The sequence below is a fragment of the Acipenser ruthenus genome, chromosome 29 (genome assembly GCF_902713425.1).
Source record: "Acipenser ruthenus chromosome 29, fAciRut3.2 maternal haplotype, whole genome shotgun sequence".
In the NCBI taxonomy this organism is placed as follows: domain Eukaryota; kingdom Metazoa; phylum Chordata; class Actinopteri; order Acipenseriformes; family Acipenseridae; genus Acipenser; species Acipenser ruthenus.
Genome location: NC_081217.1, coordinates 2411141 through 2555319, shown reverse-complemented (window position 1 = coordinate 2555319; position 144179 = coordinate 2411141). Strand labels below are relative to the sequence as shown.

The following is a 144179-nucleotide window of genomic DNA, read 5'->3' as shown; positions in this document are numbered from 1 at the left end:
GGGTACCTTATGGGTGCATGTTCAAAGAAAAACTGTTGACCATCATATTCAAAAAGAGCATGCAAGGTACAGTCGTTTTCATGTCCTGTTTAAAGTTTAGTGATGCTGTGCATATCAGCACGGTGCGATACATTGTGATTTACCAGCCTTTCACTCTGCTTTACTACACTTTGCTTTTCCAATGGTAATGTGCAATGCACGTTTGTAAAGGGAGTTTAAACAGGTCATTGTGAACCAGGTGGCACAACAGGGAGGAATGATGCAGTCAAACACAATGACACTTGTATCAATAGATCCTGCTTTCTGTGAGGTCTTGGTGTGACCTAATGCACGTTTTGTTCAAATTGCAAAACAACCTAAAATACCCACAAGGTCATAATTTTATAGCAGCCGTTTAATATTTTTTTAATTGTATTTAAATTGTTAATGCGTGTTGCTTTGCTCCTTTGACTACACACTTTAACCTTGATCTGTTTTAATAATATTGCTGTTTGCAAACAATGCTTCTTATTTGAAGCACTACAGCATGTCATTCTTTGGAGTCAATGACAATGCGGTAGGGAAAGAACGGAATAAACCGTGAATCAATCATTTAGAGGATCTGGGCGCCTCAGCAATGTGAGCCGATTGAATTGCAGCGTGTGAGTCTCTGTGCACACGAAGAGCTTGTGATTCAGTGACTGAACGCATTGCTTTGAAGGCAATATCTTATTGTTTACAGGCTTTGGGTTTTTTTTCCTTTATTGGCTCGGATAGCCCCCTCCAGACTTGCTATTTTGGGCTGGGTATATTTATTTCATGAGCTAATGAGTTTCTTTTGGTCACCCAAAGTGATTGCAAGAAGAAACTCTTAGACTACAAAAAAAAAAAAACAGTACATTGCCTTTGCACGTAAGAGAACAGCTGGGTCCACTATGTGAGTGAGTGTGAGTGTGGGTGTGGGTGAGTGAGTGTCAGTGTGGGGTGTATCACTGTAGAAGACATTGTCTAGGACAATTGCTGGATTCTGTAACATTGGAAATGCTTATCATCCAAACTCCAAACAGTAGTTTGAGTCACAATAAAATCCTGGCTTCAACACTCCCCAGCTGTACAATTACATAATCATTTCTCTCTTCTATGCTATATATTACAAACTAAAGCTGAGGGAACACAAAGCCACTTTTTCAGGAACAGCGGCTTGAAACCTGGTTACAGGTGACTTAGTTTGAGGCAAATTTGCTGTATCAAACCCCAAGCTTTCCCTGATGTGCCACGCAGTGGTCTGAAACCTAGTCTCCTGAAACCAAGTTCCAAGCCACACAGTGGCTTCATGTTCCCTCAGCTAGTCTGATATGCTTTCTAGAATGTATTGCTCGTATTATAGGTGTTAGAGCATGCTTCTGGCACGTGGAATCATGCATTTAGATGACATGATTAACACCTGTCGCATTTGAAAGGTTATTTGATATCCATGAAATAAAAAGGCTTGTAATTTACAAACACCACCACTCCTGTTGAGAACCACAGTCCCCATAAGATCCCGCCAAACATTATATAAGGTAATCAACACCGGCTATTAATCACAGTGATGAGAAAATCATCTCAAAGAGCCATTTATAGGGGTCCAGGCGAGACCTGCTTGTCACTAAGATTTAATGATCTGGCATCTAGAGTATAAACATGGGCACAGAAGCAACTTGCCATAAAAATACAGCGTCAGTAATCATAAAACTTTCAGGTTCCAGAATGTAATGAATTTACTGGCATGATAATATATTAGGAATAAGGCTCCAGCGGGCTCTTTTTTATCAAAGCTTTTTAAACCGTGTTTGCAAAAGAAAACGTCTTTTCAACAATCCCTGACTCTGAAGCTGTTTCTTAACAATGTTGTACCATTACTGACATTCTCTTTCACAAAAAAAAAAACAGGATGGTGCATCCTGGAGTAAACTACTTTGAGATTAATTTGTTACCTTTCCAGAAAGAAACTGAGAAGGGAGAATGGCAGCAGTTAAGCTGCAAACTTCTTGTTCTGAGCAGGCAGCAGAAAGTGATAGCTGTTTACAGCTCTGTGGCCCTGCTACCCCTATCAACAGCTTACTGGTTCTCATTCAACAACCTCTGAAGGAAGAGCTGGGACCGGCTTGTTCACACTCCACTGAGCTAAAAAGTCTCCGTGTGGACTTATTGAATAATACCCCATTCGCACTACTTATATAACGCATGACCATGACCAAACAGGATTGTCAACGACGGGAATAGCAATCACTTAGGCAGTGTGGATTATTGCTGAGGTTGCGCTATTCAGAATAAGCTGCAGAAAGTCATGGCTTAGCTGTTGAATATCTCTTTCAGTTAAACAACCCACGACTTGGCTAATTGTGTATGCCTAAGTGATTGTATGTGGTTTGCGTAGACACAGAAACTCAAGCACATGAAATACAGGTAACCTGATTTCCTTTACCTGGCTTTCATGTCCAGGACCCAGCAATGCGTCCAACACATCTGTGCATCTTCTGGGCTAGGGGTGTACAGTCAGGGCGTCCTTCTAGTCCAGGTATTTGTAAACGACTTAATTGAACCAGTGTTTGCATGTTCTTTGTTAAACGTGTGTGGATGCTTCAGATGCAACAAAACCCATTTTTATTTCATCTAATTTACTGGTAGTTCCCTTCTCATGAATTTAGCTGGTGTCATTTTGAAATGTTTTCGTTGCAATTACTCGGGGGCTCCAATTGTGATCCGTCAGGCTATTGCACGCTGTGGGCTGAGCTGGTGTTTTCACATTCCTGGGACACTGCAAGTTCAAGCTCACCTGGTTAAACTCTCTGGAAAGCAAGCTGTAGACCTGGACTGGGAGTGCTGTCGTTGCCTACCCTGTTAACAGCTGATGCAGCTTATTTTTGCATTTATCCATGTCTAGGTTGGCATTTTGCAGGGTTTTCAGCTGGTGATATTGGTTCAAGAGCTGGTTATGCTGGACAATTGATAGGTGTCTACTAGCACTACTGAACGCTGCTGAAGACAACGCATACAGTTTGTATCAGCACTAGCAGGTCTTCTGCACTGGTGTTGTTTCATTGTACCTGCCTGAAAACAAACAAACAAACAAACAATAGTTTTAAAGTAAGTAGGTTTCCTTTGGACCAAATTTGCCTCCTTTAATCAGCATTATATAACTATATAAACATATTTTTACATGCATATATACATGCATACATATAATACTGTGTCTCTATACATTAGGCACCCCCCCCCCACCCCACCCCACCCTCGTGAACATTACCAGGCTGCCATATGCTGTGGCTCCTCATCTTAAGACTGTCAAAAATAACCTGCCAACATCTTGAAATTTATTCTTTAAATGTCATTGATACATTGCGTCCTGTCCTTCAGCTAAATAAGGTTAAATTGCCTGTGCTGCCAATCAAATGACATGTGGTGCAGGATAAACGTGACGACCTGATTGGATGCCTGCTGCCTGAGCTGGTGCTCTAACCCAATCCTGAAGATTTTGGGATAAACTTTGCTGAGGTGTGAGGGTACAAATTAGAGGGCTGAGTAAAGCAATCAGGCTACTTGGTGCGTGCTGTGGAGGTCGTGTGTGCCCTCGCTTGGTTTTCCGTCTCACTCCTGTTCTTTTGCATAGCCGGTCAAAATGGTAAGATTTTCTACAACCGCAAGAACATTATTGTATTTTTTCTATTATGATTGATTGAGGACGAGAAGCTCTGACTGGATTCTACCATCAGTCTGGATCCACAGGATGCTGCTGCCCACTGCACTGGAATTTACCAGCCAGGCTTCCAAACACTCCTCATCTTTTATTGAATTCATTTATGGGAAAAAGCTTTTTTTTTTTTTTTGGAGGCTGGAGTCTTTAGATTAAGAACCAAGAAAAATATTTAAAAATGTTCCCAATTGGTCATGTCATCCCGAGCAGCCAATCAGTGATGCTCATTGATGATGATTTCCTTTGGCGGGCAAAAGTGAGACTGTTGGCAAAATATGCTTTTACTGTTTATGAGTCTAGCTTGGTAATTGATTTTGTAATTTTAAAAAGTTAATAATAAGTCTTCCTGATTATGTGGTTAGAGCACTCTGATGCAGTGTGGTAAGCTGTAGTTTGAGTAGCTCAGTGGTTAGAGCACTGGACTGCAGTGTGGAAGGCAGTGAGTTTGATCAGTTCAGTGGTTAGAGCGCTGGGCTGCAGTGTGGAAGGCAGTGAATTTGAGTAGCTCAGTGTTTTTCAGAAGCCAAATATCAGGGCTGTATGATAATTTGGCTCCCGAAACGGGAGCAGTCAAACCCTGCTGACACCCTCTCCCGTATTCATACTGGTACCCACTCTTTTCAGGCTGCTTCTGTTAAGCTTCCACTGGGGGCAGTGCTTGCCGTTGTCTTCTTGGTCTGTTTGGAAACCACGTCATCGCATGTGGGAGGGGAGGGGAGGGAGAGTTAGATGCAGGCCAGCTAATTCAGCGATTAATTCAGGGACTTTTCTGCCGGGAGGCTTAGTACTCAACATATAACTTAGAGGGATACTGTATTTGCTGATTGCTGGTTTTACAGTAGCTGAAGCAAATAGTAGAGCAAGCAGATTTTCGTAGACTCCCGTATCATTTTTCTTTTTAACCTTGTCAATACCCTGATGCCTGTAGGTTAACTAGAAAGGAATAGTAGATCATCACATCATTAACTTTGTAGTAAATGACATCACAAGCACATTAATAGATTTAAATATAAATAAATTAGTGTAGTTTCCTGGGCATCAAAAGCCTATAAGTACCTCCGCTGTTTGTTTTCAAACACACTTTACCTTGAATGTATGTATGTACTATATACTGTATATATCTATCTATCTATCTATCTATCTATCTATCTATCTATCTATCTATCTATCTATCTATCTATCTATATATATAATTACTGTAGCTAAATGATTTTACCCTTCTAAGTGTATTTTTATGCAGTTCTGTGTTGAGCCAGCAGATGGTGGTGTTATATTTACAAGTTTGTAACTCAATATGCTGGTCACAAGCCTGCAGTATCACTTGAAGATGGCTCCTAACACACTCTTCTGTAATATCATCTGGGATAAGCTGCATGCTTTTCCATCGCGTCTCCTTATTAGGAACCAAGAAGATGCTAATGCCAGTTTATTAATATCTCGGAATTGTAATCCGGCACAGGAGGTTAATCCATTTGGAGTTCCCTGCTTAATCCCTGAGTAAAAAGAGCGAATCTTTCAAAGGCTCAAATTCTGTCTCTAGCACAAGGCTACAGTTATTCTATCCCTGTCCCTGATAGGACTTTCAATTATCCAATTTTGCCACCTGCATTCCCATAAAAGACTCGAAAACAGCTGCAAAATACCACATGTGTTGTACCCGTTGATTTGTCAAGATGAAGGGAGCATTCTTTCCCATTACATTGTTATACGACCAGTAAGAAACATTGTATATGCAATGGGTTTGTTTCTCTGTTCAGAATAAAATACACAGCATGCTTTAAAAGCTTCACTGCTGTAAAGTGTGCACACTATAGGGCTTTGAGCCAGGCTGGCTAACGCCTACTTTTAGGGACATAGACCAGCCAAAAAAAAGAAAGCTTGTAATTATTAATGAAAGGTCTTCAAGTGACTAGTATTATTACCATGACACATTTCTTTCCAGCATTTGCTGGCCTTGATCACTCTGAACTCTTTCACCAGACCAGTCCTCTGTAATTCTCAGTTAGGAATTGATATTGAATTGTTAAAAGGAAAGCCGGGAATGGCAGGATGCTTGTGTCATGTGGCTGCAGACAGGTGGTCTTTATCGGGGACTTCACGTGTGTTTTGTTTCTGTGTTTCAGCCGACTGACGCCCAGTCAGATGCTCGCTCCTACCTCAGTGAGGAGATGGTTGCCGGTATGTATATCTGTACAGATAATTGAGAATTTATTAATAGGAAAGTAGTCTTTGTTACGTTCTTCTTTTATAGAGAGGACACTGCAGCCTATGTAAGCAAAAATGCTGCAGAAAGGAAAGTGAATGTAAAGTACAAATGGATGAAGTGAAGGCTTAATATGAGTTGTTGTCATAATGGTGAGCGTCTAATGGATATTATGAACTCTGAAGGTTACACCTTAAGTGATTTCTATGATAAAAATGTACTGTTTAAAAGTTGTATTAAAATTGATAGTATTAAACTGTGTTGAAAAAATCAGTGCGATTAATATAGTTAAAGGGTGGTGGTATTTAGACTAGCTGCTGTTTGGAAGTGATCATTGAAATGGACTCTTCAGTCAAAGTCTAGATAAGGGTAAGTTTCGTGAAGAGGATACTGACAGCATTTCACTGCTTTGTGTGATCATAGAGTTCAAGGCTGCCTTTGACATGTTTGACTCTGATGGTGGTGGAGACATCAGCACCAAGGAGCTGGGTACCGTCATGAAGATGCTGGGTCAGAACCCAACCCGAGAGGAGCTGGACGCCATCATTGAGGAGGTAGATGAGGACGGTAAGAATCCTCTCCACTCTTAGAAACAGAATTGTCCTGAGAGATCTGCCTGTCTGTCAGTCTCTCTTGACACTTGTCCGGTTTGTCCCCCAGGCAGCGGTACCATTGACTTTGAAGAGTTCTTGGTCATGATGGTGCACCAGCTTAAGGAGGATCAAGCTGGCAAGAGTGAGGAAGAGTTATCTGAATTCTTCCGCGTCTTCGACAAGTACGTGTGCTTTGGATATTTATATTTATAACCCTGTATAGTGTGTGTGGGAATATATAAACATTGCTCACACTGCATACAAACGATGGTTGTGTGATACTTTCTTCCACCATAAGAGACTGATGAAGGAGGTGTGTGTTTTAATGTGCCGTTGTCCGATGGAACCCCTTGCAGACGGTATCATTACCTCAATGAGGCGTATCCTGGTTAGATTAGCTCTTTCATGCATGGCGGATTGAAAATAGCCTCATATGAGACTATCATGCATTTGCATTTTCCATACCTCCCCATGTAAAGACTAGAAGAGAGTTGTTTTATCCGTCCTCATATGAGGTCACCATGCACGAAAGGGGTGAATAAACGAAAAGAATAAATAAGCTCATTGCTTGCCCCACAGGAATGGTGATGGCTACATCGACCGTGAAGAGCTGGCTGAGATCCTGCGCTCCTCTGGGGAGAGCATATCAGAGGAAGAGATGGATGAGCTGATGGCTGATGGTGACAAAAATAACGACGGCAAGATCGACTTTGATGGTAAGAGACACTTAGAGTCCAGACCATGCCGCTAAGGGGTGGATTATCTGGCAAGATAACCAACAGCCTGCTCATGGAAGTCTGAACTTTGATCTCACAGCGGCCTCTGTCCCAGTTGGGGTTCAGGCATGTATTAACTTGACAGTCCTCGAAATGGGACGCTGAGAATATATGCTGTAAATATGCCTCGTCAGGTTACACTTCTAAAAGATTGAAAACTTGTAGAATAGTAGCATATTGATTTAGAGTGTATCATATTCCAGAAATACAGCTTGTGTTGTGATTTTATCAAAATGTGTGGTACTTTTAATGGGTTAAGAGGTGAACTCTGAAACGCACGACAACTTCCCTGTCCAGTTGGATTCCTCATTTCGAGCTGTATATAAAGTTACACAAAGAGAGAACGCTAGGGGGAGCAGAACTCAGGTGCTACCAAGAGCATCTGATTGACACTTCACCTTTAAAAAGAATGTACAAACCACCCGACTATTGCGAGCAGGGTATGTTTGTTTTCTTGTTTTAATGTGCCCGTTTCTTTCTCTTGCAGAGTGGCTGAAGATGATGGAAAACGTGCAGTAAAAGACCAACATTCCTCTACGACACAACAATGGATTTGATTTTGCTGTTCAAGCCATTGATTCACAGTTACTCAAGTATGCCAGCCAAGCCTCTTTTAAGTTTGCCAAGACAAGCAAAGTAAAAAAAAAGGGAAAGAAGGATATCTGCACCCTCCCACCTAACGTGACAGGACTCTGGGAAACGGAGATGTATATGTACCCCAACCTTCAATTTAAAGCACTCTTCTTCCACACCTGTCTTCGTGTACCTACAGTATGTTACTGGCCAGGAAAGGGGGCCGCCCACAGCCCAACATTGTAATGTACAGCGCTGGAATGAAATAAAGATGTTTTCATTTTCGCCTCAGGCATGTGGAGTTATTGTAACAGCATGTTCCAGTGCCAGGTGTTCCATTCCCCGGGGTTCCAGTGCCCGGGGTTCCAGTGCCAGGTGTTCCATTCCCCGAGGTTCCAGTGCCCGGGGTTCCATTCCCCGGGGTTCCAGTGCCGGGGTTCCATTCCCCGGGGTTCCAGTGCCAGGGGTTCCAGGCATGGCTTGTGCCCACAAGACATTTAATTGCAGTTTGCTTTTCTTTTTTTTCCTGCATGAGCTGAACCCAAGGTTTGTCAGTCTGCTTGATCTACTTGGGTCATCATATTAGGAAAATTGGGCCATCATTGCAGTGATGCAGGTCAGGGTGGTATGAATTCAGCTAAGATAGAAACAGCATGAACAGTACATGGCATGAACATTATATATATATATATATATATATATATATATATATATATATATATATATATATATATATATATAGCTCTGACTGTCCACTTCAATCTCCTTAAGCAGTTGAGCACATCTCTATTTATAAAGACTGACCTCTTTTGGTCCTCCTCTTGAGGGGATACAGAAGTGAAATGTAAAGCTGTTCTAGGTTTTACAAGCACTGATACTGACTCTGACTGGCTGACCTGACTCAATGGAGTTCACCAGTCTAAGACAAGCCAAAGGAAAAAATCAAATACTCACTTTATGCAAGTTATTATTTATTATTATTATTATTATTATTATTATTATTATTATTATTATTAATAATAATTTCTTAGCAGACACCCTTATCCAGGTGACTTACAATTGTTACAAAATATCACAGTACAAATGATCACATTATAAATAGGTAGGTTGTTTCACCACTGAGGGGCAAGGGTTTAGAAGGAGCAGGCTCTGGAGGGGGGGGGGGGGGGGGGGTACAGTTAAAAACCAAACAGGTTCTACGATTGAATAATAATGTATCTGTGAATGCACTGTACTGGTGAATTGAAGGTGTTGCAGTGAATCGAAATGCATGAATGATCTCAGTCCCGCATCCTATCATCAAATCTTCAAACGTTCTTAATTGCTTACATTGAAACGTATATTTCATTCGAACATTTTACTCTCCCGTCATAAACATGTATCCCAAAGTAAAATAGGCTTTGAGTAGTTATCTAAATGGATACACTGACGCGTGGTTTAACAAGAGACCCTCTTTATTGAGATTATCACAACCAAAAAACATGACTAATGACAAGCAATACATAAGCAACACATCACACACACGCACACACACTGACACACACACACACTGACACACACACACTGACACGCATACACCCACACACTCACTCACACACACACTGACACATACACACACTGACACACACTGACACACACACGCACACACACTGACACACACACACACTGACACACACACACCCCCACACATACACCCACACACTCACTCACACACACACACACACATCACACACACGCACACACACTGACACATAAACACACTGACACACACACACTGACACGCATACACCCACACACTCACTCACACACACACTGACACATACACACACTGACACACACTGACACACACACGCACACACACTGACACACACACACACTGACACACACACACCCCCACACATACACCCACACACTCACTCACACACACACACACACATCACACACACGCACACACACTGACACATAAACACACTGACACACACACACTGACACGCATACACCCACACACTCACTCACACACACACTGACACATACACACACTGACACACACTGACACACACACGCACACACACTGACACATACACACACACACACACACACACACATATAAAAGCACACATACACAAATTGTCATTTTAGTCATTTTATATATATATATATATATATATATATATATATATATATATATATATATATATATATATATATATATGTGCTGTATTGGAAAGTAATAGTTCCCAGATTTCAGAAACACAAGGATGTTTTTGTTCTTCATTTGGCTGATGTTTTCCCTGTGGAAGCTGATTTCCATTCTGCAGTATTCCTGTGATCCTGGTGTAAAAGAGCTGCTATGCCCAAAGGAGATTTCCCTGAGCGCTGGCAGAGTGAAGACATTTCCTCCTGTCTGCATATTGAACAGCACACATCTGAAGCCGGGAGTGCTTTTCAGCTGTTTAATCCCTAGCAGTTTTATAAGTCTCATAGTGTGGAGGGAGGCAAAACAGCAGAGGAAATCAGATTCCAAGTAGCAGCGATTGGTTGGAATCCACAGAGACCCCTAAAAGTTCAGGATGCTATATCTGGAAGTGGGTGGGTCAGAGAAGGGGTGGGGGGTGGGGGGTGGGGGGTTTAAAAGCTGGGCTTAATCCTCGCTGATGTCTATTCTGTGGAGGGGAGCGTGACAACCTATTCTTCAGTGGGAGTAGGGGGTCCTTCGTAAACTGCAATCATGGTAAGGCAATTCATCGATTCACTTGCTGTTTTGCTGAGGTTTGAATCTGTGCATGAGGCCAGAGTTAAGATGCAAATTCCTACGAATGTGCCTGAAGAATGGAGCAACTGTCATACAGACCAAGCTTCAAAGCGATCCATTTACATCACCATTGACCGAACAACTTCGTCATGCAGTAACAAACCATTAGGATAGCTGGTAGAGGTTATAATAATAATAATAATAATAATAATAATAATAATAATAATAATAATAATAATAATATACATTTCAAATGTACAATACAATGATAAATAGGTAACATATAACTTCCCTTATATATATATGTATAATAATGTACAGTACATCATCTATGTGGTGTCTATATTTACTACAATGTGAATTCAAAGTCTGGCTGGTTGCATATAAGCATAAAATACTTTGGGCCATATTCAGATGCATTTACCACTGTGCTAAATTAGCTTTTTTATTTTATTTTATATATATATATAATTCCCAATGTTCCTCTTGTTAACTAGCTTGAAATGAACATGCTGGGATATTTACATGTGTTTGTTTCTTGGGGAAAAAAAAGCAGGGGTTAAGACAGGAAACCCCTTTGAAATGGACCTTAGTTTAGGATTCAAGTTTTGCAGGATAACACTGTGGTAGAAATGCGCTACATTGATTTCTGTTACACGAAGGAGAAATTACTTTGTTTTTTTTTTCTTTTTCATTTAATGCAGTACGGCATGTTATGCATCTATTTAAAAAAAAGAAAAAAAAAACTCGTGGTGATATCAAAGCAGCGTCGATGACCTCCTCACTTCAAAGTGTTTTATGAACTCACAGCTGTTGGTGGCGCAGCTGAGTCAGCTGCAATGTAAAAGGACTTGGACTCCTGCGGAAACTTGATCCTGGTTAGCTAGTTTTTCCCCGAAGCAGCAGATTCCACAAAGCTTCACAAAACTACCTTAAAAGCGGAGCATTATTACTGCTCTGAACGATTTTTTTTTCTGTGACTGGGGTGAAACCCATACAGGCAGCTATTTGAAATGCTGACACGACTATCCAACTGGCTTTCTGCTGAAAACATTCTGTCATCTAAATAATTACATGCATCATCGTTTATAAAAGGGGCGACATAGTATCTATGCAAATACAGACAAATATAATACATCGAAACAGATCGTTTGAAACCCCAAGCTCGCTCGCTCGCTCGCTCTCTCTCTCTCTCTCTCTCTCTCTCTCTCTCTCTCTCTCTCTCTCTCTCTCTCTCTCTCTCTCTCTCTCTCTCAGCGTTTTTATATTTATTTGATATAATCTAATAACAGTAGTTTATGAAGGAAAGATGGGGGGTTTATTGGCTAGGATATCACATTTAATACTTTAATAGTTCTGTTTGATTCTAATTGAATTCATCAGAATGCAGGTCATAAGGTATTATACAGGAGTATTTGGCTAATTTAGATAGCAATCAATCAATCAATCAATCTATTTTTATATAGCGCCTTTCATGGCAATGCCCTCCCAAAGTGCAATGTCATAACTACAATAAAAACACGATTACTATCATTACAACACGATATACATAACTAACAAATACAAAATAAAAATTTATTTTCGATTCTTGGCTGGTATGTGTAATTTCGTAAAAGCATTAGTATTAGATGCATGATTGTAGCGTACTTGTACACTGTAATATAGACGTCTATTTGACCCCCTCGGATGTACTATAGCGGGCAGTCCTAATATATATACACATATAAATATATAACGCATGGACAGATTCCATCGTATTTTCAAATACAGTTAGATTGGTGTGCGCGATTAATATAATATATACAATACCTGCTCTCATCCCATTGATAACACCTTGTAAAAAAAACCCCGTTACTATGGTATCCTATAGGATATAGTTTTGGGGTAATACGGTGATTTTGCGTCAAGCTGCTGCACGTTATACATTGGAGATATCCCTGCTGTATTCAATTGAACTGTTGTGTTGTTTTGCAGCCGACCGCCGCACAAATAGAAGCGCTATCGTACCTGAGCGACGAGATGGTGGCTGGTAGGTATTAGTGTTTGCAACCAATTAATACTGCTATTACTAATAATAACAATAATATCATTCATATTTTTTTTAAAAAAAACCACTACTGTTCAAAAGAATAGGCTTAAATAATGTATAATAACATGTAGTATTCATGTGCTGTAGTATGTATACACGTAATGTATTATTGTGTTCTTTTTAATATTACTGGCTTCCTCAACAACACTCTGGAGCAGTTTAATGAATGCCAAATGTATTGAATTCATAGTGGTCTATTTTAATAATCTAAACTATTTAAAAACAAACAAACAAAAACCCAGAAGGAAATGGCGGTGGTATTTAGACTAGCTGCTGTTTAGAAGAGATCATTGAAATGGACTCTTCAGTCAAAGCCTAGATAAGGGTAAGTTTCGTGAAGAGGATACTGACAGCGTTTCACTGCTCTGTGTGATCGTAGAGTTCAAGGCTGCCTTTGACATGTTTGACACTGATGGTGGTGGAGACATCAGCACCAAGGAGCTGGGTACCGTCATGAAGATGCTGGGTCAAAACCCAAGCCGAGAGGAGCTGGACGCCATCATTGAGGAGGTAGATGAGGACGGTAAGAATCCTCTCCACTCTTAGAAACAGAATTGTCCTGAGAGATCTGCCTGCCTGTCTGTCTGTCTGTCTGTCTGTCTGTCTGTCTGTCTGTCTGTCTGTCTGTCTGTCTGTCTCTCTTGACACTTGTCTGGTTTGTCACCCAGGCAGCGGTTCCATTGACTTTCAAGAGTTCTTGGTCATGATGGTGCAACAGCTTAAAGAGGATCAGGCTGGCAAGAGTGAGGAAGAGTTATCTGAATTCTTCCGCGTCTTCGACAAGTACGTGTGCATTGGATATTTATCACCTTGTACAGTGTGTGGGGGAGCGAGCAATACAAACACATAGCATTGGGTCCAAAAGTACTGTAAACCAAGTCAATGGTTCAGGCAGGTTACTCTCCGAGAGCCCGTCACTCAATATGTTATTAACAAACTTAACAACTTTGCAACCGTCGGCTTGTAATGCTTATCGCAACAGCTGCCCTGAGGTAATGAAGCTCTGAAAGGTGTATTTTTTTTCTTTTCTTTGTGTGCGCCTCAGAAACGGTGACGGGTACATTGACCGTGATGAGTTTGCGACAATTATCCGCAGCAGCGGGGAGACCATCTCAGACGCTGAGATCGATGAACTCATGACCGACGGAGACAAGAACATGGACGGCAAGTTGGACTTTGACGGTAAAGACAGAACCCAGTTTCCTTACTTTCCCATTTTCTCCTGGCTCTAAGTCTCTTTTGATACAACGCGCAAATGATCTGAATAGCCTACCCTCGGCCCTTTAGTATAACTTTATTATTTTAATAGTATAGAGTATTTCAAAAGGATGTTTTTTTATAATTATTTTCCCCTGCAGGATGCCCTATATACTTTTGATCTGATAAATATTATTTTAGCAACTTTCACATCTAATAGAAACTTGACATTTGTAGCAGCTTTGCAAAGTGAGATTTCACTCTTGTCTTTCAGAGTTTCTCAAGATGATGGAAGGCGTGCAGTAAAATTGAACATTCCTCTTCGCATTGACTCCTCCGTGTCCCCTTTCCTAAACGTACTGCTTCTGAACAATCTCACCACATCCCATAGTATGACTGCATCTTAATAGTGTCTAAACAAGCTCCCCAGACGGACCTGCCCCTTTCTTAGCTGCTGTTATCTGAGAGGCTGCCATCCAATGTCAATCTTTATACAGCTGACCACCCCTCCATAGATGCAGCTTGGAGGCACAACTAGGTTTAGAAATACAGACTCTGCTTTTCAACAGCCTGGGATGCTGAAGCGCCGTGATACAAGACGACACCGCGCTCTAGACTAAAACACTGTAGATGCTTCAATAAACTTCTGTGGATTTCCCCCGTCTTTTATTGTGTCATTCCACTGAAACCCCGGCATATCCCAGCGGAACTTCTCTTTCAGCTGTCCTGTTGCATTTAGTACAAGCCTTGGGCGGTGTACTGTACGTGAGCTTCCACTGTAACTGTGTGGGCCAGTGGTTAAAGAAAAGGGCTCGTAACCAGGAGGTCCCCAGGTTCCTATAGGAAAGTGGAGGCCGTGTATATATGGGAAAAAGGATTTCAGTCTGCATTAACAAAACAGTGAGAGAGCCTGGAGCATCACCTCCTGACACACGATCATTGCCTGGACTCTCCTTCCCACAGCACACATTCTTCAGTTTTGCCTCTGGAGGGCAGTGTTTCCTACATGTACATTTTCATTTTCCTTATTGACCACTAGAGGACACTGTTAACACAACTTTCAAACCGAGGGCACCGGTCACCCGGGTTTCATTATACTAGTTTAAAATGACATATCCCATAACTGAATTTAATTCCAAGCATTATGATAATAGCATAATCACTCAGACGAGGGACCTGCCTTCCTCACTTCTTCCTGAAGATCACTTGTGTGACACTGTGCTTGTAAACTTTTTCAAGGTAAGCAGCTGACTCAGAGTGCTGGCCAATTGACTTTTTCCCCTTAGCTGTGCAATCACACACACACACACACACACACACACACGCACACACACACACACAAATAATAATAATAATTACGATTCTAATTTGAATGAAATTCCAACTGTAATGAAAAAAAGGCACAATAAAATATATAATTAATTATACAGTATTTGTGAAAAATGACTTGAATTAACAACCTTTGCCACCAGAGGTCAATCCACTAACCTCAAAAGCTCCTGGCTTCTCAGTGGCAGAGGTTTAGTAAGGGGTTCTGGGGTAATGGAAGGGGGCTAAGATGTGAGAGAGGGTTAAGAGATGAACTACCCTGGGCAGTCCAGGCTGTCAATACCAGGAAGGCTTTCTCAGTTGGCTGTATCCCATTCATTGTGTGTAACAATAAACCTCTGCTTGGGTTGTAATCAAGCACAGAAGCGCACTATGCAAATCAGGGCAGTCATTTAAATGAAAGGCTTGACTAGACTGGAAGCTGCTTGAAATATACCAAGCCTTCCACCCACTGACAGCTCTAGGAAACAGCCCACCAAGGTGTCTCAAGGGGGCTCGTTCTGTTACTGAACTGAAACAAGCCAGCAGCCATATCTAAGTGAAATTAGACAGCAATTGTTTGTGTTTGTCGTATTCAGAGCGCAAGGAAACCAGAGTTTAATTAACAGATACACAATTGAACCAGAGATCTTACTTTAGCATCTATGGGTGTATTCACCTGTACTCAATCAAGCATTTTTAAAACTATAAGAAAGTAACAGCCAAAGCAGACAAACACAGGCACTTTGTTAGTGTGCCAAAACATGTGCCTTTCTTGTAACTTCTTCTAGGTTTATCTCTTCCTTTACCCCACACACACAAGTGTAGATGGAGTCGTGTTTCTAGTTGAATAAGGTAGTCTTGCCGCACTTCATAATCACTTCTCAATTTGACTGCGTAATGAGTGCCTTGCGATTCAGGAGAGGTATCTTATTATTAATCATGCTTTTGAAGAGCCACTAAAGAGAACATCAGCACCCCCTTGTAGAAATAACCTCCATCTCCCTCCGGCCACTCCAGCCCGCCTCCCCCGGTCACATTAGCAGCTGATAAAACACTCTGTGCTGCAGCCCAGACATCAAAGGGCTCTCAGACAGATTAATGACTCTGGGTTTGCAGGAGTGACCCCCCCGAAACAAGGGGACAGACTGGATTAGTAACACGTCCCGTGTGAGTCTCTCTCTCTCTCTGTCTCTCTCTCTCTCTCTCTCTCTCTGTCTCTCCCTCTCTCTTGTTCTCTCCTCTTGCTCTCATTCTGCCAGTCTGCTCCCCCTTTCTTTCTCTATCTCTGTCCTCCCCCATTCTCTCACTCCATCCCTCATCTTTCTCTCGTGGGGGGATTAGGGGTTGATGAACTGTTATTTTGTTATTTTCTGTTTTTCCTTTCTTCCTTCTTTAAGTTAAATCAAGTCCAGATAAGTGTCAGTCTCTCCCAATCTCTCTCTCTCTCTCTCTCTCTCTCTCTCTCTCTCTCTCTCTCTCGCTCTCTCTCTGTCCTCCCTCCTCCTCACACTGACAGATAAGAAAGAGCTGGTTGGATGACTGATTAAAGCGAGTGGCAGACAGTGGTCCCGGGGAGCCTATCAGGCAGCGAGCAGGCCTGGGTTCAGTGTCACTGCTGGTAGAACTTGCTCTGGGGTCCTGTGGGTCTTTTTCGCTCTGGAGGGCTGGGTTTCAGTTTGGTTTTAACCTAATTTGACTTTCTCAACTATACCACACAATCTGGTGTTATTTCGCATTCATTTGGAACAAAGCCTGGAATAGTTTGTGGCGCTCATGAAGTTCCTAAAGCACATATGGCTGAGTCAAGACTGTGCTGCCAGCCCAGCCACTCCCCTCTTACAATAGAGACACCTCTTACTGAGAAGAACCACACCCATTATTGTGATAACCCCTCCCCTTATGATAATAACCCATGCTTGCCCCTCCCCTTGGGTAATGAACCCCTTTGCTGTTTAAAGTTGAACCTTTGTTGTTTTTGGCTTGTCCAGCACCCAATTCTAGCCCTGGGCTCCAGACCTTTAAAAACAGGAGACCTGAGTTTTCTTCTCTAATCCTTCGTCTCTTGTTCCCTCACTGTATATATAACAGGGGAAATGCGTATGGCCGAAGGTCCTGAGCTTGGCTGCATGTACGTCTGGGGAGCTCCAGAGCTCGTGGAGCAGGCTTCAAAACACATGTTTTATATGGAAGCTGAGCAAAAGCAGGGGTTGGATTTTAATGTAATTATCCCGCCAGGTGAACAAGAACGTATATTTGGAAAAAGACATCCAAGGGATGGTTAAAACCAACAGTGGTCAAAACCAGGTCCACACTGCCTCCCAGTCCCTGAACTCTAAGCACTAGACCACACTGCCTCCCAGTCTCCAACAACGCTATCTCAACTGCTCTCTAGACACTGGCCAGGCTGCCATGATGAGTGTTTAGTCTTTAAATCGACTGAAGAACTCCCTCTCAAACCTTCATGGTTTCAATGTTGTCATGTTACCCATTTCTCTGCCAGTATTAAAACCCCCCCTCCCAGCTGTTGATAAGCGGTGAGGGGGTGAGTGAGCACAAGGGAGGGGAGCAGGGAGAGCCAGCAGGCAGCTACTGCCCAGGGAACCACTCTGAGGATCCAGTGAGCGCCCCTGGGACCCTGAGGTTAAACAACCCCTCCCTCTCCAACACATTGATGGGAATTAGCTTTGTTTACAGAGCTCTGGATATTTATAGATCCATACCACACACTTGAAACAGAGCAACACACCTTTCAAGTTGTGTGCATCCAAATCAGGGACTGGGTATCACCAGGAAAAAATAAATTCAATGGCAGAAAATCACTTCAATTGTACTTTATTTTGCTAACAAGGAAAGTGTCATCTAAAATTCTAATTCATTTGAGAGATTAAGAGGGCGGAGGCTAGGCGCAGAGTAGCGACCAAGCGCTCTCCACACAAGTTCCACTGTACAGAGCCGCCTGTTTGTGAGAGCGGTTGTTGTATAGCTTTTAACCTCGTCTCAGCTGCAAGGTCAACGTGTACAGCAGGAGAGCACCACACAGCATTGCACATACATGTAGACATGCCCGTACCTTTATGAAGCAAGGCTAGCTGCTGTTTGCTGTTCAGGCTGAGAGGTCGGGGTATTGACCTGCACTGTGAGGTATCACTTACAGGACTGGCTTGTGAATTATACAGAGTACTCCAAAACACCTCTGTTTAGTTTAGTAGTAATAAACGTTTCGAAAATCCATAAACTACAACATAATTTAAATACGTGAAACTACAACATCCACAATGCATCTGACCGGACTTCTTGTCACGTGAATAAGTGGTGTAGATTACCTCGCGGTATAGTGACGCAGTCGGTGTCAGCGTTTTAAAATGATATTTTTTTTCATCTCAATTTAGAAAAAGAGACCCGATAAGAAAAAGGTAGGCGCAGTTCAATTAAGCGTTGTTGTTATAAACCAGCCTCCAATGCAATCGCTAATGACATTTAAGTAAGCGTGTTTTATTAAATGTAAAGCAGTTTTATTGCCAAAATAAGATTATTTGTATTATTTTTCTTGTGTAAGTTACCTGTAGATTTGAAGAATGCTTCCTAAAAGTGAAACTCAACCCGCGTGTGCGGAAGAGCATGCTTTTTGTTAATTAGCCACGTGTATTCCAACACAGAAGCGCGTGTCTGCAAACACCTATCCTTTTGTATCTAATTTAAAATATAAATGATGTTTCTACCTTAATAGACAAGTGTATTATGTACGGCTGTGCTATAGTAAATGTGAAATAAAGTGTAATGCCCAATTGAAAGTTAAAAAAAGAAGAAAAAAAACATGTATTATACTAGTATTATTTTTCTTGAAAAGCCCCACCCATTGTTTTTAAAGGGTGCCGTTTAGTTTACTGCAGAGGTTACCCGTTTACAAAAAAAAAAAACTGTAAACGTGACAGCGTTATCCAGGGCAGGTTGGAGTATGGAGGGACACTGTTTCTACTGTCAATCTCTAGGTTTTTAATTGGGCCAGCAGCTTTGAGAAATACATTTTCACACACACACACACACACACACACACACACACAGTCTGTTTCTTAGTTAAAGGATTTCTCTAAACCTGTGGTAACCAGATCTCTTTCCTGTTTCTTTCCGCTGGGCAGATTGGCTTAGCATTGACGTTCACATCAGAAGTTCCATTAGATTGTGGACTTGCTGCCTCTTTAAGGAGCAGTGAGGTTTTCTCATTGATTCGGCCCCGAAACCTTAGCTAAAAATCATTTCATTTCACTTTATTAAGGCTGTCGAGGGACAACTGGAAAGGGGCTTTTTAAAGAAAAAAGCTGTTTATTAATGCACTTCTTTCCTTCTTTTTTCCAAAATGCTTTTCAATTTTCCAATTTGCCCAAAGACCTGTCTTTTTGTCTTCCATTTGCCCGTGCTACATTTCCAGTAATTTAGAAATTGCGTTAGAGTTTATTAGATCACCGCTGCTTCACCATTGAATGTTTTCCCGTTCTGATTCTTGTTAGGCTCCAGAGTGCTATTTCTGTTGGCAAACTGGTGCTAACATCCCTCACCTCTCTTGGCCTACGCAGAACCAGCTAGCTCAATGTTTCATTTTTAAAACAACTTTTTCAAAAGGCCTGTTTGCTAACCAGCATAGCTGTAGGAATTCTTAAAATATTTTGACTGAAGAACAAAATCCTTCTGTTAAAAAGGTCATCATTGTTTGCAATTCATAGAATCTGTCAGTCAGTCCCTGTGTTCTAACCACTATTCAACACAACTACCTAGTCCCTCGGCTCAAACCACTCTGCCTCCTAGTCTCTCGGGTACAATCCCTAAGGTACTCTGCTTCCCAGTCCCTCAGCTCAAACCGCTAGGCCACACTGCCTCCAAATATCTCATCTCTAGGGCACACTGCCTCCCAGTCCATAAGCTACGATATCTGGGCTACATGGACTATTGACTTTGCTTTGAAGGCAATGACATGCATTATCTTTTATTTAGCTGCAAACATTGAATGAGCCCCCTCTCCGGCAGGCCCACAGCCTTACTTGGCTCTGTCTGCCACAGATTTTGCGGGGAATGAAATCCAATTAAAACCACACAAACTTCATTTGGACTGAAACCCAATCAATTTTAAACTCATTTTTTGAGAAAGCCCAGCTTTAATTGCAGACATCAGGCTGCGCCGGGCGCTCAGTCGAGTGCACTTTCCTTCTCTAATTGGAAAGGAATTGCCTTATTTGTGTTGGCAGCCTCTCAGAGAGCCAGACGAGTCACTGTGCCTCCACCGCGACCCGGCAATAGAAACCTGAAGCCGGCTCGCTGGCCTCGGAGGTAATAAACTCACATTAAACTATTGAAAAAGACAGTTAACTTGTTTAGGGTTATGATCATATTTTTGCATTGCAGACAGCGGGAGAGGGTTTTGTTTTTACCTCTCTGCTACCTCTTATTTGAAAGAAGCTTTCATTTGGGTTGATAAGCTATATCCCTAGAGCGCCAGGCTGTCGACTGCTAGACATCACTGCGTTCTGCACCGCCTCCTGAATTCGTTCTGCACCATTATGTTTTGAAAGAAAAGTCCAGATTTGCAATTGAGGTGTATCTCTGAGTTTTCACGTACGTCGTGTCTGTTCTGTTGTATGTGTTGCTTTTACATTCTGTTATCTTGAACTGGCCAAAAGATTTCGTAGCAAAACCTAATAAATCACAAACAGGCAGATATATCCATATTTAAATACTCAAAAATGACAGCTAATTGCATAGAAACTAATATATATATAATATATATATAATTCCTGCATAAAGTTAACATGCATCAGATTCTGGAAGTCTTGCTTTAATAGAGTTTTGCAGATTGAAGTGATCGGTCTTGTTTGCTTTTTTAGCAGTTCCAGTAATTTGGCTGAAATGCAATGCTTATTATTAACAGTGAGTCGCTAGCATGACTAATACAGCGTTGATTCTCATCTGTATCCCTCTTCCGTGAGCATGTAAAAACATGGCCAGCTAAGGTGCAGTTCACATTTTATTACCCTTGACCCTTCAACATGGATCATATTCAGCATGTTTGCAAAACAATTCTGCTGCTTGTTAGACTGCATGTGCCCCAGCTCACCATGTGGTGTCTGAACTCAACAAGGAAGATAAATCCATAAAAATAGTCTAGGTTCAATGAAAGCACTGCTTCATATTAGATACTGTACTACAGTTGTAAATTGCCAACCTATTCCACAAAACATACAGTATTTCATTTCAAAACCACACACCTTCTCTTCCAATATTCAGAGGTGTAGTAATGCCTACTGTTGTTAGGAATTCACTAAATTATTATTGAACGGAAACTCAATACAAAACCAATACCTGCACTGCACCAACCAAACTTGCAAGCTAGGTCATGTCATTTTCCTTCCGTACATTTTCCCATGGAAAATCTATTAGCAGAGTCTCCCTGCTTCTACTGTGCACTGAATATGCTTTGCAATCATCTCACTGTACTTTTGCCACCGAATACCACAGTCATTTTTTATAAGGGTTCCTATACTCATGGGATCAGAGTTTTGGGTGGTGAGTTCCTCTTTTGCAAATAGTCCTTAAATGTTGGGGCCCATCGTCATATTGTCAGTGAGTGCTTCAACGCTTACCCCTCAAACCCACTGTCTTCTGTACTGCAGCCTAGCACTCTTACTGCTGTGCAACTGACCCTAAGAGCCGCCCAGACTGTAGCCACACATCATTGTCAGGACACTTTGTGATTTCAGTTGCTGAGCAGGCTGCCAGTGTGGAATCTCAGTTTCAGATGATGCCGTTGCTGAAGGCAGTGCCAGAAGGAAGATGGTCTAGAATAACCATCAGTCCGAAGTCCGGGAAAATCAACGTTTCGACACATCTGATAGACTGGAAAGCACACAGAGGGGCCTGGCTTCTCAGAGCCGGTCCCCGCTGATCAGGGACACTGAAACAGTAAGGGAAGCTGACAGCGGTCTGGCAGAGGGCTAAAGAGTCCAGTAGCAGGAATCGGGTGTGATTGTATTGCATTGGGTGATGCTGATAATCTTCTATCTGGGATCTTGACAAGCAGCATGTGCAGGATAGATATAAATTCTCCTGAGCTTGCACTGCACATATCAGTCCTAACAGGTGCAATAGGTAAAGTTAGACCTGAACACCAGCTGGTGTTATGGCCTATGTATTACAGGTAAGGAATGCAGTGTAAGGACCTTTATATACGTTTCCCACATCAAAAGCATAGCAAAGTGTTATAAAGCACAGTGCAATCATGGTAAAGCATAGCTAAGTATTGTAAAGACCAATGCTTAGTTGTGCTTTACCATGGTGAATGCATGGTATAAAAATGGGAAAACTGCTAGTGTGCAGAGAGAGGAACCAGGTAAATGTTTTATCAGGTACTTGGAAACCCAAATTGACTTTGTGACCTCACCAATTATTTCTTGTTGATTTTGCCTGTGGAAGTGATGTGTATAACAGCAATGAAAATGTTTTTAAAGGGGATTTTAAAGTGTTTGCCATAAACAAAAACTAAAAAACAGGCAGTGTTACAGACCGTGCGGTGAAATTGCTTCCCAGCTATACCTCCCTGCTCTATAAAATACACTCTCCCGCAGCTGCTTGTCTGCATTTGCTCTTCCTTGTGTAGGGAGCCTGCAGCTGCTTGAGTCAAGTCCTGTGAGAGGATCTTTACTTCATGGAGGAGGATACTGTACAAGAAAGAATAACCTGCCATAAATTCTACATTTTAAAAAGGAAAGGAAAGGGAAGAAGGAGTTAAGAGCCTGCCCTGTTGCACAATATTTCTTTAGGAGAGAAAAAAAAAAGCTCTTCGGTTTGATAAATGATGTAATAAACAGGGAAGGAGGTTACAGTCTGTGTGCCCACAGGGAGAGGAAGCAGGGCAGGGCATATTTTTTAAAGGCTTTCAATAAAGATGCAGTGTTGAGTTGAGACCCAAGCCAGAGCAGCAGTGAGTAGAAAGGCTTTTCCTGAGTTTGCATGCCCTGACAGAGGCCTGGAGAGAAGGGCATGTGCAGGAATGGGATCGAATCTCACCAGAGTAAACCTGACAAAAATATACTGCAGTATGCATGCAGCGTTCCTGGAATAATCTGCAGCATGTGGCAGTCATTTGTATTCAGCGCTTTGCAGAAGTACTGTACTTGTAAGGATCTAAACCATGGTTAGACCTGCTCATTTTTATAAAAGAGAAATCACAGGGCAGCCTCTTATGAAAAAACAAACAGTGTGGGAGTGCAGTTCAGGTGTTTTTATCATACGATCAGTCAAGAAATGTTAACAGACCGAGATGTTCACGTTTTTATTTCCATTAAACAAAAAAACAATAGTCAATAGTTCAGCAAGCATTTCTTGTGTCGGTACCAGTCATAACTACTAGTTTCGCTGGGGTATTTATGTAGGCTGTTGGGAAGAGGATATCAATGTACACACATTTTGATCCCCCTTGAATCTCGGTGGGCTGTACAAACCCGTCTCTGTTCTGGTTTCTGGGGGCTGGAGTGATGGATTGGATAATGAGTGATGGGTAGAGATGACCTCCAGCCTTCATTTCAATTGTCTGTCACGTAAAATCCTTCCATTGTAAAGAGCTTTGAGATAATGTCAGAAATAGTGATAGAAATTATTATTATGATGATGATGATTATTATTATTATGATGATTATTATGATTATTATTATTATTATTATTATTATTATTATTATTAGCAGTAGTAGTAGTACTAGTCATAGTAGCAGTGATCCTTTTTGTTATTATTATTATTTTAAACTAGCAGGGATTGAAAAGCTGAACTAGGATGCTTAGTGGAAGCCTGACTGCACTTTGATTATTATGAGTATGAGTGTTGTAATTGGTTGATCTGCTGACGGTAGTTGCAGTGCTTTGTACTTGGAAGAGCTGGTGATAGTGGGATCCAGTTTGATCTAATTCATAAAGTCTGACATTCATGGACCTCATCTATTGCTAAAGAGTGCAACAAGAGTCTAGAACAGTGTTCTGAATATCAAACCGTGTTTTACCATTAAAAACTTTCTTTGAATAACACAGGCATGTTGCAAAACAGATGGCAAAAGGTGGGTATTTCTGTTGTTATCTGCATATAGTTTGAGTAGGTGGACAATTCACCACCCGCATCTCACTAGTCAAAGTCTAACCTAGATGTGACCTTGGGTGCAGACAACCCCCCCCCCCCCCCTCGCCTGCCCAGACTGAAAAGAAAATCACAGAAATGAGTGAGGAATCAAGGAATTAAGGAGGAAGAACAATCTGAAACCAGTTAAAGCCTGCCAGAGGTAATAAAAGCACCGAGCACAGAGGACACATAACAGGCTGCTCTGATTTCGACCAGGGCTAAATGTAATAATTGGGAGGAATTCAGCAGGGAGAGCTGCTTTGCTGCTGTGATGAGGATGTGGCTGAGCTGGGGGGGGGGGGGGGGGTCCATGGGTAGAAGAAGCCTTGCCTCCCATGGGTTCAAAACCTGCTTATGAAATCAATGTGGTCTGCAGCAGCCCAGCAATGACCTACCGTCTACCTGCTTCGTCAGCTAGCATACAGTAGCTGCAGTGATAAGAAATAATCCTGCTAGCACTCCAGCATGGTGTGTATGGGCTCTGAGCATCATGCAGGACTTCATAGAGAGCACAAGGTGTAGACCGCAGTGGCCTCATCACCAGACTCACTGGGTAACCAAAAGAAGACCAGTGTTTGGGCGAATACCGCCTTGGTTGCTTTCATGTGCACGAGCGCAGGTATCAGTTTGTAGATCCCCCCCCCCCCCCACCACCAGATTCCTCGGTCACAGGCCATCTCTCCAAGGCCAGGATTTAAGCTGCTTTTCCCCCCATCTCACTGGAATGTGCTCCCTAAGGAGAACAGAGGTGCTGAGAACCTACTCGGTACAAAGAAATGCTCAAGACATTCCTGTTTAACCAAGCGTTGCGTGTCCTGTTGCAACCCTAGGCTACTTAGGTAAACATTGTCATGTTGAGGTGTTCTGTTATCTCAAAAGCAATGTGCACAATCTTTAGTTGTTCTTTACACACAGGGTTATTTCTATGTAAAATACATTTTGCAAAGTAACATATTTGCATCTTCTCAGTGACTCCATGGACTTTTCGGTATGGTTAATCATTTTGGTTCTGGGTTCTGGCACTGGTCACATCAATCCTAGGTTCATCTTTTGAATTGACCGCATAGGCAAGCCTCCCTGAAATGGAAGAAATGAAAGTTAATGGTAGCCCAACAGTCTTCAAAAACGTATTCCAGTGCTGGTAGTCTTGAATCATTACTGTAGTAATTTGAAAACACTTTAATCTTCCTATAGGTCAAGATAAGTTAACTAGGCACTCACTGGAAGATTGCTACTGAACTCTATAGCGCATAGAAGAAAGCCAGCTACAAGATAAAGACTACTGTAGTTAAACACTATCATTTTACTCTCTGTCAGACAGTGATCTGCCATTGCCCTGTGGCAGCAGAGCCTTCCTTCAGTGCCTGGGAGCAGCGTGGAGACTGGCGGCAGGTTTAAAGTTTCCAGCGGAAGGCGCAGAAGCCCTCAGTTTGAGAGCTGAGATTTGAAGTGGCAGGCTGTACTGGGAGCCTGGCTGCTGTGTGAAGTGGACCTTCCAAACAGACATCACAGAGAATTACCATCAAAGAGTCGACGTCTCACTCAAAATGCGCTCTTAGATTTCTTGTTAGCAGCACTGTTTCCAACACTTTGCTGTCTTCTTAGTCCAAATTGTTTCCCGTTCATGCCGAGTGACTTTTTTATTTTTTGGTTCGGTGATTTTGAAATGAATTGTCTTCACAGCCCAGTAAAGTGCAATGGGGAGAGGTTCTAGAGTGTAGCACAGGTTCTGTACAGTATTGGGGGGAGTTTGGATATCAAATTTAACCTTCGCCATTTAACCTTGTCCTGCTCAGGTTTGTACCCTTGTTTTGCCTTTTTAAGCAAAAAGTCAAGATAATATTGCACAGCTCTCCAGTGCTGTCTTTCTCATACTGTACAAGGTTTCTGTACCCACCTGAGCTGCCCCAGAGAGTCCACAGTGCAGTCAGTTTTACAGTCGCTCAACCCAGCCTGGTATCCGCACTGCAGATAGACCTTTCACAGCCCCTAAATGTGTCACCACAACCGACTAGGCTGGCTAAATTAAAGAACTCCATTCCTCCCGTTCCTTTTCCCTGACACCTACTTTGTAACAGCACCACCTGTCCTGTGAACACACAGTGCTTCTGTGTGCTTGTCCCTGTGTGTGTGTGTTTGTATACCCCTCCCTGTGTGCTACTGTACCTTTATAGACTGAAGGCTTCAGTCCCCTGTGCTGTCGGCACCTCTCACCTCGCAGGCACTCAATCCCCTCCTCACTATATGAAGGAGTGAAGGGGGAGATTGATTGCGTGGGAGAGGTGTCTGTAGAGAACTCCCCGGGCCTCTGCTTGCGTTTCTCTGCCAGGGACTCTGCCGCATCCCCACCATTTAATAACCCATTTGTTATTGAAAAACAAACAACCAGAAAGTACAAAAAATCTCACTCAAGAGTCCAGTCAAAACACCCCAGCGAGCGCTCGCAAGCACTCGGAAAATCAGCAACAGATGTTACTGGGGACCAGGCCACTTAACTGTTTCAGCTCCCCAGCCTCCCTCCCTTCTTACTGGAAGCTCTGGGGAGGGGCACTGGTTAGATGCTGGTCAGAGCTGCTTGTTGTGCTGGTTTTCAGCTGGTCATGCTGGTTTTCAGCTGGTCATGCTGGTTTAAAAAAATAAACAAAGCATTTCAAACATGTACAGTCTAGAGAGTTTTTACAGACTAAGAAAAACATCCTATTAAAATGTCTTCCAGTTTTCAGTGTTTCCCAACTCATGTTGTCCAAGTGAACAGCTCAGCCACTGCTCGCTATCATCAGGTCTCTTCACTGTGTGAGCCGCTGCTGGAACAAGGAGCAGCTGTGGGATTAACCTTGCTGTTGTCATGGCTGAAAGACAATGGCCGTTCAGTGTACTGCACACGCTCAGTCTCGTTAATGTATCTAACTGCACTGGAGACATTAAGCCACTAAGATTTTTCTCCTGGGCAAAGTTTACAAGACTTGTTTTTGTGAATTTAAAATGAAATGAAAGGGTTAAATATTCAACTACCTTTCAAGGGTTACTCCAGAAGAATCTTACTGCGTTCAATGTTCAGTATGATTTATGGGGCTGGATTTTATTGTACACATGACTGTTGTTTTATTACATTTCACATTTGGTTTGCTCTGCATGTATAAATGTTAAAAAAAAAAAAGAATGATGTGTGTAGCTTTCTTTTTGGAGGTTTTTTTTTTCCCCCCAAGAATAATTTACGCAGCTACCTTTGAACCTTGGGCCTCATTTCCAGCGAGGAAATTGTAATTGTAAAATCCTAAATCTCACTTTTACTTGGTGTCAAGCTACCAGGCAAAGTGTAACATAAATTCCTGGGACAGCTGTTGCCCCCTCGTCCTGGTGTGCCACCCTGTTGCGCTGTGCTGTACTGCAGGGTCCTGGATAGTGGTCCTGTGTGATGCTCTCTTATAAAATACCCTGGTCACGTTGTCACAATTTCAATCAACAGGGTAGAAACCTGTGAAGCAGACACTTGCGGGAATTCGAGCTCCTTATTTATAAAGAACAGCTCATGTAAACATTCAGGTTAATGAATGTAAAACTGCCTAATCCTCTCTCAATCCCCCATAATCCACTGGAGTGCACGGGGCTGTCAATCACAGCTGGGGGGGCGGGGGGGTCTGGCACACAGGGAATCAGGAGGGTGGAAATTACAACAAGGCTGATTAATGCACCAGAAGCTAATAAATGCCACATGAGCCCAGCCTCTTTACACGGCAATGGAATGCAGCCAGGATGATCACTATCCAGTATAGAGGGGGTTGCAGAAAAACACTCTTCATTTGACTTATTTTAACTTCCATTTTATTGAATTGCGTTGTATTGTTTAACTTACATTTTACAGTATCTGGAGTTTTTTTTTCTCCTGTCAGACCACAAATCTATATATTTATTAACATCATGAATTAGAGCCGATTCAGGGCTTCCCTCGGTAATTCGCTCGTTTGTATATTCTTCGTTAAATTCTTGACAATTTAGCAGCATCAAGCTAAATGTACACCTGAACTACCAGACCACGCTTCTACCCAGTCCCTCGTCTCTAACCACTGTGCCACACTGCCTCACAGTCCACAGCTAAACATTAGTCTTAATTTGACATATTTAAGATATTCCATAGCGAATCCCTCACGGAAAACACATGAATTGAAACAGAGATACTGATATGTTGCGGGTTTGTTGCCTGTAGCCAGGATTAAACAGCCTACCAGGCTCTGTCATTCCTCCCTTTCAAACATTTACAAATCTATTGTCCACTGCAATTAAAACAGCACTGGAGTTCTGTGGCCTTGGCAATCTGACCCACAGCCGGTCACCTCTGAGTCCTGGGTCTATTTGAGTCTGTTCTGCTGCTGGAGGGACGTTGCAAACCCTTTGTTTGGTTCTATGTTTTTTTATATATATATATTTTAGTTAAGTATAGGCCACATTTTGCAGCCCTTGCATTGATCTTACTCAAGCATGACATCTCTTTGCAGCTGATTATGCAACAGAAAGTGGCTCAAACAGGCTTTACATCTAAATGGGATTTTTTTTTCAGGCGTCTTTTACGCACTGTTTCTGAGTTCGTTCGCGGCAAGTCTTGTATCAAATTCAGGGGACGGTTTTCGTCACAGCGGGCGAGTGTTTAACCTCAACATGCATGCAATGTAATTGTGAAATATTTTTCGGATGTTTTTTACAGGTGGGAGTCGAACGTTAAATTCTCTGCGGACCCCAGAGAGTAATTTCTGGAATCACATTTAATCTGAAGGCTCAAGTCAGGGGTGGAGTTCCAGAATTCAGGCAGCTGTAAAAGTCTGAACATCTATTTTAATGTAACTGTTACTGGAACGCCACTGCGTTGACCTTCATGGCAGTTCCAGCTGATTCTCCTGTGCTGCTGGTGACCAGAAGAGAGAGGGGAATGGGAGCACGCCTTACTTCTGACCGCAGAGACCAGCACTCTGAAAAACACAGAGGATCACGTTCAGCCATGAAAATGTGAACGCCGTTGGCTGGGATTGAGATTTGTCAGGTAGAAATGAGACTGCAGTGCTCACTCGCTGTACAGTATCACAGTTCCATTCGTTCACGGTTTGGCCATGTTGACGATGCATTGTACATGTCAACATGGGTCTGGTTCAGTGCTGTAGGGCTCGGTGCAGGGGAATGGCGTTCTCTGCGCTGTCCTGTTTATTGATTTCGTGATGGGGATTGCTTTTTCCCGGGATCTGTCTCTGCGCTGTGTTCTCACACGTCTCGGTTACCTTGGTGAAGGTCTGGCTGTGCCTCACGATGACATTATTATCCTGCTCCTGCTGATTTATGTGCGCCGCATCGCTTTCGTTCCCCTGCGCTCTTAAATCACTGAGCGAACACGCTGTGCTTGCAGCTTGGCACCCTGCCCCTCATATATTATTTAGCTCTTGGTTCTAGAGGATTCAGATGGCATAGAGATAATGACAGTGCTGTAATTAAACCAAGAATACTCTTGTCTGCTATCAGCCATGTTCCTATAATTAACTTGAAGCCACAACTAGAGTAGTGCAGCTCTGCCTGTTAGCTGTTGTAGAAGTGTAGAGACTTGGTGATGCCAGTGGCAGACACAAACGATAAGGCACAGCGCCGCTAGATTGAGCCAGTTTGGGGGTCGATTTTGGCTTGTTTATTACTGCTTGGCTCCTCCCACAGTGTAGTATAGTTCAGAACAGTATAGTATAGTAGAGTGCAAGTGGAGCCAACCAAGTTCAAGTCATGTCTAGCATTCCACATGTGCAGGTATACAAGAACAAAATGAGATGGTGCCTGAACTTGCTGACATGTGCTGTAGAATACGTACGCTGTGAAAAATCCTCAATGAAACCCGCCTCTTTGCTGTCTTTAATCCTCGCTCTGGTGCTCGCGATGAAGCCTGGTTTGTACAAGCCGCTGTTGTCACGACACCAGGTGGTGTGGCCAGTCGTGGTTGTCTGCCTCCGATCAGTTTGTAGTCACCAGCTCTGCTCCTGCACCTCTCACCCCCCTCCCGCAGCTCCAGGGAGGGGAGGTGGGAGCGCTCTGCATCACTGCTCTCAGGATCCCATTCAGGTGCTTACTCTGCCTTTGAAATGCTGCTAATCAGTGGCTCACATCTCAGTGCCACTTACAAACCCCATACTGTATACATCCACAGATAACATTCGAGGGGATTCCATTTTCACAGTCCCGATCCACACATTGGTACACACATGGCAGGCTTAGTGGATGCATAAGGGTGAGAGGGCTGCTTTGAGATGAAGGGGGGCATTGGAAGAGTGTGCAGACAGCCAGTAGTGCTGATGAGAACTTCTAGTAAACATAATTAAACATTGCTGGCTGAGTTGGTCATGCCTCCTTAGGACACACATGGAATAGAATTTGTTTTGCAAGATATTACAGTGAAAAATCAAGGTAACAGCATAGAAAAGTGGTGTAAAGGACAGTGATAAGCTAAACAAATAACAATGTCCCACCTATAAAGAGACTATTGGCATCTCTATGTGAACTCCAGGCATGGGTGTGTCCAGTATGGAAGGCAGGAGGGTGTGAGGGACCCCGTCTTGCATTCAGGGCTATGTTGGTGAGGTGAGATTTGAATCAGAAACATGCTGATGCTCGTTGCAATCCGGGAGTGTCGATCAAATAAAAAAAAATCAACATTTTGTGAAAACCACAGTTTCTGCAGAGGAAAGCTGTTTGGTTCTCTCCCTCCCTCTCTCTCTCAATGAATTTGATGTCTAATACCAGACGTCAAGAGGGTTGGAGCAGGCTTGCTACCACTGCCAAATAAATAACAGCAACCAGCAATACTTAACACATGTGTACAGCTGGTTGTGCATTGTAGCCTCTGCCATGGTTCGAGCCAGTATAAATAAGGCTGGTCCCATGCACACAGTGGTATTACTGAAACGTCCTGACATCATCCCTCTTTTATTTGTGTTCCCGGTGTTGCTCGTAGTGGAGGTGGGTGGATGCAATAGTATTTCCAGTGCGAGGCTGGATCTCAACGGTGACGTTGCATTTGTAACACCATCATTCATGGTTTAAGATCTGCTTGGTTTTTATTGTGCTTTGGACCCGATTCTCAGAAAGATGTGCCTTCTTAAAACAATACAAATGCTGTTAATAAGAACTGATATAGATAGGCCTGTTTTGTTAACGTCCAGTTTTGATTAATTAAATAAAGTCTGTGATTCACAAACCCCATTTTTATTTGTTTCAGAGAGAGTTTTATTAGTTTATTTTAAATTTGCAAAGCATTGTCTGACCTAAGAGAATGTTTATAAACACACTTAGAAAACATTCTGTAAAACAGTCCTAAGGTTTTGTGAATTGAGCCCATTGTTTCTATCTGTAATTTAAAAAGGTGTTGCTAACTTCGTACTGCAGTAGAACTGGCAGAACATTCTGTGGGTCTTCAGGGGAGATTTTAATTTACACAGAAGCAATCCCACAATCCCACAGACTTTCAGACTCTGTGCCAACTCACAAATCCACTGCACTGCCTAGAAAACCCTGGTCATGTCTCCTACCCTCCCCACCCTGTATGAACACCACGTTACCCAGAGGAGCTGGACCCCGGGACATGGTGGACAGTGCAGAATAGAAAGCCTAGGGTTTTAAAGAGGCACAATCGCGGGTCCCGACTAGTTGGAGCTTCTGTGTCCCAGACTGCAACTATGGAAATCAAGTAGTAAAGGATTCAGAGTCAGGAAACCAGCGTGCATTTATATGTGTGCCCGGGGAAGCAGCCAGCTGTGGCTGAAGTCTCTACAGTGCGAGTCTTCTTTTGAATGAGCTCTACTGCAGAGGGCTGACTTGCAGTGGATCAACACTCCTCCCAACCAGAGAAGGAGACCAGCCCCGGCTTGGCAGTGATGGGTAGCGTGGGGTCGTCTGGATGGAGTGAAAGTGCAATCGATGGCTGGGATCTAGTTTCCACTGAGAAAATGCTCATCATTCCTCATGTCAAACAGGCTTCTTGAAGAGAGGGGGGTAGAGGGAAAGAGAGAGAGAGGGAAGAGGGGAGTAGAGGACGAGGGTGAAAAGGAGAGAGCGATGTGCCTAATAGACAGAATTGGAGAAAAAAGGACAGAGGAGCTGTTTATGTTATTCCTGTTGCAGCTACAGAGAGACTTTCTCAGCTGTCTATTCTTCCCTGTATCACAGACAGGGGGTCATGCAGTTGCCACCTTCTGAAGAGATGAGCTAATTCTGTGTTGAACATCTTCAGCCACTGGCAACCGAGCACTTTGTACACAGAAACCAAACCAGAGGCAAACACTCCTGCCTCCTGCCCTACTGGTCCAGAGAATGAGGGAGTGTGTGAGAGAAAGAGAGAGTGCAAAAGAAAAGGAGGATGAGAAAGATGGAGAGAAAAAAATGAGGAAATAGAGAGAAATATATATATATATATATATAGAGAGAGAGAGAGAGAGAGAGAGAAGCAAACCTAAACAGGGCACTTAGTCCCCATTAATAAATCATAGCTCACAATACATTACCATTCATTTCCATCTTTAAGTTTATCAATAAAACGATGAAGGTAATAGAAAGGTCCGGCCCTTAAAACCCTTTTTACTTGTCACATAATTAAATCATCCACTACAGAAATCTGCCTCTACGGAGCCCGAGCTGAATAATTGATGGGACACTGAGCCCTGTGCGCCCGGCATGGCTCATCAATAATGCAGGGCAGACAGCAGGGGCTCCGAGCAGGTCTTCCTCTTTGCAGGCATTTCATTAATCACAGCTGCCTGCGGACCAAGGAGGAGGGATGGGCTTTGAGTCCGGGCCGGGCTGCGTGTGGAGCAGTACCGCACGCGCTGTGCATTTAAAAACATGGAGCTGGATGACAGCGTGTCCGTTTCAAGGCAGCGATACAGCGAAGAAAGAAAGATTGAGGTATAGGTGTAGAAAGGGCCAGGATTTTCAGCGACGGGCCAGTTGAGAGAATCAGTTCTTAATTCCAACACACACACACACACCTACTAAGTTGTAAGCGGTGTGATACAGTGGTCCTGAGAACGTTTCACGTCTTCCAAAGAATATAGTGCAGCTTTCCACTGGTCTGTCTTTCTGCACCAGGTGAAAGAGTGTGGCCCGTCTTTGTGTTGGATTAAAAACAACTCATCTGTGACTTAACCCAGAGGGGTACAGATTCCTCAAATCATCCCCTTAGCTTTATCGGGAATTAAAAAGATGTTTCTGAAGATAGTAGGTATGATTTGGTGCCCAGTCTGATTGATGCTTTCTGTTGTGTGTGTGTGTGTGTGTGTGTGGGGGTTTGATGGCGATCGAGGCCTTTTGCTGGTACCACAGCAGGCAGCTCTCCCTCACCTCTAGCCCCTCTAAACACACAGACACAGGCAGGCACTGTGAGCTCTGCAGGGCAGGTAGAGCTGGGTCTGGGAGTGGAGTGTGTGATTGACGCAGAGTGAGAGGTTATATTGTGGATATACAGCGCCTGAAGCCTGCTGACAGATGAGGAGGAAATTAACACATTACTCCTGGACTTTCTCCCAGCTCTCAGAAACAGAACAAGCACGTCCTCCCCCTCAGGTCAGCTTCTTTCAGTAATGAGGTTTACATCTCCTCTGAATATCCTGAGGGGACGAAACTCTTCAAACATTCCCGGTGTTACAATCATTAGAATTAAATAATGAATATATATATATATATATATATATATATATATATATATATATATATATATATATATATATATTATATATGTAAACTAAGTAATCTGTAATTTTAAACTATTTTTCAACATTATGTATGCACAAGTCATCTTCAATATTTAACACATCGTTTTATGACCACAATGGTGAATCTAAGGGCTAGAATAGTATCTAAACTTTAAGAAATAAATGACGAGCAAAACTCCGATATTTCTATCTATCTATATGAAGAAGAAAAGTAATTGATAAACTGAAAACTCAGTATTTTAATAATTAGTTTCAACCTTTAGCTAATGTTTAAGTTTATATATAGCATGGGCCACTATATTGCACTTTGCTTCATGAATTTTTTAAAATTATTCTATATATATCTCCAAGGAACCACAAGCAGCCACATTCTTTTTTTTTCTATAAAGACGCTGAATAACTAGTATGGGTGACAGATGGAGGGGACCCACTTCTCGTTCTTTAGTTGGAATCTTTATGGGTCTGTCCTAAACAAAGTGGGGGTGAACGTTTAAGGCTGCGTCAGGGGAAGTGGGGTGACCCGTCCCCCCTCTGCAGTGTTTGAAATGGATATGAAGACCCCGTGGAGCTGGCGGACAAGGCTGTTTGATAGAAGCATTGCTGAGTAGTGTCGAGGAAAGAGGGGAGCAGCTCCAGTTTCATTCCTCTCCGCCAGGCTCACACTAAATTCACCAATCCATAAAGACATCTGTATCTAATACCAGCCATTGATTTTTATTACTTGCCACTGCTTTTTATCATTGATTTGGTTTGTTTAATGGATCCGATACATGCTAATGAATAATATATTTGCGTTAGTAGAGTCGTGCTGTATGTATTTCCTCGTTGTCCCTGTGCTAAATCAGATATCGAAACATATTGCACACATTGTACCAGCTGAGATGGGGGAGGGGGTGTTGCTGCTGGGCTGGGGCTGACACACAAGGGGCTGAATTCTCTCCCAACCCTCCAAGGTCATTGTATGGAAACATCAGAGCCATACGCTTGTTTACTGAAAAGGACACTTTTGCAAACCTAGAGCCTTAATGATTCTTTCCTTCTCCGGGGCTATGAATCTATCCAGCACTTCTCCGGCACACCCTGAGCACCTTTAACTACAAAGGAACTCGAACTTCAAGGTGGCTTGAGACTCGGGCGAAAATGTCGCTATCGCATTACTGTGTTAAATGTCAAAGCTGGGATTCGAAACACTGTTCTACTGGCTTTGATTCGTGTGTTCAAACCAAGAGACAATAGATTAACAGACAGACCCAAAAGTATTATTATTATTATTATTATTATTATTATTAGTAGTAGTAGTAGTCCTATTTATTGCCCAGAGGGCGGACTACACCGACTGCCCAGTGGTGGCCGGAGAAAAAATTCACTTTAGCACCTCTATAAAGGGGTGCTAACAAGACTGGGCGATAACTAATAAACAGAAAAACCGGTAAAAGGACTGTAAATTAAATGTTTAATACAAAAGGGAAGGTGGTACAGAGCACACCCCCCAGAGCCCACTGGTCGACAAATGATGGCATGTCGCCAGTGGACTCCGAGTGGGCGTGCTCTAACTTAACCCTTGAACGGAGAAGGGCCCTAAACTTGGCCCACAGTCAAAGTGACCCTCCCCGATCATCTTACGCTTCCTGGTCTTGTAGATGGCGAGTCTAGCAAGAGCCAGGAGCAGATTCACGAGGAGGTCTCTCTTTTTGGTGGAGCCCTGGATAAGGGCGCCCTGGATAAGGGCGTCTGCTAAGAAATAAATAAATAAAAAAATGCAGCCAGAACTGCAGCAAAAGGTTCTTCAAAAAGATGAAAAACGGCTGCAGCCTGGCGCACAAAAAATAAATGTGGCTTACCGACTCGGACTGACCGCAGAAAGTCGGTAAAGTGACGCAGGATCTCTCCTGACGCGAGCGCTCCGTGCAGGACCCTCCACCCCAAGTCCCGAGCTCCCCTGGAGACCAGCGGGGAGTACAGGGCCTCCCACTGGGGACCGACGCCCTCCGGTGGTCGGAGGGTCTCCCGCCAAGCGGTGTCTCGGCGGGAGACGAGGGCGAGGAAGTGGAGGGTGTGGAGCGTCATCGCGTACAGGGTAGTAGTAGTAGTAGTAGTCGTAGTAGTAGTAGTAGTAGCAGTAGTAGTAGTATTCTTATTCCTGTGCTAGGTTTCTCTTCTTGGCACTTCTTGAAGAAGCCTATTACATCTCTTTCAGTATCACAGCTCAATTGCCTTGGAATTCCCCTCTCACCTCCACTCTGCAGACTGTGTACACAACATAGGGATTACTCTGAGGCTCTTTGCTGGCACTCTGTTTGCATTAAATACAAGCAAGGCTATGCCCACTTGAAAGGCGTCATGCGGGACTCATTCAAAAAAGAAACTTCAAAGAACCTTTACTTAAAGAAAAAATTCAATTTGACATCTCAATGCACGTAATGAGGGTTGCCCTCACATCCTCCAATATTTGTTGGGGGCGTTTCTCAAGAAATGCTTGGAGAAGATATGTGAGATCTGTCTATCTCTGTCTGTGTCTCTGTCTCCTAATTTAGGCCATGACCAGCACAGTGCGTCAGGGAGTAACACAGGGTGCATTTTCACCATGCACTGACCAGCACAGTGCGTCAGGGAGTAACACAGGTTGCATTTTCACCATGCACTGAGGGTGCAGCGTTATTTATAAACATGCATCCTTGGACTGAGGGCCAGCTTGCCCTGTAAGGAAAGACTGTGGCTTGGCTTCTCTGCCTGGGTGTCTGGTGTGCTGTTATTAGGATCCTTACCCTCTCTGTGTGACTTCATCCTGGGGGGTGTGGCCAGCTGCTGATGAGTTCCAGTATAAAAAATATATTAAAAAGCATTTTATTGTGCATTACACCGCTGTCTATAATTCATATTAAATAAAAAGACAATGCTACCCAAGCAAAGAGCCGGACTGACTACATGTAACAGAGAGGAGGCTGGGTGCGAACGGGTAACCCCGCACATCGCAAGCGAGTGTCTTAACCACTGTGCAAAAGAGCTGGGCTTGTTTGCATGTGTGGTTATAGAGCTTTTAACCTCCTCTCACCTCACTGATAGGGGGGGCATTTCAAAACGGCAGTGTATGTGATCCAGCACCTTAACCACGTGTGCAGTGTTGGGGTTTGCACAATGACATTACTGTATATGTGAATGAGTTATAAATACTGCATGGCATTTTGAGCTGTTTTTATGCAGATTTCGACCTTTTAAAGAAATCCCAGGTAACAGTTTCTAAGGAAGGGAACCCCTTTCCTGATCCTCACACTGACAACACAGTAGCCCACCCCCCCCTTTTTGAACATCACGTCCCATGACACCCTACAGTGTCAAGACAGTCTCCCTAATGCTTAGGGGCTGGCAGTGTGTCTCTTAGAGGTGTCTCCGGTGAGGAATCATCATCTGACAGCCTGCCTTGGGCAAGTGAAACAGGAGAATGAGAGAGCGAGCCGAAATAAATCAACACAGAGGAGGGGGGGGAGGGGGGCAGACAAATCACTTTCTGTCTCCTTGTCAGCCAGGCAGGCAGGTAGGCGGCTGCAACACCCTGATACTGTGGAGGAGCAAAGGGAAGTGGCATTGTTATTGTGGTAGCAATATCATAGAAAACATCACTGCTGCATAACAAGCTGTGCCCCCCAGTGGTTACATTCCATATCTATGGTATATCAGACACCACTAAATAATACACGTGTTTCTATTTGTATTGGTCTTTTCACTTACTGATGACTGTCATGTGTGTTTGATTTCTCCAATAGAAATGTAGCAGCGCTTGGCATTATTATTATTATTATTATTATTATTATTATTATTATTATTATTATTATTGGTATTTTAGGATTGCTACTTGTCAGAAGCGTCACGAATGACAGAAAGCAATATGATTTTCTCAGCGAGTTAAGCAGGACCCCAGGGTTTGTTCTCGATGGAAGATTTCCCTCAAAGCATTTCCCACACTGCTTCTTTTGTCCTCGGAATACCTCAGCGGTGTTCAAACATTTCTCTGCAGTCTCGTCGCTGTCAGGTCCAGCAGGTAGCTCTCCCAGTGCCATTGTCTCGCGGTGAGCACATTCCTCCAGCACCTCTCACAAGCCTCTCTGCTCTGCCAGCTCCCAGGGTATCCGAGCCTGCAGCCCTGCCTGCCACACTGTCCCGTGAGAACCTGGGAGCTATACAATCTGAGCTTCCCCTTCTCACACTAATACTCAGCCTGTTGTGTATGATGGGAAGATTTCTAGGTGTTTATCATGAAACCCTGATTGACAGGCAATTCAGTAGCACTGTCAATCAGCAGAGGCATTTGTTTTCCACCCTGGTCCACAAGTTCATGGTTCTTATTTCAATATGCATTGGTTTTTTTTGCATTGTTGTGTATTGCTATTAAATAAATCTGACCATGAATACAGACAGGCAATTGCAATACTTTGAAGTTCAATATTTACCTGCGGTGTATTGCATCTATATTATGTGCACTTTGGTAAATGTGAAGGAAAAAATCAAAAAGCTAAAACAGTCATCAGCCGAGTGACAGTTTCCCACAAGTAGCTGACTATAGACCCTTGATGTAAAGAAGTGGTAGGACTAGCTAATATAAGAGTCTTCCCTGTCTGTGTGAATGAGAGGAAACGCAGTGAGAGATGTGGTGGTGTCAGAGTGCAGAGAGTGAGCAGGTGCAGAGAGGAGAGCGGAACACTGCAGTGCAATCCTCGTGCTCCGCAGAGAGGATGCTGTTCACTCTGACCAGTGCAGAGGACCGCGTTTCTAGTCATGGCCCTGTGTTGTCCACTATGCCAATCACAGGATTTCTTGTGAAGATCAGTGATGTCGGGAGAGCTTCCTGACATAAGTCAAGGGCGTTTGATTAATCTTGTTAGGAGGCAGGAGTTCTGGTGAGAATGACAGGAGTTACCTGCTGAGATCCGGAGGACAGTGTTTCCACAGCATCACTGGAGCTAAAGCTCTGTTTAGAAATACTTTCTACTTTATAAATTACGAGAGACAAAAAAGTGATATAAAGAGCCATGCAGGAGGTGGTTGGAGCTGCTTGATAGACCGTGTATATCCAGAGTTTATTGCCTGGAACATCTGTTATAATTTCCGTCAAATTTAACTTTTACTAGCTGATCATTAAAGCCACGTCAATGTGAAAAACAGATGCCGCCGCTTCGCTTGCAACTCCAGCTTTTTATTATGTTGGTGAAAATTGAACCAAAGGGAGCCCTCTGCATTATAAAATTAAGGAAATCATTTCGACATTCCTGCGGAACAAGGTAATGGTATCGAATGCATCTTCACAGGCTGGGCTCCTCAAGAAGGGGACTTGGGAGGGAGGCAGTGTGCGGCACACTGGGTAAGAGCTGAGGACTGGGAGGCAGTGTGCGGCACACTGGGTAAGAGCTGAGGACTGGGAGGCAGTGTGCGGCACACTGGGTAAGAGCTGAGGACTGGGAGGCAGTGTGCGGCACACTGGGTAAGAGCTGAGGACTGGGAGGCAGTGTGCGGCACACTGGGTAAGAGCTGAGGACTGGGAGACAGTGTGCGGCACACTGGGTAAGAGCTGAGGACTGGGAGGCAATGTGCGGCACACTGGGTAAGAGCTGAGGACTGGGAGGCAGCGTGGTCTACTGGGCAGGACAGGATAGGGAGGGAGGATCGTGGGGGATGAATATTGAACTTTTCCTCGGATGAAGATAATGATGAGGTTGACATGAGAGGTGTGGGAGGCAGTGTGGTGAAGCAGGTAGAGCGGAGCTCTGCGAGGTGATACCAGAGCTGTAGAGTAGGAGGTGGTGTGGTCAGGCACAGTGACAGCACTGCATATTAAAAAAGTACAGTAATGTCTAGCTGTGCAGTCTGTCTATTAGTGTGCTCGCTCAGGGTCCCTACATGCTGGATTTCTGTACAGCTGTCAGCACCCCTGCCCTCTGCAGCAGAATCTATATCAAATTCTGCTCAACAGGGATCTTTTTTTTAAACCTTTGTGTTTCAGTTTTATTCCTCCTGCGAGACTCCAGTGCCAGTGCTAACAGACAGCACTCAGATACTAACGGAAAAGTACAGTTGTGATTATTAATGTTCAAGGGGAAGGGGAAGTAACCTGTTCCTAGTAAAGTGTCTAAGCTCAAACGATGGCAGATGAATATCTAACTGTTCCTCTGATACACATAATAATGAGGTTGACAGACTTTGACAAGTCACATTGTTTAATAGCATAAAAATAATTCACCAGAATAAGAGCCTCATGTGAAGGGTTTGCAACAAAACTGGAATAGGCCCCAGTTTGGTATATTCTAGAGTTCACTTTATTGCAAATAAGTTAATACCGATGCAGAATAATGTCAGTTTTTTCTGTTTTTAATTTTTTTTGTTGTTTTACTTTTACACCAGATTCCCAGTTGCCATTACTGGTTTGTTAAATTGTTATAAAGATCCAGTTTTATCACGCTTGTGTGAGACCCACTTTTAATTGTGTTGCAGCAGTTTTGAAACACCGTCTTTCAGTTAAGGAGAAGGTTGAAATCGCTCTCTCCACCCGGTTCCAGTGGCACTGCGGACCGGCTCGTTGAGAAGCGGAGGCGGGGCCCGGGCAGGCGCTTCGGCTGCACGGATTCTCAGGCAGCTGTACCCGCGGATGCGCGCTGTGTGTGATTACAAGGGGATTACCAGCGCCGTACTTCTGAAAGGAAATGTGATTACAGTGACTTCCTTTCTTACGGCACTGTACCTGACACCCCATCGCTAGATAACGAGGGAGTCGGCCCATCCTTCCGTAGGGTGAATGCAAGGCTGACAGGGCTGGCTGCGGATCACGTTACTCAGGTACATTGCACAAATAATTACGGGACTTTTCCAGTCTCGCAGCACTTTTTTTTTTTTTTATCTTGGTCTCTCAATTATACATTGAATTGTATACCGTTTATAATTACCAGCAGAGAGACTGTGTGTATGCGGTGTGTGACTGTCAGAGAGTCAATCTGCAAACTAAATACATGCACACATACATACATACATACATACATACATGCACACATACATACATACATGCACACATACATACATACATGCACACATACATACATACATACATTTTAAATGCGCTTGAAATATAAAGATACTATCCTTTCTGTTTAGGATTTCAACATTCAGGCACCAGGTGGCATTGTGTGCTATGCTGAAATCTGATTAGTTCGTGAAATACGTATTTCTATATTTGTTACATTTATTAAGATTTTGCTCCAGTGTTTTAAAATGTCAAATGAATCTTTATTATTATTATTATTATTATTATTATTATTATTATTATTATTATTATTATTATTATTATTATTATTATTTAATAACAAAATAAAAATCTATTGGCAACTAATTGTTGGTCTTTTCAGGACTGTGTCTGGTTAATAATAATAATAATAATAATAATAATAATAATAATATATAAAAAAATATTAAACAAATTACATATAAACGAAACCATTTTAAACGGTATCCATAGTTGTATTTGATTTTTTTGTATGTAGCTACGGTTGCATGTACCACTATGGCCAAAAATGTATAGAATTAATTAATTTTGCTTCATAAAGTCGAATGAAACCTGCTGAATAATGTTACGTTACCATATTGAATTACAAACCGTTTTGTAGTTTTCCAGATACTTAACGAAAAACTGACAAGAAAAATGTATTATATGACATCTCGAAATCTAACATGAAATACTGTACGACCATTGTGGCTTCAGGTACACCTTTGCCATATAATTTTGTAGTGGCTTTGATTACATGATGTTAAATAAAACATTTAAATTATGTTCATATACTTAAAAAAAAAACTCTCAACCCTAGAATTCTAGGTGATACAGAAATGTTGGCCCGCAATGTTTTTCTTTGTTGTTTCCTATCGAGGTACGGAATACATACAAATAATATCAATAATAAAAACAATGTGTTTATATGTGGTGACTATTATTGAAATAAACTTCATCAATTAAATGAGCTTTTCCAATGATAGTAATCATAACCGGGGTGTAAGAAACGAAAGAACTAGGGCGCGCGCCGATCACCTTTCAGCAGCGTCTGGGTTTGAGCGCTTGGTTGCTTTACAGAGAATGGATGAAGCTGTGCTGTTGTACGGTTATGGACAGAAGAAATGTTGCTCATTTACTTGTACGAGCAGTGATAGAACAGATAATGACACGTACAGTAAATATAATACTTGTCTTACCGCGAACACCCCGCGAAATAAATGGAATCCACCTCTGGAAATACCCTGCTGAGATGCAGCAGCGTTCGTGTGGGAACACAGCGACTGACATGCAGTTAACATTCTGTGTAGGATTCATGAGGTATGATGATGTCTTAATACATGCAAATCATTTTATTGCACCAACTTTCCCAGTTTTCTGAGATTGTCCGGGTATATTTGATGCACACAGGAGGCCTATCTCGAGCTATTGTTTTAAATGGATGCTTATGTTAAAAATGCATTTTCCGTGATTTGTGGAATCCATCAGGATATAGCTTTAGTTTTCACACACTGCACGTTATAAACAAGACCAGTAGCTTCTTTGTGTATGCAGAGTGCACAGCAGCATTTTACGAGATAAAGCTTCACTGGCAGTTGTTTAAACAGTTGTAATATTAAGAATTGCATAGATCCTCGGAGTCTTCATGTTACTTATCTTTAAGTAGCATATATATCTTTCATGAAGAAAGGGAGTTTTGTGCTAACGAAATTATAAATTAACCGCGTAGTTAAGAGACTTCTGCACTACACAAATACTGTCCCAGTGTATAAGCTATGTATTTTTTTTTACCTGTTGGGTCAGAAGCAATGAGGGACACATAACATACATTGATTTACACAATACTGTAAATAAATCCAACTTTCTGAGAACAATGAGGCACCCAATCAAGACATCGACCGTGGTGTTAATTCGTTAATGTTCCTAATAGAAAGAAAGAACAACAAAGGTTGTATTTATTTTACTGATAACTCGATCAGCTTTTAATTGCTAATGCTATTTCACTGCGTTAAGATGGACCGATCGAAGTGCTAAATTGTTGGTCAGCGTCGCCCGAAGTGGTATGCACTCATTAGCCTGTGACCAGCGTTGTGCAAACAAGCCGGGGAGCGAGTTCCTGATTAGATTGTGAAAACTCTTGAGTTGTGTGCGCTGTGCTGCGCTGTGCTGCGCCGGAGAAGGCATGAGGCGAGAATGCAGCGCTGCTTTCCTCGTTTACCTCTTTGTCCCGTTGAAAAACTGATAGCAGATAGCATCTAATGAGCTAACCACATTGGAAAGGTCAAGCTAATCTTTCTTACCCTCCAACTCCCCCGTGATTCGGGTTAAAAAGGAGGGGTGGATACGAGAGAGAGAGAAAGAGGAGGGGTTGGAGTTGGAGTTATTTAGCATCGCCTTACTTTCCCGCAAGCCTCCCATCACATAGCAGTCTCGTTGAATACGTCTTGCTACACAAAGTGAATGCTCATTGTTTTGCCTCGTATAGGGTTAAGATCGAGGCGAGGAGACTACCCGGGCTCGTATTTACAGGAAGCAAAACAGCGAAGTGAGTCTAGTTAACGATATACGGTACTGGGTAGGAAATCAGCAACCCCTGTCATGTTGCGTCGCCTGAGAAAATAGTTTTGTTTTAAGCAAATAATAATAGTTTCTCAAACCACTAACCGCTCTGGAGTGGGGTGTCAGTTTTTGCTGACCTCGCTGTTGCAACTGCATAGTCAACAGGTAAAGCCAGCGTTGCGATTTTGTGGCGTTTTTCATTTGTACGCGGCGCAGCTGAGAGATCTCTTCTTGTGTGCGGCACTCGAGAAGGACATCGGATCAACACTCACGGCTTTTCTCCCAGGGATAGCGGTAAGTGTTTAAAGTCAAACCTGCAACTTCTTAATGAGACGGCGTTCTGTGTGATGCTCGCGATGTTATGAGATAGGCTATTACTGTTTTTTTTAATGTATTTATTTAATTTAAATATTATTTAAATATTATTATGTGATTATTATTTTGTAAATTGTCAACACGTGTTTTTAAACGTTTGTAATACAACAAGAATGCTGTTGAATTTCATATAACTGTGAACTTTTTGTTAGATTTTTTTGAGAAAAAAATAGACATCCTTATCATCCCTTTAAAAAGTTGTCCTGTGCCGTCTGTAGCTTAATAAACCTTTATGGTGATCTGTGTCTCGATTTAATCTGTAGGTAAATGTCCTTTTTACTTGGAATTTAGTTGTGTGCTTTATATAGTGGAATGTTCACTGAAGAACATTGTTGATGTTCTTTTCATTATATTAAGAAACTTGTCTTGTTAAAAAAACCAACCAAAAACCAACACCAGTTCAGATAAAGACATATTTAAACAAGCTAATACATGCTTCTTTAAAGCGATCTTCACACGCCATACGGAGATACAAAATAAATCAAAAATCCACTCCTCAAATGTGACTTTAAATCCTCCCTGCTTTTTAAACCCTCTAATCCTCGATTCTTTCAAGTCTGTTTTATTGAAGCGCGTTGTTTATTGTTTGTGTTCTATGTGGCCGGTCTTTCTCAATCAGTCGAGTCTATTCTTCATATGTGTAACAGCACAATGTGTCACCCCTAACCCTTTCTGTCGTGGAGGCACTTCTTATCTCACCCCAACCGTATATATAATGATTTCTAAAGCTGGTATCGGGAGTCGCGAAATTAGACCAGTTCTGGTCAAATACACACAATTACATGATACCCTAAAAAGGGAACTACATTAGCATGCTGTTCATCTGGGAGTTTGTCATGTTCCGCATATCTTTTAGTAAACTTTATCCTATTATATATCCCCTTCTTTATATATATATATATATATATATATATATATATATATATATATATATATAATCTATCTATCTATCTATCTATCTATATATATACACTATTAAATATATAGTGATGATCACATCTTGAGGAGGTAGATTTTTTGTACCAACATACAGCTTGCTGTCTTATAATTGCAAATATAACATACCATTTTGTGTTACTTAAATATAAATTTACTAAAATAATTTACTAAAAAACAACAGTACTTTTTTTTTTTATTAATGTAATTGCTTTTTTATACTGGAAAAAAACCAAAACATGCCATTTGAAACTCTATAAATTGCATTCCTACATTTTCTATGTGCAACATCTGCAGCAAATCTATGATTGTATAATTTTTTTTTAATATGTGACTTTAACATTTATTCTAGAAGAGCCATTAATAAAAAATAATATCAATGTTTATTTTGTAGTAGTAAATGTAATCTTTAAAAAAAAATATTGCATGTCCCCCCAACATGTAACTGAAAACAAATAGCTCCTTCTGGTTAAGCACTGTAGGGTCTTTGTCCTGGGCTCTATAGCTTTCAAACTGATTTATAAAGGGGGAATAAACAGTCAGCATTAAAAATCTGTTGAGTCAGCCGCTCACCGGGGGCTATCTCCTTTGGAAGTTCACAGCGAAGGCCAGAACAGTGCTATGTAAGCTGGATATATTAACTGTAAGATTTACTGATGCTGAGGGAATAGTATCACCATGCAATGCATTTCTACTGGAATCGCTGGCTGTAATATCTGTGCTAGATTTGTGAGAGCAGGGGTACCAGAAACTACGTCTGGGCTTTAGAATTTATGAATTTAAGTTCCAAGCAACAACCGGCATGCTTTTATGAGAATCTCACAATATACAGAATAGTCCTAATATCCCAAGGCGTCACTGTAGTATCATTGGATTTGGATTAGATATTATTATTATTATTATTTATTTATTAGCTGACGCCCTTATCCAGGGCGACTTACAATTGTTACAAGATATCACATTATTTTTACATACAATTACCCATTTATACAGTTGGGTTTTTACTGGAGCAATCTAAGTAATGTACCTTGCTCAAGGGTACAGCAGCAGTGTCCCCACCGGGATTTGAACCCACAACCCTCCGGTCAAGAGTCCAGAGCCCTAACCACTACACCACACTGCTGCCCTAATATTCAAATTATTTTGATTTTTTATTTTTTTTAGAGGACAAAGAAAATCTAGTTTCATTTTCAAAGCATCATTAGGAGGGGTTATGTGTGCTGTACAGGAGAGAGCAATAACTATATCTGCAGTATAGTGCGTGTACGTGAATATACAACATGTTCATACAACCAGAACTCTCTTTGAAAGCAAACTGTTTCCCTTTCTGTTCGTTCTATTAGAAATCCGATAGGGATATTCTGTCATGATCAGGGTTTTGAACAGCTGCAAACCTAGTGCAGAAAAAAAACATATTTTACATTAAAAAAAAAAACCCACGATGACCTTGTGAAATGGGAGCAGTGATTAGAAGAGGGATATTCCATCTGAATTCACTGGATTTCATTTTAATCAAGAAAATAAATATCACATCCCAATACAATATTCTCCCTGCCCGAGCCCAATAAAATTACATTCTTTCTTCACCCATTTTTTCTCGATTGTACCATTTTGTTTAAATTTGTAAAGCGCCTTGGTTAAAGGCGCTACACAAATGTAAATAAATAAAATAAATAAATATCAAATTCTTAGTAAAAAAATGAAATAAACAAGCATAGGGGTCTTTCCATTAAATTCACGTTTGTAAGGGGCCTCGAAGTGAAACAGAGCTGTGTTCATTTGTTTGCTTTGTACTTTTGTTTTCTCCATGTGTGATCAAATTGAAATGACATCACATCTGAGATCATCTTGGACATGTGGAAAGTACAATACCCTGTGGTTTATTAAACACACATCACTGAAGCGTTTGTTTTTCATTAACACCCACATTGTCACCTGTGATTGTTTCTCCTGGTGCCATGAGGAATGTCCCCCGCACTGAAGGAATGGCAATAACATGACCCCCTGCCTGTACCTGATGCTGCTGAATGGAATTGATCAAGGTTCTGCTTGTGTGGGGGAGAGAGAAAGCTACTGTGAGGTTCAAACAGCTTGATCACCAGAAAGAGACCAATAATGAGCCGTGGCTTTGTGAAAAAACAAAACAAAACAAAACAACGACTCTTAAATGTTATTTAAAAAAAAAACCTTGTCATTGCATATTTCATTTTACGAGTTGCATTTCCTTTTAGAACAAAGCATGCATGTTTTCAGAGGAAAAAAAAAACATGTTGCATCAGGTTCAGGAGTCTGTGGTTAAGAGACAATAGAAAAATAGTGTGCGAGGAAAAGAGAGAAGGAGAGAAAGATGAAATATGTGTGTGCATGTCTGTATACACACACACACACACACGCACGCACGCACGCACACACACACACAGTATTATTCAAAAGTTTGAAAACAACAAATGATTTACAGCAAGACTAGGGCTGGGGATTGTATTGCCCACTTTTCTTCACTCAGACCCCTTACTTACTAAATACCTGAGGATCTCTGAATAGATCACCCTCTGCTCTTTAAAAATATGCAAAATATTTTAAAGACGTCTCACAAGCAGAGCAGTACCTTGAAATGTTCTCCTTTTTCTAGGAAAGCAGCACAGCTGGGGATGGGGAGCTTTATCCAGGATAACTTCACTTAGACTACTTGCTCACTAAATATCTTGGTATCCCTGAATAGAAAATCGTCTCCTCTTTAAAATTATTCAAGAGATTTTAATGAATTTTAATGAGTCTCTCTCACAAGTGCTGCGGTACTCCAAATAGGATAGATAGATAGGTGGATAGATATGGATGGAGAAATCAGGCTTCTCCTGATAAGGACAGTTTAATTCCCAGCTGAAGCTATAACACCTTAAGCACACCCTCTATAAGGAGACTTGATTTAGTGCTCTCTGTGATTAATGTACACTTGAGATGGGGCCCCATTCACCAGCCTTCTCAACCCCCCTCCTTTCATTAGTTCCTATTACTTAACCCAATAAATTGTGTGTGTTTGGAGCGAGGATTGGGTATGGGAGCACGCTGCAGAGGAGTATTCCACATCCTGTAGTAGACACCCCCCTTACAAAAACAGGAATTCATTCCTGAGTCTTCTGAAGCCAAAGGTTTCTGGCATGATAAATATTTTCACAGAAAGCACAGTTTTTCCTGGCTTTATCTCGTTGACGTGCAGTATTCGGCAGCCGTTATTAACCCCTCCACTGCCGTTTTAAAAGAGGTTCACAGCTACAAATATTGTATTACTGTCGGTAGCAGAAACTGTGTGTGTTACATGGTTTTTGAGATATGAAATTTAAAAAAAGATATATGGATTCTGAAAATCCTACATTTTTTTTTACTATATTTTCTTCTGCTGTTTTTTGTTCAGGCATATGGTGCAATTCATGTTCAAACACAGAGAAATATGCACAAGTTATTTTTGTGTATGTGATGTTTATGTTGTATATAGTATGTTCATTTTGTATAGGATGATTCCTTTATATTTAGCAAAGTGTGAGTTGGGAAAAGGCGGTAGTAATGGGTAACCCATTTTTTAAGCTTTCCAAGTTATTTTCCATGAAGGCAGTTATTTTTAAATTCTCCAAAATCCTTGTCACTCTGTACTGCCCTATTGGCGACACAGGTCACTTTTGAGAAGGGGTGAAGGGTTAATATATTGTGCAGCTGTACCACACAGTATCTACCAGGTCTGCTGTGACGGTTTATATGCTACGTTCGGGTAACCAAGTGGGACTTTCATTTGTTTAGAGTTGGCCGTCACTGTGAAGGAGTGGCCATTCAAAGGTGCTTTTTGTTTGCTGGCATCTACCCAGTTCAGCTAAGTAGCTCAGTCTGAAAAAGAGATCCTTATTTCAGATTAGTAAGTAGTAGCACTTCACAGCTGTTGCTACCTTAGCTCATTGGACATGGAGATACACAGCTAACACTATCGACCTGGTGGCACTGGGCTGGATGTGCAAGGCAGCTGTTAATACCTGCATGACTTCTCACTTTTGTTCCCCTCTTTGCCCTGGTACATTTTGCAGTGCCCCATGTTTTTTTCCCATTCTCATTCTTATACAATACTACCGTATTTTATCAAGATTATCAACGATTATCCCCATGCTTTACCATGCTTAACTGTACATCACCATACCAGTCTGTGCTTTACCCATATGTAAAAATACTACATTAAATCCCATAGCATACTGCAGTACATACTACAGTATAATTGTAGGACAGTAGTTACCACACTGTCCTGTGCTGTTTCCATGGTGTACTTCACTAAACTTACAATTAGGTTATTCTCAAAAGCAGTGCAGTTGTGTACATGACTGAAAAACTAGAGGCAACTTTGGTCAAGGCTGACAGAAGGTCAGTGGAGAGAGGGAGCTGACCCTTGATCAGCTGGCTGCCCGATGCAGTTTATTTGACTCTTGCCTTTTGACCCAGTCACAGAGGCTGTAGGATCAGTCAGAGAGGGTCATTGTGGTGTACTTCAACTAATTAACAGTCCGTCATGCAGAGTTTCGAATAAACTGAGGCGCGTTAGTAATCTGTAATGCTCCTGCACTACTGCACACCCTGCTAAGGCTCACGCTAGAACACTGCACACAGATTTAGTTATGAAACTTTCTTTTAGGCAGGCTCCATTGGCAATCCTTTACACATACACAGACCTTAAGCCAGCCCATTATGTGCATTGTGTTCCTGAAAGCCAGACAGCTCTACAACTGACTGCCTGTCAACAGCACCCATCGTCACTGTGAAGTTACGGCCATTTGTTTAGTCTACTTTAATTGGGGGGTTATCTCCCCCAGATCAGAAGAGAAGGTCTTCGGTTGGGTAAACCCCATTATTGAGACTTGAATTTGCTGAACAGACTCAGAAGCTGGTGCCCATTGTCTTGTTATCCCTGGCAAGCTTTGCAATCTCAACTTGTTCTCTCGTGTGATCCCAGCTCTCAGAAACCTGCAGGGACAGTCCTCTGTCAGCACAAGCTTGTTTGTAAAGCATAACACCTTCAGGTTTCGGGAGGGTAATTAAATAGCTTCTCTTGTGTTGGAAAAGAACCCCTGGAAATGGGCTGGTGACATTGATTAACTACTGTATTGTAACACCTTGACAGCAGAGACAATAGATGCAACTATATAGCCGTGGCACAGATGTAGAGATGTGTTGCAGCATATCACGACAGCTTTTCTTGTTTGTTTGTTTGTTTACAGCAGTTTCCAATGTGTGTGGGTGATTCCAAGGAGTCTGGGAGGGGTAATAAGTGTAAGCACTCGGTCAATCAGCAGTTGAATTAGGTGCCAGTTCCTGTGGTTTACAGTCCTGGCCAGATGGGCAGCAGCAGTGTCCTTGTCTGTACCTCCCCCCCTCCTCCCAGCCTGGATCACTCAGCCCTGGGGCGAACTACCCACACCGCCTGGATGCGTCAGTCTGGGGGCTTCAGAAACAGCACTGATTTACACACAGAGGACACAAGCTTGCAAGACTTGCATGCAGGGTTTCAAACTTGACCACCAAGCTAATTGACATCACTCTCAGTCTTTTAGCTTGGGGCAGCTTCTCCTGTTTTGCAAAAAATGTTGTAATAAGTGTCTTAGCAACCTACGGAATGTTTTTAGCAACTTTCCATTTTGTTTTAGCCGTTGGGGATGAGAATTTTAGGCCAGCAAAAGAAAAAAAAAATAGCAAGTTGCTTAAAAAGTTTCATTGTTCAATTGTATTTACTGAAACAAGAAGTTTCTAAAGACACACGCTCACTTTACAGCTCTGTCTTGTTTGCAGTAGCAACGGCCACAAAACAATGGAAGGTAACATGACTTTCAAGGAAGGAAAAGAATACCTCCAGATGATTACAAGAAGTAGGCAACAGAATTGAATTCATTCATTTAGACTTGCTAAACCTGTAAGAGCCAGATCTGAGATACCAGATCTTCTGTGTCATGGTGCCGAGAGACTCATAAACGGAGAGCAGAGACGAGAACATACAATACAGCAGTCCTTTATATGACTCCCTTCAGTCCTGAATGTGGTTTGTTGACCTTGAAGACCAACCTCCCTTTCCATGAGCATGGGGGACAAACTGATGTGCCACAATAGGAAAACTCTTTTGTTACAATACTATTAGGAAACTGTGCACTCTGCTTATATCTGTAGCTCAAAATGATGGCATATGTTTGCGTTAGAGGTCAGCTCAGAGACACAGTAGGCACATTGGGGGGGAATCCTGTCTAACTGAGCTTACAGCCTGTGGTTCCACACCTCTGAAACGCCCTGTAGTGCAGTGGCCAGTGTTTATGCATATGTGCTAAATACACATTAGGTTATAGAAGGCAAGTCTGCTCTCGTGGTTAGAGCAAAGGGCTAAGAGCCAGCAGATCCTGACCCAGGGGACCTCTCCAGGGGGCCTGAGGCTCCATAACCCCCCCCCCCCCCCCCCCCACCCAAGCCAGATCTGTCGTCTCCTAACGCTTGGCAGCAGCTGTCTCTCTGCACAACACAAGTCTCTGCAGCGCTCCTAATTGTGTGAGCCACACACACACACTGCAGATCTACAGAGATGTGCCTTCTGTCAAAGCACTTAGAGGTGCTGCGAGAGCCAGGGAACGCAAGACTGTGTTTAAGAAGAGCCCAGCAATTCCTGCTTCACTGGAAAAGCTAAACAAATGCACCAAACATGTCATCATTAAACTAAAGCCAATACAACTACAAAAATATAGAAGCAAGACAGCATTACCCAGATACCTTCTAAAAATAAGTGTTTAATCAGTTTAAGAGGATACTGCATATCACTGACATTTTGCTTCTCAGTAGTCGTGTTGATTTTCTGAAGTGAGGCAGGGAAGCTTATTAATGTTGCTCTGTGCTCTGTAGCCTGTGTGACACTGATATGCTTCCCCAAGAATTGGCCTTTTCAGAATAATTTTCTGCTGGAGTAATACAACAAATAATGAACTCAGAAGAAGCAATACTAGAGAATTATACAGAAAATAGGATATTCTACACCCTCACAACCTTAACAACTAATCAGATTGCTCCGTAGCCGTAGGATATGTCACGATACACAACATTTTTTCTGTGTGAAATGGAGCTGAAAGAGAAAAACATTTCTTCACTTGGCAGGACTGTATTAGTATTTGGAATATTTACTTCCTCTTATACTTAAGAACAAACCATTGCTTTATTAAACCCTCTCCTAGGAAAATAAAGATGCTGTGAAGTATGCCTGTAACCCCTCAGGTAGAAATAACAGGTCCATCCCTTTCCTGTAGTTTATAAATGAACCCCTGCCTGACTGGACAGACCTCTTTGTTAGCAGGCACACGTGCACAGAGAGATAACTAACCCTGCAGAAGTAGCCTCAATTAACCAGCTGTTCTACCTGAGCTGAGTGCACCTGACCAACCCCCTAGGGTCCCGAATCTCATTACCGCTGCTTTGGGGAGGTCCACCTCCCAGCTGTCCTGCCCGCTGACCTCTGTCCTGAGGCACTGCTTTTGGGGGAGGGGGTGAGAAGGGGGCCAGGCTGCTTCCAGCACAATGAAAAGAACCACGCAGTGGAGCGAGCCCACAGTCTTCATAAAGGGAGGCTTGTTGTCCCGAACGGCTGTTGAGTGTAAAGTAATCACTACCTGCACCGGGGCGGGAGAGAGGCACAGAAAGGGGAGTTTGTGCCGAAATCTGTTTGCGTGATATCATTGGTACATGGAGCAGCCTCTGAAGTTTAACTGAGTTCAATATAGTTTCCCTCTAATTACTTACCTGTTATGCATTTTCCTAGTTCAGATGCCCCTAGTAGTTTTATTCTGTATTGCATTGGCTGGCTCTGAGATCCAACAGTTTTCTGTTATGTAGTCTAATACCCAGTACTTTAAGTTGGCTTCCTGATATAGAACTGCTGCATATTATTATTATTATTTGTTTATTTAGCAGACGCCTTTATCCAAGGCGACTTACAGAGACTAGGGTGTGTGAACTATGCATCAGCTGCAGAGTCATTTACAATTATTTCTCACCTGAAAGACGGAGCACAAGGAGGTTAAGTGACTTGCTCAGGGTCACACAATGAGTCAGTGGCTGAGGTGGGATTTGAACCGGGGACCTCCTTGTTACAAGCCCTTTTCTTTAACCACTGGACCACACAGCCTCCTACAATGGCAGTGTAGTAACACTGCCATTACCTGATGATGACCTTGCTTGAAATGCTGGTGGTTTGTGAACTCCAGGTCTAAAATTGCTCCGTCTTGTTGGGTTTCTGACACACACTGGGCCAACTACAATGCAGTTAATCACAAGTAAAACGATTGATTCTGCTAACGACAAGTACGGTACCCGTAGACCAAGGGTCTGAAATGAAGACAGATACCCCGAGGGCTGCCCTGCGGGACGGCTCTGTGTGAGTAGCGTCCTCTGCTGCACGCACACCCTTCTCATTATTGCTCAGCTGCTGTTGGAGAGCCGGAGCGAGCCGCACATATCAATCCTATCCGAAGGCACCAGCAGGGGATGAATCAGCTGCCTGCTAATGCAGTCCCAGGACAGTGAGGTAATCGCTCCGTGTAAATCATCTCGCAAGCCCATTACTGCTCCCATAATCACTGTCAGCATCTGCTGCGATTATTCTTTTATGAAAAAAATGATGCTAATAATAATGAATCGCTTGTTATTTATGATGTGCAGGGTTCAAAGGGTACAGACGTTTTGAGCCCGGAGGCTTGCTGTGTGGTGTCGAGTCCCAGAGCAAAGGGGATAATGTTTAAGACTTACCTGTTTTCCAGGTACAGCTGTGGCTAAAGGTTTTACGTCATCCTGTAGAATTAACTAATTGTGCTTCATAAAGCCCAATGAAACCAGCTGAATAAAGTCACCTTAACATATTGAATGACACCGCTTTCTAGTTTACATGTGCGTAACGAAAAACTGACAAAAATTGAAAAATGTGACGTTTCGAAATCTAACATGAAATACTACTGTACTACTATTATGTCTTCCAGTAGACTTTTGCGATATCATTTTGTAGTTTCTTTGCTAAATAAAATATCTAAATGATGTTCATATATATATATTTCTAATTATGTCTCAATCCTAAAAGTCTAGGTGATGCAAAACGTTTGACCATAGCTGTAGATCTTGTGCAATTGTTTCAAGGCTAACGCTGCATGTAACAGCAAAAAGAATTCACCTCTTTTATACTGATGCGGTTTGTTTTGTTATTTGGTGCTTTTTAAAAAGCTGCTGTAAAGACAGAGGTGCTACTGTACAATGAACATGTAATCCTAGTATTAGTTTAAATGGAGGCTTTTAGAGCAAGCCCGCACTGAACATCTGTATACCTGCTGTCTGCCCTGAATTCATTCACAATTATAGCGCCATTATACAGCTACAGCAGTTGGGTAGTGCCATAAATGAACATGACTCAATGTAAAGTCTCAAGATGGCCATAGAGGCTCAATAATGTTGATTTAATGCAGGTTCACCTCCTAGATTCAGGTATGTAGATTCAGGTACACCTGTGCATTCAAGGTGTGCCTGGAGTAAGACTCCCAGTCGCACTGTTTTAAATACACACAGAAAGCACCCCCTGTAGAGCTCTTCTGGAGAGGTACTAATGGCAGGTTCAGGCTCCTCTCAGGTGGGGTCTGCCCTGTGTTTTCCCCCAGGCAGTCAGGAAGCTGAACCAGGTAGGCGGGGGCTCCAGGCTCCATATGTTCCTCATCCACTCCCCTGTGACACCCCTTCACCGTCCTCCCTCCCCAGCTGTCAACTCTGTTTATCCCTTGCTGTTTATCTGGTGCATCTGAACACAGTTACATTGCAAGAAAGAGAGCCACAAAGAGAGGAAGAAGTCTCTGGGAGCGTCTTCCACGTTACCTTTCAATACAGAAAAATCCAAGCGATGAGCTCTGTACTGTAAATACAGGTGGCTGTCCAGGTGATCCCTGCTACCTGTGCTCAAACACTCAACACCCCAGGCTGTCTAAACAAACTCTATATCGTCACCACTTACCAGGTCTGATGCCAAAAAGCAGGAATCTGGAGAATAGCTCTGCTATGGTCAGAGCCAATACTACCCTCTATACTAGGTGTGCAACTCCCGACTGCAGGCATTTTCTTCAGATATCTCTTTACACTCTTTGCACATCATATTGCCTGTGTCAGTGTAATTGATCAGAGTGGCTGATGCTGTATGTGTGGCTCTTTAACCCCCCCTCCCCCCTCCCTCTCTCTTTCCCCGCTTCATCTCTCCCTGCTCACTCTCTGTATCTCTCTCCGTCTCTTGCTCACTCCAGTTCAGGGCCGTGATCAAACAGCAGTGCGGGGCCAGAAGGCCAGACTGTTGTAGCCTGGGGGGGGGTTAGGAAAGGACAACAGCATGTGCCCAAACCAGAGGGCCTCAAAGGGAGGGGGGTAGGGACAGGGAGGAGAATGGGACTCCCTTTCAGTTCAGAGCTGGCTTCAGTGAGGACTATTCTTTAGTCAGGACCAGCTGGATTTACTAAACAGAGCCCCTTGAAACCAACACACTTTTCAAAGGTAGGGAGCTTTCCGACAGTGAGCCTTTAACTTTTACAGAAGTGCTACTGTGGTATTGTATGTGCACAGGGGGTGTCACCCTGCAGCCTGACTGGCAGTATGTTTTATTGTGTCAGTCTTCACCCCTTTCTGTTTGTTCTTCTATTGGGTCTGACATTATAGGGCACAGCTAGACCCACCTGTCTGGGGTGCATGGAAGGAGCTTACGGAAGTAACAGGAAATAGAAAGCAGACGGCATTGTTTGAATTTGGTTTGGGGTAAAGCCACATGAACAAATGCTATTGTGTGCAGCACAGAGTCTCTGCTCACTGCCAGTGGCCAGTTCTACCTGTGGTGCTTGAGTACTGGCCATGACTCTCTTCCTGTTTGTGTTTGTGATTGGGTGAAGTAAGCAGGTATCTTCTTGCTCTTGCTTCTTACTCTAAATAGTAAGTGAAGGATGTTAAGATGGGTGTGAACTAGGGAAATGCACTGTGTTATTTAGGGCAGGGACTATTTGATTTGAAGCATAATGAATGTTTACGGGAGTATATACTGGTACTGTATGATAAAGGTATTTGGTTTTAGGGTGTCAGTCCCCTTTATAAAGGTTTACTGAAGTATGCAATGGTAAAAACATATAGAGGGTTGTAAAGCATAGTAATGTCTCAGTGGAAACGTGCTAATTAACAGCATTGTATTGTAATAAATTTAAAGAAATGCTGAATCCATTGAAAGCATATGAAATTGCAAAATGGCCATGCACAGTTACTATGGAAAACTGTTATGTGCTTCTAAACATCCAGCTGAACGTGAAATAATAATGCCTGAAGAGCATGCACTTTGATATTGAAAATGAGAATAATTTCTCAAGCACATCCATCCTATTAAAAACAGCTTTGCTCAGCAATGTGCAGTCTGCTCTGTGTAACCCCTGCAGCACTGCCAGCATGTGGCACTGTCCATTTGTTTGCTCTAGGAAAGAATGTTTCCTATTTTGCAGCGGCGCTGGTTGACAGAGACCTTCCTGACCTCCTGTTTGCCTTCCTGTCTCCAGGTTGAAGGAAATGCTAGATCTTGTGATCGCTCAGAGTCTGAGTGCGAGTTCCCAGGGTCCGGTTGGTTGGAAGCAGAGTCAGTGGGAGACCCCCTCTCGCCCCCTGAACCCACACCACTCTCCAGGTCAGCCCCCCCGTACCGTTGAGCTCTGTTGTCTTCCGGTTGCACCAGTGCAGAGTCTGTAGTTTTACACCAAACATTGGTAAGAAATTAAATCAGAAGAGCGCTTTAAAAAAAGCTGTTTTCCTCAGACTTTTAAAAAAACGTGTTCTGTGACTCTCAATACCTCTACGCTACTACACTGCTACAATCCAGTTATTTAAAGAAGAAATGGGACAAACTTTACACATGGTGCTTGCAAGATTATTATTACTAATTTTTTTGTTTGTTTTAGTAAAAGTGAATATTGTGGTTTTAAGATTAGGATTAGGGTCCCTAATAAACCAGTAATACACTCACACTATAAAATAATCAAATGAAATATAACTGTTCTGTCTATACATCCTATTGCAGTAGCAGACATAGATTTGCATGCTGTTCCACAGCAATGTGAAATCAAGTAATTAATGCACTCAAATGTACATTTACAGACAGAGAAGGTACAGTATGTTGTAATCACTGCCAGTCAATAGGAAAGCTGGTTTAGATAATTAAGGGCACCTCTCCACTGGGCAGCAGAGTCAGCAGGGTGGAGAGGTTCCAACAGAGCTGAGTGCAAACAGCACTGCAGCGAAACATCGGGCTGAGCCTGTAGATGAGCAGGGCTTGAATGATTAGCTTTATCTGAGCTCCACCAAGTCTTGGGTCCTTGACCTGAGTGAGGCCTATCCAAATTGGGGTGCCAGTGAAAACAGGGCAGCACCAACAGGAAGGGCACCTCTGACCTCAGCCTTCGATTCCACTCAAAGCAGCGGAGGCTCACTCTGTAAGCCTGCCACATGGAGCTCAGACTGAAGGGAAATGCTTTGCACAAGGGAACTGGAGAGAGAGATTAAGTAGCACGAAGGGTTAACCCTAACTGAAAAAATAATAAACGTCTCTTAGTGTAATTTATTTGACGGCTTGCAGCTTTCCCAGGTGTACCTAATTATTATTCTTCAGCCCGTAGGAAGATTGTATAGTCTTCCACTTGAGTTAAGCTGTCAATTACAAGATTGCCGGAATGTTTGAAGACTGTGTGATTTGTAATGGCTGATTTAGTTTGAATATCTTTAACTTCACTTTAATGACATAGGCGTGAAAGATACTGCATCTTACTGATTGAGACGACAGAGTCCTCCTCTAGCCAACAGCCTCATTCAAATACCGACTGGACTCCGCATTGGTAGTATCTGTGCTCTGCAGAGCCAGGGCTGGGGAGATGGGAGAATGAAGGTGCATTGGTGGAACTCTGTAGAGCAGCTTGCCTTAACCCCTTCTGCACTGGGTCTGAATGCCGCTAGCACTGTCTGTCCCTTAACTGTCATGCGTGAGAACTTAATTCACAGGTATCAAAGTTGGCAGCTTGCCCCATCCTCGCGACGATCCCATCTAGCTTGTGAAACACTCTTAACATGTAAAAACAGAGACACACAGTCTGAGGAAAGGGACACAAGCACACAATACTGGCACAGCATGTCACCTGACACGTTTCCACAAATAACAAACCCAGCTATTGTCTCTCAGACTCTGCAAATACCTTGGATTTGGCAGGAGTGACACATTCTTAGATAAACCTCGGTCTCAAGATCAGAATGGCGCATTCCTCACTGTTAACTGTTTGGGGATTCGAGTTCCACTGCTGAGCACAGTCCACAGCATGTTAATAGACTAAGGCATATTACCCATCCCTGTCTCTATAGAGCACATCACAGACCCATCCCTGTCTCTATAGAGCACATCACAGACCCAGCCCTGTCTCTATAGAGCACATCACAGACCCAGCCCTGTCTCTATAGAGCATATGACAGACCCAGCCCTGTCTCTATAGAGCACATCACAGACCCATCCCTGTCTCTATAGAGCACATCACAGACCCATCCCTGTCTCTATAGAGCACATCACAGACCCAGCCCTGTCTCTATAGAGCACATCACAGACCCAGCCCTGTTTCTATAGAGCACATCACAGACCCAGCCCTGTCTCTATAGAGCACATCACAGACCCAGCCCTGTCTCTATAGAGCACATCACAGTGACAGCCCCCACGTGTATACCCAGCGCTGGCCCTCCGTTGGAAAACAAAACCTTAAAAAAACGTATTTTCCATTTGCAGATGAATTGAAGGCGTTCAGTACCGCCCCAGCATCAATCTTCACAGCAGACCCAGGTAATGTTAATTAGTGAATAAGTGCAATAGACAAACTATAAAGAGCAATATAGAGGTGTTGTTAAATGAAATACCTTCTTGTAATCAGTGTAACAGTTTTTGATGTTTACCTCTGTAAAATCTATGTAAAATAAATATAACAATATCAAATATTAAGTTTACCATGTTATTTTTGCAATTTTCCTATGCTTTCCCTTTGCATTTACTATAGTTTACCCTGGTTTGCCATGTTTTTTTAATATGCTTTACCATACTCTTTGCAGTGCTTACCTATGCTTTACCATGCTTTCATTGTGATTTATTACACCTTGCTATGCTTTTACGAGGGTAAACTTTTATAAGGGTGCTCTTAAGTTAAGGGGTGTACACTTTACATTGGACCGCAGCGCTCTGAATCTGCCCCTTTGTATCGTTGCTGTGTTTCTTTACACTGGACCGCAGCGCTCTGAATCCGCCCCTTTGTATCGTTGCTGAGCGTTTCTGTACAGCAGGTTAATATAATAATGAGCAGGAAGTGTTATTGAATGTGTTGATGTGTCTGACAGCAGCTTGTCCTCGTATCTGCAGGTCACTCCTGGGACTTGACTCCAGTCTCTTCCTCCACCCCTGCCTGCAGGTAAGACTGAAAAAGATCTAGTTCCCAAACACTGCTGTTTCAGTAGCCTGGTTTCACCCACTTTTATAGCTGAATGTGGTAAAAACATGTACTGCATTGTAAAAAATAGCATAGTGAAAGGACATTGAAGCACAGTCTAAAATAGTAAAGACAAATATATCATCCTTTACTATATATATATAGTAGAAAAACATTGTACATGTGGTAATGCTGCAGCATCACAATGCATATTGACCATGGTGAAGTTTGCAATGGGAATGCAGACCTGAGGTCTCTGTTTTATCCACAGACCCAGTGGGTTGCTCCCAGCCATGGCTGCCTATGGACAGAGCCAGTACAGCACAGGGATCCAGCAAGCCCCCTCGTACACACCCTACCCTCACCACGGGCAGGGCTACACAGTGCCTCCTTACAGTGAGTACAGCCACTTGGAATATTACACTGCAGATAAACTGCTACATCCAGGTGCCTTCGGTAACATGAAGATCTACTACCAAACTATTGAGTCTTCCATACTGACCCCAGTGTGTCAGCCTCCAAACGCGTTTCAGAAGAAAGGTGTCTTCTCATACCTCCCCACACAACATCTTCGAACCCTGTGTGCAGTCATGGAGCAAGCGCTCCCCTCCAAACTCTCCATGGTGCTGGTAAATGAATTAGAGCTTTGCTGGGATTGGAAAGCGTTCAGGGATGTTTGTGATGTCACCACTAAACCATCTGCTCATGACAAAAGAAAACAATCTTCTACTTGTGATTCAACTCCCATTAAAGTCACGTCAGCGAGCAATAACATTTGTTTGGGATTTGTGTGTGTGTGTGTGTGTGTGTGTGTGTGTGTGTGTGTGCATTCGAATCAACTGGTATATAAAAGCTGGTCTCTACAGCGCTGGGTCAAAATGATTTGAAGGGCGATCCGAACAAGATACTTTTCTTAAGGAGAAATAACCTTTATCTAAGAATGTCGTTTCCTTTCAAGCCACAGCTGTGTGCGTGAACAGCCCTGACTGCCAGATCCTTCTCTCTCCAGGTATAAAGACAGAGGACAGCCTGAGTCACTCTCCTGCACAGAACAGCCTCCTCAGCTACGCCTCTAACTTCAGCAGTTCTCCGTCGGGACAGGCGCTCTACAGCTATCCCAGCCATGGTCAGTGCCCTCCACCGCCCCTCCCTCCCTGCTTAGAAATGCATTCTTATTGTGTCCTCGCCACCCCGAAACATTGAAGCCATCAGTGCAGGTACGAAAGTCTGGCATGTGATTGGCTTAGAGGGTGGCCTCAGAGCATCATGGTATCAGATCTCTCAGCGTAGCAGTGTTTCAGAGTGAGAACATGGAAACTCTTATTGCTGTCTGACTGTACTGTACGCTGTGATTTTCTTTTGGTGAATTACGGCAGCAAAGCCCCCGCGACACTGATCACTGCATTGTTCCTTTGTTAGGGTGAAGGGGAATGAATTGACGCCCCCCTCCCTGATTCGGAACGGCAGTGGAATGAGATCCTAGCGCAGCGCTGCTTGTTTTTTATTCCATGCAGCGAGCAGCAGCTGGACTCACTCTCTGCGCTCTCTCATATGAAATGCACAGCACTCTGAATGGTCGTGACGGGGTGCAGATGTGGGATGTTTTCCCAGGCCTCCAGAGTTGGTGTTGGGTTTCGTTGGGTTTCAAGACTATGAGGAAGGCCGCCGTGTTCCACCATTGTTCCAAATAAACACCTAAAAATAGAGTCCCAACAGAGTGGCCCGATGGTTAGTTGAAGACAGGGAGGTAGTAGTCTGAGCTGTTAAACTTGCACATGAGCCAAAACGTTTGTCTATAAGTTTTATCAACCCAAGGCATTCCTGTTCACCTCTATGCCTCTTCTGTTGTCTTTATAATGGAGCTGAGAGGTTTCATGTGATAAAATGCAAAGAAAGTTCAATAACATCTAAGGCCAGTGTGGACCCCCCCACCTCCAGAGGCACACCTGCTCCCCATTAGTTCTGGTCTGAACCCTGGCGTCAGGCAGCCCTCTCTGCTTGCTGGGGGTCAGGGCTCTACCTCTACTCTGTAAAACAAGAGGAGGAGTGGAGCCCAGCGCCTCACCCCTCTCCCCTGCTCTCTCTCTCTCTCTCTTTTTCTCCCTCTCTCTCCCTCTCCCTCTCCCTCTCTCTTTCTCTCTCCACATTCCCCATCCCAGCGGCGCCCGCAGCACACCGCGCCAAATTGACTTTATTGCTTCCCAGAGCTCCGTGAAATCAGCTGTCCTCTCAGGGACGGAGGTTAAGAGGCGTATCATCACATACACGGGAAGGAGGGATTGTTCAGTCTCTGTAGAGTTTGCTGTTTGGTTTTTTTCAGGAGAGATCGTCAGGAGTAAAAGGTTACGGGCTGGAGGGGTTAGAGCTGGGGAATTTTTTTATTATTATTATTATTTTTTTTAATGAACAGGTTGAAGAGGCCTGCAGGATGGTATTCCTCTGACACGTTTCATAACAAATGATGAATTTGCCCTGTTAATAGCAACAAGAATTCCCACCTGTGCTGTTTTCACCATTAATCACCCAGTGCTCTTCACAGCCCGTACCTTCAGGCAGTAGGTGTTGCCAAGTCCTCTTGACCCAAACACCTTGCCTGTCGTCTCACGGGGGGTCCTCGTATTGGCATGTAATGTACTCTAAAACATTATTACTGCTCTTAATTAGATCACTGCTATGCCTTTCTTTCCACAGGCAACAGTATTCCGCCTGGAATTTTCCAGGGAGCCAATGGGATCAGCAGCTCAGCAGCCTTTAGCCCCTCTCAACAGGTAAAGCCCACCCACTTTTTCTGTGTCACACAACCAGGAACAAAATCTTACGCAGCCAAAAAGAGAAACACACAAACCGTTGGCTGAATTGTATCACTGTTGTTTACTCAGTGAAGTGGAAGCTGTTTTTACAGTCATAATCCTTATGCTATTTACTTTAAATCTCCTCGCGCCATTAAACATTCATTTACCATTTCAGCAAAAATAACAAACAAAAAAAAAGCTGCTTGTAACTAGCAAATCTCCTTTGAATTGTATCTGTGCGCGTGCTTCTTCCTCATGGAGATTTTCTTTTTTGTCAGGATTTCTCTGCCTACCCAAGCTTCACCCAAGGCCAGTATTCCCCCTACTACAGCTCACACTACAACACACCCTACCTCACAGCCAGCAACGTCAGCCCCTCCTCTATCTCCACGGCAACCTCCTACCTACAGCAGGAACACCCCTCTGTCATCACCAACCAGAGCCCTGAGTCACTAGCAGGTGAGGGGAGAACTCCTTCTTCTTCTTCTTCTTCTTCTTCTTCTAGCACCACCCCAGTGGATTCCAGCTGCCCCCTATCTCTTTGGCAGGGCAGGCGGCTCCCAGGCGGATCACAGCGTGTCATTGTTTTCGCTGTGAGGGATTCGGAGATACAGAGACGCTCTCACAGATTACACAGCAGACTGTTGTGTTCCCCGGCTACAGTCTGTCTTTACTGACCTCCCTGGGGTTTTCTCTTTCAGCAGAGGGTATTATTTGCTGCCACAGCCTTTGGAACTGCTGTTGAAGTTCACGAAGCACAGAGGAAAACATGTTATATAACTTATTGTAGACGTATTCGCTGGACTACAGTTTTGCAGTCCGTGTGCTTTCATGTGCTTGTGCTCTGGTTTTACTATGCTTATGTTACATTTTGCCATGCTGCTTTTACCATAGTACATAAGGGGTTGGGGATTTGAGTCTCAGCTGTTTGCTGCTCTCCTGTTGCTCGTTCTAACTTGGGGCAGGCTGAGCAGTGATGAGGTTTTTCTTGTTTAGGGGAATACCACCCTCCCGCCAGCCCCCCCACGCCGGAGAAGGAGCAGGACTCAGCACAGCAGAGGAGAGGATCAGACGGGAAGCTGCGAGGCAGGAAGAGGGCCAGCGACCCTGCACCCCCGCTGGACTCTGAGATCGAGGTGAGAGCAGCATGCAGTACAGAGAGACCCTCTGCAGCTCTATCGGCTGTGCTGCTATGTCTCTGACTGCGTCTCTGTCCTCCCTCCCCAGCGTGTGTTTCTGTGGGACCTGGACGAGACGCTCATTATCTTCCACTCTCTGCTCACAGGGACCTTCGCCACGCGCTTCAGCAAGGTAAGGGGCCTGCTGCTGCTTCAGATTCGTTAGACTGAAGCTTTGCAGCACAGCAGATCCATTCTGTTGGAAGCTTTTGCAGGAAGAACTACTTGCAACCAATGGGATCCCTTTCTTAACATTCTGAGGTGGTTCTGGCTGCTTTTAGAATCATTTCCCTGCTCTGGAACTTGTTAGTACTTGGGTTGCGTGGCCTCTAAGGAAGATGCTGCAGTGTCTGAAAGGGTGCCGGTAGCTCAGTAAATGGGACTCTCTCTCTCTCTCTCTCCCCTCTCAGGGATAGCACTCAACCGATCCCCCAGTATGGTGTTAGGGGGCCACATCTCAATTGAACTATCCTGCTTCAATCTCTTAAAATATTAACACACGCAATAGATCATATTATAAGTGCTGGCTGAAGTATGGAGGGTGTCTGTGTGAAATTTACAGGGTGGTGTGAGGAGAATAGCAGAGACTACTTAAATGATATGCAAGAGCTGGTGAAACACATGTTTACAGGAGACTGGGGAGACCATTTCTACTGTGTAGTTTATTAGAACTCCCCCAGATTCTCTGGAGACAATTCTGGATTTTAAAAGTTAGATGAAGAATATTCAATGCATTAATATATATATTTTTTATATGCTGCCATTTGAACAAATATGGTAAAAGAATCTGAGATGCATTTGATCTGAAATAAATATGATCTCCTACAATAACCAGCATTTTATCATCTGTTGTAAAACCAAAGCACTGCAATTGTGTTGCCAATGAGAGATCTTTTTTAACAGAAAAGCATTTCAACCAGTGCACCTTCCCAGTGAATTAAAGACTAGTCCTGCCTCTCAGCCCAGTCCCTCAGCTCTATTCCACACTGCCTCCCAGTCCCTCAACTCTATTCCACACTGCCTCCCAGTCCCTAAGGCCCATACTGCCCCCTTGAGTCGCCAGCTCCCCCTTCTCTCGCCCTGCACTCTGCTTAACTCAGTGAGAGAAGCCAGATTGAAAGAATCCATCCTGCACCACGGCAGCACTGCCTGTCATTCCCCTGTCACTCACACAGACCTCCACTTTGATTGACAGCTCCTGTGTTAATCAGAGTTCGATGGCAGCTAACGAGAGAACAATAGTGCTGTTGCTTTTCTTGGCCGGGGAAATGTTTTGAATTCCCACGGTCCCTTGCTGGTGGGGCTGCACAATACAAATTGATAGCAGTAGATTCCTATGGAGTGTGTGTGTGTGAGTGTGTGTGTGTGTGTGTGTGTGTGTGTGTGTGTGTGTGTGTGTGTGTGTGTGTGTGTGTGTGTGTGTTTTTCTTCGATAAAGGAGGAGAGAGTGGTGGGGGGATGACATCCATTGACGTGCCAAATACCTCATTCCTCCCACAAGGTTTTCCTGCTGAACCGGTGAACTCTGATTGGACATGCTCTACCCCAAACCACAGACACGCAGGAACGATTTTGAAAAAAAAAAAACCCAACAAAAACCAGAAAGCTCTGAGATGAGTTATGTACAGATAATTGGAGCTCAATTAGGTAGAAATTAATTCGATTCGCTTTGTGACAAATCCTGGCACAGCCAGACAGAGGGCTCTGTTTGTTTAAGTTCAGGTTTCTGTTCTTAAAGAGACAGGCAGCGCCTCGTTTCTGTGATCGACTTGTCAAGCAGAAACTCTTCCCTGTAGTTTGCAAGCTCTCTGGCCAGAGGTTTGTTCCTTCCCATATGAGAAAGAAAAAAAAAATAGACAGTATCTATCTATATCTATTATGTACTGATTTTGTTTTCTGAAATCTATCTAAATATAGTTACGGGTTCAAAAGTAGCTTGCCAGTTCCCAGCTATACCAGGGAGACGGGTCTGCACTGCAGAGCAATGAAACATGTCAGGTAGCGCGAGTGGAGAATAAGGAAAGGGATGGTATGACTGGATCTGTGCAGTACAGGGGTGCAGAGGACCCCTCACGCATTGCTGTTCTTCTCCGTCTGTGGGTAATGCCTTCCTAGCTATGATGAAAGAGGGGCTGCCATACCACCCTCTCCCCCGTGGCTTGCTATTGCTACCCATTCAGTGCTCGATGACGTGCACTCTTCCAGAATTTAACCCCCCTGATTTTTAAAGAAACTGTAGATTTCTATTGAAAAGGCGTATTTACTGGGTTAGTGGCACGCATTTCCAATCAGTACTCAGAATTAATTTTTGTAGCAAAGGCTGCCTGTAACTGTTTCAGCAACCTCCCACTTAAAGAGGTAGAAATGAAAGATAATTATGAAACAAAACAATGTACAAAGGAACTGGGTGTAACTGGAGCCAGTTGTTTGTGAATGGGTTTGGGGTTTGTGGTGCGCAAGACTGTGAGGGAATTGTTTCCTGCAGGACTCACAGGGGCAGGGATTCACGTATTCAAAATAGATGGCATGATGAAAGGTATGAGGTTAAAAAAGCAGACCGTCTCCATAGAGAAGCTGTTGGCACTGATGGTGGCTATTCCACTGGTGTTTAAACACCAGCACAGGAGGCTGCATACAGTACAGTTCCACCAGAAGCAAGTATTGGATGAGGAGCACATGTCACACCTGACAAATCCATGCAACCATGAGACACTTCCAAGGCCACTGGTCATTTGTACAAGAATGTGCTGCAGAAGGTAAAGATAAAGATTTCAGATGAGGCGACACCTTCTTCTTGTGTCATCATCAGACACACCCAGATTGTTATCTCTGAGTTCAAAGGTACAGGGCTGGTGAACTCGCCTTGGAAGAACGTCTTCTCCTAATAAATCACCTTTCTCCTGGTGCACCTCTCAAGACACAGCAGCAAAGTGTGCCTGTCTTGAAAATGAAAAACGAATTGAACTCAGTCAGGGGTTTTACAAACCCATGAAATAAATGAACTTCAGTTTTCACTGTGATACATCATTGCTCATGCTGAGTTACTAACAGTAACAGTCAGTTAAAGGTAGTCCAGTTACAAATCCACATTTGAAAACCTTGGCAATGTGCTCCACACACAAAGTGTTATGCCAGAATTTTAGTTTTTTTAAGTGTGGTATTCATGAAACTTTTTCTCTATACTTTTATTTAACAACCCAGCAACATTCTTGAAGAGTCCCATGAACATCAAAGTTTTTTTCATCCATTAAAACCAGGAGCTGAAGCTTTGTGAATAGGGGTCTTGATGATCAAGTATTTTGTTTTCCACCTCAGTGCACCTCTCATCTCTCCATGGTGTTGACTATAATTACCCAAATCTTTTTTGTTCTGACACGGGAAGCTGGGTGCCTCTCTCTCTCTCTCTTTGGCAGGAGATTCCTAGTAATTATCCCTAATTAAAACCGTTCAATTGCAGCCCCTCTCTGACTTTGCTATTCTTCTTTCAAAGTGCTGGGAGGGGAACCAGGTTGTCAGCTCCTGAGTGCTAATCTGATGTTCACCCCTGGCTGACTCCTCCAACCTGCCAGCCAGCCCCTGCTGATCCTAGCTACCTGGCGTGGTGCACATCTCTCAGTAGTTCAAAGGGAATTGTTTTCAATCGCAAGCCTGTAGCTTTTAGGTTCTGGCGCGTTTTTCTTTTGTATGGGCCTGTGTGTGTGGTGTTTTTTTTTTTTTTGTGGTTGCCGGAGGTGATGTGATTCATTTCCCAGCCCACAGAGAAATAATAGAATCCCTCGTCAGAATGATTGACACAAACATAATCTGACAGCCTACAGAGCAGACAGGTGGGGTGAAAAGGACTTGGGAGGGAGGGCACTGTTGGGAGCCAATGGGCTCTGTCTGCCTCCCTTGTTGTGACAAGGAGAAAAACAACGAAAATATTATAAAACTAGTAAGAAACAACTCTGAACGGCAATCGAACGTCTTCTTGCTAGTTTCTATTGCAGTGTTTGTTCAGTTATGGATAAAGCCGTTGGTCCTTAACAACGCAAAGCAGCGCTAGCCGTGCTGCAGCCTGCTGGCTAGACAGAGGAACTGTATGCGGTTGTTATAAGAAATGGCTTCTTCTCTTATACTGTACCTGTTCTTGAGCTAATGATCTGCATAAAAACTCCCTCAGGGCCTCTCCTCAGCTTTCATCCTGGGTCATTCCCTATGTCTGAAATTAAACATGTCTCCGGACAGCCCCAGTGTTACCATCGGGCCAAACACAATGACCCTTCTTAACTGGAGAAAGATGTTTTGGGGGGAAATTCAACAGCATGCAATAAATCGTGTGATCGCAGAGCAATATTTATTTAGATCTGATTAACACATCATTAAATTTGTCCTAATCCAATCCAAAATGACTCCAGTTATTGCATTAGTCTGCATGTAATGCCTGCCCGCCTCCCAAAGATTTCGCTTGCCATAAAGTTAATTGAATCAGGGGACTGTGAGGTGACAGCTCATCAGGAAATGGGTGATGATTACCAGTAATTAGAATAATTATAAGACATTAGTCATTTTAAGATTATTTCATTTTGCTACCCCTACTCTATAGCCTTGAGGTATTACTGGGAAACAGATCAAAAATGCAATTTAATTACCTTATTATTACTCTTCCCCATAATTGCTGTTTCTATAACGGGGTAGTGACACACAGTGTATCTGCATTGAGCAGCATGGAGTATGCTGAGCCCTGTTATAAAGAGGTAGTGACACACAGTGTATCTGCATTGAGCAGTATGGAGTATGCTGAGCCCTGTTATAAAGAGGTAGTGACACACAGTGTATCTGCATTGAGCAGCATGGAGTATGCTGAGCCCTGTTATAAAGAGGTAGTGACACACAGTGTATCTGCATTGAGCAGTATGGAGTATGCTGAGCCCTGTTATAAAGAGGTAGTGACACACAGTGTGTCTGCATTGAGCAGCATGGAGTATGCTGAGCCCTGTTATAAAGAGGTAGTGACACACAGTGTGTCTGCATTGAGCAGCATGGAGTATGCTGAGCCCTGTTATAAAGAGGTAGTGACACACAGTGTGTCTGCATTGAGCAGCATGGAGTATGCTGAGCCCTGTTATAAAGAGGTAGTGACACACAGTGTGTCTGCATTGAGCAGTATGGAGTATGCTGAGCCCTGTTATAAAGAGGTAGTGACACACAGTGTGTCTGCATTGAGCAGCATGGAGTATGCTGAGCCCTGTGCTTTCCTTTCTCCCTCCAGGACTCTGCCAAGGCTGTGTCACTAGGGCTCTGGATGGAGGAGATGATCTTCAATCTCGCGGATACCCGGCTCTTCTTTAACGACCTGGAGGTAAGAGCCACTATCAGCCTACCTTAACTAGCTCTCCATTTACCCAGACTCCCTCCCAGGACACCAAGGGTCCTACACAACTCCCAGTTCCAGAGGTGGAGTGCACTGAGAGGGGTACCCTTCCTCGCTGTTCAGTGAGGTCACGGATCATTGGACTGGTTAAGTAATACAGGTTCCAGTAACAGGTAAGGTACTTCAACGTGATCTAGAAGGTAGGGGAAAACAATGGAAATGCTGTAAGCTAGTAAGAATCAGTTCTGCCTAAACCCAGCTCTTTTCTTGGGATGTGAAATCACGGCTGCCTGTTTGCTGGTCATCTTGCCAGGACACCCTTGTAAATGAGGCCTCCGTCTCAGTGGGTTTAATCCTGGTTAAAGAACGAACAAATAAAATAGCTTTACAAGATCTGCTGGAGCGTAGGCTACTATTAGATATTCCAGTGATTTTTATTTATTTATTCACATTAAGGTTCATGTTAAGTATTCACAGCTTGCAATTCAAGATGTCCAGCAATACAAACGTCCAGATGTATTATCACCGTATATATATTTGGATGCGAGGCAGCAGATCCTGAATGGGGTTCAGTTTCCAGAAATCATTACGCTGGACTGTAAGAGTTTTCATCACTTTCTATTGCTCAGCTTGAACTCAGTCAGCTACCGCAGAGAGTTCATTCGTTTACACAGTGTACTCAAACTGCCAAACTATTTGTAATGAGGTTATTACTCATATAGAAAGAATGACATAATGCACTAGAATGAACCACTCAAGTAATAACCAAGCAAATTAAAAACAGCGCACTAAATGCATGTGTCTCGGTTAAGTTTAGGGACGAACTGAAGGATCAGTCGGAGCAAACTAACCTGAAGTGTGAAGTCTGGGAACAATCGACTTCACTCCTGGGAATATCAACTCCCATGAACTTTGCAGCCCTATAGTTAACAGTCAGGGGGGGGGGGGGACGGAAAGATGGAAAGAATTCGAAAAGCCTGTATTTCTTTTTTCTTTTAAATTCCAAAGTCTTGTATGTACAAATGATGGGATTACAGTTAACCCTGATCCCAGTGGGAAGCAAGATTGTTAATTACAGGTGTGTGCCTGTTTGCGAAAGGCACATTTCTGCTGCTAAAGCACACTTTGTTCTAGGAGGAGCAGTATAAGTGGTCGTCAATGAGTTTTTAACAAGGGCTGGCCTGCTATTGTCTCTGTAATTGGTAGTGCTTATTGTGCTGTGCTGGTATGGGATTGGGAGGATATGCTTTATTGAAGCTGCTAATCAGTCAGCTGGGGAGCTGGTGGAGAGTCTAACTCAGCAGAGGAGAAGAGTTTGGGTTTTCAACCTCATGTCAACACGATTGCTGTATCCTGGATTTAGAAAGTGAAAGGAAATTGCTCTCTTTTAACAAACACACACAGAATGTAATATATATTTATTAGACAGAAATAGAGACTAAACACAGAAAATCCTGGGGGAAAGAAAACACCCTAACATCAGGTGTGTAAAACCCTACCTGCGGTATGCCATGGTAACAGCGTAGTGAATGGGACTGAAGTGAAATCTTGGGACTGGGACCCTGAGGCCAATACCCTGACAAAGCATGGAAACTGACCACCATAAAATGTCATCACTGCAGTGAGAGCCAGCCGAGCTGGTAACGAAAGATAAACACCAGGGAAAAGGCAGGAGGTGAGAGCCGGAGCTGGGACAGGGGATGAGGGAACAGGAGCTGGGACAGGGGATGAGGTAGCGTCTTGGTCTGACTCTGAGAGTTCGAAATGCGATCGCTGGACCTGTCATCCTTTAACAGCAACATGAAAGAGCCGAGAGGCGGAGAGAGAGAGAGGGAGAGAGAGAGAGAGGGAGAGAGAAAAGAAAGTGGAAAATGAGAATAGCAGATCTGCATACATACCATCGCGCTGACATCTCGAGCACGGCTGCTGGGCCTGACTTACTGGGAAACCGGGGGGGGGGACGACAGGGGGCATGCTGGGAGGAGGGCTCTGTTTGTGTTCATTGGCTTTGGAAACTGTATGCTGAAGTTCTAGTGGCTCTCTGTGTGTGTGTGTGTGTGTGTGTGTGTGTGTGTCTGGGTTTCATCCAGTAGCAGATTTATTGACATCACAATCTCTCTCTGCATTGTGTGCTGTTCTTTTCATCTCTTTTTAATTCTCAGCACACTAAACGCTTCAGGAATATGAGTGCTAGTGTTTTGAGGAGGCGGTGTGTGTCTGTGAGCCTCACTGCAGAGGGGCGATGGTGCCAGGCACACCTGTCTGAGGCCATGTCTCCCCACGCTCAGGCTTCGCTGTGTGAAAACAGCGTGTTTCTTCCTGCAGAACACTTTGTTCGTCTAAAAAAAAAAAAGGCCCCGGTTTGTAACATTTCCTGCTTTCTTTCTTTCATTTCCCAGGAATGCGACCAGGTTCATATAGACGACGTGGCTTCGGATGACAATGGGCAAGATTTAAGGTGCGGAATTTCCTGAAAGCTGATCTCCGGCGAAGACGATTAAATCTGCTGTGCTGTGTTGTGCGGGGGGGGGGGGGGGGGTATTAATGGTGGAAAGAACATCGATTGCCTCACACTCCTTTCTTTCTCTGTCTCTCTTTCAACACCTTTTCTTTTGTTTTTCTGTTCCATCCTCCACCCTTTTCTGTTCTTTCTTTGTAGAAGAGAAAGACCTGAGACCTCTTTCTCATCGCCCTGCGGAGATCTTCACAAATAATCTTGCAGTTTAATATAAAAGAAGATGTCTTGCCATACTGACTATTCCTGTGTAGTACATTTAAAAAAATGAATGAATTCAATAAAGTCAACTCAAAGACGTTGCCTTCCACTTCCCTCTCCCCACCTGCCTCCAGGTGACTCCCTCTGCCCCGGGGCAACAGGGGCAGGTTCAGAGATCCTGCTGTCCCACAATAAATCAGAAAGATCAGGGTAATTAATAACACTCCAGCTGTCAGAGAGATAACATCGGATTGGCTGACCCTGCACTGAGCTGCTGGCTCTGTAATAATAGGGGACAGTAATTCCATGCGTTCTCATTACAAGGCACAGCACATGGCTCCATGCTGCTTCTTTGCAAGGACAGAATGTTCAAATTTAAAGAACAGGAATATTTAGAAGGTTCTAATTGTAGGTCATTCACAAACATTCCGAGACATCGTTCTCTCCCTCGTCTTGCTTCGCCTGTCAGAGAGGGTGACTGTGAGATATGCGCGTCATGTTCTTTTAATTAAAGATGATTTATTATCGGGGGCTGACCCTGCTCAGGGGAATTCTTCTTGCTGCGCTTGGGGCTCTGGCATTCACCCCAAATTCTCACGGGTTCAACTGTACATTTTAACAGCGTTATACAATAATGACAAATACACTGCAGATCATTTTGCGGTTAGAAAAACAAAAGAAAACGTTTGGAAAGAGACTCGAAGACTGTCTTAAATCTCACTCAACGGAGGGAAACTTTTTTTATAAATGAGGGGAGCCTTGATAACAGATTCCTTAACTGAACAAGAATGTAATTTATACACGTGTGTGTGTATATAAGGCTTCGCATATTTGATACAATTAAATCTTTTCTGTACTATGTGTGCATTATTTTTGTCTTCACTGTCCTGTTTTTATTTGCACTTCTCAATAGCTATGTTATACTGTATGTGTGTGTATATATATCTATATCTCCTCTGAATAATATACTGCACCCCCTTCTAGCTATGGGTGTGGTAAAGCATTGTACTTGTGTGTAAGTGCATGCTTAAAAGTAGTTTTAAATAATGAGTAGAGTGCAGTGTTTGAGAGCTTCTGAAGCACAGTCTGACCCCCGCGCCTCTCTCCCCCTCTTGTTTTCCAGCACGTATAACTTCGCTGCGGACGGGTTCCACAGCCCCTCGAGTGGGGCCACACTGTGCCTGGGGTCCGGGGTTCACGGTGGGGTCGACTGGATGAGGAAGCTGGCCTTCCGTTACCGGCGAGTCAAGGAGGTTTACAACACCTACAAGAACAACATCGGAGGCAAGTGTGGAACGTGCGTTAGAAGATCTGGAGGACCCGGCCCGCTTGTCTCTTTCATGAATTATATAGAAGCAGGGTTCAGGACCGTGCTAGCACTCCCAAACCCTGACTGACTCTCCGTCTTGTGATTGGCAGGTGTGTTGGGCAGTCCCAAGAGGGAGGAGTGGCTTCAGCTCAGGAGAGACATGGAGGTCATGACTGACATGTGGCTCACCAATGCAGTGAAAGCACTGACTCTCATCAACTCCAGGTAAGCAGGAGCCATCGGGGGTGCTAACACAGCGGGACGCTGTCACTCAGGAGTTTTTTAAGGAATGCTGTTTCAAATTCTCTTTGATGGACTAGGTTTCATTTTCACAGGACTGCTTTAGAGCAGTGTTCGTTTCAACAATAAGAACATAAGAAAGTTTACGAACGAGAGGAGGCCATTCAGCCCATCTTGCTCGTTTGGTTGTTAGTAGCTTATTGATCCCAGAGTCTCATCAAGCAGCTTCTTGAAGGATCCCAGGGTGTCAGCTTCAACAACATTACCAGAGAGTTGGTTCCAGATTGCCACAATTCTCTGTGTAAAAAAAGTACCTCCTATTTTACCTCCCTTTATCTAATCTCCACTTGTGACCCCTGGTCCTTGTTTCTTTTTTCATGTCGAAAAAGTCCCTTGGGTCGACATTGTCAATACCTTTTAGGATTTTGAATGCTTGAATCAGATCGCCGCGTAGTCTTCTTGAACTGTTTCACGTACTTTAGACAACTATCTTCATTCAGTCTGTGAAGTGTATTTAATCCAGCAGCCAGCATGTTATGCTTCTGTTTAGGAAAACCAGGCATCCCCATCAGTCACTGCGTGTACAATCGGACCATGTTAAGTTTCCTGTCTATGTATCTATTTTATAATGCATGACTGGTAAGTTTTGGCAAGGCAACATCTCAAACTCAAACTGTTTTAAAAAAAAAAAAAAATCAGATTTGTGACGAAGGGGTTATTAATGCATTGCTTCAAATAATCTAAGCTATATCAAAAGATTACAACAGCAGCTCATTGTTAACAGTTAATAAAATACCTATATGGCTTTAGCCTTAAGAAACACACATTCCTAATAAAACACGTCTGTGCTGTATACTCAGACTGTGGTGCAGATGTGGGGTTCTAACGCCCCCTGGTGGTTGTTTTACAGGCCGAATTGTGTGAATGTGTTAGTGACCACCACTCAGCTGATCCCAGCGCTGTCGAAGGTCCTGCTGTACGGACTGGGGAGCGCCTTCCCCATCGAGAACATCTACAGTGCAACCAAGACAGGTGAGGGGCACGGCCACACGATTCAGGGGCTGCCTAATAAGTCAGTATGCCACGCTCGTGTACCAGTCTGTATAGGGTACTGCGCAGGACTAGTCACACTCTTGTTTTACAGCAGGAAGGTGTATGCGTTTGGCTTAATCCATCATCTTACCTATATATATATATATATATATATATATATATATATATATATATATATATATATATATATATATATACATACAGTATGTACCGTAGTGAATGCTGTGGTGGTTGCTGCCGTGTCTGAATGGATGCTTTGCATGAAAAGAAAGCGCTCTGGTTATACGAGGATCAGTAACTCTGTGTCTGTGTGTGCCTGTCTGCCCCAGGGAAGGACAGCTGCTTCGAGAGGGTGGTGCAGCGTTTCGGGAGGCGAGCAGTCTACGTGGTGGTGGGGGACGGAGCGGAGGAGGAAAGTGCCGCCAAGAAGGTACGGCGCGGAGGAGAAACAGACTTCCGCTGGAAACGTTTGTCATTGCCCTTAGAAAAGTTTCCCATGGTATAGTTGCAGTTTTCCCTCATGCTCTTCCCATGGTTATCCTAGACATTTACCATCGTCTACCCTGGTTTGACAGGTTTATTAATATGCTTTAACAAACCTCGCTATTCTTTACAGTGCTTACCTATGCTTTACCATGCTTTCACTGTGCTGTGCTTTTACTATGGTAAACTTGTGCAAGGGTGGAATGAAGTTTCTTTTAGTATTTCTAGATTCTATTGAATGTTTGTTCATCCATAACGAAACACCACTCTCCCCTGTCAATCTGTTATTGCTTCCATGTGATTGTCAGCCCAAACCCCCTCTCCCTGTCACTTTCCCCTCTTTACTCCTGTCAATGTATTCGTTTGTTCTGCTAAGCCTGCTTTTGCCTGTCTCTCCCCACAGAAGAACATGCCGTTCTGGAGGGTGAGCTGCAGGGCTGACCTGGATGCGCTGAGCCACGCCCTGGAGCTGGAGTACCTCTAGGGGGCGCCACCTCTCAATCTCTCTGGACCGGGTGGATCTCTCGCTGGCGACAGCGGAGCTGAAAAAAAAAAAAAAAAACAATCAATCAGAAAGGATTTTTGACACTTGTTTCATCATTCAGCTTTCAAGAACATCAGGAATCTCGTTGCGTTTCAACGTTAAAGACTTTTAGAAAAACACTTGGTGGGATTAGCAAAAAAATAAACGGACTTCAGTTTGAGAAGACGTCTCCAGTCCTAATTCCCAGGTGAACAGGATCCAGGCAGACTGATGCTGGCTGTGCAGCTGCAGGTTCACCGCGGGTCCTTCATGTCAATTAGAGGCAATAGAGCCCACTGTTATTTAATAAAACAGAGCATCAGCAGGCTGTCCTGACAGGCTGGGCGGCTCAGTGTATCGCAAGGGGATACAAAGATGTTCACTTCTGAGTCGCTGGTTCGATTCCTGCCCAGCTCAGTGCTGATCAGAGCATTCTGAGGCTCAGGGCTGTGTGGTCATGTGTAATACCAGACATGCCCTACAATAGAAAGTGTGGATTTGTAGAGTGTGTTTCAGGACACACATACTGACACACGCACGGACACACACACACACACACACACACTGACACACGCACACACACACTGACACATGCACGGACACACGCACGCACACACACACACACACACACACACTGACACACGCACTCTCACACACACACACACTAGCTAACCTCATCATTCTATTGCCACAGAAGCAGACCTGAAAGCTGCCTGCACCCCACAGAATCTGCAATGGTCTCCACAGGGACTAGGATCCAATTTCAAGCTGCTGCAGTCAGTCTATACCTGTGTGCTAGAGCCTGGATTCAGTCCAGATGAGAACAAAGCCGTAGCCATTAGGGCGCCATGCACAGAGATGCTAGTTAACGTCGCTAGGATCTGTCATATCCTTCTTAAGAGCTTTCTAAACACTGCTCACAGACCAAGAAAGGGAAAACCCATGTCCGGCCACCGGGGGTCGCTATTGTGCTGCAGAAGAGAAAACTCTCCGCGCTAGTTGAAATAAGTTATTTTTCTTTTTGAATAAGATATTTTCTCTTATTAATAAAGGCTGGGACGACGTCCTTAAGAAGCGCTTTCTTTTTTAACGGCGCAGGTATACGACTGCAGTGATTGGCAGTTCAGTAACAGGGGCTGGGCAAGGTGACTCATCACATGATACCTCTGATCCAATCAGACGGTATGCAATACGATACATTGCGGTGTGTGTTCTTTAAATCCTGCCTGGAATGAGAGCAAAGCCCTTCATCCGCATAGGACAATCACTTTCATATTTATAAACTGTTTTCTCAGTTCCTTCTTGTTTATGAGCCCTTCTTGTTTCTGCTATGCTATTGTCTATAGTCCAGAAGCGTGTTATTGAATTGCGCTGTAGAGCGAAGCTGTCTCCTGCAGTGCTGTATTCGTTGATTAAGTGCAGGTCCTGTTCTGGGTGCAGGTTTAGACAGTACCAGGGAATGCAGGTCACAGTACCTCCGAAACATGACAGAGGAAGCCGCAAGACTACAGGTTACACGCAGAAACATTAGGACTGCAATTAAAAGGTCAGGCGCTAATAAAAAATAACCATTTCTGATCCTCATATACAAAACCTGGACTGTTTTTTGATCAGCGCTTTGGGGGGGGGGGGGGGAACAAGAGAATGAACTAGAATAAAACATTTTATTTCAGGGATGGAAATAAGACTCCCGTTCCACAGCAATGTAATCCATTCCTGGTTTTACTAATAATTTAATAAGACACACCTGAGCTTGTTACCTATATACTGTGGCTAATGAAGCTCATAGCAAAATGGGTGAAGCTGCAATACGAGTCTTATTTCCATCCCTGGATTTAGTTAATCACAGTACTAAAAAAAAGTCTCAACGCAGCATTCCCACGGGGACTAACACCTCCTTAAAGGAAGATCAGGCAGGTGTATGGTTTTCCACAGCAGCAGCAGCTTATTAGCTAAACATTAACCTCAGAGATACCAATAGATGTTCAGGGCTACAGATTTGAGCTGCTTGGGGCTGTTTGATTGCTTATTGCAGCCCAAGTGCTGGGCTCTCCCAGTGAATTTATTGAGAGCAGGGAGGTGTGATGGACCCGCTGGTAGCGTTTCCATCTACACTTCTGGGATTGGACTGTGGCTCCGTCTGTCAAGTGGAAGGACAATCTTCAGGAGAGGAGCTGGTTCTGCATTCAGTACATGTGTTGTTAGGATCATTGTCTGTTCATGGAAATCAATGTGTTTTCATATAAAAAAAAATAAAAAGTGGTACGGGTTGTTGGACTTTGCATGTGTTTACTGTACTGTGCCTTTCCTCTGTTCTGTATATAAGTTTTGTTTTGTGACGGTGACAAGAATAGCAATGAAATAAATAATAATAATAATAATAATAATTAAACGGTCGATACCTGACCATGCTTCCAGTGACGGTACAATCAGTGAGTGTTGTGTTTTCACATTTTTAAAAGCAGGTGTCCTCACACAGAATTGGGTTTTCAGAAAATCTAGCCCATGCCAACAAACCTGGAGAGATTTGGTTATATTAAGAGAACTCTTCCACCCCCATCCACATAAGGAATCAAGACACATTCACCAAGACAGACTCTGTGACGTGTCCCTGTATCAGTTCATTAAGCTCTGCATTTCCTGCCCCTTGCTTTTGCAGTCTTTTCCTATCTTCCTTTGAGACGCCTCTGTACATACAAGACCCCTGTACAGCAGCTCCCTCCTTCATGTCTCTGCCATTTTACTAACTGTTAAAGATGTCAAATACACGAAAGATACTGTGATAGAGGCGTGGATTTGTATCAAAGGTATTAAAACGCCACCATTTAGATCAATGAATCGATGTCCGAGTGAAACGTGGCACCCACACTGAAAAGAACGATTTCATACTGTCTCTTGATACAAAATAAAGGTGTATTGATGCGCTACCTACAGACACATGGGTTCAGACAGCAGGTAGAGCTGCTCATCAGTACAAAGGCAGGATGGAGGTCGAGAGCCTGAACCAGGGTACCAGAGGCCGCCATCCCCGGTCCTGGAGAGCCGCAGGGTCTTCCGGTTTTCGTGCCACTCGAGTAATTGGTCAATTCTTAAAGGATATTTTCTAAGGGAAGAAAATTTATTTTTTAATAAAGCGTTAAAAATTACATTTTGTTTCCAATGTAACTGAATGCAAAGTTAGAAACTTTGTGAGTCCAAGGTAGAGCTTTAGCTCCCTCTAGTGTCCAATTTCAATACCATAAGGCTAGATTTAAATGACGTTTCTACGTGTTTATTATTTTCATATACATATTTTTTTATATAAACCACCTGCAATAAAGTAAACAGCGCCGTTTAAACAATGGGCGGGGTCTTTTCAAGAAAAAAAGTACAGTACAGTGCCTTTCAATTGGGCTGGGCATTAAACATTATCTCACACTTTACTATATACAACGCAGTGCATACAATCATTCTGTTAAGGTAGCCAAGGGGTTTTCAACCTTTTCTGTCGCCGGATCCCTTACAGACAAAAAAAAAGTAGAAGCCAGAACTGTATTCTGCATCGGAAAAGCATATTAATAAATACATTATTTATGTAATAACATATTTTTCAGGTTATCCAAACAGTGCGGAAATATTAAAGTCTTTAACTCAGGGTTTCCTTTTGGTGTTTAGTAATTTTATCAAGCAGACACTACAATCATCCAGCCAGCAGGTGGCGCAGTGCGTTGTTCGCTCCTGAACATTCCAAGCTGTTTCTCGGTCTCAAACGCTCTTTGTGTCGCTCCTTGTGTTTGAATACAAATATTTTGTTGATTTTTCTATTTTTTTATTTTAATATATATATATTTCTGTTGCTCTTTCGCCATGGGTTGTGACGGCGGCACCATTCCAAAACGACACGAACTCGTTAAAGGGCCCAAGAAAGTGGAGAAGGTACGGGGTGGTTATTTAAAAATCTGTGTTTGTTTATAATTTGGATTTGTTTTGGGGCCTGCTGTTCAACTGAATCCTCGGTGTCGCAGTGACTGCTCCAGGGGTTCAGCCTGAACGCGATTATTAGCGGAAATATTTGATTTGATATTCTCACGGTTAGATACTTAACTTGGATGTAATATTTCATCAATATTTAGCTCTTGGTCTCCCAGAAATGTGTTGCAATATCTTCTCCACTGACAAATCCAGCGTTAAGCCCCACATATGTAATACAATCTATACTATATTTAAAATGTGTATTTCTATAGTGACCGCTATACTAAATACCTGTATATAGACCCGTTTATTTTGAGCAGTCTTAATGTGTGCCATCATTGAAGCCACAGTGTATTATCTATGTCTTGTTAGGGGTAATTCACTATAATTAGTGTAGATGCCGTACTGTTCACACACTCCATCTCTTCTGCTTTTAGCGAGTCAGTGCAGCTGTGTTGTACGTCGGTGTCTGACCTTCAACAAAAGTCGTGATTTGTCTCAAGGCAATTCAAACGTAACGTGTATAACTACTGTATAATACTTACATTGCATCTGATCATGTGCGAGTTAGGGTTGTCAGACAGTACCACAGGGAGTAAAGAGATCGGGTCCAAACTCCCAGGCTTTGAAAGCTGTACAGCTCTGGTATGTAAACGCATCTCAGCTAAGCTCAGCAGACACTGTCCATATTACTGTTTTTAGACTGTCGGCATTCTGTGAAGAAGGGGAATAAAAGTCCAGCCACTGACCGGCCCTTCCTTTCTTTGTTTGATGCAGGTTGATAAAAATGCTGCTCTGGTTGCCCGCTGGTACTACTGCGCTCTCACTCAGGAGAAGCTGAACAGACCCGTTGTCTCCTGTGACCTGGGAAGGTAAGAAAACTCAACTTAAAAAAAACAATAAACCTGCAGACAGTGTCAGGAATGACAGTAGCATACTGCAGTAGAACCTGTCTAATCTGGCTTTGTGCTGGATTACAGAGGTACTGTGAAATGCAATACTCTACCTAAATAAAAATAAAGCTATGAAATACTATCAAAAAACTATTACAATACATAGAGTCGAAATGCGGTCTGGGTGTGTCCTGTAATTCAAGCATTGCATTCATTTTACCTTTTTCCATTAAGTAAACAAGGATTTTACGGTATCGTACCCGTGGGACATGTGCGTGTTTACAAAACATACCTGATTATAAACTTACAAAAGAAAAAAAAACACCTCACTTGATGCTGGAGTGCACAGTCAGATTTACTCTGATTTTAGGCAGATAAAACTTGAAAATCGTGGCGGATTCCAGAATATACAGGTACAGTATTGTAGATGGTGTCACATCATGAATTTCAATGGGGTCGTAACTCAAAAATGATGCCGAACTTTACAGAATGCAGGCTTGATTAGACAGGATTTACTGTAATTAATGTGAGGTCTGCCGATTACAGTAGCTCTGGTGGTAACAGGCACCACCAGAGCTAACTTGACTACCAGGCCACACAGAGATGCTCAATATTTTATACTGTCTCCCTTTGTTTTCCAGGCTGTACAACAAAGATGCTGTTATTGAGTACCTGTTAGACAAGTCTGCTGAAAGACCCAACATGGAGGTTGCAGTGCACATCAGGGGTATCAAGGTTCGTTATTACTTTCACAGAATTGTTACGCTGCTTGCATTTGTAAAATAAATAAAATTGTTAGCATGCTAAAAAAGTTTTGCATTTATTTTATTCCCTGGTTTTCATTTCCCCCACATGTGATGATACCTGCTTTCCATTGATGAGTTCGTTTTTTTGATATAAGAGACCTCCGGAGATACATTTGAATGAAAGCTAAGGGCAGGTGATGGAGATGTGAAAATGGTCTTGTGTTTCCTCAGGATGTGAAGGAGCTGAACCTGACTGATAATCCAGCCTGGCAGGGAGACAGAGGGAACACCAAGGGGGATCGCTATGAGGACCTGCACCGCGCTTGCTATATTTGCCCTGTGGTCGGGCTGGAGATGAATGGGAGACACAAGTGAGTGCTGAAATGTGAACTGATGATGTTTCATTTTCACTCAGTGCATATTCCATGTGATTTCCATCTTTCACAATATTTATTCAAATGAATAAAGGACGGTTTAGGTTTATTTATAATGTTACAGGTTTAACCATATACAATGTTTTTAATTTGACATTTTCCCAAGGAGTGCTAATAGTGGTCCGCAGTGCCTAATGCAGCTGAACTGGTGGGCCTCAGGTTAAAAAGTTTGGGAACCCCCTGCATTAAGGGACATTGAAACCTGTCAAAGCAGGTGTAAAGTGTACAAATATATTGGAAAAGATAAAAGTGAAATCTCAAGTAACGCAAATAAATCCGAAATACAAAGGAGAGACAGGGACATCATTATATAAAATAATACAGAACCACCTGTCAAATATAAACAATAAAAAAAGGAAATGAACCAATAGTTCAGCACTTTACAAGGAACAGACACACCATGGAGGACCTGTGGTTTTAGAAAAAATAAAATGAGATAATGTACAGTATAGAAGAATAAAACAAAATAAATAGACTAGATACAGTGGTGCCTGCAGGTTTAAATAGAAAGGAGAAGTAGATTATGATGTCATTCACTATATAGCGAATAATGTAACAGACATTATTCAAAGATAAATAAATATGTGGTTACCATGGCAACACGAGCCTATAAATACATCCAATGTTTGTTTTCAAACACGCTCCGTTGACAAAAGCATGTTAAACATACTTAAACGTTGGGAAGTTGGCTCTTTGAGCAAAAACGTATATGTAATATATTTTTATTTAATTCTTTTGTAGGTTTTGTTATCTTCGAACCTGTGGCTGTGTGTTTTCTGAGCGTGCCCTAAGGGAGGTTAAAACTGAGATTTGCCACAAGGTAGGAGAAAATCATTTTTGTTTGTTTGTTTGCTGGTCTGTTGTCATAACACATTTATTTTAGCTGCATTAAAAATGTATCAACAACTAACATGTTAAGTCTGTGCTTAAAAAATCCAGATAGCCTTCAAAAGCATTTATTACTGTCATAATTATTCTTTTTTGTGAAGTTGTTCCTTAATAGGTATAATGTTGACCCCACCCAAATATAAGCAAAACCCTTCCCCATGGCCCCTTAGGAATCCCTTCATAATATGGCCCTGTGGCAATGTGCCCTGCCCCTGTGTGTATTTTTGTGTTTTATGTTGTATGTAGTGTGTTAATGTTGGTGTATTGTAGTTGGTACACATGATATAATGCGGGTAATGAGCACGAGTGTTTAAAATGTATAATTGTATTTAGGCACAGGGATTGCACTTCACTTCACGTGCATTTAAAGTATGTAATAATATGTGAACACGGGGTTGCACAGAATTAGTTCACATGCTCGGATTCAAGTGAATAATTAATTAATAATTGAATCCCGGCACAACAGTATATATAGATGCACGTTTTACTCACTCTGGGTTGTTTGTTCAGGGCGAAAGAACGGGAGAGAGTGAGGAGAGTAAAGTAAAAAAGTAAATAACCAATTGCTACGTGGTGCTGGAGGACCAGCACGGTACTTGTTTGTTTAGTGTTCGTCCCTGTGTGTTAGTGTCTGTTCGTTTTGGTTATCTGTCTGTTTGTTTATTTTGGCGTCACATGCCGTGTCCTGTGTTGTGTTTTGTTCAAACCTTTTATTTACAATAAACCAACGCAAGCAAGTGCCTTCATCATTTCATTTCACCGTCCTGTGTGTGTTTCCTTTCCTGGGTCTGACGTCACCACTCAGCCAGCCTGTTCACAGGCCCACATTGTACTCTTTCGGAAAGATCTGTTCTAAATATAGATAGCCGAGTGCAAATTCAGCTTTGTATTTGTCCTTGACCTTGTTTCAGGTATTGTTTTAATGAATCCTTTCTTGTAGAATCTCACTTGAGATATATAGCTGAATATATTTGAACAAGACCTCTACATGTTCCCTCAAGGTCCCTGGGCCACTCTGTCAAATTAAGACTAAATGGGGATTTCCTACAGGGAACCCACTCCATAACATTTCAAGACATGCCCCATTTTCATCTCGGTTGAGGGGGTTTTGGAGGCAGAGACTAGCACGTTCTCAGGCTATTGCCAGGAAAATATTCTCATTCTGTCCCTTGAGCTAGTGCTAGACTGGGAATTACTAACCAGGGATTCAGACTGATGTGTTTATTATAGGGAGGAAAGTTTCCAGCTGTTAAGCAGATCCCAGGCTTTCTGTTATGATTACATATTTCTTTCCCACAAGTTTTTTTACCTGCCCTACAGCTGCAGCAGACGGGTAGATGTGTGCATTTAGATCGGACCATAGAAAAGTTTGGGAACCTGTGTTCTCAGCACTTTTATTCCTTTTAGATCGTTACTTCTGTTCTCGCTGGTGTGCTGTGTTTGCAGTAAAGGGGCGTGCAGCAATCTGTTAATTTCTTACTCTAATCCTGTAGAACTAGATTGGAAATAAAAACATGTAGAGCAAGATGCGGTATCTAGAAATTTAATTGATAAACATATATGTGCCCTTGGTGAAATAGTGCATACTATCATAAAACACATTGTTGTAACTGTCCATTAACCAAGTGTAAAATGTGGTAATAAATAATAATAGGTTTCCATTATTTAATTTTTACATTACATTTTTATTACACACTGCTACATATTATAGGTGGTATAATAGGGCTGTTCCCTTTATGCAAGCGGTAAGCATATTTCAATTTCCATACAGTACTTAATCAATCAACCCACTTAGTTCAACATAATTACAAGTATATACATTGTTTTTATTTCTTGGTTTCCATTTAATAAAGGCTTCTCTTTGCCCCCCTTCTTTATTAAACTCTGAATGCCACTTGAGATATAAAAAAACACCACTGTTATTGTTTACCTTAAAATAGTAAAAAAAAAATTAAAAAAATAAATAAATAAATATTACTGCTGCTGAACAATAATATTCATTTCATATTCTACATTCCTGTTTTTTGGGGGCAACTGTATTTTAAAGTCTGCCCAATACACATTTCTCAGCATTGAAAGTAATCCTTCAGTTTATGAAGAAGCACCGTCCGTGTTGGTGAGCCATTGGAATTTCTTTGAAATCCCTTGTTGCAGAAGACAGCAGGGCGTTCCGTATCTACGGCGCTATAGAAGCGTTGAGCCTCATTCCGATGTAGCTCTCATTCTGTAGCTGCCAGGCAGGCTTTATGGTGACATTTGCCTGCTCCAGGACTTTAAGACGGTGCCAGCGCTCCATACACACCACAGCAAGAGGATAGGTCTCCAGCTCAAACTTGTTGGCAAACATGTTGTCTTGTTCTATGACCCATTTCAAGTCCCCGGGTCCATAAACACAGATGTCACGAATGTAGTGCCCTGCAAATAAGATAAACAACTAACTCATGTTAGGCACCACACACGGTTTTAAATCACAAGTATTATCAAGGGACTATTTGACACAATTGCTTTCTGATGTCTCCCAAGTTCAAATCCCAGAAATAAATCATGAAGCATAAATCAAATGTATAATCCTGTGCCAGGGATGAATATCACTTGTGACTGGGACATAGATATACGGTACAATCCTTAACCAGTACACCATTTCAGTTGAGGTATGCTTGCAGAGTTAAGAGGGAGAAGCAGGCTTTTCATGAGCATTCGATTCACATTTTTATTTAAAAAAAAAAAAAACCAAAAAAAACCTCCTGTACCTTTACACCCGTCATGCGCCTTTTTTTCCTGGTCCCTCCATTTTATTGAGCGAACATTGCCCTCCCATTTTGCTTCTGGGTCTGCTCCTGGAGCCCCTGATAAAAACAATAAAAGCTTTGGATGCTTCCTCTCAAATCTACTGTTCTGTACAGACCGCACTGTTTATTGACATATCAAAGAATAAAAAGTCTGAAACATAGTTAGTTAATTAAATTATGGATGTTCTATTTTGTGAAAGCAAAAAGAATGAATGACAAGCATTGTCATCTGTGCATGCCTGTTGCACCACATTGCTGTCTTACCTGGTAAACGATTGAGTGTCACCCAGTAATGTTCATCTGGGCTGTAGGTGTCCTTGGACCACTCCAGCAGATCCTTTGCACGCTGATCCTTTAGGACGAATTCTACGAATGGCCGTGTGAGAGAATAGTAAGCGGTCCCAAAGTAGAGGACCAGGTCATGTGGGGGCCTCCCTTTCTTTAAGTTTAGTCGCTGCACATGGGGGTCCTTTAGGTTCATTATCTCCTTGTGCTGGTTCTGTGTCCTATAGCTCATGGTGGGTGGCTGCTTCACCCCGGGTGTTATACTCTTTCCCCTCCACTGCTTGCCCTGCAGGTTCTGAATTATCTCGTGGTTGGTTTTGGTGGGGAAGTCCTGACCGCAGAGATTTATGACACTCTTCCAGGGCACTGGGAAGCGCACCAGGTCCTTCATGCAGTTTATGTCGGCCTGAAGCCGAGAGAATCCTCCATATACCACCTTCTCCACATTGGAGGCTAGGAAGACGTTAGGGAAGCAGTCAGCCAGACTCCTGACGGTGGCTTTGTAATCCTCGGGTGACTTATCGTCCACATGGATGCAGTATGCGTTCTGAGGGGCGTAGATGGCCCTGAGCAACCTTATGAACATCTCCAGCTCCTTGTGGATGGTTATGATGTAGGCCAGGGGGTATTCTTCCTCCTCTTTGCTTAGAGGGCTGGTAATGAAATGCAGGTCCTCTGCCATGCGGGAGCAGTTCAGCTTGGCTCCCAGCAGAAGCGTTTCCGGTTTGTGGAGCTTTAGGCATTCGCTCCCGAGCTCCTCGCCATCGAAGAGGGACATGCACAGTTCATCGGGGTGAATCCCGCACACTGCCACATCCACTGCTTCCTCCGCCTGTAGGCTGGGCACCTTGGTCTTCACGTATATTAAGGTACAAAGACATAGACCCAAACAGATGAGGAAACTTAGCTTGGCAGCACTAAGCTGGATCATAATAGGTCAGCCCCACTTGGTGTTGCTAAAATTACCTGGATCAAGAAAAAAAATAAACAAATTTTACTTATGATACAATCCAAAATGTAATGTGTTTTAACAGTGCAAGGGTGCTGAAAGAAATAAAATAATACTAATCTGGGGAACACCTACCTTTCTAGGCATTAGCCTGCTGCCATTCAGTTTGATGACAAAAGGTGCATTGTTGCTGTGTTGTATTTTTGTAGTAATTTTATTTCTTTTCTATTCAGAAAAGTTGCCTCTTGTACTGTTTTGTTTTTACCCTTCCCAGTCACGGAGGAGTAGTAAGCATGATGCACAAACCAGGCCCTTAAAAGCCCTTTTCTGATTAAGTTGATACGACCCTGAGGATTGTACCTCTAGTTAGACCCCTTGGGTATTTAAGCTGAGTGATTACCGTTTGAGAATTTTGAATAACTACAAGAGATCATCTTAATGAATTCCACAGGGGATTTCACTATGCATTAAAAAGAAAAAAAACAACTAACATTTCCTTCTATAGGTTGGAAACACAGCTCCCAGTTCTGCGTCAGGTGTGCTTTAACTGGTTTTGATTCTGTTGTGCTTTGACTGACTGAATTAAAACATGATTATGTTTAGCCTCCCTGCAGCATATACGAATGGGGATTCAGAGTGAAAGTTAATTCAGTTTCGGAAAGAAAAAAAATATCTGTATCTGGGGCCCGAGTTTATAGTTTAGGTACATGCTCTTTCTGAAGCCACTGACAAACATTCTGTTCAGGGTTGGAGGAAGAATATATTTATGCAAAGTACTATTAAGCTCTTCCCATTTCGTTCTAGTGCTAGTTATATACAAATTCATATTTGATCAAAGCTGATTGTTGAAGCAAGCACCGCAGCACCAAAACACATGGCCTGAGTCACAAAAATGTTTTATTTTGAAATATGCACAATGCCCCTACATTGTAGGTTGCAGCGAGGAAATTGCTAGTTTTCATTCATTTATTTATTTATTTATTTATTTATTTATTTATTCATTCATTCATTCATTCATTCATTCATTCATTAAATAAAATACATGTATATCAGATGGGTCAGACCTGAACAAAAGTGTTCAGTCAAGGTCCTGTAAACCCCCCATATTCAGTTGCAGTATTATGAGAATGCTTATCCGCAGTGTTCAATAATCCACACCTTACACATGTTAACAGCAGTACTGATGATGGCATACCATTCATGATATTTTTAGATCGCAATTCTACTGTGGTCTGACTGGAGCTTGTTTTAAAAATATAATTACACAAAGAATAGCACAAAGAACATGGTATCTAAATCTTTTGAATTCTATGCAATAAATACAATAGTCAACCTAAATGCACAGTAAATTAAACTGGTGCAACAGTAATTTTTAGCAATGTAACAATGCACTGCTGTCAGGATATCATCTGATCTATCATGTAAAGAAAGCATCACGATTCATCAGTGCACAATGAAACGTTACAGTCCTGGTTCTTATGTTGTGGAGCTGCTTATACGGGTCTTTCAATCTGCAATTCAGTGTCTTGCCACGGTTTGGATTCAAGTTAGGATGTGCTACAGCCAGAGATCTACTTTTTAAAACCTATTTTTGTGTTCAAGTCCATACCTGATGTGTACTATTTAACTGCCTCTTATTTATAACTATTTATTTTGTGTACATATGCGTGTAAAACCACTTGATTCAATTTCTCCTTCTATATGTTCACAGACTACTGCATTGGCCCTCTGCCGAAAAAGCGTTTATGTATTGTTGTACATTTTTTATAAACCTCTAGAGTAAAGTACTTTTTTGATGGAGCAGTTTTGGAAAAGCAGATCTTGAGAAAGAGAGCAAGGTCAAAACGTGACTGTAATTTGATGAGCAAGTGCCTTTTATGGTGTTTCACTCCTTAGTGCACAAGGCTTCTCAAGTAGAAGCCATTATACAGGGGAAATGCAGACGTGCTGTGGTTTATCTGAACTGGAAACTTCTCATGAACAGTATGTAAAAACATCCTGTAACCAAACTTCTGTGTAGACTTCCGTTTGAGGAAGTTAAATGATTCATTTCAAAGAACAGGTTTACTCTGCAGTTACTGTTCACAGCTTTAATGTTGCTTGGGGTTTTATTCTGAAGCAAAAAAAAAAAAACACAGCCATTTGCTTTTCTCTGCACAGGGTAGAATTTTTGGCTGTTTCCCCCTGTAATATACTTTATTTACATTTTATATAGCACCTTTCATCACAGGGACCTCAAGGCGCTTTACAACATTTTACACTATAATACAAAATTTAAAAGCTAAAGATAATTCCTGTAAAACAGTTAAAAAGACAGTCTAAAGCGATATATAGTTAATGATAAAATTATGGTAAAAAAGCCATTTTATAAAAATTGGGTTTTAAAAGTAGAAAGATTCTCTGCTTTTTTGACTGAAGATGGTCGAGCATTCCACAATATTGGGGCTTTACAAGAGAAGGCCCTCCGTCCCGCACCGTCTTTATTCACTCTCGGAACAACCAGCAGCCCTATGTATCCTACGTATCATTATTTATATGAATTTTGAAATCGTCAAAAACGCATGTTGTAATGCAGCAGCAGTTTCATTTCCAAAACTGATTACATACAAATCAACACATTTCAGACCAATTTGTCTAGGGTCAGATTTGGTTCTAAACGTGGTTTACACATGAAGTATTTTGTTCTGTCCCCTGCAGCTGCACAAACAACCCATAATGGTAAACCTGCAAACTCAGGGGAGCCTTTTATTCAGGCAGGGCCCTGACTGCCCATATTCCTTGCACCTGTTCATTTCATTTGCAAGCGTCTAACCCTGCTAATGGCTCATCGAAACTATCAGCGGGAGGCAGTCCGAAGTCCACGTTGGTATACTGACACCAGTTAATTTGTGTACTCTGTAGAGAAACTGGTATTTGCTTCATTAAGTGAATATTTATGATATTGCTGACAAATGTGCAGATTTCACCAGATTCCAGTGGTACAAAATAGTTGTCTTTATATTGTATGTTCTTCTGAGGTAATTAAAGTATATGCCAGTGGCTGTCAACAAATCTGAGAAAAAAAGGCAGTGGTTGCAGCTATCCGTGTATACCTTGATAATAACTTCGGAACATAGTCAAACCACAAAATATTAAAACTAGCACGGGCATTGTCTGTAACATTTTAAAGCAGATACTGAGATACTTGTACAACATGTGATCAGTTTACAAATGCACAGTGCACAGCACTTCCTGCTAACACTTGAAGGAAAAAAAGGTTTAAAGAAATGTTATTTTATTTAAATCTCACCTGATGAAAATGTTAATCCCAGTCCGAAAGGAAAGATCGTGTTAAATATTAGCAACAGTGAATCAGCAGTCAGCCAGCCTGTGCGTTTGTGTCTACAAATAAAAATATCCCACTTAAATATTCAGTGCTGTTCTGTATCAATATATTCCTCCTGCTTTTCACTTCCTCTTTTTTTGGCCTCTTGCTCCAGAACTTTTAGTTGCTGTTGTAAATGGATTCTGTCTTCCTATTTTTTCGGCCTGACTTGTTTGTTGGTAGTAATGCAGTGAGCAGTTTCCATATGAGACTGGTGGGTGTGTTTAAAACAGATTCCTTTAACCCAATTAGAGGAGGAGAACAGTGAGTCAGTCATGCAGCGGGGAACATTCTCTGCCTCTGAAAAACTCTGTGTGTGTGTGTATTCGCTTTTGTATATTCTTTAATTTCAGTCGCATACAGTTGTTGATTCAGTAAAGCGTTGCATTGGTTGCTGAGTAATATCTCTCTCTCTATCTCTCTTTACCCTACCCCTCTGTAACATGTCTTACTCCGCCCTCATCCATGTGTAATCAGGGCAGTTGAGATTATTTAACTTCTTGGGTTCTGAGCGAGAGTGCCTGTAAACACAGTACATGCACCCAACACCGCCAGGCTGAGTGCTAGAGCTTAATGATTAAGTAACCTCGGGCTGACCCTTCATTTGAGAGGGGGCAGTTTCTTTTTTTGCTGTTTTGGTTTAGACTATGCTGCATTATGGGCATCCTGTGCCTAGTGTAATGTTCAGAACGTACAGGGTGAGAAATGTTGCCCTTTCCCAGCATTCAAATTATGATTTATTTATTTCAAGTGAAGGGCTTGTATAAAAAATGAGATCAAGCTCACACACTAGTTTTAGCACCATCCCAGTTGGAATTGGAGCTTTTTTTTGTAAAGTAAAAGGCAGCCAATTTATATTCCAGAAACCCTTCCCTGTTGCCCGATAACATAAAATAACAACAATGCAGGGTAAGCAGAAGTTTTCCATCCTGCATGTTGCTGTTGTAGTGGCCTGTTAACCTCAACATCAGGAAACTTGTATGTCATTTATCGCATTATGGCTCTTGTTAGATTATGACCACCCCTGTGTCCTTTTTTCTTTGTTTAAATTCTTTTGAAACTTGTTTTAAATAACCTAGCTGTACAAAATATGTGGTATTTAGAGACAATTCTCCCCTGGCCCCTATCCCATTGAGGCTCTCGGCCACCTACTGTAGCAACACACCTTCTGAGACCAGCCTCTCCACCTGCCTCCTGTGTGTGTGTGTGTGTGTGTGTAAGCTTTATTGGCTGAATTCCTTGAGGGTTAGCAATGCCCTTCAAGGGGTCATAGCAGCTATGTAAATGTTCCTTCATGCTGCTGCACTTAACTAGTCAGACTGATCCGGGTAATCATTTATTTGTGCCGCCTTGGTAGCTAAAGGTCAGATTTCTCTGGCACACATTGTATCCTGGGGAGGGACTTGCTGTAAATGGAATGGGTTTTGTGATTTTTTTTGGCCAGATACGACTCCTACAACTTTGTTTAAAGACACATACGGCGTTTGTACTTATACATAATACCGAGAAGTGTGACCTTTCAAGTGTTTGAACTTTCACTGAAATTGTTATTCCAAGCAGGGGGTATTATTAATGAATGCGACCACAAATAAACACTGGCAGTAATGGTAAAATCTATCAGTGAAAAGCTTCCAAACTGTAGGTTAGGAGTAAATGTTGGGAAACCAGTCTTATCTCCTTCTATATTACAAGATAACCTGTTTAGAACTTGCGTAAATGCATTCTTCTGTTGTCTATCCCTGGCAGACAACAGAAATGTTTTATTTTAGCAATACCCGAAACTGGTGATTTTATATTTTCCTTTTACTGCAGGTGTGGATCATATTCAAATAAGCATGAGTGAGCCTGTCAATGCATAGTGTTATACCACATTGAGGGGGAGGTCAAATCTCGGTTAGCATTTCAAGGAATAGAGTTTGTATGCACTTAAAGGGTTCCCATAATAGGGCAAAATGTACTTGACTCATTAATGATCCTTAATTAAGTTAGAGCATTCTGTTAATGACTTTTCTACATTTTCGGCACTAATATTAAATGCATGCTACTTACTGTGGGGTTCATATGGTTTGCACTGTGTGTCCATGTGCTGCATTAGCGTCTTCAATTGTTGATTCACAAGCTTTTTTTACTGGGGATACATTCCGTGCAAACAACGCGCTATCAAATTGAATGCGGCCCCTTTTTAAATACTTTTTGTTTTACTTATCTAAATGTTGCTTCTGCACATGTGCAGCACAGCCTACTTTGCATACCAGAGCTCTCAGAACTAAAACTACAGGGAATGTGCTCATGTTTTGTACTCCACTTAATCTATCGGTTATTTTTTTAGTTTAGTTTATCAGAGAGGATTATGAACTGGAATAACATAGTCACCTCTTGCATTATGTATTCTCTGTTGTATTGTATAATCTTCTGCATTCTTACCTATGTACTGTTTGGAGTTTTATTCTAATATAGTAACATATGTTCATTCCAATGTTGTTTTTATGCCCATATTCAGTAAGGTGGTGTTCTCAGTTTCCACTTTCCAGCATCATAGCTGCATTCACTGCATTCCTATGTACAATGAAGGCACTGTGTAAACAAGAGAGCCTAACTGACTATCGTACAATACTCACAATAGAGCCTTGGGCTGGGAATAATCTGCTGTCATCTTCCAAAAAACTTACTTAAACAAGCTACATTAAGATGTTGTTACTATAATCATGTTTCTGCAAACCTGTAAATAATAATAATAATTTTATATAGCACCTTTAAAAGCAACATCTCAAAGCGCTTTACAAACAAACAAAAAAGAAAATAAAGTCATAAAAATGCCTTTCTATAAAAGTAGGTCTTTTAAGCTAGATTTAAAAGCATTAAAAGTGGCAGAGTCCCTGATCTCTTTAGGAATGGTGTTCCAAAGTTCTGGGGCATAACAACAAAAAGCTGTGTCGCCCACAGAACGCAGGTGAACAGAGAGAACACATAACAATCCAAGATAGAACGCAGATGAACAGAGAGAACACATAACAATCCAAGATAGAATGCAGGTGAACAGAGGGAACACATAACAATCCAAGATAGAACGTAGGTGAACAGAGAGAACACATAACAATCCAAGAGAGAACACATAACAATCCAAGATAGAACGCAGGTGAACAGAGAGAACACATAACAATCCAAGATAGAACACAGGTGAACAGAGAGAACACATAACAATCCAAGATAGAACGCAGGTGAACAGAGGGAACACATAACAATCCAAGATAGAATGCAGGTGAACAGAGGGAACACATAACAATCCAAGATAGAACGTAGGTGAACAGAGAGAACACATAACAATCCAAGAGAGAACACATAACAATCCAAGATAGAACACAGGTGAACAGAGGGAACACATAACAATCCAAGATAGAACGTAGGTGAACAGAGAGAACACATAACAATCCAAGAGAGAACACATAACAATCCAAGATAGAACACAGGTGAACAGAGAGAACACATAACAATCCAAGATAGAACGCAGGTGAACAGAGGGAACACATAACAATCCAAGATAGAATGCAGGTGAACAGAGGGAACACATAACAATCCAAGATAGAACGTAGGTGAACAGAGAGAACACATAACAATCCAAGAGAGAACGCAGGTGAACAGAGGGAACACATAACAATCCAAGATAGAACACAGGTGAACAGAGAGAACACATAACAATCCAAGATAGAACGTAGGTGAACAGAGAGAACACATAACAATCCAAGAGAGAACACATAACAATCCAAGATAGAACGCAGGTGAACAGAGAGAACACATAACAATCCAAGATAGAACGTAGGTGAACAGAGAGAACACATAACAATCCAAGAGAGAACACATAACAATCCAAGATAGAACGCAGGTGAACAGAGAGAACACATAACAATCCAAGATAGAACGTAGGTGAACAGAGAGAACACATAACAATCCAAGATAGAATGCAGGTGAACAGAGGGAACACATAACAATCCAAGATAGAACGTAGGTGAACAGAGAGAACACATAACAATCCAAGAGAGAACACATAACAATCCAAGATAGAACGCAGGTGAACAGAGGGAACACATAGCAATCCAAGATAGAACGCAGGTGAACAGAGGGAACACATAACAATCCAAGATAGAATGCAGGTGAACAGAGGGAACACATAACAATCCAAGATAGAACGCAGGTGAACAGAGAGAACACATAACAATCCAAGATAGAACACATAACAATCCAAGATAGAACACAGGTGAACAGAGAGAACACATAACAATCCAAGAGAGAACACATAACAATCCAAGATAGAACGCAGGTGAACAGAGAGAACACATAACAATCCAAGATAGAACGTAGGTGAACAGAGAGAACACATAACAATCCAAGATAGAATGCAGGTGAACAGAGGGAACACATAACAATCCAAGATAGAACGCAGGTGAACAGAGAGAACACATAACAATCCAAGATAGAACACATAACAATCCAAGATAGAACACAGGTGAACAGAGAGAACACATAACAATCCAAGAGAGAACACATAACAATCCAAGATAGAACGCAGGTGAACAGAGAGAACACATAACAATCCAAGATAGAACGTAGGTGAACAGAGAGAACACATAACAATCCAAGATAGAATGCAGGTGAACAGAGAGAACACATAACAATCCAAGATAGAACACAGGTGAACAGAGAGAACACATAACAATCCAAGAGAGAACACATAACAATCCAAGATAGAACGCAGGTGAACAGAGAGAACACATAACAATCCAAGATAGAACGTAGGTGAACAGAGAGAACACATAACAATCCAAGAGAGAACACATAACAATCCAAGATAGAACGCAGGTGAACAGAGAGAACACATAACAATCCAAGATAGAACGTAGGTGAACAGAGAGAACACATAACAATCCAAGATAGAATGCAGGTGAACAGAGGGAACACATAACAATCCAAGATAGAACGCAGGTGAACAGAGGGAACACATAACAATCCAAGAGAGAACACATAACAATCCAAGATAGAACACAGGTGAACAGAGAGAACACATAACAATCCAAGATAGAACGTAGGTGAACAGAGGGAACACATAACAATCCAAGATAGAACGCAGGTGAACAGAGGGAACACATAACAATCCAAGATAGAACGCAGGTGAACAGAGGGAACACATAACAATCCAAGATAGAACGCAGGTGAACAGAGGGAACACATAACAATCCAAGATAGAACGCAGGTGAACAGAGGGAACACATAACAATCCAAGATAGAACGCAGGTGAACAGAGAGAACACATAACAATCCAAGATAGAACGCAGGTGAACAGAGGGAACACATAACAATCCAAGATAGAACGCAGGTGAACAGAGGGAACACATAACAATCCAAGATAGAACGCAGGTGAACAGAGAGAACACATAACAATCCAAGATAGAACGCAGGTGAACAGAGGGAACACATAACAATCCAAGATAGAACGCAGGTGAACAGAGGGAACACATAACAATCCAAGATAGAACGCAGGTGAACAGAGGGAACACATAACAATCCAAGATAGAACGCAGGTGAACAGAGGGAACACATAACAATCCAATATAGAACGCAGGTGAACAGAGAGAACACATAACAATCCAAGATCATTTGAGCGAAGGTTGCGTGAAGGAGTGTAGACTGATGACGAAAAAGTAAGCCCAGCTGTCAGTCTTCCACCAACCTTTGATTAAATGTATAGTGTTACCTAAACAGTTAACTCAGACAAAACACTTGAGCCATTGTCTTTTAATATTTGCTACATAGCTGTATCATGTGATTTAAAACAAAATGAATTCACTCCCACGTTGTTTCTGGCCAGTGATACAGAGCACACATGCTGCCTTTACAGTTGGCACACAGCTGTTTTATATGATTCTTTCAGTCAGGTTTCATTGCTGGAGTGGACCAGCGAATTAATGCAGCTCAAAAAGGAAGAGCTACATTGTTGCCAGTAAAGGAAGCGTTGTCCTTCAACCCTGTCACCTCGTAGTGGTATTTGGATATTTAGATTAGAGTCCTTTTTACCGAGCCGATGTCATTTGAAACTGTGTCTCGTGAGTGGAGAGGGGAAGCAGGGTATTTGCATGTCATCTTTGCTGTTTTCAAGGGGTGAATATGGTTTGCTTTATGTTTTTGTTTATGAATATGTGCTGAAATAATACCTGCTGCTGGTAGGCCACCCTTACCTGCTGCTGGTAGGCCACCCTTACCTGCAGCTGTGGAAAAAGCACCTGCGTGTTTTTAAAGAGGAGATGATTTACCTTTGCGGTGATATCAGGACATTTAGTGAGTTGGTAATGAGTGAGGTAACAAGGTGTTCTGTTTCAGGGCTACTGCTGCTGTTCCAGTAATATTCAAAGGACTGCGTGTGTGTGTCTCTCTCTCTATATGGAAATGTATGTATTATTTGTTTATTTAGCAGACGCCTTTATCCAAGGCGACTTACAGAGACTAGGGTGTGTGAACTATGCATCAGCTGCAGAGTCACTTCCAACTACGTCTTACCTGAAAGACGGAGCACAAGGAGTCACACAATGAGTCAGTGGCTGAGGTGGGATTTGAACCGGGGACTTCCTGGTTACAAGCCCTTTTCTTTAACCACTGGACCACACAGCCTCCTATATTATAATGAGGTGTTTTGTTTTTTCTTCCACTAGTGCGGCGACCCGTTTCAGAACAGTGACATTGTGATTCTCAACGGGAGCAAGGAGGAGGTGGAGGAGCTCCGTAAGGGGATGGAAGAAAGGCGAGCCAAAGAAAAGCCGGGAAAGGTACAAAGCAGTATTGAGTAATACTGATGTCACGGTAGTAATGGATTCCAGACCTGTATGAACACTGTAGGTGGCTGAGCGGGTAGTGTTGCCAAGTGATTTAGCGCTAAGCTGAGGCAGTGTTGCCTGGAGATCAGAGCCAAGGGAATGGTAGACAGTGTGGCCAAGTGTTGAGAGCTAAGGGACCGGGAGGCAGTGTCGAACTTGACATTTCCCAATTCCTCTTGTGGAGGATAGCAGCAAGAAAGTTTTGCTGTATGTATGTAATGTATGTATGTATATATGTTTATTTAATTTATTCATTAGTTCATCTGTCAGACATTTTTGTCCGCTACCTCCATTTATGTACACTGGTTCACTAGCGAATGAACAGATTTTTTGAATATGAAAATGGCATGAGACCAGTTGCAGTTTGTACCCTTCATAGCAATTGTTGGTAACCAGGATTGGATTGTGGTATTAACAATTATTTCTTTACCCTACATATATGTGTTTAACAATAATAAAGACAGTGACAAGTATTATTCAAGATCTATCCAATCAAGCGGTTTATTAAACAATACTCCTCTCCATCCCATTATTGCATAGTAATATAACAACACGCAAATCTGTTCTTAGATTATATTAGACACCTAACTTAAGGTAATTTAGGGGGTGGTAACTTTTATTACTGTATTCCTTCGAATTTAAGACGAAGCCCAAATTTACTACCCTCCAATTTGATGAAAAAATAATACTTTATGGCATTTATATATATATATATACATATATACAGATATATAGATAGATAGATATATATATAAAATGTTGTTCTTGTTTCAGAAATCTAAGAAATCCAAGGCAGCAGAAACTGTTTCCAAATCAGAAGCTTCAAAAGGTAAAGTTAAAGGTACACAATGTATGAGCGAGAGACAGAGACAGAGAGAGAGAGAGAGAGAGAGAGAGAGACAGTATTGGTGGTTCAAGGGTGTTTGCTTTATGACCTAAACTTTGGAGTGTCAGTGAAGTAACCACAATAAATCAATCACCTGTTTTATTTATCAAAAAAAAAAACTTTACGCAAACAGTGTTTGTTTGGACTGCGTTCCTAGAGCGACTCCTAGAGGGGAATGTTAAAATACTGTAGATGATTAAACTTTGGAAGAATACAGTCACATAATATTTGGCACTAGGCTGATTTTTGTTGAGTAAATGTATTTCAGTATGAGATTGCTGCCGATTCCAGGCCACTGTAATCTCAGTAGTAACGCCTGTTACAAGTATATAACCTATTCTGGTTTGCATAGTTTAATGCTGGGAGCTGGTTTTTAAATGTTGTTCCTGAGCCACAGGATGGTGCTGTTAACCAAGCAGTGAATGATGGTGGCAAAATTGAAGAGAATGCCTGTGACTGTGCATTCATTGAGAAGTAAAAAGACAGTCCTGTCTCTCTGCTTTGGGCCGTCATGCACACCACGTTTTCTTGATCTTTTTGCAGCAGTTTTGGGTTTGTGTGTTCAACAGTTCTGTTACATACTGACTTTTGATTTTGTTTTGTGATATGTTTGTTTTTATTTCACCAGATAACCCTGGCCCCTCTGAAACTACGAAGAATGAACTCAAGACAGCCACTGTCAATAAAGCCGAAGACAGCATCGCATCAGGTGGGTCATTAATCGCGCATGGCAGTAACCAGTATGATGTAGTTTTAATGGCAGAATTGTATGGCTTGCTTACCTGCACTACACCTTTTAATTGTGCTGAAGATTGCCTGGTCAGATTTTTGAATTGAACGCTTTTGAATTTAGTAGACATCTTCCAGTTGGAGATGAATGTGTCCTTGCTCTTTCAGCCCCTGAACCTTCCACTTCAACAGCAGTGTCCATAAAACCTGTTGCCGCTGCTGGCAGCAAGAGGCTCTTCTCTGGCAGCGATGAGAAGTCTGAGGCTTACAAATCCCTCTTCACCTCCCACAGCTCTGCGAAGCGCACCAAGGACCAGACATCCAACTGGGTCACCCACACGCCTTACCACTTCTAAAACAAAACTGTGCCCCTGCCCAGTGGAGCTGACCTCCTCTCTGTACCGAATAATAACAATAAAAACAGAACAGAGAAATGTATGCCATTGATTGCCTTTTTAGACGGCCATAGTGTAGTGTAGGGGAAAAGCAGGATTTTGTTTTTTAGGGATAGCACAGACATTGCTTGTTTGTGTTGTGTGTGTGTGTGTTTTTTTGTTGCTATGCTAGTGGGAGTTTAGGAAGAGCCAGTTAGGACCTGGCTGATATGAATGTTACAATTAAGGATTCCTATTCTAATCTCTCGTGTGATACCCAGCCCTGTTGGAGGTGTGTTGCGTATACGAATCCAGCTGGTAAAGCCATTCACAGCTCACTAGTGAACAAGGAGGAGTGGACAAGACTCTTTTTATTAAAACAAAATAATTTAAATAACAAAGGAGTGAAGTCAATACAGTGGCATCCAACCCAATTACTGCAGCAAACTAGAGCACGCTGCGCAACGCTATGACTAACTTTGTCAGCTTTTAATACTAAGTGAGAAAATGAAGAAATCCTTTCTATTGTACTTCTTTACAAATCGGATTATTTCACTGTCTCCTTTGTAAAAAAACAAATAATAAATAATGAAATATCTTTGTTTTACTGCTGACTGTTTGGTATGGCATGCTGATTTGAGAATTGAATGTGAAGTTTGAGTCTGAAGTATTTCCTCACCAATTAGATACAAGTCTATTGATCAGAGTAAACCAAACTTAGCATCCAATAAACACAGTAGGGTTTGCTGCTGATACTATTATGACTGGAAATGCAAAAAGAAAGATATATTTCAATCCAAAATATAATAATAGATATATTCTTTAAAGGAAAGCAATTGCAAATCGTGTGTATTCAATTGAATTACACTTCCAAGCTCCTTCAGCTTTACTGGAGTAGTGGTGACATACTGTTGGAGGACAGCCACAGACTATTTATCATTCCTAAAACATGCTGTACATCAGCTGGTTAAACTGTTACTGCTGCCCCAGTGATGAAGCAGGAAGTAGGAAGTATTAGCAGTCTGTCTCTCAATCCCTACTGTTTAGTTATTGGAAATGACTCGCTTACATTTCTAAAAACATCAACAGTTTCAAGAAGGCATTAAGGACACACGAGTCGCTGTTGCATCATAAAAGCGTGCTCTTCTGTTGGATTCCAAGGTTTCACTTTCGCCCTCTAGATGGCAGCAGAGCTACGTTGGTATTTTAACCGCGTAAGCATTCATATGGTCGTTACGATAATGCTTTTGGGGTTGGGTTGAATATCCGCGGGTGAGTAGATACTGTACTTTGGCCATTATTTGTAACCCCCCGCCCCTGCCACAAATAAGTTAACCTGGGTGCATTGCCAGCGAGTGCGGTTTTTGTATTTTTTGCATCCGATCTGTAAGTTTCTGAGTGATACTTTAACCCCTATAAACAAAAAAGGCAAAAAGTGGCATTTCTCGCGAGATAAACCTCGAGTTGTTCATTGCACATTGAAATGAATTTACTAACTCTTCATCTTCACCGGTAGTTCAAGAATGTGGACTGAAGCTGTTTTAGAAATGTGACCGTGTAAACAGAGCGTTTGGAGCGGTATTATGTTTTTGTACACGCGTTGAAACCAAGTTCTTGCCTTTCGTTTCCTTCACAAGCAGGTGTGATTAGTGTGTGTGTGTGTCGACTCGGATCTGGAGTCGGATCGTGACACTCGACCAAACAATGCGGTGGTCTGTCACTTTGTGTACAGTCATGTTGTGGGGTTGCCGTACAATCTTTGATCCAAACGAGATCACAACGCAGTCGGGATGGCTGGTTTTACGCAGCCTGATTCTGTGGAGACCATATGGAAACCAATGCGTCTGGACGTCGAGAGATGTCTTGAATACAACACAAGAATCATCAGAAATATAAAGGTGGTGGAGCAGTTTTTAAAAAAAAAAATATATACTGTTGTAGCAATACATCTCTTGCACACATTGATTGATGCGTTAATGCATTTAATAATTAACCCCAGTCTTAACAGCCGCCAGGTAACGCACAGGTACACCCAAGAGTATCGAGGCTCCTACATTCTCTTTTAAAATAAATAAACTCTAATCAGCTGCTTTCACAGATCCCAATTAGCGCTACTTTCGGACTACCTTACCTTCAGTAATATTGGAAAGTCCAATATTAGTGTAATCAGAGTCTGTAAAACCAGGTTAACGAGGTTTTGGTGTCCTTTGGCATTTGTCAGACATTCCTCTGAAAACGATTTTGTAAAGGTTAGAATGCTGTCTTACTGGAAATGAGAGCCGTCGCAACTGCTGGTAGGGACAAGACAACGAGACTATGGTTGTTTGAAATATAGAAGAGATAACGAGGCACCTGCTCTTAAATGCCACGGGATGAGGGTGCGTGTCTCTGGCATAGCAGAGCGCCGTATCTACCCGTAGAATCGTTCTGCTTTCTCAGAAATAGCGGAAAACTTACAAGCAAATATCCTTTCTTGGTCGTACAATAACTACACATTAAGGCCATCATAAATACGGTAAACGTGTGTATTAAGGCGTTTTGGTTTTAATGTTGTTTTTTTTTGTTTTTTTAAGAGTAGTTTACCATATCTTCCCCTACACACGCGCAGAGATACAAAAAACGCAGAAAGACGTTATGTTTCTATATTTGTGGGCAATTTTGGAATATAATTTTCCGATAAGCAATTTTAAAAGTTGTTTATTCAATATCATCAGAGGAGGCTGCGGAACGTCAAGTCCATACACGTCTTCTGTCTTCCAGCAACCAGAAATATGAAAAAAAAAAACACAAAAAAAAAACACAAAAATGAGAAGCTGCGAGACAATTTAGCACAGTACGGTGTTTATATATATATATATATATATATATATATATATATATATATATATATATATATATATATATATATATATAAATCAATAAAATAACAATAATTATGTTTTCCATCGCCCTCATAAAGCGTCTATAAGATATGAAACCACCTTTTTTTTTTAAAAGAGAGAGAGATACCATAGGCGTAGGCGTGCAGATTCAACCTGCAACGCTCTTCCTTCTTCAATAGAAACGGGGTTTCTATCGGGAAGAGGAATTAGAACAGAAGGTTTTATTATTGAGTGAAAAAAAAAACAAGCGAGGCCGATTTTATCAGCTTCCTTCTTTCGACAAGGAAGGTAACCTCGGCGTTTGAAACACTTCATATTTGTATGAAGCCAATAACCTGTACTGGGCTGGGGGCCTTTCCAGATTCAGCATGTATAATTCAATAAAGAACACAGGTCAAGGGTGTAATAATTCAATGTAATAGTTTAGGACATAACACAAATCTATACCTTTACTCATTATTATTATTATTATTATTATTATTATTATTATTATTATTATTTGAACCGGGAGATTTATCCATCGAGACCGGGGTCATGCAGAACAATCCGAGACATTTAAATTACAGTCTAGCTATACCCTATTCTATATCATGCGCTATCATCGACACGTTTTGAGAACGCATTAAGTGAATGTCTCCTGTGGTTTCAATGCGTGCTAGTCGCTCATTGTCTGGACTGGGTGGGTATAGCAAGAGTAATATCTTAAATATATAGAAGATATGTGATGCTATTAATTAGGAATGGATACAGTGCAGGCGCCTGTGTCCTTTTTTAAATGAGAGGGTATCGCAATACAAGTGCATAATAAAGTGACCGGAGCTGCCCTTTTACTGTTCGATATTCTGATTAGAAAAGAAAACCCGTAGGTTCACTGCCATCATATTTTAATTGAATTTGAACCTGTGTTCTTGTTGACAGCGGGCTACCACGGCGTGGTTGCGTTGGTAATTTGCTGTATAATAATGTACATTATAGAGACGGACAAGGCTGGAAATAGCGATGAGAACAGCAGTTTGAATTGCTAACGTAAATGAGCTGCAGTTTGCAACCTCGCAAGCCAGGACAGTATGACATCCAATCAAATGTATGTGTGTATGTAGTTTTTTTTTTTGTTTGTTAGTAAAGCATATTCGAAAGCGTAATGTTTCAATGAGTCTGTGGAGACGGAGGATCTGTTCATGTCGTGTACATACATTCTCAGTAGGCTACATTTCGCCCCCATCTTAAAACAAACAAACATTCTTGTTTTATTCTCCAGGAATACACAATCCAAAGTCTCCAAAATAAAGGTTTTATTTTTCAAGCACTCTCAGATCATTTTACCAACGAGGATTTGTCTCTTTTAATATATATATATATATATATATATATATATATATATATATATAGTTATTATTTTTTATTATAATTAATTAATGTGGAAACTATGGTTCATTTAAATGTATTGACTAAAAAAAAAAAAGAACTGTTATTTTGTTTTTGTCCAAAGAGTAATTCATAGTTTCCCCTGATAAATCCTGCTTGTATAGGCTAATACAAATTTATGTGGTTTTAAGAGGAACCTACGAGCGACCTAAACCAGAAATCTTTAGAAATTCTACACATTTAACTGATCAGAAGATTTATATATATATATATATATATATATATATATATATATATATATATATATATATATATATATATATATATATATATATATTACAAGTGCTAGTTTGCTTCAGTGGGACAGAAGGAGCATATAGTCGACTGCTGAAAATACTTGTAATACCGTTTGGCCGGTGCTTTACTTTACTTTAAAATGGCGGGTTAACAATATAACCTGGTGGCGCTTTGAGAGTAGAAACCTGTGAGCAGAGAAACACGAAACAAAATGCACCAATTGTGCACTCACTCTCTCTCTCTCTCTCTCATATATATATATAAAAGGAAAGCTGCTGTGGACTAAAGGAAACAGAAAGAATAAGGTATTGTAGGTACACAATAAGAAGAGGAATACGTGTGTGTGTGCGTCTTGTTTTGACAGAACATTGGTATTTTCTCACCTCTTTCCGTTGCAACACAAAAAGTAATGCACCTGAATGTAACTGTATTTGAAATTGAAATATTTACCGTTCTAACTGTAATATAAACCCGTTTTAACTGTATGTGTAGCAAATTATGCAAACACTTGACCAGCTGGCTAACCTTAAAAAAGACGCGTCTGGATATATCAGGCCCCGCTGAACAACCTATCTTCTTTTTAGTTTTAGTTTATTGTTGTATACCGCGGAGAAAAGCATAGAAAATGAAATAAAGCACACCTGGTAAATTGTCTATCCCAGTGCATAGGGAAGAAGGAGGAAAGGGCATCAACAGCTCAAAAAATAAAAAAAGTGATCTAACCAAAACGTGAATATTGCTCGCTGGTGCTGAAAAGCCTATGGGATCCACCAGCCTGGATGCAGGTATCGATTGTTGTTGTCTTCTTCCTTTGTAGTTGGGTGTGATATGATGACTCCTGCACACGAATATGATCTGGGCTCTCGATAGCGATTGGAATGTTGTCTAAACAGGGATGGCATTTCTAATTGCCAGCCTCGCAGGTAAATTGGAGTGCGCCTGCGCAGGTAGAGAGAGAAGTTCAGGTGAGTCCCGCAGCGCAGGTTACAATTCGGATCAAGCGACTTGCAAGAGCTTCTGGAAAAAAGGAACGTTACCGACCGAACCCTGTATCATGACTTTGCTGGAAAGGATAGACTGGCAGGTAATGTGGCTTTTGATCTAATTATTCAATTCAGTTTTATAACAAAAAATGAAAGAAATAACAAGAGTGATTACAAGAACGGATTTGAGTTTCTTATTAAATGAAATGCCAGTCAACCTGACGCGCTATAAAACATGCCTGTGTGTGTCTATATCCATGGCTGCTGCACCGTGGTATTCGCTTTTAACACACTTAATGACCGAAAGATCATTCATAATTCGTTTAACACTTTTTTTGTAATTGTTAGTGTGTATTTTCCTGAATGTGTTTAATTAAAGCAATCGATAACTAGAATAATGAGTAATAACGGAGCGAGGAAAGGGTCCGATTGTGATGTCACGAAGACGACAATGTGCGTGGATTTCCTGCGCGCATTCCAGCCCCAGTTTTAATAATCGATATCACCAAAATAAAAGATCAATTCAACCCCGTTAGGCTTGAATTGAAACAGCTTTTTAATGAAGAGTGCAGCGCGAATGTAAGAAAGCGTTCCCGTGAACTTAAATACCCCCTATCAACACTTACAAAAATAATAATAATAATAATAATAATAATAATAATAATAATAATAATAATAATAATGATGATTTTTTTTCTTATACGGGGTATTTAATGATTGAATTTGCTTTAGAACTTGTGCGCATATATATATATATATATATATATATATATATATATATATATATATATATATATATATATATGTGTATATATATATATATATATATGTATGTATATATATATATATATATATATATATATATATATATAATATAATTGTTTTTATTTTTTATTGACGCATTCGATCCCAGTCCGTTCTAACTGGTTTACTGAATATATTGGATCACAAACTGGAGTCGCAAAAGACCACCTGTCTGCTTATAATGTGTTTAAAGCTGACTTTAAGAGTCTCCTTTATATAATCTTAATGTCGATGATTGTATTTAACAACATGTGCTAATAATAATAATAATAATAATAATAATAATAATAATAATAATAATAATAATAATAATAAACACGGACCCCTTATTACAGATTTAACACAAATGATAATCACATACCCTTGTCTTATTTCAACAGATTAGTACAATGATTGGATTGAATTTGGTAATAACTCTTCTTACTCTGTCCAGACAGTAGCACATTTTATACAGTATCATTTTTAATTAAAATAATTAAGATATGTAAGGAGCAGTATTTACCAGGACTAATTAACACTTCTCCCTTGATTTACCAAATAAAGACGTGTGACCTGTAAGTACTTTTCAGTGTGATCTCTGTATTACAATATCAATGAAACGTCATGCAGGTAAATCGTATGGATTTCAAATATTGGTTTAAGGAACCACGTCGTTACTTTGATGAGTTCATTCAGTGTTTTTCTCAGCCTGTAGTGCACAAACGCGAAGTCACAATTCAAGAGAATAGTCATGATCTTTTTGACAGTTTGAACAACAATAGCAAGTATTAGTTGAAATTTCATGAACTAACCTAACTCTTTATCACAAGCCCATACATTCTGAATTTACTGCGCAAATCCACTACAACTTTGACACAGCGTGTGTTTAAGAAGAGTGAATGAAGGAATCCGGAATATAAAAACCCATCTACCTTTATACAAACCGATATTCTACCTGTATATCTAACACGAGTACAGGTGAACAGCTGCATTCACAAGGGTGTTCCCCGTGTGGTTTCTAAATGATCTGAACATTAAGAACTTGGAACGATGAGGATTATTACCAGCGACGGTTCACGCGGTGGCTTTCACATCTTTATGAAGCTTGATGTTTCCCTGGCATGCAATTAAAAGCATCACCTGTCGTAGAGAATAGCTATCACACACGGAGAAAGACTGGTCTGCTTGTAACTATGGGAGCGGGTTTTTGTAGCGTGTAAGCGGCGTGTCGTTGTTTTTGTATCACAGGCGTATGAATTTCCCGACGCTGCAGCCACTCTTCTTCTGAGGTTGTGTAATAACTCCAAGACTAGAGGAATTCATGCAGAATCAAACGAGAGACACGATCCCACCGTTACTGAGAAAAGTCAATAAGCTCTCTCCAATATGAATAGCTTCAAAGTGTACAGTCCTCATTATTTATTCAAATCGTGGGTCTTAATTACCCCGAGGTCCCTTTGAGACGAATATAAACATGTGCTTCTACTACAAGCAGTGTATAAAGCTATGCATTTGCATTTCAAAGGGGTTCTCTCTCTTAAAAATAAGGTGAGCTCCACCAAAAATGGTAATGAAGATGAGTGCCAAGCGGTGAAGTGAATCCCCGAGGTGATGGGGTCCAAGACAAGGGGACCGGGTACCAGCTCCTGTAAAGAGAAGCGGGAGATCTTCGGGGCCTGATTGTAGTCTTTATCTGCATACAATGGTCTGTGTTTCTACCTCACATGTCATTTGCGTTTCTTTTAAAGGTGGCGTCGAATCCCCGCAGGGCGGCACTGTGTGGGGGCGACCCAGTGCATGTGCGTTCTGTAACCGCTAGTTCTGGAAGGACCCCCGCTTTAAAGTTCTTTAAAGAACCGTTCTAGAACCATTTCAACAGAACATACAACTAGAGAGCTCCTAACCAATAGGGGTTTCCATAAACGTAGTCTTTGTTTATTTAAATGAACACACAGGAACCCTAGGCTATAGATGTTTTCTTAGAGGGCGATGCGTGTGCATAGAAACACACTTATGTCATTAAGATTAATTAAAGAGAATACCGAATTCCGTTTTAGACTATTCTTATGATCTTTATGTGGACAGCTTACCCGAAAAAGCATATATATTACTCCTTTTGAAAATTAATATATAAGACATTTACTTGGGGTCATATTCAGCACTGTGAAGTGACCAGTTTTATTTTAAAAGCTGATATTAGTTTCAAATAAACAAGAGCCCTATACGCGCACCTGAGCTGTTTCTTTTCAGTTTTTTCCAGTTTTAAAAAATAAAATGCTGCTTAATTTGGCGCGCTGGTCCTTAGTTTGCGGGCTTCGGCGGGTTTTCGGGGTAGTCAGTGAGCAGGCTACAGTTATTTCTTTCGTTTTTCTTTCTACGGTAGCGCTTTCTTTTCAGGCATAAGCGACCATTATGTATTTTAATGGACGATTCTTCACGGCTACACGGGGGGTGAATATCAGTAGCCGCATTGTTGGGGTATGGGGAGGGGAGGGGAGGGGTGCATTAATAGCTCCCTCCGGGCAGTTACAGGTAGGGGCAATGGGGCTGTAGAACCGTGCAGGGCAAGCGCCCCTAACTCATTTAACAACGGTCCAGCTACCTGAAGAAACAGCCGATCCGATTAGAATCAGTCGATTCAATAGGGCGTTATCAAGCAAAATCATCCCATAGGAATGGGCCAGTAAGTACCTGCTAGCCTCCTAACCTCTAAATCTACCCTCTACCTCTAAACCTAATGTCTACTACTAACGTAATCTCTATTCCTAAACCTAATCTCTACCCCTAAACCTAACAGCGTTACTATTAAACTGTCACTATTATTTCAGCACCGCTTGTTTAGCGCCCTCTAGCGGCTACGACACCCGGCGTCCATTAAAGCGGTTGACCGGGACCTACTCTACCTGTTGGGAGGCTATCAGCAATAAACGACACAGATGGGCCCGCCCTACCTGCTGAGCCCGGGGGTGAGCGGTGTCGGGACCTCTGAACAATAGGAGGCGGACTATCCGCATACTCACACTGCGAGGCAGCTACGTGTCATGTAAGAAAAGAGGTAGACAGAGTCACAGAAGCGTTGTTTCAGACTCCTGGTTCTTCAGCCGGCCCAGACTTTTCAAACACGTTGTGCTGAATTAGACCTAGGCGTGCAGTGATCGCTCTAAGATCCCAGCTGTATTCACATTGGTAATCTATACTACAGTTCCATCCATGATCATAAAAAAGAGTCGTGCCTCCTCAATGTTGATATTCATTATTCCATGACCTGATACAAGCATTGTCTTCAGAACTGAATCTATCTATCATAAGGGTGTGCAAGACTTGTAAGATGCTGTAAGGAATAATATATATAAAATGAAATGTAGTGAAATATTATCCTAATAACCAGTGTTGACGGGCTGAGTGCAGTCAGTGCCAGCAGACCATTCGTACGCCCGCTTTGCCCGCTGGGTTGTTATTAAGGTTTGAAAGAACGCAGGCTCGGGAGCGGTAGCAGTGGGTGATCTATCAAGCAGAAACGCCACAGGTAGATTATTGAGCATCAGCATCAACTCTGAAGACATTTTCATTGGCGGTGCTGGTGCTTCATCATTATGTTATTTAATTAGTTAGCAGAGTGGGGCTGTTTCTGACCAATTCAGTCTTTCAATGCTGGTCAATGGAGGTGTGAAATGTCTGTTTGACTCGTTTACTCCTGACCAGATCAAATAATAATAATAATAATAATAATAATAATAATAATAATAATAATAATAATGAAAAAGCCTGTTAAATAAAGATTTTTCACGAGTATTAATCTGAATTTTACATGCTATTTTTTTATTATTAATGATCTGAATTTTACATGTTATCTTAACGAAAGGCGAAAGCTCATAGATATAATTAAATGTACAGGCTTTCTGTCAAACCTATTTAAATAACCCCAAACTGCTTCCAGCGCCCCGTCAATTTAATGACACGATTTCGAAGGATTTGAATTGCAGTGCTTTTCGCGAGAGCTCCTTTTAAAAGATGTCTAGTTGTTTACACTGCCCCGGCATTTCAAAGATACGTCTTATATATATATATATATATATATATATATATATATATATATATATATATATATATATATATATATATATATATATATATATAGCATGATCATAGCCTAATTTAAACAGAACAACACATTATTGACAGTGAGTGACTCAATAGATTCACGCCACGTGAGCAATGCTTAAATAGTTTATGTTATGAAATAGAAAAGCAATCCTGGGGTAAACTTTACAGATCTGTGCTGCGGTGCGCGTTAAACGCTCGCTTCATACAAACACAATGGAACAAAGAGCCGCGGCTGCCCAGCCAGCTCGCCAGGTTTAAACCCTGTAAAAGACAGCCGAGTACACAAGTCCACCCGCAGGCTTCATGATTTCTTACGCATTCCTATACAGGCCTAATGACTATTTTAACTCTACCACCATAACATGTTATGGTATGACTCCAAGTTTATGTTACTGTAAAATAAACTGTTACACAGGAATTCAACACAGACCCTGTCTGACAGATTCTGAACACAGTTTAATATTTATGTATTTTGCACCGTAATGTTTATTTTGGTGTTTTTAGATCACCTAAAGCACGGTGTAAATTCAAACGAACACCAGAAATGTGTTTAAAATCAATCCCATATGATTGATGTTTAATTCCGATGAAGCGATATTCACAATAACAGGTAATGGGCCCCGTGACACTGTGGAGCATGGTTATTATTATTATTATTATTATTATTATTATTAGTATTATTATTATTATTATTATTATTATTATTATTTAGGCGCACCTATGCATATTGTATAGTTTGTCTTTGCTCGCAGTAATATATTCCTCCAGCTGTTTATTGAAACTGGAGCGGGATCGTCCATACACTGTCAGTTGTCACGAAGATATGGGGGGAAAAAATGGTTCTACACGAAATTTTACTACTTTGATAAAAAAACAAAACAAAACAAAAAAAAACAAAAAAAAAAAACCATAAGGCCTGCGCTACGCATTCTGGTATAGAGCTCTGTAAGGAAAGGTCCTTAGCGCGCTTTACTGATACCGCAGTATCATTATTCACACTTTGAATTGGTCTCCTGTCTTAATAATATGCATGTGAAAAGGCACGGTGGCTGGACCGATTGTGCATGTGTTAATTTGTGAAATATCCAAGCGGGAACGGTATCTAACAGATACTGTACCAGCTCCTATGTTCGGCTGCAGTGCGTGACGTACTGGAAATGCAGAGTTTTAACATTCTACAGTAGCCTAGGCAATACTTATTACGTCTTGTATACAATGCCTATTCAATTGATTCCATTACTGTTGTAGTACCCTGTAATGCAAAAAATATAAAATGAGCACTTACCAAAATAAATACATACATACGTACAATTAGATGCGCATGTAAGAGTTTGCAGCAATGCATATGTGTTGTTAGGTAATGTATGTGTGTATATAATGTATGTGTTGACATTTTATTTTGTTTTGTTTTTCTCAGATAATTTTAGTTTATCTTTTTAACAAACATCGGTGTATTAACCCTCCTGGCTGCCCGATGCTTGTCAATCTGAGGATCAAAAGATTCCGATAACATCAACAACAAACCCCATATGTACTTATCCATTTCGTTGGAGGTTATTTTTGGTCCTGTTCAATCATTTGAGTCACATATCAGGAAAATTACTTAAAGCATCTTTTTATCATTTGAGAAATACAGCTAAACTTCGTTCTATTATTTCTGTATCTGATGCTGAGAGGCTAATGCATGCCTTTGTTTCATCGAGAATCGACTATTGTAATGCACTTTTTGCCCCAAAGTATTTGGTATCTCGCTTACAGCTTATTCAGAATGCTGCTGCAAGAATTCTAACTAAAACCATAAAAGGTGAACATATTACCTCTGTCTTGGTCTCCTTACAATGGCTTCCTGTGCAGTTTTGAATTGATTCTGAGATTTTATTTTTAACTTATAAAGCCCTTAATGGATTAGGACCCAGTTATTTACAAGAGCTGTTGATCCCATACATTCCTAAACGGAGTCTTAGATCTCAGGATGCAGGACTCTTGGTTATTCCGAGGGTCAATACAAACAGTATGGGAGGAAGGGCCTTTTCTTATGAGGCTTATTTATTATTTTATTTCTATACACAAGCCTTTTATTATAGTCTTTTTATTATTGATATCCAGTATTATTATTATTATTATTATTATTATTATTATTATTATTATTATTATTATTATTATTATTATTATTATTTATATGACATAAAGTGCTATATAAATTAAATGAAATAAATCAAATTAAATCAAATATAGAGGGTCCCAGGACAGTAAAACTGATATAGTAGAGTTGTTTAGCAAGATAAGCACACTGTATAGGAATGATAATGGAAAACCTTTTTTTCTTTATAGATTTGAATTTGTTCATTTGTCTGCTGCAGGAACTAGCCAATTCTAGATTATATTTACCAAATATGTTTTATATAGTTTGACTGGGAAACATATCTTCGTGTTCAAGAAAACCCCCAAAAGATTTCAATGTGTTTTGCAAGATTCAGAAACAAAATAACAAAGACGGCCAGCAAGCTACAAAACTCATAGGCGACCAATAAGCCAATCAAATGGAAACAGTGACAACTTTATTGGCCAGTTGCAAGCCAGGAGCCACCTCCTCCCGGGCAGTAGTCCCGCCATTGAGACAATGCACAGGTGACATTCCCCCGTCACGCCTCCCAGGAGGGATTATGCTAATTTAATCCCGCCCTGTTAGATTACAATGACCCAGAGGGGTAACTAAATAGAACCGTGGCCGTCAGAAGGAGTTTAGATTCAGAGAGTGTGGGCTTCCATCGGCGGTAGTTATAGAATAGTATAGCATAGCCTAACTTCTCCATTGAAGACGCTAGAGTCCCGACTTGCAGGTTGTGCACGTATACTTTGATTTGAATCGAATGCATTGACTGCAATACTCCGTGCTTGAGAGCGAAGAAGTTACAGTGACAGAGCGTGTTCAAGTTATTTCCAGAGCACTTTTGGGATATATCAACCCGGCTGCTTTGAATTTGGGTCGAATCAGCGAGCAATCATGTTGTGGAAACTAGCTGATAACGTCAAATACGAAGATGACTGCGAGGTGAGCACTACTCTCTCTCTCTCTATATATATATACATGTATTTAACTGCACAAGAATGCAAATTTAACCCGTCTGTAATAACATATTGTAAACTGGGGGTTAACCGATGCCTAACTGACAGGCAAACTGAATGTCCTGTTTGAGTATACACGATGACGCTGAAAAATGTAATTTGTTGATATGTATACAGCACAGGGTAGGGTGTTTCCGTTTGAAATAAGAAAGAACAATGATTTAACGAAACATAACTTGGGGACCGACAATCGGAGGAATCGAGCTTTTTTATGTAGCCTATCCTAGTTTTGAGCAGCTATGTATTTATCAAAGCAATCAAGGTAATGGTCCATTAAAGGAAAGGAGCCTTCACAATCTACCTAACGCGTTTGACAATATGCCACTAAATACATGTGAACGAGGTGAGAGTTTTTATGAGATTCGAGGTGAACCCAAAGTGAAAAGGAAAACACGAGAGCAGCCACAGCAGTATTTTAATAGGCTGTGTCTTGGTTTAACCCCAGTCTAATTGCTCGCGGTGCTTTGTCTATAGCAGGGCCATTAGCTGCTCTTTAATTTGGGATTTAATAGTTGTCAGGTGTCAAGGTGGGTAACTGAGTGAGCTTTCTCACAGGACAAACCGCGTTGAGTCGTATTTAACAAGAAAATAACAATTTGTATGAGCCTTTTCTCATTGACTGCTGGAAGTGTAGCGAGTCGGATTGTCTTTACAGAACTCTGATTGTTATTTACGTATCGCACGGGTTGTTTTTTCCCTCTGCATGGACGTGATGTTTGTGTTTCTCGTGTGTTGATGTCATTTTAGCCGTCTCCAGCTACCTAATTCGATGTATCGTTCCTTCTTTTTAAAGCAACCCTCTATTAAAATCTCCGCACAGTATGCAGAACTACACGCAGGAACAATAGGATGTGTTTGGGGTTTGCTGCAAACCCTTCCCCTGTGTCTGTAAACCCCGTGACAGAACCGGAATGATGAAGAAACTCAGCTAGCCAGTTAAACGGGTTTAGCGCTTTCCTTCAAATAAAGAGCACAGATTGACAACCCCGTAAAAGGGGGGAAGGAGACTCTAATAATATTGAATTTCGATTGACCCAAACAGAGCACGTTAGAAAAGGCCTTGTTTAGTATTACGGTAATCTAGTCTATGTATTCTTGAGTACGAAAATGGGGTGCGTTTGTCTGCGTGTGTGTGTGTGTGTGTGTGTGTATATATATATATATATATATATATATATATATATATATATATATATATATATATATATATGGATGTGTGTGTTCATTAGGATTTCTATATTGTACCGTTTTCCCTCACCCTCTTAACTTCATAACCCAAATTTGTCATGGTCTGCTCAGCACTGTCGCCATGTCTCCTCCAGATTAGATCCAGCAATTTGCCGTCAATAGAGCCATTTAGAAATGCTGGCCGGTTGGACCTCTGCGCGTCACGCTCTTGGGATCCCTGTTTTCGGTCTTTTATTAGCTCGTCCTTGTTGCGTTGATTCTCCTGCATGTCTCAGAAGCCAGGCTTGGCAGCAGTCGCTTTGCGTGATCATCTCTATGTCTGTGTTTAAACATTTTATACAACCAGAAAGTCTCCCTTTCACTGGCGAAGCTGTGGGTCCATTTATGATGCGCTTCAAAGAACCAAGAACACTACATCTATTAGAGGGAAGAGGAAGATCATGTGTTGATGCAAATATAGCAGAAAGAGAGCAGGGGGGATTGCTTGAACAATTCTATGACTCGAGGAAAAAAAGTTTAACTTGCATACAAAGTTTTTTTTTTTTTTTTTTAATGGATATTTATTGCATTTTTCTACATAAAGGGCCTATTTATATTTTTCACAATTAGGACTGCCAATCGCGTTGCCGCCCAGTACACACACACACTCAAATGTATTCTGTGTTCCAAAATACATGCATTTGCATATACTGTATTGCTGCTAAAATGTGTTTTTTATTTCAGATAAGGGTTATGTTTGAAGGGGGGAAAACATGATCAAATTTACGCATGCTGCAGAGTTGTCTGTTATTAAGTTTGCATAATTAAATCGCCGCAAATCTTGTGAAGAAAAAAATAATCAATTAACAGTTTAGACTGCGGACACATTTAGTAGCCACGAGACTTCAAAAATACTGTCGACATCCGTCTCGATTTCAGATGCGAAACATTCCCTAATCTGATTCTTATGCACGTTACATTGTAAAGTTGGTTTTGATAACTCGAGTTTTTTTTTTTTTTGTGGGCGATAAGATTTCATTCTTTTTTAAACACATTGTTTGAATGTTTTTCTAATCTGTTTACATTCAGAAGGAAAGCAATCCGAGACTAATATGAAAACGTAAAAGTTTAAAATAGGCGACTTTATCTTTCTTGAGATCACCTTTTTCATTTGTATTTAAGTAATAACGGTATTTACTTCGTATGCACACTTGCTGTTAAATATACACATTCAACCTTTTAAATAATGCGAGTAGCCTACAGTACGTCCAATTGTAATAACCACAATGAATGTATTTGTATTTAAACTGTTTCTGAGAGGATACAGTTGGGTAAGATCCATTAAACTCGAGTAACTGGCGGTTCCAGACCCTGCAGGCTACCTGTGTTCGGTACAATAGAGTACTGACAGACGAGCTCTGAGAAACCAGAAGGAAGGGTTTGATTATTATTTTAATGTTTCTATTGGGAATACAGCTGGGTTTGTCCCCACCCAAGGTCGACCGTGACAACTAATTACCAGCAGAGCGTTTTGCATGTTTATATTATTATTTAAACACACACATTATATATATATATATATATATATATATATATATATATATATATATATATATATATATATATATATATTACACACACATATACATCTAGACACATATTGCTTGCTTTTAAATACCTTCTGTTGAATTGATTAGTTTAGCTAGCCTATCTACGTTATATCAATACTTTTATACTCCCTTTTTTCAAATGCTTTAAAACTTGCTGGGAGGATGATCGTAAACATTTATACTTTATTTTCTTTTTCATGTGCCTCTCGTTTTGGATTTACTTTTGCTGCATCGATTAGGTAAAAATTAGATGTGCATTTTTATATTTAAGAAGTAATACACTTGGAACGAATGTTTTTAAAACTGTACAACACGGTTTTTAGGTTTATTTTTTTAGTTAACTAAAAGGCTGGGCCCTATATGTTTAAAAAAAAACTTTTTTTTTACATGATAAAATGAATCAATAATTTAAATGGATTGTACTGTTAGGAAATATATGCATGCGGTGCCCCCAGCTATAATCATGTATTTTACCCACAGGAACGACACGACGGCAGCAGCAATGGGAACACCCGGCTTCCACACTTGTCAGCGGTGAGCCAGCACCTCTACAACCCGGCTCCCCCGCTCTCTCACCCGGGCAGCTCGGATTTCCAGCCCCCTTACTTTCCTCCACCATACCAGCCGCTTTCATACGCCCAAACCAGCGATCCCTTTTCCCACTTGGGAGACCCGTTTTCCATCAATTCTCTCCACCAATCGGGTCCACCAGTGCCTAATCAGCAGCAAGGATGGCCCAGCAGACAGAACCAAGACCACTCGGGGATTGGACGCTCCGGTCTGGCCAGCCAGATACTCGGACTGGAGTCGGGCTCCATCAGCGGCAGAAGAGAAGCATTCCGCCGGCCGGAACTTCTACTGCCCCACGGTCACCAGATCGATTCGGGGGTCATCGGAGAGAGCATGGGACTGCATGACATTGGGCAAAGCATGGACGACGTGCAGGTGTGTGCTTGGCACTACTTATTACGACTTGCTGGAAGTGTACTTAACCTTTTCAATTAATGGATTGCTTATACTGTAACCTCTGTCTGTCTGTATGTCTCTCTCTCTCTCTTGAAAGGAGGTATAATGGCAGTGTACAAAGCATTAAATGGGTTGTGTGTGTATGTGTGTATATATATATATATATATATATATATATATATATATATATATATATAATGTGTGTGTATAATTACACACAGAAACAATAATATAGATATGGAGAGATTGAGCAGTAGTCTACACAGCCCGTGTTTCCTCAGTATTTTCTGCAGATCGGTTTTATTCAGATTCCAAGCCTTTCTTAATCAGAAGTCTATACTCTGTGATCGCAGGATTTGCTAATCAAGCGAGAAAACCTAATTTGCTCTTTGTCAGGAGGTGAAGTGTGTAGATTATTGAATACAAAGATGCTTGTCGTAAACGTCACTACATTTTATTTTCTTAGACGAACACTCTGTACCAAGCCTAACGCCGTCATTTACCACATTTTTGTAAGTTTAAAACATTAAAAAAGACATATCTTGGTGTATTTTTTTTAAAATGTCGTTTTTAATTTTTTACAACTACAAATCTAGAACATTCAAATCCTGTTGTCCCTTGTTTTTAATTGTTTTCTTTCCCATGTTTTTTCAGCATGTGGATGATAGCAGCATCGTGATGGCAGACCAGACAGTAATTAAAAAAGGTAGGTTCATTTCTTATGATAATGTTCACACAAAAAAGTGTTTTGTGGGGGGGAATGTTTAAAATACAATAACTAGTTGCAGACAGGATGCCTCGAGTTGATATCCTGTGTTTATAGTTTGATCTGTAATAAAACGCAATATTATGAAAAGTCGCTTCAATTCTGGAGTGAGAGTTTACGCTCCAGAGCTAGAGTTTGCACGTTTCGGGTTCTGTGTTTATTATGAATGGAATGCGCGTCCTGCGCAGTTGATGTATTTTTGGCTAATCGTTGGTTTTTGGTTTCAGTGTTCTCATATTTGATCTGATAAAGCACAATAGAATATTATTATTGTTGTTGTTTTTTAAATGTGTATATTAATACATGGCCGCAGAGATTATCCACTTTTATTTAACACGAGATCCCGGCACAGTATAAGGTTATGAATTCTGTTAGCAAGTTTCTGTACAGTACAGTACACACATACTCACACACGCTACTTGCATAAAACATTCACAGCTGTGCTGGTCCTTGAGTAACACAGCCCTGTTGGTTGGAAAGCTTGTTTAGTTGACCTCATTTAAATGATCATACTATCCCTTTGTGAATAATCAGGGTTGGGGTCAATTCCTTTGCTTCAATTGAAGTCATTTCTTGCCACTGTGAGAAGCTCATTTTTCCAGAATACTACTCATTATAATTTTAACCACTGCTGTGTTGGAATTGATTACAAGGGAATGGGGAATTGGAATTGGAAATGGAATTTGAATTGACCCCCCCAGCCCTGCTCATAATCAAGGGCGAGTGTTTTGGAAACTGCTCCAATATTATAGTGCAAACAGTACATTAGGTATGTGGCCGTTCTGTTTCCACTGATCCCTTGTATGCAAATACATCTGTTTCTTGGTTAAATGTAATGACTTCTTGATGCTTTTAGTATGTTGTGTGAGCCTGTGACCGAGCTTGGACCTGAACCTTGCATTGAATCTGTTGGCTTTGATTAATTCGCAGTACCTAATAGACTGCCCTTTTCTGTTTGTTTGTTGTGGTGATAACACATTGCTGGCTGCAGTGTTCTCCGAAGGGACTTTTAATGTGAAACTTCTTGTTCATGCTGAAACTATCCCGTCAGACCCCTTCGGTAAAGCTCATTGGTGCCATGAATAGTGAAGTGCAGATGGGCTGAGCCGTTTTAATAGCACGCCAGCTGATTTCCCTTTCCCTGTATCTGCAGAGCAGGCTGTTGGAGTTACTGTTAGGTGCGTTCTGTACAATAGTTCTAACTCTAACATTGCTGTCTTTCAAAAGATCTGTCCCGCTGCTTCGGTAATGCATTTTTCTGTATATACTTGGAACTATTTCCAAACAATTGGAGAAGAAAAAAAATAAGCTGCCTCCTTAACCTAACCCATTTCCCTAGTGAGAGACCATTCACAGTTGTGCCTTCTGTATTTACCTAACCCCCATTAGGCCCAATGTCCCATCAATAGGACAATTACACAAGGTGCTTGAGTACCTGCCCCTTGGATCGTGAACCTGGATGGCTTAAAACCAGGAGAGCCTGATCTTCCTATGCAAGGTCCTTTGCAAACAAAAAACAAACCATTGTTGCTAGTTCAAGCAGTGCATAAAGCTCCTCCTTGCATTACAAAGGTGTTTTCATTTTGCAAGAGGTCTGACTCTTTTAAATGCGTAACTCGAGCTCCACCAAAGATGGTAATGAAGGTGAAACAGGGTGGTGATAATGAGGCATACTTGGCATAACGAGGATTCCCAGGCTGTGCTGAAAAGAACATAGAGGCTGTGTGGTTGTAAAGAGTCTCAGACCTTGCTTCTACAGTATGCAGGACTGCAGATTAGATAAGGCTGGGCTAGATACTGTAACATTTAGCACTACGAAACACACGACCATTGAAAGTCTTTATGATGGTCTTTTGAATGCTTGTTTTATAATCTCTTGGTGTGCCCGGGTTGTTCTGTGCTTGTGTGCTAAAAGTTTGCACTGTTCTTGTCTCAGTATTAGGAATAAGAAGTGGCACGAGTCAGGATCGTATTCGGAGGAGTTATTTTGGGAGTGGCTTTCTTGCTGGTGAGGATGAAGGTATAATATATTTTAAAATGTGTGGCTCAGATTCCTTCCTCCTTTCGCTGGCTGTGCGGGAGGCCGATGTCTTTTTAAAAGGATTTCCGTTCTGTTCAGAAAGTGTCGGACAAGTCTGAGGGGTTCTTTCAATGCTTATGTTTTATTTACTCTTTTGAGTTGAGCTTTTGTTGAAAGAAGTAATCCATTTCAGTAGTGCAGGCTCGTGTAAAAGGAAGAGAAGGGAGATGGGGAGAAATGAATTGAGATTTCCAATGAGAGTGTTCATTTCCTGGGCTGGTGTGATTAAACAAAGGCCCGTGACGAGAGCGCCTCGCTTCTTTTTCAAGACTGCTAGGATGGAGGTGTGCTACACATATCCATGATCCGTGAAGAAGCAAGACAGTTGATAGGTTTCAAGCAGCAGGTTCTGCAGCTGGTTTTGCCATTTCTATAGTAGGGTTATAAATTCCAAACAAGAATATAGAAATCAAAAGTTTGTCTGAAAAGATTTTCTGGTCTCTGATCGTTTCCCTCTTAAGTGACCCAATGACTTTGTCAATGCACTCCATGCTGCATGCCAGAACGCACTGTAGATCTGCTTCCACTAACAGTGATGCATTTTATACATATTTTTTTATTCCTTTTTTTTGTCAAAAGAATTTCGCTCTGGAGGAAGGAAAGAGATGCATATTTGATTGTAACTTTGCGCTGCTTGCTCCACAGGCCCGGTGACTCATTCGAAGGGGAATGCCCTGGTGAACCCCTATCAGAAGGAGGGCTTGCTGGGGATGGTATCGAACCCCACCGAGGTGTTCTGCTCTGTACCTGGCCGCCTCTCCCTGCTCAGCTCCACCTCCAAGTACAAGGTGACGGTGTCCGAGGTGCAGCGCCGCCTGTCCCCCCCAGAGTGTCTCAACGCCTCCCTGCTGGGAGGGGTTCTGCGCAGGTCAGTCCCGCAAGCCCACGTCCCTGCCTTTCCCTCTTTGGGCCCTGTTCAGCAAGAATGTGTGAGTCTGAAGCTGAAGGAATGCAAACAGCGGCCTGAAATCTGGTTCCAGGAGACCTTGTTTGAGGCAACTTTGCTGTATCAAACCCCAAGTCTCCCCTGGTGTGTCATGCAGTGTCCTGAAAACCAGTCTCCTGAAACCAAGTTACAAGCCACAAAGTGGCTTCATGTTCTCTCAGCTTAAGCCTGAAATAAATGCAGACAAACCTTACTTATAAGGGGCCTCCCAAATACTCCTGTGGTCCTTCACATATAATTATTTTATTAAAGAAATTCCCTGAACTTATTGAAATTAACATAACTAGTAGACATTCTTGTCCTTAATCGAATTGATTCTAGATCCAGTTGATCCTGTGTGTTTGTCTCCAGTTCCAGTCACTAGTGGGTGTAGACTCCTGGGGAGAGCTAAATGGCTCTGGTCGTCTGGAGAGCATGTTTTTTTCCTTCCCATGTATGCCGCGGTGCTAGAGACAGACGCTGAGCATTAGACACGCTGTAAAGTAGGTCATGGAGAGGAGAGGAGAGAGGGGGGGCTGCCCTACTTGCCTCTCCACGGCTGTCAGCTCTCACCCAGCTCTGTGTGAAGCGCTGCTGCAGTCAAAGAGAAACTGCTACAGCGAGTAGGGAATTCCTAGATATTTCCCTCTGTTGTTGTTGTTGTTTTGTTTTCTTAAGCTGAACCTTGACTTGCTTATTTAGAGGTTGGATTGGTTCAGGGTTAAGTTTAGGGTATTATGTTATGTTGAAGAGGTGCTCTAATTACAAATAAAATAAATGATGGAAATGTAAACGATTGAAAGACCATTGTTGAGTAGCCTAACGGGGCAATCCTGTTACATTTACAACCCTATTACGTAATAGGGCTAAATTATTCCTGTATCGTCCAGTCCTATCTCAAACTTTGGTCTTGTGTGTTGACTGTAAGACTCTTATGAAAGCAGTATGTTTCCTGTGCAACATCTGCAAACAATCCTTAAAGCGTCAGACTTATTTTGGGTATTGCTTTTTCTTTTATTCCTCCAGAGCGAAATCCAAAAACGGGGGCCGCTCCTTGCGGGAAAAGCTGGATAAAATCGGTCTGAACCTCCCTGCCGGCAGACGGAAGGCAGCGAACGTCACGTTGCTGACAGCACTGGTAGAAGGTAGGCATCTCTTTGTGTTTGAGTCGCTGCGCTCTCTGAGCAGTGGAAGGGCTGATGCTGCAGTCACCAGAAACAGCCTCTCTCTGTTTCAAATCCCAGTTTCTCTCTTTTGCCTGGAAGAATTGACATTATTGAACAGGACTTTCGATATGACATTTTGAGGTTGCCAAGCAACTAGCAGTGCCATCACCTATTTATTTTTTTTGGTCTCCGTTTAGGATTCAGGTGATGCACCCTATTAAAGAAATGTTTTGCAGCTTGCAGTTAAGAATTAATTGTCAATGCATTTGATCCATCGCCACAAGGACTAACTGACCTTTAAGGCTGTCTTTTGAACAAACGCGCCTGCAAACTAAGTGCGTGTATCGAGAAGTAGGTTCTGTTGCTGCTGTAGGGGAAGATGGGTGAAGTAAGTGACACAAACCCATTAAAACTGGGCATGCCTCAGAGCTGGACCCACTAATGAGACTACACACCACTGGGAGCCATACAGATGGGGAAATAGCCCGAAAACAGAGAAGTTAATCTGAACTGCTCAATTAAAATGTCAAACATTTTTAATGCGTTTAGCTCTAAAGAACTGTTCTGAATGTCTGTCCACTGTTATCTTGAGTGGGTGCACTGACCCTATGTATTCCTGGTGTTCTCTAGCTGTCCTCTCTAACCAAGGATGTTTTTCACTAACAGGTGAGGCTGTACACCTGGCCCGTGACTTCGGTTATGTCTGCGAGACGGAGTTCCCTGCCAAGGCCATGGCCGAGTACCTGGGCCGGCCGCATGTGGAACGCAATGAGGCCAACAGCCGCAAGAACATGCTGCTCGCCGCAAAGTGAGTTCCTAGCCCACGCAGCACGCTGTGTACAGTTGTGTTCTCAATTCAAAGCTGTCTCGCCTTAGCGCTGACCTGTCTGAACCCCTGGCTGTGGCTCCAGGTTTGAGGACAATGGCGATTTACTGTCAAGCCTGCCCCTGCCCCTCAGTGCCCACATCTCTGGAGCAGGGCCTCACAGGGCAGCCTGGTTTAGGATGTGGGTTCCACTTCAAAATCATATCCTGTCACTTAATTGCATTTCAATGAAATAAAGTTCAGCTGCATTAATGAAGTAAATTGTTTACAAACCAGATGAAAGCATTATAAAACATGGGTAATTTGTACTTGACTGACAGCGTAGAGCACAAAACCTGATGGCTTCTGGGATAGCGAGAGTCTGGCAGAGCAGCAGCTCTGAATCTATTCACCTGTTCTTGAAGAATGGCACCGAGACTGCACTTCTGTACATGTCAGTCAATGTCTTAGTGGTCCAGGGAACTCTAGACATCTGGAAAGTAGCATGTCAGAAAGGATGCTTTGCAGTTCCTTGTAGAAGCTCTTAGCAAATAAATATGCCTGTCTCGCTGGCAAGGAATTAAGGATATGTAGTTGAACGGCTGTGCTGTATAATAATACCTTGTTGAAAAACATTTCTGGCAAACTGATTGGCTGTTGATCAGTTCTTGATATGTTCTGATTGTTAGTAATTGCATCCTATCATTCTCCATGTGTTTACATCTTCTGTTTTCTCTTCGCTGCTTCTTCCAGGCAAATCTGCAAAGAGTTCACAGAGGTGCTGACCCAAGACCGATCTCCGCTGGGGAACTCCCGGCCCGCGCCCATCCTGGAGCCTGGGATCCAGGGCTGCCTGACTCACTTCAGCCTCATCACACACGGGTTTGGAGGCCCCGCAATCTGCGCTGCCATGACCTCCCTGCAGAACTACCTGAACGAGGCGCTCAAGCAGGTGGACAAAATGTACCTGAGCTCCGGGAGCGAGCAGCAGGGCTCCTCGGACAGCAGCAAATCTGTAGAGAAGATGGACAAGCACCGGAAGTGAGCGTCCCGAGGACGGGGGGAGGGAGGGGGTTACGCCTTCATATTTCCCACGTCCCAATTTTTTAAAAATGTATTTTAATATTTTTTACATGTATGCCTCTTAACCTGCAACTTTTCTCCTAAGCCCACTTTTTTTTTTTTTTTTTTTGTAACTGTTACACCCAGCTTCCCTTTCCGACCTCCCCCGACAGTGCTTTTGCCATTACTGTTTTTTATTTGTGTTTTTTGAAAGAGGTGGTCTTACCTGCTGGGAATAAGAGGTCCTACAGCGGTGCAACGATGCCATTTTTTTTTGTCGGAGAGGATCGGTATGCTGCTTGAAGGAACGGGAGGATTCAGCAGCAGCCTGTGGCTGTCCTGCTTTGTGTGAGAATGCTTTGCTAGATGACGCTGCTGCCGCTGGACACTGGGCTGAATACACACAACTAGCACGCAGTCTGGACAGTCCATGCCATTTTTACTGCAGTGGACATTGTACGAGGGCAGCCGCTGGTGCTTTTTATCACAGTTGGCAAACAATCATGGGAAATCTATCTTGCTGCATGTTTCCACCAGCTTTGTCTTCACTCTCCAACTGACCAATCTGTTCATGTTGAATGGCCACTTCTTTCGCGTGACTGATCTGTTTTTTCCCTGAAAGCCGCGTTCTTTCTCTCTCCGTTTTCCGAACGGACAGTGCGCAGTAACATGCAAAACAAGTGGGGTAAGCAAGAAAACCGGACACATGAAACAAAAAAATAATTTGGCACAAGTGGCCCTGTGCAAGAAAAGACAGGGGAGTCGTGCAAGCTGAAAAAAGCAGAAATTATTGCACAAGACAAAGACTGTTGCAGAGTCATGCAAACTGTGCATCAAACCTGCCAAATCTGTTTCAGGTGTCAGACCTGTGAACATAAAGGCACATTATTGTTGGTATTCTTATTGTTATTATTATAAACTTTTTAAAAAGATACTTTTTTTTTTTCTCTTGAATGTGTAAATATTTTTATTTATGTTGTAATTTAATGGGATTTGTAAATACTGGTGATAACGCTTAACTTTAAAAAAAAAAAAAAAAAAAAAAAAAAAAAAAACAACAACAAAAAAGTTTGAATTTTGTAAATGGGTTTCAGCTCTTTATTTTTTAGAAGAAATGTGATCAGCTGTGATGGGATGCTGAGATGTTTAAAGTTCGTGCAAAGGTATCTTTTAAAATGAAATAAAACAGGGTAATTTTAAAGTGACTTTGTACAGTTTTGCCCTTTACTCTCTTAGTTGTTTTTGAGTCTTTGTGATGTGGTACGGTGCCTCTTCCTTTTGTGAAACTGAGAAAGTAATACCTGCAGATTGTTTTCAGTAAAAGAGCAAGGTGCATTGTGGAAAAGCAATCTGTAAAAAAATACCAAACGAACACCACTATCTGTGTGACTTAGCCATTCAATAAAGCAATTTAATTTTCTGGTTAAAATTGGTTTTATATACTTTTATTTTTAAAAGAGAACGTGGCTCATTGGGGGATACATTATCGTGTCCCGTTCCTGACATTATCTTATGCACTCAACAACAATTATTTGATAGTTTTTTTTTTTCATGGCTGCAATGTTTTTTAAACATGTTGAATAGAGATACCCCAACCTTCTGACTAATGGAGCGTTAATTACTGCAGCAAACAAAACTAAACAGCCAGAAACACTTCTAATCTGAATGTTTATCATTGATTTTATTATGGTTTCAGTATTTCTTAATGTGCAGACCGAGATGAATGGCAGTGGCTACAGATTACTGTTCAGGCACAGAACCGTCATGATAGGGGTCTTGCTCGGAGAGGTGTGCAGAGCTGGGTCTAATCCAGAGGTAATAATGATTGTCGCAGTGTGAGCACAGCATCTGCAAGCAGGAGTAGGGGTGGCCTAATATGTGGGATGATCTGGACTATCAAACCTGTTTAAAATGTGCAAGTGACTAAAGGTAGTCTTTGTATAAGAGTGTGTAGATCAACCTCTCTCATGCCTTCCACATTAAAGATGATGGTGTAATCTGTTTACAAATGAAGTTAGGAAGGTGCTCGCCACATTGGACATGCACACAGGCATCCGACAGTACTGTGCTTCCCAGAAACCAAAGGGACGTCGCCCGATGCCAATTTGTAAAGCAAGAATGACAAATATGACCAACAGGGAGGTTAAGCAGAATGTAGAAAGAAAATCGGGACATTGTATTCCTATAAAATAACACATTGCAGATGGCTCAGCACAGGGCACTGATTGAGTCTCAGGGGTTCACACGAAGTCCATCCATAAACCCTTCATGATGTCATCCCCCCCCCCTCCCCCCGGATTAATCACGACTCATGTCCGTACCCTCAGTTCTGGAATGGGTGGAAATAATTTGGACTGCAGCAGACCCTCACTTCATGAAACAAAGTATTTATGTATTGGAAGTACAAACAAGGTCTGGAAAATCAGGAGACATAAATAGGTTCGCAGCTGATGCAATAGTCTATTCAGAATACTTTATTCTCTAATCATTTAAAATGACACAGTTTTTTCACATTTTCCTACAGAAATGTGCAGGTGTACATTTTAATGCATCTTGTATTCATAAAGCTCCAATATGCAAATCTGATTCTATTAATTTAAGTCTGTGTAAAAAAGTTGCACTTCAGTGGAGTGGAACTTAAATAAGGGATTCAAAGTGTGCTGCTTATTTTTTATTTATTTATTTTTTTTAACAACAGTTACATGTTTGGCTGTGCTGCCCTAAACCTGTTCTACCAGTCCTGTCGGATCAGCAGCTGGCACTGCAGCTCTGCAAAACCACCTTCAGCCAAATTCATTGTTTCCCCAGGGTAGCAAACTCAAATGGCTAATCTATACTATCTTTTGTTCTTTTTCTATTTCCATTTTAAAAACAGCCAAATTCTGGAGCTGCTGATCTTCTTAGTAATTAATTCCACTTCCATCCAACACTGTAATACAGTAATTAAAGAACAATTAAAAACTGCTACCTTCCACACTGCAGCCCTGCACTCTTACCACTAAGCTACTTAAACCCACTGCCCTCGACACTGCAGCCCTGCACTAGCCTCTGAGCTTCTCAAACACACTGCAGCCGTGCACTCTTACCACTAAGCTACTCAAACCCACTGCCCTCCACACTGCAGCCCTGCACTAGCCTCTGAGCTACTCAAACCTACTACTGAAAACTTAGTACTTAGCCATTCATTTGAATGTACAATTAGTACAGAACTCAACACAATTCAAAAAACCTCAAAATGAAAAACTTTTTAAGAGCTGCCAACATTGTCTTTGAACCTTAACTGCTTGTTATCCGTCTTACTTAGACCTGATGCATGCTGCCTTGCTCCATTTCATATTTTCTGATAGGGGCTTGCAAAGGGAACCAGTGCTGGGGAGGTCCTTCAACTGTCGGCCACCAGACATGGAGCCGTGACCCCTGAGGAATGGAAGGCTGCACCGTATTGCTCTGCGTTGAACTGAGTCCGGGAGACACATTGGAAAGGTGCCATTTTACTTCATGCAAAAGCAAACCGGGAAGCAATTACAGGGAAAAAGTAAACCGAATGATTAACATATCTACTGTAGCTATCTGCACCAGCTTCATTACAGCGATGAGATGTTTCATGGATGAATATAACAGCTGTTTGAGTCTGAGGCAAATCAGTGGTTAGAGCTGAGGGACTGGGAGGCAGTGTGGCCTAATGGTTAGAGTTAAGGGGCTGGGTTGCAGCGTGGCCTCTCTACAAGAGAATCCCCAGAAATGGTTTTTTTCAGGTCAGACAAGGATCAGAGTTGCTAATAAAAAAAGAAATAAAACGGCAAGAAAGAAAGGAAGGAAAGAACTGCCGGGGGTGAACTACAAATCCCTGGAGAGATGTGGTGCAAATAAATTTAATTACAGACATTAGATGTTTAGGGGGGGTATGGGGTATAGTGACTCTTCCTTTTGTTCTGCCTGAGTCATTCTGTGGGAATGTGCCGGCCGGTCCCCTCCCCTTCCCCACATAGAAGATGTTTGATTCCTCTCTCCTACCAGGCTGCCCTCCGTCCCAATTAACGTTCTTCAGAGGCAGACAGCAGATGTTCATTTTTCTGAGAGAACATGAACGCTACCCTGTCATTATTTGTTTTTTAAAACCTCCCCCCTTCCACTTTAAAACTGTTGCACCAGAAAGAGCAAAACAGCTCCTAAGATATAGCACTTAGTAGCTCAACCAATCAGAAACCAGAACACAGGCATGTGTAGGTCAGTGTCATCAACCAAAAAAGTTGCGCGCTTGCATGTACAGCAATGTATTTACTGCCAGACAAACGGTACAGAATATAAATGAAAGGTTGCAAAATGCTACACAAACCATATCTTTAAGGTGTACCAGACTGACAGTACTCGGTGATCAGATGTGTAATAATCATTGATAATGCTACTTAATCTTCTTTTTGCCTGGGGTGAGCAGTATGTTATAGTTGAATATTGTATATATGCCCATTCGCTTCAACGCAAACACACAACAGTAATAATGACCATGAGCACAATAGAGAGAGGCAATACAAAAGTGTGAATAAACAGCAGGCATTAGACAACAGCTGTGACGTCAACAGCCCACAGCTTAAAACCGGTGCAGTTCTTCATGCTATAATGTGGCAAGAGCTTCTTGTTTTCAGCAGCCTTTTTTCTCACGAGTTCCACCCTGTAGAGGCTGGGCGGCAGTGAATTGATTCCAAACGATGGATAGGAGGTCAGGGACACAGGGAAGTCTGTGTGGGAGAGCAGTGGTAAGCATCCCGTTAGCCACCTGCCAGGCTGGGTTGAGACGTCAAGCTACAGCAGAGGAACATGGGAAGGCTTCATGTGGGCAGCTGTCTATCATCAGATACTGGATCCCAGAATATCACTTCCATGGAAGCATGTTCTTTTCATTGACTATAAGGTAAATGAACCAAGTCTTTGAAAATGAAGGAAGGAAGGAATCAAAGGATTTGAATCCAGTCCCACAAGCCCATTGCACCACCTGTCTGATTATGACAGTCTAACCTTGTATATGAGATTAACTTCCCTTTTCAGAGAGGGCACACTTCTGGAGAGAATCATGGATCTTATTGCACAATTGCAGAGTTTCCTGCCACTGAACAGAGGAGAGAAATCTGTTTTTTATATTTTGTCCCTGGTCAAGCTGTGGCATATGAAGCTGCGGCATATAATTCCACTTTTAGCAGGGTTGACTTTTTGCAAAGTTTCTTAGTGCTGAAACTGTAAAGGTTGGCTGTTTTTCTTTTGCTTCTCATAAATTGTAAAAAGGCATCAAAATGAATAAAAAATATCAGTTCAAAAAATCAAATACTCATGTGATCCTAATAGATATGCAGCTTCCTACCATCATAATCAATTTTAGCAAAGATTTACTGGCACGGTTGAATGACGGTTCTCCCAGGTTAATTGGGGAACAGTCCGGTCAGAACAGTGAGCCCTGCTAAAATAACTTCACCCCGCATTCTGGTTTACCGAGTTCAATTTGAATTAAGATACAGAGAGCTGCTGGTGCTTGTAAAGGAGTATCTGAAGTGCTAATATCTATGGAGAGAGTTCATTTTCCTGAACAGTGATTGCACTGGGCTCCTGCAGTGCCTGTACAAACTCTGCTCTTTCGCTCTCACTCAGGTGTTCCCTGGGCTTGTCTTGTGACTCATTCTTCCTGCACACTCAGCACCTCTCAGGTAGACTTACGACCTGGAAAACAACCAATCTGTGTTTAATGCTTTTTTTTTTTCTTTTTTTTTTCATCATCCGTGCTGGGAACTGGAGTGGCAACCAACTCCTAATGGCAGTGTGTGGGAAGCTCAGCAATAACGAGAAGGAGAAGGGAATAGCAATGCAGATTAACTACTGTATTGTACATTACCATGCGAGTCTGTCTCAAGCCTGCCTTGGGGGAACTGTCCTTTAAGAGGCTATGGAGCAGTTCATGAGGGGCCTCTTCCTAAAGGGCCACACCCAGTGCCGATTGCTCAGAATATTCTGAAATGTGAACCGCCAGTGCTTTGATACTGTGCTACCTATAAACAAATTGAAAAAAAATTTGAGAGGACACTGTGTTATTTGCATAGTCTTCAAGACCATAATTAAGTCAACACTCTCCAAAGTTTTAGGAAAGCGCATTCTGTGCCAAAAGCGCCCCGTCCTGTCACCTATTCATCTTAATAATTGGCTCTGTATGGGACGTCTATAATCTCCTTTATGCACTACTGAGTCAGAGTTATTAAAGGTTTTGTCTAGGACTGATGAATCACCTAATGCCAGCAATAAAAGCATGCACAAGCAATGAATCACCAAGCAACCGAACGCTGAAGACTGAGTTGTGTTCACCAACGAAAGGAGAGAAACAACCATAAACATGAGGATTTGAAAACAAATGTCAGGGAGCAAGAGTACTTTTTGAATCGCGCCTCACCAAGCAGACACGTTTTAAAGGAGCCGCTTCCCATACGGTTTAGAAAAGACCCAGGACTACCTGAAACTAGGCTGGCAAACAGAGCTTTATCTAACCTTTTAAAATGAAACTACGTGTTTGCCTTGACATGTGTTTCTACACGGTTAGTGTGAGAGCGACATAGTGGATGTCTGACAGCCAGCCTTCCACCACTGTAGCGTTATCTCTAGGCATCTTGTATGAGACTCAAAACAGTAGCACCTGCCCTGCTGTCTAGTGTGTTGACACAAATGCAAACCTACTGTATGTGTGAAAGCACAATTCCATGCATACCAGTCAGACAAGCATTGCTCTATTCAAGTGGCCCATAGAAATGTAACCCGAGAGTGTGTGGGGATGTGTGAAGCCACACACATATATACAGCATGCTTATTCTGAACAGAAGGATAACGTTTTCTGATGAGAGCCTTTAAATCTCTCACGCACCTTACATTTCAATCTCACAGAGGCTTGTAGTAAGCTTGTCTCCTGCAGTGTTCCCAGTGTGTTGGTAACATTTCGAGCAGCGGTTCATTTGTCAGCAAGAAAGGTACTGGATCTTATAATGAAGGAAGAGGGAAAGCATTTTTGGGCAACACACTGCGTGCCTCTAATTACTGTGTATTGACATAGTATTTACTTGATAAATATCATTGTGCTTGCACAGAATAACAATGTTATTATGCATAGGTTCAAGGCACTTTATGTGTACATGTTTTTCTACACATTTGTATCAGAAAGTTAGGGTTAGGGTTATATTAAGTGCATTGCAGCTGTGCATAATAACATTGTGCAGTAAAGGAACAAGCATCTAGTGAAGAGACCACATGGAGCAAAGTCACCAGCGAAGGAAAAAGCACAGAGCGCATCGTGTGAGTGCTACATAGTGAATTAGCCCATCGCATTGCACGCAGGTTTGAATTCCTGCCACGTTATTCCTCATAAATCACCTTGACGATATCAAGTCCCAACACAGCCGATCCCTCCCTGCCGCGTAATAGGCCAGATATTCTTTTTTTTATTCCTTTTTTGTTGGGTTTTGTTTGTATGGTTTTTAAAACATTGTTTATACAAGGTAAGGCATGACAAGACCGTGTCAGATAAATATTAGCAGAATAGCCAGTTTCCAGGGTGGATCTGTAGGGTAGTAGAAACCGAGAATGCTTTGTGCAGTGTATAGTGCCCCAAATCCCTTGCCTTCAGATAAATAGGGAGACACACTAATGGGATCCATTCAATCAAGTTAAACAGCAGCAGAACAAAATACCACTGCTTTACAGATCATTAAAATAGCCAAGGACCAAGGGTGGAAATATCACACAGTGCATGTGAGCCTCTTTAGTATATTTCTGCCTATAAAATTGTTTAACTATTACAACTAGTAATTTACTATTACCTGTTTTAACTATTACGTTTCGATCTACTCAAAAAGTTATTATGTATACTGTGGCATTTAGCTCACATAATTGTGCCAGGCCAGGACTTGCTGTTCAGACTTCAAATGGCTTTTCAGTAGTAGCTTGCGGTTCTGTGCATAGGTATGCATTGTAGAGAATAGGGATGTATGGTTTGTCTATTGATAAACATGGCAAACCAGGGTGAGCCATGGTAAATGCATAGTATCACCATGGGAAAAGCATGGGAAAACTGCAAAAACACAGAGCAAAAAAGACTTGGGTAAAACTGTATAAGGGATCCCCTCTCCCCTGGTATTACCTAGACTATCTGAGCTGTAAGACCTTCCCTCACACATGGCATTCATGCGTTTCTGCATGGCAGCTGTGTTTTGAAGGCACATGTATTTCATCTGCTGCTAAGTGGCTGTCGTACTTGGAATCTGCTCTGTGATCCTGGTCCTTGCCAATGCGTGACCACATGGGGATTGTTTAAACTGCCTCTCACTCAGCAGCCCCTGCCATTGGCTGCCCTCGCAGAAGGTGTGCTGCTCTTTCCATAGGTGTCGGTGAAGCAGTAAGTGAACAGAGTGGCAGGTTGGGCTTCTGCTTGCCAAAGCTTTACGAGGCATTCTACTGGAAAGGCTGGTTTCAAAGTCAACGGCCATAAAATAAAATGCACAAAAGGAATTCACAACTGAAGCAAATCTGCAAAGGTATAAAGAGCTGCAAGTGAAAAACAAGCCAACATTTCAATTCCTAAATGGCGTAGCGGTTTACTAAACCGATAATTTCCTTTTTTATATATATAATTCTGGCTTTTTGTTTCATCGTTTGTTGTATGTTCATGCATTGTAAACTTCTTTTTCCATTGCAAATGTGATTTGCACAAAAAGCTTTTTTAAATATTATTCAGAGAAACCATTTAGCTCTAGTCTTGGATTACCTTACCTACCACTAGGTAATGCAAGATCAGTGCTTATCAGGTTCTGTGGAACCACTTGTTAATCTATTAAACTGAGATTTACAGCCTGATTCCCAATGTCAGATATACAAGTGCTGGTATCTCAATGTGGGGATAAAACGTCACTGTCTTCGATTTCCTCCTTCCAAAAGCCACGTGGGTCTGTTAGCTCCTTCATCTCTAAAGTGAACTATAGAAACAACGAATAATAACAAACTCGGGGCTGAATCATAAAAAAGGAAGGTACTATATATGGACAGTAAAAAACAGGACAACAAAAAAAAAAGTGCTAGCCAGCCAGCGCTATCTATTTCACTGAATATTTACTGAGCAGCAAAAGTTCATAACTTCTTTCATGTGTTCCCTGACTGAAAAGCGACACAGCTTCAAACAAGCGCGGCACTGTTCTGCACTGGGTTTGTCTGAGGTCTGTTTTTTGTTGTTCCTATTTGGTTGTAAAACCACGCGAAACGTTACAGTACGATAGCCTTAGCCACAGCTGTCAAAGTTTGCCACGGCATTTGCATCCTAAATTGCCAGAGGAGATGAAGCTTTGCATGCTGTATTATTTATGAATATTGTTTACCTGTAAAAGATTGTCATCTCATTGATATTTTTTTCCCACTACTTGTAAGAGATCGCAAACATTATCAGTGGATCATGGTTAGGAAACTTAAACAAGAGAATCACACTGTTTCATCTGTTTATGTGCAAGGATTATTAAAAAAAAAATACGCCCACTGTTTGGAGTAAAATAACAAACCCTTTGTGTATCATAAGAACATAAGAACATTAGAAAGTTTACAAACGAGAGGAGGCCATTCAGCCCATCTTGCTTGTTTGGTTGTTAGTAGTTTATTGATCCCAGAATCTCATCAAGCAGCTTCTTGAAAGATCCCAGGGTGTCAGCTTCAACAACATTACTGGGGAGATGGTTCCAGACCCTCACAATTCTCTGTGTAAAAAAGTGCCTCCTATTTTCTGTTCTGAATGCCCCTTTATCTAATCTCCATTTGTGACCCCTGGTCCTTGTTTCTTTTTTCAGGTCAATCAAGGGTCTTGAAATCCAATATCTAACAGTGCCTGTGCGTCTCTTCAGGGCATTTATGTTTGTGAAAACCTGTGAAAGGGAGTGTCCTTTTTTAATACTTTAAACATCAGTTTAGATCAACTGAATAGACTCCGCAGTGCAGTGCTACACATTAGGTGTCTCTTTCGATTCATTCCATCCAAATAGGTCTGTTATCATTGAATAAAGCCATGTATAGCCTTGTTACAAAGTCATCTTTAACTATTTAACTGAGCCAAGGTGTCGCTTAAGACCTGGAACAAGGGCTGTAAGTGGTGCCAGAGCATACCACTGCCATAGTGCCTACAGATGAGAGTCACAACCTGTTGCTGCTGGCATTGCTGGGGCATTTCTGTAGATCCAGAGGCAAGAAATGCTTAGAGGAATGAGGAAGACAACTCTCTTGACTTCTGGGAGTGAATGCTGGGCAGCCAACTACTGTTGTGAAAGAGTCAGCAAACACAACTCATCTAGGAAGGGCATTTCAGTGTAAACCTGAACATGTCTGTGTAAACCTGAACATGTCTCTGTGTCACTGCAGTTTTAAGCCTGGACCATGATAGTGTATCTCCCAGGGCCTGGCATTGTACCAGGGCATTGTACCAGGGCATTGACACCCTACTCTGCGTTAACGCAAAGCCCACCCAGGCCACTTTCTCACTGCGGACTCATCAGAGCTTCGTGTCCTATCCAGTTACAGTAACGTGTGAATCCTGTTTCTAGTCCTAAAGGGATTTCGTGGGATATAAAGGTAATCCTGGCTCTATCTCTGCTTTGTTGATGGAAGTCCATTCACATTCAGCCAAACTCCGGAATATCAGATTATAAAATGAACTGTGAAGAAAGACAAGCCCAACACTGATAATAAAAAAGAGCTTTTTACAAATCCCCTGTAACAATCGGCTGGGTAGGGATGCCAGAACTAGGGAGGGATTATGAACATGACCTGAAGTGCCTTGATATAATGAAGGAATCTGTAAATACACAGTATGGTCGTGGATGCTGCTGCTATTAATGCTTATTCCACTTGAACTTGCATTAATGAGACCTCATGTTGACTGTGGCCATCATGTGCAGCATAGGAGTGTTCTGCATGCAGGATATCACTGTTCAAGAGTTTGGAAGCTGAGCTGAAGGCTGAACGCTCTCCAGGGAGAATGTCTGATCTGTTTGCTAACAGCAGCATGTCCAGATTGTTCAGTACAGTACACATAGTGAGTGAAGTTTCAAAATCAGCTTTTTAAAGCAAACTGGCTTCATCAGAAGCTGGTAACATTATGCAATGTAAGATTAGGGGGCTTGCCATCAGATAACAGGCAATAGAGACAATATCAGCACGCTGAAACTAGAAAGACAGCCCTGAGTTAGCTGCTCAGATCTCTAGCTGTCCTGCTGAAGACAGGACCCCCCTCAACTACTATTCAGCTTCAGTCCAGAGGGAGCCTCTTTGGGACTAATTCAATTAAGGGTTTAGCTGGAAGGAAATGCTTTGGGCAAATTACAACTCATGCAATCTGCGACGGAGCAAACTGATTGAATTAACACATCATCAATGAATCATCGCTGTATAATGCTGATATTGTATGACAGACAGCATGCTGTAATTGCCTAAGAAATTACCTACATGCCGACTGTGCATGTGTCAAAGGGATGGGTTCATTCCTATGAGGAAAACAACAGAACATATAAACAACATGCATTGGTTCTGGACAGACGAAACACCTAGATCAGCTGAAACATTCATTCAGCTCCAGGTTTACCCCCATGGCTCTCCTGCTGGGTGGGGAGATGATCTATCTCAGAAGTTTAAGCCCTGCAAACCCAAGCAGACTCTGTTGCTCCACTATGGAGGAGCAGATGAACTGAGAACAGAGGGCTGTATTGATAAAGAACTAGCACACTGGTACTGTAAAAGGGTAGGACTGCCATGCATTTACCGGCAGGCTCGTGTTTATTTAATACAGCCCTGACGGTTATCCTATTTACTGGGACACTTACAGAAGATGAACAAAAGTGGTCTTTAACAGGACTGCAAACCAAGTCTTAATTTTCATGCATATGGTCTTTTTTGAAAGCATGCAAAGTTCTGTTGATGATTTGAAGACTGGCCATCTTCCATTGTGTACCCAAGGAACACATTTTCACCCATTTTAGCTTGAAGTTTTTTAACTGCAAAAACAGTTCAAGTTGGAATATTTTGCAGGGTGATGCTGATGCACACTGTCTTTGTGAACACAAAATATTGCATTCATATTTTAATATTTGAAACCATTGCAGAGCTTCTCAATTCCTTTTATTTAGTAGAGAGCACTGCTGGAAACTAGCCATTTAAATTAGAGTTGTCTCTGATTTCAGCAAAAAAAAAAAAGCCAGGCTTATTTAGTAAACAACTCCAGCAAAGGCATCGTCTTGAAGAGATTTCTTTGACAATAAATAGTTCCAGAACAGAGTGAATCACAGAAAACCACACTCATTTCCTGCCTGTGCTTATTCACGGGAATCAGACACAAACTGTCCAGACATGTTCCTCATGTGCAGTCTATAAATAAAACCTGCTCTTCGGAGATGTTACTGTATCAAGGACCCAGTTCAAGTGGTGGCCGAGTGCCCTGTTGTGTGTGTGGTATTAGCAAGTGTATCGTCTGTGGCGTGTGCGTGATTGTATGTGCCACACACTGGTGAGCATTCTTATGTGTTAATGCATGTGAGTGAGCAGGAGCCTGTCCATGTCAGGGCGTGTGTGTGTGTGTGTTCCACTCCACATAAGCAGGGAAAAACTTAATAAACTAACAAGCGGGATTTGAACTCTGGTCTTGAATTTTCTCTTTGGCAGGCTGATTGGTGGGATATTTATGACATCAAATTTGGTAAACCTAATACTTAATTAGGATCAATACTATTTCATATAATTAACAGAACATATTATACTCCATCCAAGATGTTTGAAAGTAATATTTCTCATCAACTATGAAAAAAGATTTCTTTCTGCCCTTACCCTTGCGTGCTACGCAACGTTCAGCCCGTCTCTCGCCTCCCAGATTCCCACTCCACCTCTAACTCACATCACCTATGGTAACAGATTTCTTGTCAGGGTGGATTATTGTGTCATAAACCACAGGCATGTTTACAGAAGACACTGGCAAGGGTCCAGGGCACAGATTTCAGCACATTGTGTGGTGTGGTGTGGCGAGAAAAACTGTCAGTGTAGACCTGTCCCTTCTTCAAACAAGAGGAAACACCTGTTCATTCTTTTCAGTGTGTGAGATTCGCTGCAGTGCACCTCTACAGAGTCGAACAGCCTCAAAGAAGCGCACAGAAGCATGGGCAGCAGGACTAGTACGTGTATTAGTGATTCAGCAAAATTCAGTGCCAACGAATAATCAGAAATTAATTTTACAGGGACGTCACGGGAAGAAGATGATAAACTGACAAAAGGTCATTTGATGTATTAAAACACACAAAAAGACCCTAAATAGATAAACAAGTACAGATAAACTGCGCAAGCTGGACTAGGGCCATGTGTTTAAGCCATGTTCCTATTAGCTGTCTTGCTGCCTCCCCACCCTGTACATTGTTATAAAACATAATTCTCTCTCTGTCCTGTAAAGAAGCCTGAACGGGTTGTAACAAAACCACAGACATGTGCTGTACACACACACACACACACACACACACACACACACACACACACACACACACACACACACACACACACACAAACACACACACACACACACACACACACACACACACACACACACACACACACACAAACACACACACACACACACACACACACACACACACACACACACACACACACACAAACACACACACACACACACACACACACACACACACAAACACACACACACACACACACACACACACACACACACACACACACACACACACACACAAACACACACACACACACACACACACACACAGAGTGAGTGGGGGGGGGCCTTCTGGGAAGGCCCAGGTGAGGATTGAGCAATGATATGAGTTAGCAGAAATCTTCCCTTAGCTCAGGCACTAAGGGTTAGGGGTGTGCTGATGCTCGTACCCACACTTTGCCTATTTTGACAATTTTCCAAGATTTTCAGTTACAGTGGTTTGATTTCATATGTGCAGCAGAAGGATTGGAGTGTTATTATTAATTTGCACACTACTTTGTGTGCATACCGTATCTGTGGCAAGTTCAAGAGTCTTGTGAAAGCTCTTGTGAAGACTTTCTTCTGTTTTAGACCCCTGGCTTTGAGTATACAAGGAACAAGATTGTAATTACAGTGTACTGTACCAGTATCAGTAAAAAGATCAAGGAAAAGAACTAAGAATCCTAAATAAACCTTCGACAAGTGTGGCTGTTTGGGGCTCGATCAGTTTGGCCCAATTGTTGCTCATTTCCTACAGAGTTCCAGCGACATCTTCCCTCCTAGAGTGTTGCATATTTTCTTTTCTCTTGCCAGACTCCTTTTGCGTCTCAGTCCTCCTGTCTCATTCTGGAGTTTCTGCTAACTGTAACGTATACCTTAAACTAAAACAAAAGACAATCAAATACTCTCCTCGCCTCCCTCAGAGACAAAGGAGCCCTGTCAACACCTGACAGGTCCAGCAGGTGCATTTATGAAGAAAAAAAAAGGTTCCAAATATGATAACGCTTTGTTTAGATAAAAGAAGCATTGAAGAGCATCGGGCACTTTGGGAACTAGCGTGCCAACACTGCTCTCACCGTTGATAAGCCAAGTCAAAACAAGGGATCTCTTATCTCATGGGTCGGCTTCGCAATTAGCTTTCTATTGAGGAGCAGCCTGTCACTGGAGGGGTGGGATTGTTTTGAGAACATCTCTTTCAAACAAACTCAAAACTCTAATGTTCTTCTCTCTGTTGGAAAGATGATTGTATCTGAGATTCATCCATGCTGCTAAGATCACACTGTGGGTAGGGAGTGTAGAGTGTGTGTGTGTGTGTGTGTGTGCGCGCACTCTTCATGTGTTTGTGTGGGGTTCTGTGTTTATTTCAGTCTGTTGCTGGATGTGCGTATGAGCTTTTTCCTCCTCAATCTCACTTGGAGTCCCTGGAGAGAGATGCGTAGGAGATAGAGGGATCCCCGCTGGGTACCCAGACTCAACACTGGCCCTCGATGTCTTGGGGAGGTGGGGGGCTCTATTCAGAGGGGTGAGGGGGGCAGGTTTCAGGCTGTCCGAGAGTGTAGGTCTCACTCCACATGACAGGCCTCTGTCATTCATTCGGGCGAGAATAACATCATCAGACAGACAGCAAGAACTCAAAGCTTGAAGGGAAAGCACCCTGAGCAGAAAAAAAAATACATAAATAAACAAAATCTAAATTTCTAAACCGTTACTGTAAACCAGGATGTCAACTGAAAGCAAATTAAAACTGTCAGGGTTTTAAAAAAAACTTGAGAACTACAGTAGGATAAAACTTGAGAACTACAGTAGGATATTCACCTACTTTGTTTCCTGCTATTTAAAAAGAAAAATGACACCCTGGGGTAAACCGCTAAGATCTGTCCATTAATATCCAAGAAGCTTCAACCTCAAATGAATGCCGCTAGCTTTGGAAAACTGTTTAATATTACATTAGGAACTGACTAAACCGAACGTGTCTACACAAGAAGTGGGAACAGACTGAACCAACAGGGCGTTTCAACTTCATAGCATTGATGAAACTGTACAGCAAGAAATGTCTTGTGAAATCATTATTCAGAATGAAATCATGTGCAACTAATAAAAAGGGCAGACATCCTCTGCTGGATAACAAAGCTTAGTGCTAGCGAGAGAAGGGAAAAAAAACATGCTAAAACAAATCAGAAATGAATGGTGACTGTCAGATTGTTGGAACTCTTCTTACCTGACTATCAACCTAGAGAAACACCCACAAACCATTCTAGCTTCTGTGCTCTTCAGAGGTCCTTGAGAGTTAAATACGAGGTTAATGATCTTACAGCTAATGCTAAATCTATCTGCAAACGCTGGACTTTTGTGCCTCCCAAAAGTACAATTTCAAAAGATTCTGGAACTGTGCCCTTTCTATTAGAGATGCAGCTTCGATCAATATTTTTTAAATGAAGATTAAAGACTTATTTTTATAGGTTAGCTTTTTGTAACCTGACTTACAAATATAACAGTTTTTCTTATGCTTGTCATTTTCTGTTTTATCATTCTTATTCATTACCTAATTTCTTCAGTTGTTTATTATTGGTTTGTAATTTTGACTACCTTTTGGTATTGCATACTTGTTTCTGTTTTCATGGACATGAAAAGCACTGCTGGCATCGCTCTGTAAATTTCCCTGCGTCTCACATTTATACAGTAGCAAAAGCACGTATCATTTCAGGCACTTTTAACCAAAAAAAGAAAAGCTGAATCTGTATCTGCGACAGGGTTCTGCTGAGGCAGCACGCGTTCCCTCGCTAAAACTGGCACAGCGGCATGGACAGATCTGCAGAGAGGCCAGCATCAGCCTTTTCAAACTCAGGCCTGATACCTGAGAGAGACAGGTCTGGACAGCTGACCTCAGCATCTCAAAGAAGTAGGGATGAGGGAGTCTGAGGACAAGCTCAGTAATGACAGTAATAAAACCTTGAGCTTTGCTTTTATTAACAGTAATCTGAACAATGTACTTCTACCTCATTCTCACAGGGACAATGTGATCATCATCTCCAGCCCTCAATCTCTTTTATTTACAGTAAGGTACTGTGCATTATAAATTTGAAAAGTATTGGGGTGGTGTATTGTAATTATTTCAAGGGGAGTTTGACAAGAATGCTGTGTACTGTACTGACAGATGACTGGATTATCTGAGCTTTACAAACACCAATCAGTTTAGGATATTACAGGTTTTCCCCACCTGCCTTGATGTTACACAGCTACCAAATGCAAAATATTACGTTCAGTACATAACAAATACAGGCATTTCTCAGTATCACGAACTGAATTGTTTCTCAAATACAAACTTCCCTCTTACCAGTAACCCAGTTCTGCAGACAGACACATCCAGTAAACTAGCGGCAGGAGCAGTGATAATAATAATAATAATAATAATAATAATAATAATAATAATAATAATAATAATAATAATAATAATATCCTGGACTTCCTCGTTGGGGCTTCACATCTCTTGTTTCAGGTTGAATTCTGTAGTTGTTGAAGTGTTTTCTAGTCCCCTGGTTTTTCAGGTTTGTATTTTTCTGTCATCACCTGATTAGCCCTGAGCTCCATAAACCTGAACCAGGCAGCCCACCCCCCTCACCCCAGAGCTGCTGCTCAGTGAAGAAACAAAGAGCTTCAGTGCAGCCCCCCCTCCCCGTGTAGTTTTACACGTCTAAGTTCAAGTAAGTATGTCACTATATTAGGGAAATCACTACATTTTAGAATATAGACGTCTGAAGGAGTTGGATAAATCAGAATGATTTTTTTTGATTTTTTTTTTTTAAGCTCACCCAATACTTTCCAGACTAATCGAACCTGCTTGCCATGCTGTTGCTATTTCATGAAAGCCCTGATTGTATCGGTGATGCAGGTCTTGCTGTCCAATGGGATTTGGTCAGGGCTCTTTAGGAGACGAGCAGGTGGCTGGGATCCCTGGGTTGGTTTACGTTTCTCCGCAGAGATGTCAAAATAGCAGGCAGGTGAAGAAGCATTGTGGAACTTCATCACAGGAAATGATGACAGCATAGGGAAGGAGATCTGAACGATAGCGTGCTTTCTCCTATGGTAACATTGCAAAGAGGCATGTCAAAAAAACAGGCTGGGGCATGCTGCCTGTACTGAGAAATGAGATTGTGGTTAGCTCTGGTACAGGGCGTGCAGATTGCATAAAGGGAGTTTATTTGAACCCTCTCACCTTTGTTAACAGCTTCTGACTGCACTGGTATCTTTGTCTGAGGGACACTATTGAACTACAGTGAAGCTGCAATTGTGTTCTGTTAATACTATGAATAGTTTTATTGTTAAAAGTTATTGGACTTGAAGGAACGCAGTAGATAAAAGTAAAAGCATGACTTACAAACCTATTTACCATTGTAACTTTGCAGTATTAATTAACAAGCTTTTATAAGAGGGAAGCTAACAAGAAAAACTAAGTTTTCATTCATTTTAAATGTAAAGTCCTTCAGCATTTAATATGGAAAGTCCACATATACAGCTCTGGCCAAAAGTTTTGCATCACCTAGAATTTTAGGCTTGAGACATAATTAAAAAAAAAAAATATATATATATATATATATATATATATATATATATATATGAACATAATTTAGATATTTTATTTAACATCTTGTAATCCAAGAAACTATAAAATGATATCGCAAATGTCTACCGGAAGCCGTAATAGTACTTAGATTTTGAAATGTCAGCTTTTTCCATTTTTGTCACTTTTTCATTCAGTATAAAGCGGTATGTAATTCAATATGTTAATATAACATTATTCCGCAGGTTGAATTCGACTTTATGAAGCACAATTGGCCATAGCTGTAGTTCTAAACTTACACAACAGAACCAGCATCAAAGGACTTCATGCATGTGTGACCAATACTAGCCTTAGGAGAAATTCTGGTTTTTGTTATGTATCAGATAGTCATTTTACTTCCTTGTTGTTTAAAAATAGCAACTTGAGAGTTAATAGTCTTGCCTGAAGGCCTTCAGTAAGTAGATTCAGTTTTTTTTTCTCATTGTAACATTACAATGTTGCAAACACTTTTTCTTCTATATTGTACAATATACAAGCTCAAAAAAGCCCTTAAACACACACACAAACAGCAAAACAGTACACACAAGCACTCATTCAGACAAATAGAGGCATAGCTAAACAAACACACACACACACACACTCTCGCACACTCTTACACAAACAGACTCTTTGACACTCACATTCGCACACACACAATTTGACACTTTCTCTCTCTCTCTCTCTCTTTCTCACACTTGCATGCTTAGCACTGCTACTTGGGAAACACAGCAGATGAGACACACAATACACTGCCAAGGCAGTGAAATGGTTAAACCCATGACTGACTGCTCAGGCACGCAAGCGTGTTTACCTAAATAAAGCACTGGCTTAAACTCCACTTTTGTGCTCTAAATAAACGGAGTTGATGAGCAGCTCAGGTAAGAGATCCAGCAGCACTAACCCCAGGGGCCTCGCTAGCTACGCTGGAGTGTGTGTGTGCGCGTGCGCATGTGTGTGTGTGCGAGTGTGGGTGAGTGGGTGTGTGTGTGTGTGGGTATGTGTGTGTGTGTGTGCACGTGTGTGTGTGTGGGGAGGGGGGGGGAGGGTACGACAGCCCCCAGTTTAGATGACAGATGGTCTTATTGATAACAGTACAGAGGGAGCATTGAAGACTCCACTCCCTGCTCATAGCATTGCATCAGTCCTGGAGCGGCTCACTCAATACTGACGTTTTATAGATATGGACAATATCATGTAAAGGTATACTTTATATGATCTGTATATTCACAAATGCACCATGATAGATAGATAGATAGATAGATAGATAGATAGATAGATAGATAGATAGATAGATAGATAGATAGATAGATAGATAGATAGTTAGTTTAACCCTGGTCACATAATATTGTTAAGATATAAATGAATGGTGAATACCACATCAATGCAGTAAATCCCAATCCCTCAGAAAACGATGCCGGCTTGGGCTTTGCACTTGATGTCTAGTAAAGCAGTTGTTTTTAGCGAATGACCGTCTCTGTCACTACAAACACTTCACAAGTCCTTGAAACCCCCTAAGTGCTATTCTACTTAAAGCTGTTATCTGAATGAAAAGCTGGATCTTAAAATGGATTGATAGTTATGCTAATACGCACTGGCAGCAGCAACTTCACAAACACTGCTGTACATCAGCTGTGTGATCGGATTACTTGTGTTCACGCTGTCCTTTGTGTACCGGACGCCGCGATTACCTCTTAGACAACCCCAGCAACAAATCAGCATTGCTTTTACTGTACCTCACATTCAGAGAACTCGTTTATGCTATTTCAGGGGCTGGTTAGACAAAATAAATAAGCCAGCACATTTAAAGAGGAACAGTGAAATAGCTGATCCTGCAACAGTACATTTCTCCTTTGATCGGCCACCAAGTTTACAGTTGTGAAAAGGGGTAGTCCCTTAAGTATTACACTCCCCTACTGTTCATTACAGTCCACACGCTTCTCAATACTCACCCATCGTTGTGTAGTTCATCTTCCCAAATAAGTGGGGAATAACCGTAACTTCGTATACTCAAATGCAAGATATTTCAGCAGTAAATAAAAAGAAAGTAGTTATGAAATTAGACAAGCGTTTCAATGGGAAGTCACTGTCAATGCCTCTTGTGTTAAAAGGGTGGGTCTTTTAATTCTGTGGTGTCAGAGCTCTAGTTCTGGATACGTTCTTTAGCACAGAGCTCAGTCCTCTCACGCACAAGTCTTAGCAGATGAAGCATTTTATCCATAACGCATTACTTTTTCATGTTATTGCTGTTGTGGAACATTTGGTTTTTCTTGTATGTGTGTCTGTGCGGGGGATGAGCTAGGATTTGGAACCCAGGGCCTGATGGCACCCAGCCTCCCAGCTCTAACCGCTCCACCAACTGACTACAACTTTCAGACAAAGAGAGTCAGCACAGTTTGCAACTGAGCTGCTTTTGAAAAATAACTTTAACCACCACTGAGATCTCCGTAATAATCACTTTGATTCATTGCCTGGCTTTCTTCTCTCTTTGTAGTAGAAGTTTCATCATGGAAACAGAAATGATGCTGCAGTCCTTTGCAAGGTCTCTGCCACCATCCATTCAATCACAAATTCAGAGTAAGAACTATATGAAACCAAGTCTAATGCCTTCACCAGGGGAATTAGACAAGACTTTTGTCGACTTGACAGATCCAAACAAAATGGAAAGGTAAAGCAACACATTTGCTGAATGTTTATTGTAGAACTATAAAAATAGCCAAATGTTTCAATGAAAGCCTTATTTGGTGTTGTCACACTAGGTCAAATGAAGGTCCAACAAAGGACTTAATGTTACATTACTAGTACGTACTAGTTTATATGGCAAATCATAATCAAAATAATACATTAATGGTTCGAGGATAGTGAAATGCAGCTTTCGATCAAGAACAATTGGGGTTCTTCCGCGCACCCCAGCTCACAGAAGGCCAGTGACCTCGTTGTTACCTTTCTGCCTGGCCAGGAGACCCTCTCGAGACACACCCCATACTCAGGTAAGTCAACACAGGGAGGGAGGTGAAGACCTAAATCCCATGAGCCTTTCCTTGTGTGTTTGCATCTCTGGAGTACTGCCAGAGAAACTATTAGTGCAATCCCATACAATACTGTCTAGACCTGCCTAACCAGCCAGGATAGCACTGTTATTGGAGGCAACTTGTGGATTAGTATCACTCAATTCAGATGTCAAGACTAAAGAAAAGAGCAAATCAGAGACAAATAAATACACAGTTGTGCTCGTATATACTGGGTTTGTTTCCTGTTAATGTAAAAAAAGCCAAAAAAAAAAAATATATATTCAATAATGCCACTGATTGATTGTTCTTGTGGTCGCTTGGGATACGCAGAAATATGGTGCTGTTTACCTTAAATTCAAATTGGAATTGAAAGTGTTGAACTTTTTATTGTTGGCTTCCCCATTCCACATGTTTGGAATCATGAATGGTATAAATATTAAGCTGGAGTGTTTGGTTATTATACAGTACTGTTGAAGACTGAGCAGTGAATTAGCTGGCTCCACCTAATCTAGCTGTGTGAAGCTATGCAGGCAAAAGCCTTTTCATCCACATCCCTGCTCGCCAAAGTACTTTGAAATGGCTTGCCCTCAGCTGACCTAAGTTGTTACAATGAGGGTTAAATCTTGCAGACCAGCCCCTTTAAGA

At 41.8% G+C, this 144179-nt stretch overlaps 6 protein-coding genes and 1 long non-coding RNA gene across 17 annotated transcripts; 5 read left to right on the top strand and 2 right to left on the bottom strand.

Moving 5' to 3' along the window:
* Window positions 1-3508: 3508 nt before the first annotated feature.
* LOC117425678 (troponin C, skeletal muscle) lies at window positions 3509-8151 on the top strand. The gene is made up of 6 exons (XM_034042824.3): window positions 3509-3643; window positions 5839-5893; window positions 6342-6485; window positions 6579-6693; window positions 7091-7227; window positions 7775-8151. The coding sequence occupies exons 1-6, from the start codon at window positions 3641-3643 to the stop codon at window positions 7804-7806; spliced, it is 486 nt and encodes a 161-aa protein (XP_033898715.1). The 5' UTR covers window positions 3509-3640; the 3' UTR covers window positions 7807-8151.
* A 2348-nt stretch (window positions 8152-10499) lies between these two features.
* LOC117964416 (troponin C, skeletal muscle-like) lies at window positions 10500-14555 on the top strand. The gene is made up of 6 exons (XM_034907782.2): window positions 10500-10591; window positions 12587-12641; window positions 13081-13224; window positions 13370-13484; window positions 13747-13883; window positions 14173-14555. Exons 1-6 carry the CDS (start codon window positions 10589-10591, stop codon window positions 14202-14204), a joined length of 486 nt encoding a protein of 161 aa, XP_034763673.1. The 5' UTR covers window positions 10500-10588; the 3' UTR covers window positions 14205-14555.
* Window positions 14556-40648: 26093 nt separating this feature from the next.
* On the top strand, window positions 40649-76789 carry LOC117430960 (eyes absent homolog 2). Of its 6 annotated transcripts, none has more exons than XM_059003391.1 (17): window positions 40649-40904; window positions 56574-56698; window positions 58829-58882; window positions 59450-59498; window positions 59788-59912; window positions 60526-60642; window positions 62208-62284; window positions 62587-62767; window positions 63305-63444; window positions 63536-63619; window positions 68738-68827; window positions 71239-71297; window positions 72679-72839; window positions 72975-73089; window positions 74015-74136; window positions 74487-74587; window positions 75044-76789. In XM_059003391.1, exons 2-17 carry the CDS (start codon window positions 56584-56586, stop codon window positions 75122-75124), a joined length of 1671 nt encoding a protein of 556 aa, XP_058859374.1. In that variant the 5' UTR covers window positions 40649-40904; window positions 56574-56583; the 3' UTR covers window positions 75125-76789. The 6 variants fall into 6 exon arrangements, with proteins under 6 accessions (XP_058859374.1, XP_058859377.1, XP_058859372.1 ...); XM_059003389.1 differs by lacking the exon at window positions 40649-40904 and adding an exon at window positions 43298-43956; XM_059003390.1 differs by lacking the exon at window positions 40649-40904 and adding an exon at window positions 55464-55536.
* Window positions 75051-79896, bottom strand: LOC131702016 (uncharacterized). The gene is made up of 3 exons (XR_009309247.1): window positions 79660-79896; window positions 78096-78266; window positions 75051-75182 (listed from the first exon to the last, which is right to left on the bottom strand). It is a non-coding gene; the product is annotated as an uncharacterized LOC131702016 (long non-coding RNA).
* Window positions 78876-98909, top strand: LOC117431014 (replication termination factor 2-like). The gene is made up of 9 exons (XM_059003395.1): window positions 78876-79078; window positions 79892-79986; window positions 80649-80742; window positions 80985-81124; window positions 81929-82007; window positions 96161-96274; window positions 97097-97151; window positions 97837-97917; window positions 98106-98909. Exons 1-9 carry the CDS (start codon window positions 79010-79012, stop codon window positions 98291-98293), a joined length of 915 nt encoding a protein of 304 aa, XP_058859378.1. The 5' UTR covers window positions 78876-79009; the 3' UTR covers window positions 98294-98909.
* Window positions 83590-89890, bottom strand: LOC117964414 (beta-1,3-galactosyl-O-glycosyl-glycoprotein beta-1,6-N-acetylglucosaminyltransferase 7-like). Its single transcript, XM_034907777.2, has 4 exons — window positions 89388-89890; window positions 85129-86115; window positions 84826-84921; window positions 83590-84490 (listed from the first exon to the last, which is right to left on the bottom strand). The coding sequence occupies exons 2-4, from the start codon at window positions 86078-86080 to the stop codon at window positions 84252-84254; spliced, it is 1287 nt and encodes a 428-aa protein (XP_034763668.2). The 5' UTR covers window positions 86081-86115; window positions 89388-89890; the 3' UTR covers window positions 83590-84251.
* Window positions 98910-103790: 4881 nt separating the features above from the next.
* LOC117428432 (transcription factor AP-2 gamma-like) lies at window positions 103791-123827 on the top strand. Of its 6 annotated transcripts, none has more exons than XM_059003753.1 (8): window positions 103791-103939; window positions 115109-115573; window positions 116249-116300; window positions 118297-118368; window positions 119086-119308; window positions 120392-120510; window positions 121198-121339; window positions 122090-123827. In XM_059003753.1, the coding sequence occupies exons 1-8, from the start codon at window positions 103910-103912 to the stop codon at window positions 122379-122381; spliced, it is 1395 nt and encodes a 464-aa protein (XP_058859736.1). In that variant the 5' UTR covers window positions 103791-103909; the 3' UTR covers window positions 122382-123827. The 6 variants fall into 6 exon arrangements, with proteins under 6 accessions (XP_058859736.1, XP_033903343.1, XP_058859737.1 ...); XM_034047452.3 differs by having other exon boundaries at window positions 118297-118380; XM_034047442.3 differs by lacking the exon at window positions 103791-103939 and adding an exon at window positions 111440-111777.
* Window positions 123828-144179: the final 20352 nt, after the last annotated feature.

Coding starts and splice junctions, on each gene's coding strand:
- LOC117428432 (XM_034047433.3), top strand. CDS start 111,730: ATGTTGTGGAAACTAGCTGATAACGTCAAATACGAAGATGACTGCGAG. Junction 116,301..118,296: donor CCAGACAGTAATTAAAAAAG/GTAGGTTCATTT, acceptor TTCTTGTCTCAG/TATTAGGAATAAGAAGTGGC. Junction 119,309..120,391: donor CTGGGAGGGGTTCTGCGCAG/GTCAGTCCCGCA, acceptor TTATTCCTCCAG/AGCGAAATCCAAAAACGGGG.
- LOC117964414 (XM_034907777.2), bottom strand. CDS start 86,080: ATGATCCAGCTTAGTGCTGCCAAGCTAAGTTTCCTCATCTGTTTGGGT. Junction 84,922..85,128: donor GACACTCAATCGTTTACCAG/GTAAGACAGCAA, acceptor TGTTTTTATCAG/GGGCTCCAGGAGCAGACCCA. Junction 84,491..84,825: donor GGCGCATGACGGGTGTAAAG/GTACAGGAGGTT, acceptor TCTTATTTGCAG/GGCACTACATTCGTGACATC.
- LOC117431014 (XM_059003395.1), top strand. CDS start 79,010: ATGGGTTGTGACGGCGGCACCATTCCAAAACGACACGAACTCGTTAAA. Junction 96,275..97,096: donor CCAAAGAAAAGCCGGGAAAG/GTACAAAGCAGT, acceptor TTCTTGTTTCAG/AAATCTAAGAAATCCAAGGC. Junction 97,152..97,836: donor CAAATCAGAAGCTTCAAAAG/GTAAAGTTAAAG, acceptor TTATTTCACCAG/ATAACCCTGGCCCCTCTGAA.
- LOC117425678 (XM_034042824.3), top strand. Junction 5,894..6,341: donor CAGTGAGGAGATGGTTGCCG/GTATGTATATCT, acceptor GTGTGATCATAG/AGTTCAAGGCTGCCTTTGAC. Junction 7,228..7,774: donor CGGCAAGATCGACTTTGATG/GTAAGAGACACT, acceptor TTTCTCTTGCAG/AGTGGCTGAAGATGATGGAA.
- LOC117430960 (XM_059003391.1), top strand. CDS start 56,584: ATGCTAGATCTTGTGATCGCTCAGAGTCTGAGTGCGAGTTCCCAGGGT. Junction 59,499..59,787: donor TCCTCCACCCCTGCCTGCAG/GTAAGACTGAAA, acceptor TTTTATCCACAG/ACCCAGTGGGTTGCTCCCAG. Junction 60,643..62,207: donor CTACAGCTATCCCAGCCATG/GTCAGTGCCCTC, acceptor TTCTTTCCACAG/GCAACAGTATTCCGCCTGGA.
- LOC117964416 (XM_034907782.2), top strand. Junction 12,642..13,080: donor GAGCGACGAGATGGTGGCTG/GTAGGTATTAGT, acceptor GTGTGATCGTAG/AGTTCAAGGCTGCCTTTGAC. Junction 13,884..14,172: donor CGGCAAGTTGGACTTTGACG/GTAAAGACAGAA, acceptor CTTGTCTTTCAG/AGTTTCTCAAGATGATGGAA.